This window comes from Amblyomma maculatum, chromosome 6 (genome assembly GCF_055883805.1).
Source record: "Amblyomma maculatum isolate TAMU_Amacu chromosome 6, ASM5588380v1, whole genome shotgun sequence".
Lineage (NCBI taxonomy): Eukaryota > Metazoa > Arthropoda > Arachnida > Ixodida > Ixodidae > Amblyomma > Amblyomma maculatum.
The window spans coordinates 138,135,268-138,279,446 of NC_139349.1; the positions used below are offsets into that span (position 1 = coordinate 138,135,268).

At 45.7% G+C, this 144,179-nt stretch overlaps 1 protein-coding gene across 1 annotated transcript; it reads left to right on the forward strand.

Moving 5' to 3' along the window:
• Positions 1 to 36,544: 36,544 nt before the first annotated feature.
• Positions 36,545 to 92,858, forward strand: LOC146186870 (glutamate-gated chloride channel-like). The gene is made up of 8 exons (XM_084607477.1): positions 36,545 to 36,641; positions 39,518 to 39,618; positions 52,828 to 52,892; positions 53,394 to 53,617; positions 61,483 to 61,565; positions 66,026 to 66,160; positions 89,344 to 89,721; positions 91,322 to 92,858. The coding sequence occupies exons 1-8, from the start codon at positions 36,556 to 36,558 to the stop codon at positions 91,513 to 91,515; spliced, it is 1,266 nt and encodes a 421-aa protein (XP_084463603.1). The 5' UTR covers positions 36,545 to 36,555; the 3' UTR covers positions 91,516 to 92,858.
• The last annotated feature ends 51,321 nt before the right edge of the window (positions 92,859 to 144,179 follow it).

The following is a 144,179-nucleotide window of genomic DNA, read 5'->3' on the forward strand; positions in this document are numbered from 1 at the left end:
CCTCCACGTTTCAGCTCCATAGGTGAGTACAGCTATAGATACAACTGTTGTATAATTTCCTCTTTAGCGATACCGGTAAGCTGCTAGTCATATTCTGCGAATATTTGGCAAATCCTCTCCACCCCATTCTTATTCTTCTAGTTATTTCCTTTCATGGTGTGAATCTGCGGTTATTACCTGTCCTAAATAGATATATTCGCCTACCTCCAGTGATTCATTACCTATTGTAAACTGCTATTCCTTCCCAAGGCTGTTGAGCATTACCTTAGTTTCTTGCATATTGATTTTCAAGCCTACCTTTCTGCTGTGCCTGTCTAGGTATTCATTCTTCGCAGTTATTAAGAAGGCAATGTTATCAGCGAATCACAGATTACTTAGGTATTCTCCATCGACCCCTATCCCTAATTATTCCTATTCGAAGTCTCTGAATTCTTCCTCTAAGCTTGCTGGGAATAATACTGGGAAGATTGTGTTCCTTTGTCTAACACCTTTCTTTATAAAAAATTTGTTACTTTCTTTATGCAGAACTGTGCTTGCTTTGTTGCCACTACTGATAGCTACGGTAATTTCACCTACGGCTCTTCTACACCTTGATTTCGCATGACTGCATGACTGCCGATGTTTCTACGGAGTCAAATGTTTTTTTTTTCGTAATCAATTATTGTTATGTTAAGGGCTGGTTATATTGGCTGGTTATGACCTGGTTGGTGGTATGGATATGATCTACAGTCGAGTACTCTTTCCGAAAACATACTTGATCTTCATAGGAGATATCAGTGGTCAAGCGAAAAGGTGTTGGAACCCGCAGGATTGAAACTGCCAGATTTCCAGCCATCATTTTAACAGCACAGATTAGAATATTCGAAATCGTATTTTTATTGCGAAAGCAATACTACGAAAGATAAAAAGAAGCCACTTATAATGTAGTCACGAGAAAGTGTTGCTTGTTTTTATTGCGAAAGCAATACTACTCTAGGTTTCGAGCCTTCAGCGTAGTGCGGAGGTAGCCACGTACGTCTTACCCACCTGATGCTGTGACGTCACACCCCACGTAACACTAGGGTGAGAGCTGGACTACCAACTCCAGCGGTCAGCGTATCGCGGCGGTAGCCACATCTTACTCACGTGGAGCTGTGACGTCACACCACACGTGACACACAAGCGAGAAATGGGCTCCTAATTCAAGCGGTCTGCGTGTCGCGGTCGGAGCCGCGGCTCAGTTGGCAGGAGCTGCCAACTTGGGTCTCTCGTTTCACATGGGACGGTTATGTCAGAATCAGCCTGCTAGGATCTTGGCATTTACGTTACCCCTATAGACCGTTTTATCACGGGCGCTGCCATTTTGTGTATGTGGCGCCATCTAGCGGCCGAGTTGTGAACAACCGCCATGCTGGTATGTGGGGTCCCATCCGCAGAACAGGTGACAAATAGCGGAAATCGGCATTTTGGAGCTTTCGCGTGCAAATTTTTGCTTTCTGAAAGTACCTAGCTGAAAGAAAAATAAAACGTTTTTAGTAGCAGCGAAGCCATTGGGTCAGAAATGACAAAAAAAAGTATGTTCCTGATCAGGTCGGCTGGAGGCTACAAGCCTGATTACAATTAGTGTGTAACTTTTATGTGGCACAGAGAGGCGGCGGCGCACCACTGGCAGTGATGGCAGCTTTCAATCTACTTTTTATTCTTAAACGATTTCTAGAGACGGCTTACCGTAACAATTTGAGGAAAGAAAGAAAGCGAATGTAGCCGTTTCATGTCACGTTTAGGAGCAATGCTAATCGCGCTAGATTTTTTGGGTCAACCGATCATTCATATACTCTTGACTGCTTGAGCGGCTACTGCGGAAGTTCCCACACCTCCACTGGGGTTCTATTCTTAAGTATACATTATCCATTTCGGATCCATTTACTCTACCCTGGCTACTTTTTTTGGGTGACAATCAGGCAGGGTGTAGAAGCGTCCGCTACCAGGCAATCAGATTTCAGCATTGCCTACATGACTCAACCACCTGTTTGGTGGTATTTGCGGGGAGCGGCGATGACTTGTCAGTGGTGGGAGCTGCTATCCTGTAATTTCTCTGACTGGGCTTTAGTTGCGTTTGTCTGACGCTGCCGTCATGCTGACATTAAAGTACAAGATAAAATGGACAAATGATACCTATGGTATAGGGACCTTAAATTATGTCCCATAATGAACTCATCGAAAGTTGCTTTTGTCAACACTTATATAGTCCATTTTTCGTCGCAACGTTTGCTTATTGCAAGCAACCGCTGCTATTCCTATGATCAAATTCCCATTTATTATCGGCCGCAAAATCTTACGAGATGCGTGTTTTCAAAAAAAATATTTTAGCGCTGTTTCACTAAATAAGTTGGCAACCAATTTATTAGTATATCGTTGTCTTCAAGTGGGAGAGGTTCTTTCATACTTGCATTAACCTCAGATGACTGAATCGAAATAGTTCTTCTATACCTGGCGGCATCTCGTTAATATTTGACGCAAGGAATATCAACCGCTTGTTGCCCAAAGTCTGCCGTTGTTGCACGGGTATTCAGTTTTTTCCGGTCCCTACTCTACAAACAGTGTTCGGAACTCGCACGAAAGGCTGCCAAAGCGAAACATTTTCGGTTGGGGCTTGAAATTCAGAAGCTGCTCGTCTTCGCCCAATTGAGTGAGTTGCAAGTGGAACAGTGTAGAGCAACACACGCGAATACCACCGCTGTTAATATTTTATCTTCTGTTAATTATCTCCTTTTGGTTTTTGTTTTTTTGTTAATGCAAACAACTGAGTAAAAAAACGATTGATTTAACCGCGGCAGCTTTTAGCAGCTAAACTGCGGCCGGCGGAAATGAAACGATCAGGGAAATGAAGGAAAGAAAGAGGCGAATGAAGGAAGAACAGAGAAAGAAAGCCTATCGCTCACATCAGCTAATCGGCTTAGATACTTTGCGGCTATTCAAGACACTTTGTGTGCAAAAGACTGCAACGTGTGCCCTTTCTCCGTAGAATGCCCTGCCGCCCCCGCTTCTATCCCCGCGTCCCCACATACCAGAAAGGAGGAGCCGCGCAGCGCGTTCCGGTTCGAGGCTATTTTCCCCCTCGCCGCGAAAACGGTCTATAGGCCACTAAGGTGTGTTCATACGGCTTGGTTAAAGCGGGGCTTTATATGTGGACTGAGGAAGAAGAAAAAGAGAAGAACGCTCGGTCACTCGCAGCTAATGCTTTCGCTCAATATTTGGTTCAGCAGCGTTGAACCCTTGTAGTTTATTTTTCTACTCAATCATCTACATTGATTTCAGTCTGCGTAATTATGTGGGTAAACATTTAGCCGCATTTGTTGTCACTGACTGGTGGTGATGAGTGCTTCCCATGGGTAGAGCTCCTCAAGAGCTGACCTATTTGCGCATTTGTGAGCGATAGCAAGGGCTGAACGGAATGAAATAAGAGTGAATTCTTCCACACTAAACGCTGTAGCAACAGCGCCCTTCCTTGTCTCGTCTTTGTCCAGGTACTTTTTTTTGCGCTGCTTTTGGTGAAAAGGTGTCGATTTTTTTATCCCGGACCCACGCGAGCTACGACAAAATTCGAAATGCCATCTCTGAGAAAGAGGTTGATGGTTTTGCATTTGATTCCTGTAATATGTGTGTGTTCTTGGGGCATATCATGACACATTTGGCATCGCGGCTACGTAGTGCACCTAGTGAAGTGAAAGGGGAAAGTGTCTATGCAGCGTGGAACACTCAACTGGAGCCTGGGCTTAATTAGCCGGCATCCACCTTCTTTACTTTGCGACGCAAGGTGGGACCTGAGGTAAAAGTGAGCTCCATATACGGAAAAACTCACGCGAACGCAACGGTGACAACAGCGACGCCGTCGGGTGAAGAGCTTTGCTTGTATACAAGTGGCAATTTCTACATCGTTCGGATGATTTCGATCTGCTGAAAAAGAAAATTTCGCTGATCGCTCAGAAGTGCACTTGCCATAGGCCAATCAGACTTTCCCTGGCCATTTCCAGTTTGTGACGTAGATTGAGCCTCCTCTGATTTCTGTCTTCGCATTAGTAAGCGCGTTGTGGCCGCTACTCCTACAACGTTGCTGCAGAGAATTCGCATTAGCTGTGAGGTAGTCGCAGTATTGAAATAAAACTAAACGCCAACGGCGATCTCAAGATTTGGCGACGTACTACGGCGGTATGCGTTTTGAAGCGGTACAGGTGCTCGACTTCCCTCTGTCTCTGAGCTCTAGTAGTGGGTGCAAAATCACTCTAGGTGCATATTCTCACGTCCATAGTTTGCTATCTCAAAACCAGGGCGTGTTAATAACGCGGGAGAGTTCTGGCACGGTACGGTAGTGCACTTCCGCCCTGAACCCATGATTTGTTTCTCCTTCACAAGAGTGCCGGAACGTTGGTCTTCGCTGTACGTAGCTATACACATTCAGGAAAATATTTCGTTTGCCCTGTGCAAGAAGCAGCCCTATACACCTTTAAAATATAGGCCAAAAATTAGGTCATGGCCATTTGATGAATACATGGAGTGATGCAGATATCGAAATCGCTATGCATGTCACTGTCGCTCCGTTTATATGGGACGTTTACATATATGAAACGAGCGACGGCCGTCTTCGCCTCGTCGCATAGTTTGTTTTTCGCGCATTTGGAGCACACGCTTTATATGAAATGATGTCAGGGCCGAACATTTCCTTCCATATTGTTCCACGTTGTTTTAACTGTTTTCGTTTCATCGCGATGTGCTAGCGTTTGAACAGCGCGGCCAAAAGCGGAAGCCATCCTGTCCTTCGTTGATCGGCAAGCAGTCACAGCCGCCACCGACTGTACATTTTTTTGCGGGCGCAAGTCACCTCAATAAAATGTCGCTGTCGGAAGTTTTATGCGAAGCATATTGCTAGAGGTAAACCACAGCCCTTCGTGACGGTTACATGCCGTGCAAAGAATGTGGAATGCTACGTCACACCACGTGATACGCTGACGTAACGACAGAGGAGAGACGGGAGCCCAGCTCGCGCCGTCGGCTGCGGTTGCACGCCGTGCGGACAACGTGGTATGGTGACGTCACACCACGTGATACGCTTACGTCACGACAGAGGAGAGACGGGGGACCGGCTCGCGCCATCGGCTGCGGTTGCACGCCGTGCGGACCACGTGGTATGGTGACGTCACACCACGTGATACGCTGACGTCACGACAGAGGAGAGACGGGGGACCGGCTCGTGCCGTCGGCTGCGGTTGCACGCCGTGCGGACCACGTGGTATGATGACGTCACACCACGTGATACGCTTACGTCACGACAGAGGAGAGACGGGGACCGGCTCGCGCCGTCGGCTGCGGTTGCACGCTGTGCGGACCACGTGGTATAGCGCAGGTTTATATATAAAGGAGAGATGATTGCGCTCGCCTCCAGTAGACCCTCACAAAAGGTGGCGATGCCTCCAGGGAGTGCAGCCGAGCGGTGGAATGAAAAGCGAAGGCTGCGGCGTGCTGCAGAGAGCCCAGAAGAGCGGGAAGAACGTTTGGCCAAGGAGCGTGCTCGGCATACGGCTCGGCGACAACGATGCTCCACTGATACGAGCAACGTAAAAGCACGTGTAACCAAGTAAAGAAAAGTTTAGCCAAGTGTAACCATGGAAAGCCGAGTTTAGCAATCAATATGCTTCGCATCTGACCAGGCTTAACGAAGCTAAGCCTCAGCCATTTTTTTGCTCGATTCTTGACTGTGCTCCCATATCTAATAATGCGCTTACTTTTGTTTTGCGTATTTAAAAATGCGATCAGAGCTTCGGCTAAGTGGAGGAAAATAATTTATGTTATGATGGTAATGGCAGCAGTGCAGTGTTCTAATTCATAACTAAGCATATCAAAATTCATAAGGGCGTTCTTCATCTGCACCGGGGCAGTTAGCGGTGCAACTTGTTAGCATATTCAGTCTACGAATAGTGGAAAAATGATGGCAAAATAGTAGTGATATACTCGCCGGAATGACACTAATGTTCTGAAAAGATGAACATGACACACTGCACGATTTTTGACTGCATCGCGAGTAAATGTGAATGTACTGCAGTAGCACCCTGTGAAACAGTTTTGCGTGTTCGCCGGTTGCAGTCTCAGGCGCTTAGCCATGCACAACGCCTGCCATTAAAATTCCAATCCAACTATTGCTTGCCCTGCAGCAGGAAATACAGGACATATCGCCAAACATGTGGGAAGGTCGGGCGAACAACCTAAGCGCGCGGATGCAGTCGAGGTCTGCTAACAGGCTTACAGCGCACCGCTTGACGTCATGAGTTGTACGTTAATAAGCACACCACTTATTTCGGTTATGTTTCAGAGTCCCAACCGACGCGTCAGAAAGTTACCCACCTAACCAGCGTGCGTAGAGGAGCCAGCTGTGGCTCTGCCTGCAGCGCTGTCCGCTGCAGATCCGCACATGTAACCTGCTTGCCGTTTAAATGCAAGTAGATTACATGTGCGGATCTGCAGCAGACAGATTACTTCCGATTCAATTTCACGTAAAGGAAGAAAAGTGTGAAATAGTAACACGGGCATGAAAATTAGAGTTGTGGGTGCAGCTGTACCCATACGCCGCAGCGGCGGCGCACAGTTCACGACCCCTCGATCGGTGGCGGCGCCAATAGCGGCCACTTTTATTTAAGTACCAAACTTCAGCGGGAGTTTCATAACCATTAAAAGTATTGAATGACTCCGATGGTAGTGAGTTTGGATTCATAACCTGCTAGAGGTGCTAAAAAGACAAGCAACCAGAACTTCAACTTGGATTTCAGCCCAGTGTGACAGAAGCCTGTCGCAGCGTCGCATATAATGGTGGTGGCCGATTTCTCACTCAACTGACGCAACCACTACGACAGTGATTTTTCAAAGAGAAGTCTATGAGCATGTGTTTCGCGTATGGCATAAAAACACAGCACAAAATCTACATATCCGCAGATCCTACTCCGGGACGCTTCCACTTTCCTAATATCTGTAGCGAAATACACTCTCCGTCTTTTTTTTTTTGTGGGAGTTATAACAATTGGATGCGAAACTGAAATCACAATTTACGAACGCATCCAAAGAATAATTGTCACCGAAATATTTCCATGATCCGAGAGCATACTTGTGACGCGTCAGAAGCATATTTTATGTCAACCATCTGCAGACGCAGAAGTATTTACATAAAAAAAATGTCTAATGCTTTTATCCGCATTCCTCGCTATATTAAATTCGGCTGCGGTGCTTCAGAACACATGGTTGTATCTACAGCCCAGCCATAATAATACGGAGGATGCCAGGATGACAATAACTCTCCTCGGGGTTTAATTAAAGAAATATCAGCAAATACTTTCTAAATGCTTTAGCACATTCCGCAGGTACGCTCGCGTATACACCCAAGTGACCATCGCATCATCTCTACGGAACTCGCGGAAAATTTTCAAACGTTACAAGAATGCTCCGAAATTGTTTTTGCGCTCCTGTATAGCCATGCAGAAATGTTTGTTGGATGCGGATTTGCGAACAAAATATTTTGAATACTAGGAAAAATGGTATCGATAAAACTATGTACTTAACGAAGCGAAAGACGCGGCTGTAGAAAAATACCGCTTGCTCAATAGCGAGGCAACGCATGTTTTTTTTTTTTTTTTCCCTGCGAATTTTGTCCTGCAAACTTTTATGTAATGTAGTAAAATGCATTGCATCTGTTTTAGTCCAAAGCTACCACCGCGACCATTCTCTGTGCAGGTTGAATGGGCGCCCATAGAGGCCTTGGAGCGGATCCGCGATCCGATCGGGCTTGATATCTGCCTGTGCATCATGGAGACGATCTACATGCTTCTCGTTTGGGCCGTGGTGCTGTTGGTCGCGATATGCCTGTCGTTGGTAGGGATGTTTGCAACATCTCGATCACGCTGATCTGCTTCGCTTACTGTGTCACCTTCGTATAAAAAGGCCACTATTGCTTCGACGACATGAACAAAAATATCCGTTTCCATAATGAGGCGCTGGCCATGCGGCGGCGCTACGTCAGCTTAGTACTCCTCGACGAGCGTCAGGGTGTCAAGTCAGCCCCTGGTCAGAGCGTCGGCAGACGGGAGGAGTCTACTTCCTGGGCTACCCTCGCCCAATTGAGAGCATGCTGACTTGGTGCCGCCATCTGTTATCCGTTCGACCGCCGTCGACAGTAGTCCGACGACAAAGACCAAGGTGACGAGGAAGGACTCACAATCTGCAGATCACTCTCCTGAGTGAAATGCACCCTGGGGTGTAAATGCGTCTGACTGCACGAGCAAGGCAGTGCTGACGGTTCCAATAAACGACAGTGGACGGAAAAACTGCACCGGCCAACCCATGTTCACTTTTGCGCTTCGAATCTGTTTTCGTATAGCCGTCGCGGTTCTCCCCTTGCAGCTGAAAGGTGGAGGTTTAAGCCTCGCAGTGATTTCTTGCATAACAGTTTCGTACAAAAACGCCTACGAATAAAACGCAGCCCGAAATCGGTGTCCCTTTCTTTTGTCACAAGATCGAAGTAGCAATGACGCTGCGCGCGCATACACACACAAACTCACACACACGCGCGCACCCACCCAATGGACCTTAAAAAGTGGGGAAACTCAACCTCGGTGAAATGTTTACTGAACAAATATCTCCCACCCGTCTGTTCTGCTTCACCCATTTGAAGGATACAACAATATCATTCCCAGATGTAAATCGGTGAGAAATGCGGCCGCCGTGTCAGTGCTTGGTGTTGCCCGTAATAGGCGTTATAGTCGTACTTGAAGTGAAAACACTTCTATGGCGCAGTACGACCTCCTTGAGTCCCTCGCAGGAGAAAAGACAGTGCTTTTTGAAAGGCACAGCATTATGGGTGCCGTCTTGCAGAAAAGCCTGCGTCGACGCTGTGGTTAGCGAATGTCAGCAGAAAGCAAAGGTGCAAAAAGCTTTGCATAGCGAAGGAATCGATTTTGGCACATTCCGTTTGCGAAACCACTCAGTCAAATACTCTTTTTTACATACACGGTATTTATATATGCGTAGAATCAATATATATATATATATATATATATATATATATATATAATGTAAAAAGCGCTCATCCTTTGCTGCGGTGCGCTGTCTTCAGAGAAAATACAATTGAAACGACGGGAAATGTAAACGCCGGGTCAACAGCGGAAGACAGTCGGATTGAAAGTCATTTTCCTCATAAGTGTCAGTTGGATCTTTACTTGGCTAGAAGTTCTGGGTGGCTCAACAGGTTCAGCGTAGCGATCCAACATGGGCCTCTTCTATCAGCTACGAGTCCAGTGAGGTGAATCATGTCTTCAGAGTTCTTCACAGCCCGTCCAAAAAATTAGGTTGTTGCTCAGCTCTGGTTAAGCCTCGATATACAAGCGAAACGCTAAGTTGTACCACGTGGTCGTTGTACCGGCGAGTCATGGGATTGTTCTCTTCTGATTCTCTTATTTCCTCTTTGTAAGATACCAATGGGCACAACGATTTAGACGGGAAGTCGGAGAAAGTATGTGGCTTTCAGCCTAACTCCTCTTTGTTCTCGTAGCAGGAGTGGCCGCAGGTGGTGTGCAGACAGGAGGGCGCCGCGAGGCACGTGGCGAAGCACGCAAAGCTATTTAGGATGACAAGCGTTAAGAAACCAGTGACAGTCAGTGACGTGATGACCACCAGCTTGCACGCGCCATCTTAACCTCGCAGTCGCAGGCGATACACACATTCGCGCGGGCACCCAATAGAATGCTGTGGCTAGCGCCTAAAAATAGGAACCTCAACAATATACGCTTCATTTTGTGATCAAATCACAGTCACGCTGGCTTTTCTCGCAATAAAATATCTGCAGCTGTACTTTGTAATAGTATTTGTTTTTGCCGGTCTTGCTCAACGTAAAGCGGCTGTCGTTTTCCACAACGTCATACTTGCTCCCTTAAATAGGACAGCAAGACTGGCATGCTTTTGTATTATCTGGGGTGTAGGGCACTTTATTTCCAGCACTCTATCTTGGTGCGGAATAATGCCATCAGGACTGGCACCAAGCCACGATGTGGCACGCCGGACAACAAGGCCGCATTCTGTAACTAGGGTGTTCTTTACTTGCTCATACCAGGCGCGGGCTTTCACTTCTGACTCCCTCCATACCTTTGTGCGAGGACAAAAATCCTGATCATCAGTACCTTGTCCAATAGCATCCTGAAACGCTCAAAGCCTGCATGCCAAACGTGGGCATCAGTAACATTCCAGTAAGAACATCCAGTTTAACAGTGTCAGGAATGCACCTTGGAAACATGAAATACCAGAATTTATACAAAATATAAATGAGAAGTTTACCCACGAACTGCAAGTGCATAATTTTTCCAGGCAGATGGGGCCTGCGTATTGCTACTTTGCATAGTACCACCATAAAAAAATGCTTCAAATTTATTATAGTGCTGCTCTTCCTGAAATTTAATCTATAACGGAAGCACGGTGTTGTAACTGACGTAAAGCCAGCGTCACAAGTGAATTGTTAGCCAAGTTTTTGTGCTATCAAACTTGTCAGAGCATTTATGAAGCACTGTTGAAGACCTAGGCATTTTGCATGACATGCATAGTAAATATGACTAGATACAGCTCAAAAACAAAATGGTAATAGCCTTCAAAGGAGACTGTCGAGGCAGTGATGTTGAAAGACTGCCGGGATATTGGGATCAGATGATTATTCCAGGATTATTCCCCGGACACCTGCCATCCTTCTGTGATATTGTGATAGCAGATGTAAAACGACAACCGGTGTTGTGCCAGTAAGCAACATTGACTGGACAACTTCACTTAGATCTTGGATTGTATCCAAATTTATACCGCTTCAAGTCTGCAGTCAGTGCGTCTGCTCGGACACAATATATATTCATACTGCTGAGAACTTCTGTCTGAGATCTTACCGTGTGCTGGCGTTGCCATATAATTTTAGGTGTATGTGTTTTTCAATCGAATTACCGGGGCCAGCTTTCACAGGAACTATTCGTGGCTCACTCGCAGTTATTCTGAGGAAACGTTCCTCATACCATGCTGCACTTCCTTGGGGGTGTTTTGCCAGGTTTGCAACACGCTCGGGAAATAGCAGCAAACTGCTCCTGTAGAAATCCTGTCAAGGCTGGCACAGCAGCCTTAAGTCATGCTGCCTATGCTCTTGCTGAACAGCTGTGAAGTTAAGGAAAACTGCGTTATAAATGATCTCCTTCGTCTGTATACATTCAAAACAAGTTTCACGTGGCTCAGACCTAAGATGTATGCGATCAGAATGGAACACTGAAAAATAAATATGTATAATATGTATTATTCGCATCTTCAAATCACACAAACTTCAAAATAATGTGCTGCCTTATGGCTTCGTGGTCCATGTTTACGGCAGGAGTTGTACCAATATGCTAAGGCAGGTTTTGCGAAGTGATACTGTATTAACGCATTGTCAGTATTGATGATGCATCCTGTTGCTAGGCAACATAGACTGTGTGCATCTGTGTGAAGAAGGTCTGGTTGATGTATACTGCTTGCACCAAGATCAAGATGCATGCTGTACTGTAAAGCTTAGTACTCAACTTTACAGCACTTTCACATATTGTTATCTTTTTAATTAAGGAAATGTTATCTGTAGTTTTAAACTACGTGACAGCATTGCTTACACATAAATATATTCTAAGAGGCAATCTTACATGCACGTTGATCTTCATCTGCATTAGGTTTCTTGCGCTGTGTGAAGACTGAGTGCAGCGTGGTGTTCTGCGGGTGGCTGATATTCAGTGGGCCTTTTTCAAAATGTTCCATCATCGCTCTTTCAGACAAGAACTGTAAAATCGTTTCGCTGTTTTTTTTTTTGTGACAATTAATAGACTTTCTCCATCGTTTCTGGGGTCACATTTTCTGACGTTGATTTATACCATGCACTCTGCTTATCTGTGGCCAATAGTCCAGTAAGCCCCCTGGATGTGGCCTCAACAATCTTCATTAAGAGTGCACAGATATATGGCTGCATCTTTCACTCAGTCTTGCTTTGCATGTGCAGCTTGCTATGACAGTCTGCTTAAAATCAATCTGGGTGTTGTACACCTTGCCGACTGTCTGCGATCACCTGATGGTTGCTTTTATGCTGCACCCACCATCTTTTTGCTGGCACAGTGCCACACCAACATGTCCACTGTCGAGCAGGTTGCTGCCCTCAGCAAAGCCTCGATCGTTGAGAGTTGGTTGTCCGTCACAGTCTGATGCATTAATCATGTAGTTGTACACAGCTGAAATAAAAGAAATACATCAATATTTTCATCTGCAAGTATTATTTCCATAGTTGGCTGAATCTTGAAACAATAGAAAATGTTTCCCCATACCAAAAGTTAACGTGCATACCTGCTATTAGTTGTCTACAGGACATTTAGTGAGCGCTTGGGGTAGGGCAAATGACTTCATTAGCGGGGTCTCCCTGCACCGATGTTTGGCGTCAAAGCGGGAGATCGCTTGGTGAGCCGGCCGTAAAGTGTTTTGCAGAAGCGTGCCGCTGTTGTTCCCGGCCGATAAGGGTGCGTCTGCAGTCGCTTCCTCGCGACGCCTGGGGCCGAAGGGACAAAACAAACCAAGCCTACTGCGCGCCCCCGCGGAGCGCGGCTAGCGCCCCTTTTCACTGCTGTCCCACACCGGGTTGTTTAGCTTGGTCGCATCCACAGCACACGGCCACATTTTGCGCTCCACTTCCATCCATATGCGGTCGCCACAATCCAAGTAATCATGCATTGACATTCTAATTCTTTTTCGATTTACTGACGGCTTTAACTTATGACTCCCACTCTAGGCTGCAGCTTCAGCTTGTTGTATGCAAGGGTGCCGCAACTCGCCGCGGCATGTAAAGCAGTAACACCCGCGTAGGAACCAGATTTCGCAATTTTCAAAGCGCACCGAAACCAGTACGTGTCGAATGTCACTTTCGTTATAAGAAAGTACGAAAGGTAAATTCTGGCACCTTTCTGACAGCTTGCCCCCCCCCCCCCCCCCAATGCAAGCACGAAAAATATCAACTCAGGCGCAGTAGTACGTTGAGGGAATCGTCTGTTCTACTATCTGCGGTGGATTGCACAGCAGAATTCGGCACGCTGGGAACTTGAAGAAAGGCTCATGCGATAGCAGGTGATGAAGCGCAAGCAATCAACTCTCAATATGCATTGCCACTTAGGTCACAATTGCCGGAAATGTCTCGAAGTTTGGGGCAGTCACGCACCGGCTCCATAAATATGCGATCTTGTAACATTTACTAGACGCGCTGTTTCATCACCTCTTGCATCATACATGCATACGGAAAAGCTGTAGCAAGCAAACAAGCTAACATTCGATTTCCAGCACTGCATTTCTATTAAGAAAAATGCGCTAAAGAAACATCGAGAATGATATCTTCAAACAATGGGGAGGTGATGGCCACGAAGAGACTCAAAAACAACGCCAAGAAAGCGTACTTACACGGCCGCTGAAGGTTTGGCCGAAGCTTCGTGTCATTCACCCATCCCGTGTTCATTCTTGGGGTAAATAAAAATATTCCAAAGGTGCTTGCTGTTAAAAAAAGTGCGTAGGTCCAGCGTCCACACAGGCAGGCCGCACGAGCAGGCAGCGGAAGACGAAGTCCACTGATCGCTTCGGACGTCACGTTACCCAATATGGCAGTCTACGTGTATCAGCGCTGTAAAGGGTCTATATATGCGAACACCCGAGAAAATTTCGGCAACGGATCTCCGTCAGCCGGCGGAACCATGTTGGTGTATATCTGGGGTATGGTGCAACAGGCAAGACAAAAAAAAAAAGCTCGACCTGAGAGACCACGCAGGATTGGTAACAACTTTAATGATACATAGTTGCAAAAACGTATTCTGTAATTAGCAGAAGCTGTAGAGTAGTTCTGCTACAAGCTACATTGAATACGTGGCGTACGGCGGAATTTCTAATGCCTAATTTCCTGCGGTGCATCGTTACTATATGACCATTACTCACATAACTTAAAATACATTCGAGCTTCTTGCTGAGCTTGCTTTTTGACTGTCGCTCATCCTTCAGCTGGCGGCTTCGATGGGCAGTTGTACTCGAACAGCGCCAATTGGTACGGTACCTGCTGTGAAGCGCTTTTTTAACACGACCGTAGACAGTCCTAAACTTCTTTTAAGGTGCACGCAGTCTTCATAACACTCTGGCGCAAAATGTTCCGATCACACGCGGCGTTGGCTGCGTAGAGACAAATTGACGCGGTGTACGTGCTGCTTCTAGAAAGAAATCTTTACTGGCCTTGTCCAGCCAAAGTCGTCGCCACCACAATTTGAGCTCAGGTGCGGCGCGGGGCCGGCGGCACTCGCTGCTTGTTCTGCTGCTGCCTGGCTTCCTCTACGTAAGGCCACGAATATACCTAAAGATTTCCAAACCTATTGGAAAGAGCGTAAGACGGTGTCGACCCCTAAGTCCGGAAAGCCCCCTAGCAAGTTAGGTAACCACGTGACCTCATAATACAGTTTAGAAGCTAGTAGAACCGGCGTGCTATGCGGTTGCCATTGTGGGTGAAAAGGTTCCACTTGCATAAACCATCTAATATTGCCTTTCGCCCTTACTTTGAAACAAAGGACGAGCTGAACCACAATAATATATAGCACTAATGGGTTGCAGATCCCGCCAGATCTACACGGTCCTAATAATGTACAGCCTCTTCCACTTCTAGCTATAACACGGTCACTGCTTTCAAGGTGTCATTGCATCCGACCTGGCCACGCAGTAATCTAAAGTGGCTGGCCATGTGAAGCAGCACATCCGTGTCTCTGTGTGATTGCATCGCTTTGCATCGATATCTGCCTGCGTCAGATACAATGTTGCTTTAAAAGCAGTGACCGTGTTCTAGTAGAAGTGGACGACCCTGTACATTCACAAGGCCTACGACAACATATATCAGAGATCTTGGCCATTCTCCACTGATTTCATCTACCACGCCTAGTACTCAACTTTGTGAGTTCGTTCTTGGAAGATCGCTCCGTCCCCATATGTGTCGGGAGATAACTAGTTGGCAAGTTAACTGTGGTATGATGTGCGTCAGTGACATGTGTTGATTTCCATATTATTGTAGCAGTGCTGAAGACGAAGCTGAAAGAGGAGCGAAATAATGGCTGCAGATTAATTCATTAGAAAAACGGCTCCTCTGGGTATGTTCTGGCCGATAAGTTTCGCAGGCCGGTCGGGTCGATGCCGTCAGAGGAATGTACCTGAACGGCGCGCACCGACTGCAGTATCAGGAAATATAATCCATTATACCACACCGGTAGGCCACTGGAATAAGTCGATCAACAAAAATCATGTCAGCGTGCTTCTATATGTTAGGACGCGACGAATGTGCAGGTGGCGGTTCCGGTACAATATAGCTGTATGGCGGTCGGAGCGACGTATGTGTGGTTGGAGTAAGAGCGATGGCCTCTTTTGTGATGGCACAATAACTGTTGTTTGGTCAGGTCTTAGTGGCGGGTCGTAGAGGTTGTCGCATCAGGAAAAGTATGTGACATTCATGGATGTGTACTTGGACGTCGGTGGGCTCGTACGTGCATGGTTTAGAAGAGCATATGTGTCACATGCCAGCCAGAAGGCCGGGAAATCGGCACGCACCGTGACATCTCATTCGGAAAAATTTCACGGATGGAGCTCTGAAGAGTTTAAGATGGGTCCTTCGACACTTGATGCACTGGTAACATTTTACAACCGTCCAAACTTCGATGTGATGCTGCGACTGCTGAGGTCCTCGAATGTCCGGTAGTGTCGATAATGTCAGAGCCCGGAGTCAAGTTGTACTTCACAGTAAGGAAGTGGTAGACGTCTTCCCGTAATGTCCTTTAGCAGGTGGCTTTCTTTATCTTCATCAGTCATCGAGTTTTTAACGCTCTTCATGAACTTCAGCATTGCCTTGATGTAGGCAGTACAAGCTTCACCTGCTGCCTTGGGCCGTCTAGGCAAGGCGAGTGTCTGCTCGGCCTGTTCCTTTTTCGCAGTTAAATCGCCGAAACATACCTTGATGTATTCTACAAAACTCTTGCAAGTGGTCGATGAGTGTTCGTGGTTCTCATGAATCATCAAGGCGGTCTGTGTCAAGGACACGACATTGGCGAGCTTGGCCACAGATTCCCAGCAGTTATAGCGGCTCACACGTTCATAACGAGTGAGCGACTCTTCGACATAATCTACTGCTTGACCGGCGATGGGACGATGCTCTCCAGATGGTAGAGAAGCGCTCGTGAGGTTGGTCGGAACATCGCCAGTCGGGAACGGAGAATCCTGCTTTGATGTTCATGGATGCTCGTTCGTCTGCTGTATTCTTACGTGAACGGCAGGGAGACCAGCGACACAACAGCTCCGGCGAGGCTCCAGCGATCGAGGATGTCATAGGAGCAGGCGTACCTGCTTATCCACCAATCTTTTACAGACGGAAGTTTATTTCTGGAGCGCTGAAGAGACGATTAAGGCGAAGGGCTCAGCTGGTCAGCGGCTGCGCGTCCGGCATGAAAGTTCAACCGAACGTCTCTCTTGTCCTTCCACTCCTGTTTTGAAGCGAAATCATCACACGTAGATAAAGCCGGTCTTTGCGGAGACTTCGATCTGACTTTTACTTCCCCTTCAAGGAGCAGGAAGACAAACTGTTGCAAAGGAGTTCAGTGTCCACAGAAAAAGGTGACAAGCAGCGTGCCTTTCCTTTCCTATAAACCAACACACAGTGTCAGCATGGACTAGCCATTTACCTTGTAGGAGCCACAGGACAACGTTACCATAGATATAACGTACAGCATTTTTCAAAAGCCCAGGGGGTCTATTTCTGAGCCGTGTAGTGACGCTGCTTCAGCATTGGAGACACTTCAAGTTGGAGAGTGTAGGACAAGATACATTCTTACCGTCTAGAGATTCGGAACACTCGTAATGCAATACAAGGAGCACGAAATGCCTCAGAAGCAGACACCCTGGGCTCTACACTTTTGACAAAGACTACCTTTATTACCCCAGACCCTCCAACCACTTGAAGTGTAACCTTGTGCACGACCTTTGTGCCGCATCACAAGGTCATGGCTTGACCCTTTGACCTTTCGATTACGTTTGAATATCCAAACGTTGGAGAGACTGAAAAGAAACATTTTGAGCCCTTCCGCGGTGGCGCAGTTGTTAACTTGCCCGACTACTCTACCCGAGCACCACAAGTCGAATCCGACAGCACACGACTTCGTTTCGAAATGGAGAGGCGTCTGAGGGCTGTACATGTCAGTGCACGTTAAAGATCCCCAGGTGGTCGAAATTACTCAATAGCCCTCCGCTGCGGTTCTTCTCTCCTTCCACATTCACTCTCACCTTCCTTCTCTTACTGCGTGGTTCAGCTTTCCACAGAAAAAGTGCGACTGATACTTCACATTAGATCATTCCTGCGAGACAGGACGGCGATCATCAGCTTTCAGGGCTTATGTTCGGAGGAGTTCCCGCTGGGTAACAGAGGCAGTCCGCAGGGGGCTGTGCTCTCACCTTTCCTTTTTAACATCGTAATGAGGAAGCTCCCCAGTAAGCTTGGCCATCTCGATGACTTAAAACTAAGCATCTACGCGGACGATATGACCGTCTGGATGTGCGAAGGGAACGACTCGTACATCACATCCAGGCTCCAAGAGGCAGCAAATATAATCAGCTATCACGCAGAGGACGTAGGTCTATGCTGTTCGCCAGAAAAATCGGAGCTCCTGGTAATGACCAGCAGTAGTGGGAAGATAACTCCAGATATCAAAATTAAAGTCAACGGAAACGAAGTCCGGAAAGTAGATGAAATTAGAATATTAGGTATGATTATCAACCGCAGGGGTAGTAACAAAAGCCTGTTTAAGAAATTAAAAGATCAGGCGGAGCTCGTAGTCAGAGTATTTAAGAAGACGTCCAACAGAAGGAGTGGTCTCACGGAGGCTAGTAGACTCAGACTCGTACAAGCTTTTGTCACGAGCAGAATGTGCTACGCGACTCCATTCCTAAATATCAACAAGACCGAAGAACATAAATTAAACACCATAATTAGGAGATGCACGAAGTGCGCTCTAGGACTCCCCATAACTACTTCTAACGACATTCTAGAGAAAATGGGGTTGCATAATGAGTGGAAAGAGCTGGCTGCGGCGGTCAGGCTGTCCCAGAGAGAGCGACTCGCAGGAACGGCGGCGGGTAGGCAAATCCTCGATTGGGTAAACCTACTAGCGCCCGGGGAAGGCGAAAGTGTCAGAGAAAGCATAGATCGAGAAATCAGAAAGCATCTGTACGTCTCGCCCATACCGAAGAACATGCACCCCGTACACGACGAGGGGAGGAGGAAAAGCAGAGCTAAGCACCTCGCTAACAAATTGGACAAACTCCCGCCGGGATCGGTCGCCTACACCGATGCAGCGATCGGGAAAGAAGGCGACGTAACCTCGGTCGCCCTATTGGACACTGGGATCGCCATAGGAATAGAAAGAAATCGAGATCTACCGCCGGTAGAGGCGGAGGAGATTGCAATAGCCATTGCCATTGCACGACCAGGCGTGAAACACGTCATCAGCGATAGCAAAGCGGCGGTTAGAAATTTTAGCAAGGGTAGAGTCAGCAATCGTGCTGCAAAACTTCTTAACGAGTCGTCTCTCGCCGAAAGCGTGACCATAATCTGGACCCCAGCACACGCCGGTCTCACCGGCAACGAGGCTGCCCACATGCTCACCCGCTCCTCGCTACCTCGGGGTGCTGCGGACGCCTCCACAACATCTAAAACCAAAGAATGTATAGGTACCTTTAGGGATGTAACCGACAACTTGAAGAAAGACCGGAGGATATATCCGCCACCGGTTAGATCCCTGAGTAAAAAGGAATCGTACGACTGGAGAAGACTCCAAGCTCGAAATTTCTTTTCGCCCCTGTGGAGGAGTTGGACGGGTGCCAGAGGGCGGAAGAGGGACGGTGCAGAAACCGAAATTTGTAAATTTTGCGGCCACGTGGCAACATTAGATCATATAATATGGAGATGCGTTCGTGCCCCAGGGCGCAACGCGATTAAAACTAGCGATGAATGGGAGACCACGCTAAGAAGCTCCGACGAAAAAACACAGCGATTCGCCGTCCGCCTGGCGGCCGAGGCTGAAGACCTCTTCTCCTAGACGAGGCCGGGTGTCCTCTGGCCGCGGTGTGACAGACTGCCTCCCCGGACGCCTGCGTGCGGACACGTAGGTGGCTGCTGCACCATATTCGGCGGAAATAAATGTTCTTCCTCCTCCTCCTCCTCTCTATAAGAAAAATGAAAAACCGCGAATTTGGCGATTAGAAGAAGTTTCTTAGACCACTGCAGATGCCTTGCGAGACGCTTCGCATTAGCAAACTCACGCTCAACGTTACAGTATTTGTTTTGTTCAACGGTCGCGTTTTTTCACCTGTGGCCCTTTCGCACACACAAGGGGCTTGAGACATTAAGACACAGGCGCACCTTTTGCAATTTCGCAACAATATATAACTGTAATTGGCATTCATGCCTTTTTATTCCCCATTATTTTACTTTCTGAATGTGCCCACGGTAAAAATACGCAGCCGTCTAATTTGATGATTTTGCCAAGTTTTCCTTCAATTCATTACATGGAAGTGTGATTTTTCTTTGTGCATTTTTATTGTATAGACTTCCCGAAAACAACCAGAGCAACAGCAAATGTCGCCCGAAAGAAGCCTTGTATCCGCATAAAACAGCTTAGGTTGCAAATTCCTTTTGGTTTTGTGCTGCGGCCATCGCGCGGCAGCTCGTTCGGATATTCTGTTCGACTAAATGCGTGAGGTATTCAGTTAAACTTGACTTGCTGTCTTCAGTCTGGCACATCCGAGAAACCTGCCTTAACCTCATTTTCTCCCAGGATGAACGTCCGACAGAAGGCGTCTTAGCCGACCATGACATAGACGCTTAACTACTATGTAAACAGGTCGATCCAAGTTGGATGCCAGCCGCGGCAGCCGCGTTTAAATGCAGACGAGATGCAAAGCGATTTTGTGCTACCGGATCTCATGCACGTTGGAATACCATCTCTAATATGCGATGCAGCTTTGTAACCTTAAAACTCATAAAAACGTATATGCAGTAGGTGGCAAATCATCTTACTCTCTCATCGAGGCGTGCTTTAGAGGTTTACAAATCAACGATCTTCTACAGTGAAAGTAATCAGTCTCTTCAACAAATTCGCCTAGAATCTACACCTCTATTAAAACCGCACCAAAATTTTTGCGGGGTGTAAAGAGAGTTCTTAATAATAATAACTAGTTCACAGGAAAGGAAAGGCACAGTATCAGTCACACTTGTCTTGTGGACACTTGACCGCGCCGTAAGGGAAGCAAGGTGAGAGCGAAAAAGAAAAGAGAAAAAGGAGTGCCATAGTGGACAGCTCCGGAGTGACTTCGACCACCTGGGGATCTTTAACGTGCACTGACATGGCACGGATAGTCTAGAGGGTGTCGACAGCACACGGACGCCACTTCGTTTCGCCTCCATCGAAATGCAGCCGCCGGCGGTTGGGACCAACCCCAGGTACTCAGATACATTAGTCGGGCGTCTTACTACTGCACCCCCACGGAGCTCATCCATTGGGACTTGAGATTCTAGATACATGCTATTAGCCTATTAGAACCGCACGTAAACATACCCGGCACCTCCTCTATTTTTGCAATTAGAGGAGGCGCTGATTCAACGAAGATTCCTTGTCCACTTTTACAAGTGTTTTTGAAATGTGATACTTACTAAACGTGTGCATCGTTTAACCTTCTGTGTTCGCAAGCATCATAACGGTTTAATGAAAAGCCGGTCTTAGGAAATCAGGTTTTTAGCGCTGTTTTCGGATCAGGAGAACAGACAAACTTTAAAATCACACTTGTTGCTGCATATGTTGCTATATTTTTGCTAGTACTAATATTCTCGTCTTTCTAAACTCTAAACAGAGAACTGCAAATTTAATTTTTCTTTCTTCATCTTTGTCATTCAGTTCCTCAGTTTACCGTTCCGCTGTTAATCACTTTGTGAGAACCTTCGTTCAGTTGCAATTTCAACCTAAGACAAGATCACCGATGACCTGCTATTCTGTGTTCAGCCGCTAGCGTTCAACACTAATCTTTTACGACGAAAAATCGTTAACATCCGAATCACCCACTCCCTTATAGCAGTCCGACCCTTGAGTCGTTATTTTGATGATCTCATTGAAAAACACCGGTCATGCACTCCAAAATTCAGAAATTCCAGTATTGCACAATGCCCACCTTATCATGCCTTTAGCGACATGCCATTTAGCGACTAATCTGGCATTTCTGAATTTTGGAGTGCATGACCTGTGTTTTTCAATGAGATCATCAAAATAACGACTCAAGGGTCGGACTGCTAAAAGGGAGTGGGTGATTCGGATGTTAACGATTTTTCGTCGTAAAAGGTTAGTGTTGAACGGTAGCGGCTGAACACAGAATAGCAGGTCATCGGTGATCTTGTCTTAGGTTGAAATTGCAACTGAACGGAGGTTCTCACAAAGTGATTAACAGCGGAACGGTAAACTGAGGAACTGATTATTACCGCTGCTATTCAACGTAGCGATAAGACTTACAAAAAACTCGGCAAGATAGAGAACATCTGCTACGCAATGTACGTAGACGACTTAAAAATATCGACGACCACAGGATCCCTAGCAGAAAAAGAAGAGCGGCTTCAAAGTGCAATTGACCAAACTGAACAATATGCCAGGGCCAGAAGACTATCGTTCTCAGCAGCAAAATCAGAGCACACACGAATCAAGAAAGGCACAATGAAATACGACTCCCATGTCACTCTGAAACTTGGAAATGAGACAATACCAGAGAAAACGGAAGTCAGGAGCACTTAGAATGTGGCTGCAAAGCACAGGGCGCTGTAGCAAAACCACTGCCTGCCTAAGAATACAACAAATCAAGTCGCCAGAATTGTGCTACGATTCAGCAGGAAAAAGAAGAGCATGAGGGAGCAGTATACATTTAGACTCAGACAGCCTCGTCGCGAGCAGGGTAACGTACAGCCTACGTTACCAAGAACTAAACAAGCGAGAGGTCCTGCAAATTGACACCATACTACGCAAAGCTTACAAAACGGCGCTAAGACTTTCCATGTCAACACCAACCGAAATTTTAATGGCGCTGGGTATCGAACAACTTCGATGAGATACGAGAAGCGCAACGTAGGGCTGAACTGTACAGACGCACCCAAACAAGAACGGGAAGACACCTAATGGAGATATTAGGCATACCCATGGCCACACAAAAAAGACAAAGACCCGATTAAGGACGAAAACAAAACAAAAAAAAAACATAAGGGTACCACCCACACCGAGACACATGGACCCCGATATGCACCATGACAGAAGACAAGCCAGAGCATGTGCACTCAACAGAGAATTCATCGACAATCCTGGCGTAGTCTACACGGACGGAGCAAAGTACCGTTACCAACGTAAATCGGTCGCTATGGTAACGGAAGCTGGAGGTAAAGAAATATGCGGCGCAACAATAAAGAACCCAAGCATAGAGACAGCTGAAGAAAAATCTCGCTGGCAATAGCGCACTGAATGCAATGGGACAGAACCTCACTATAGGGACGGACTATGAACAAGCGTGCCGAAACTACACAAGGGGCAGAATTGACAGAATCGAAAATCGTATCCTACAAACGAGCCCCGCCGGGGTGGTGCAGTGGTAAGACGCCCGACTACTGTGCCGGAGTTCCCGGGATCGAATCCCGGCCTCGGCGGCTGCGTTTCGATGGAACCTTCATCCCTTCCCTTACGGCGCGGTTCAGGTGTCCACAGAGCAAGTGTGGCAGATACTGCGCCTTTCCCTTCCTATGAACCAACCAACCATCCTACAAACGATGACAAGACATATAACGAGCACTAAACACAGTAGAGTATGGGTTCAGGGACACGAGGGGATTAGGGGCAATGAGGCAGCAAATGAGTTAGATCGAGGGTCCGTCTAACAAGCGGACTCAACATCTGCACCACGGGCACCTTTGACCCTGCTATCCCCCTATACTCAAATATACTAGATCATTACAGAGAGGCCCGCGAAAACGCTACCAAGCCCTACAGAAAGGCTAACCAAAGAGGAGACAGTTAAACTGGCGCAGATTACAAACCGGCACTTATCCATACTTACACAAATTACACAGGATTTTCCCTACGCAATATGAAGATTAATGCCCATGGCCTCATGGTACACCGACACTCGAGCATGTCACTTGGACCTGCCCTGAGGCGGATACGAACCCCAAAACAGAAAACTCGAGTGTGACGCAGTGGGAGCGCTTTCTGGCCAGCGAGGATGAGGAAGAGCAAATATTTCTCATACTCCGAGACACAATGGCAGCATTGAAGTGCGGCATCTTGGACTGAGGATCGATCATGGCGCTCATGTGACAAGCAACGGTCACAAACACACCGAATCTGTAGAAAATCGTTTTTTCCATTCCATTCTGTGCATATACGAAGTTGACCTCACCGGGCGTCCGATCCAGGTGTCCGTGCTGCGCCTTTCTTTTGCCGCGTCTTCGAGTGCGGCACCACACAGCAAGCAGAAGCAGACACAATGCGTAGGAGGTGTTATTACAGCAATCATCAGCGGCGTTTGAAACTAATTTACAGGGTAGAAAAAGCGCAGTATCTGTCACAATTCTCCGCGGACACGTGCATCACGCCGTAAAGGAAGGGATGAAGGTGGGAATGAAAAAAAAGAGAGGGAGATAGAGGTGCCGTAGTGGAGGGCTAAAATCCACCGCGCTATAATGGCTTTCACCTCATGGCACTTTAGGGGTCCGAAGTACCCCCTAGATTTTTTAGTTGCGTGAATATCAGCATTCCCTCATAATAAACAGTTTTACTATGCCTTAAATGGTGTCCATTCTGACATATCAACAAAGCAGATGTGTTCCTCAAAGGGCAGTTCTTTCGCCCGTTGATCTATTGAGCTCAATTCCCACTCATCAACAAGGTCGCATGTATGTCTATGCGGATGACATTGCCTTTTTTTTCAGCTGGACCTGACACTCAAACCCTCAATATGTGCCAACAATTAAATGTCAAAAAGTTCGCTGTCCTTGTTTTTCTAATATAAAGGGGCGATGACAGGGTCGTTCGAAGTATTGCCGTTTTATACTTCTGTCAATAATATACAGGTCTTTATTTCTACTCGCAAAAGTTCACTGCCTAGCGCGCGGCGCATATTACCAAAAAAAAAGAAGCGTTAGAAATCGGAATTCGCAAGGTCCTGCTACCGAGAGCGACCGCCATTTGGAAATGCTTGTGTGACGTCACATCGTACACACGGTGGTATGGTGGCTAGAACCATAACGGTGGAGCGTCGTATGCAAGGCAGGCTGCAATATCAAAGGACACGTCTTTTTTTTTTTTTTTCTTGTGACGATTGACACGGTGGTCGTCTCTTATGTAGAAGTGCTTGGTGAAGACGTTACCGCACGAAAGCGATATAGAGTAAGGCGTATTTTCTTCAGCATAAGGCACGGTCACAGTTAATGGGCTGCAGGGTTCCTTAGCTTATCGACACACTGATCATTCGCATTACACAGGCGATGACGCCAGCACAGCCAACGGTCGCCTATCACCGTAGTGTCAGGTAATAGCTTCCTATAAAGGAGGCTATCGTGAGGTTTTCGGTCCCGCGACGCCTACCCGCGATACATTAGTGGTGCGGGAGAGATCCCACTTAGGATCTCAATCTACTCTGTCTGTCCCGCGACGACGACGGAGCTGATCTGCGGACGGTCGTCCGATCTGTTTTGGTCGGATCGGAGACCGAGCAAGAACTTGACACCCGATACTCGAGTTAACGGCCTGAACAGCTGCGCTTGTCTATAGCTTAAGCGAGTTTGAAAAGGAAAAGCAAGAAGCTAAGCTTTATATCTTCCCCCTTGTCGTCAGAAATAACCTTGGCCAGAAATGTTAGTCGGCGCCGAACTGCCGGCGCGTTAAGCGACGAGTAGGCCTAGCTCGAGTGCGCGCGTTCGGGTGTAGAGTTTCGGCGATTACAGAGCGCGTGTTTACAAGCTTTAGCGGTCGCATGTGGTCATCGAGTGTAGTTCTGGCAGTAGCGACCCCAAACCGACGATTGCTTACATCACAAAGCGAGAGCGCTTTGAGCGGGAAGCGTCGATATATGTGACACTGTCTAGCGAACGCAGCCGGAAGCTGTCGGCGCCGCATATGTGTATACCGGCGAAGGCAGGGGACGTAGCATCCACGGCGGTACTTGCAGCGCAGTTTTCTTAAACAAAAGGTGCAACTGGTGCGAAAAGAAGTGGATAGTTTTGGTATTGCTAGCTCAGCTTGCATTTTATGCCCTGCGAATAAGCAGCATACATCCAGTCATTGCAAAAGCTATGTAAACAAACACGCTGGCGGCGCAGTCGTAATCCGCGAATCGGCGCATTCCTGTAGGTGTTTAGGGTTCGCTCACTAAATACTAAATTGTATATGCTTACGTTGAAGCACTGACGAGTCATTTTCTGGAGAAGCACTAGAAAGACGAAAGGTGATGCTCGTGAGTCCGTCGGAATCGCGCGCGCGGCGGCGGGGGAGGCGAGACGCAGACGGCAGCGACTGGCTTGTTCGGTGCGGGCATGCAGTAGAGAGCAGTCGAGTAGCGTGGCGATTTGCGATTACGGGATTGAAGCGGCAGCGGCGGCACATTCTTTCGTGCTCTGGCCGTGGCCAGACTGAGCATAGTTATGCAAAAATGTTCTACCAGCCGAAAATAATTAGGTCTGACTAACATGCGCATATAACAGCAAGTCACGAGGTAGCGATTCGTTCAAAAGTTTTGGCTGCTCCTCTAATGTCGCAAGGTATGCCCTCGCGTCAAGGTATCCCTGTTTGAGATTTACACTTAATTTTTGAACCCAAAGAGCGACGGCAAAGCTCAGCAATCCGGAACATAACGATACCCCCTCCCCACTTTCGCGGCACATGTACACGACTGAAGGAAACATTGGACAAGTGCCTTTTTATATGCAGGAGCGCTTGTAGCTAAAAGAAGCTAATTTTCATAACGTAGCAATACGTTTTGATTGCATGCCTAAATTATAAGGCATGAGCCCGTCGATTTGGGCCTTTTCGGCAATCTCTGTACAAAGCCCAAAACAAGCCCGAGGATCTCTAAGGTCGCATATTATAGAGTGAAGGCTACTTAAAGAAAAGAGAATGTGAATAAAATATTTTTGCTGAAAAAAAAAGAACTCGGAGACCACCGTCCACGACGTGCATACTAGAGTGCCGCCGGCACCGCGAATTGCAGACGACATGGAGACGTCAGGGTTGACGTTATGACGTCAGTGGCCAATGGTTTCCAGACCAGAAAGTTGAATCCGATAATAATAATAACAATTAATTTTAGAACTATCTACTACACGGAATGAGCTCACATTTCGAGGATTTATAATTTAACCTGTGAGAAGTGAAATGCAATAATCAGTTCATGCTCAATTGTTAGCTGTCATGAACCCTTTAAGGATCCATTATTCTTTTTTTGCATTTCAGCTTGAAATAAAGTATGATGAAAATCAGACATGGAGGGCTCACATTGACCGTGTTGTAGCGAAAGTGGCTCGGACTGTGGTGATTTTGCACGGGTTAAAGGTGCGATGAAAAGCTTGAAGCCGTGCTTAAGTAAGGCGCACAAGTTATCGTTATTCCAGCACTAGTCAGCACAGCGCAACAAGCACAGCGCAACAGGCTAACTTCTTTAACAACACAGATATTCTATATTAAAAATGATGCTCCTCCTCTCCCATCGCGCTACTCATCAGCTCATATACGCCGCAGCGGGCCACCCCCCCCCCCCCCCCCAAAAAAAAAAAAAAAAATGTCCAGAACGACACTCCTCCCATGGTGCGTCACGAAGTGACGCCACTGACTCTCGGTTTGTTTACTTCCGGTGCTGCGATTTTGTTTGCGTTTCGTGCGTCGGTCTGTTCGATTCAACCTGCACGATCTGCACTAGTTCATGCAGTGCACAGCAAGTGCCGTGCAGGTGGACGGACGGACGGACGGACGGACGGACGGACGGACGGACGGACGGACGGACGGACGGACGGACGGACGGACGGACGGATGGATGGATGGATGGATGGATGGATGGATGGATGGATGGATGGATGGATGGATGGATGGATGGATGGATGGATGGATGGATGGATGGATGGATGGATGGATGGATGGATGGATGGATGGATGGATGGATGGATGGATGGATGGATGGATGGATGGATGGATGGATGGATGGATGGATGGATGGATGGATGGATGGATGGATGGATGGATGGATGGATGGATGGATGGATGGATGGATGGATGGATGGATGGATGGATGGATGGATGGATGGATGGATGGATGGATGGATGGATGGATGGATGGATGGATGGATGGATGGATGGATGGATGGATGGATGGATGGATGGATGGATGGATGGATGGATGGATGGATGGATGGATGGATGGATGGATGGATGGATGGATGGATGGATGGATGGATGGATGGATGGATGGATGGATGGATGGATGGATGGATGGATGGATGGATGGATGGATGGATGGATGGATGGATGGATGGATGGATGGATGGATGGATGGATGGATGGATGGATGGATGGATGGATGGATGGATGGATGGATGGATGGATGGATGGATGGATGGATGGATGGATGGATGGATGGATGGATGGATGGATGGATGGATGGATGGATGGATGGATGGATGGATGGATGGATGGATGGATGGATGGATGGATGGATGGATGGATGGATGGATGGATGGATGGATGGATGGATGGATGGATGGATGGATGGATGGATGGATGGATGGATGGATGGATGGATGGATGGATGGATGGATGGATGGATGGATGGATGGATGGATGGAATATAGGAGCGTCCCCATTGAAACGGGGTGGTAGCAGTAGCTATCATGCTCAAGTGCTAGACTAATGCAGCGCCAGTTCAGACGTGCTGGCGTAGCGCGACACTAGCAGAACACTAGCAGAATAGGGCAGAACTCGTGCAAGCCTTCTGCTTCGTTTGCGACGCGCGCGCGCGCTTGCCACACCTGTCATTGTTTGCCGTGTGTTCTCTGAGCTACGAAGGAAAAGAAAATGGACTGCGACCTGGTACCAACGGTTATACAAACAGCTATGGAGCTTGTAGACTCCGACTCAATGACCAAGAGGAACTTGAGAAACTGCGGCGGCGGGGACATTCGGCGATCAGCCGGCTGGTTGGCCCGCGGTGACTGCATGGTGTTGCCGCTCAACATCACTGATACGATTGCGCAGTCTGTTGTTGTTGTTTTGTTGTTGTGGTTGTAGGAAGAAGGAAAAGAAAATGCACGGGCCTGCTACTAGCTCTGTAGCTGAGCCACCTCCACTACCTCGTGCGGACAGAAGAGAAAATAGAAAAGAAAAAAAAAGAAGAGGGAGAGAAAGACGCGCGCCGCAGCAACGGCCGTCGTCCACCATCACCGAGGCGGTGGCGGGTGCAATGACGGCCTACAGCAGATAAAATTCGGTGGCTGGCTGGCCCCCGCCGCGAGCGGCGTTGGCCCACCATCCCAACCCCGTAGGGCCAGGAACTGCCACCAGGACCTGCCCATTCCCCTGCGCAGTCTCCGCATGAATATAGATATTGATGTTTTGAGAGCCACCTCTAAATAAACCAAGTTAGTTAAAATCTGAGTCATATTAGCTCTGAATAAAACCTGTCATAGGTCGAAAGAGAAGAGGCGACGCACGCACGGCTGGATGAAGCCAAAGTATTTAAAAACGTTGAATAGCAAACATGCCAAGATATCTGACTATGAACATGGTTAGTACCAACCTTATTTACGTGGAGCGAGAGAAAAAAAAAGCGGAAAGCAAACTAGATGAGTAAATTAACAGCACAAGTACCATGCAAGCACGGCGTCAGCGCATTAAGGAACATATGCATGTGTTTCTCTTTTTGTTGACCGAGCATACATATATCCATCCTCTGAGCAACTCTCGATTCGAAGAAAAACTTTGCTTGTCGCCAGAAAAAACAAACAAAGCTATCACTTTATTCGTCCACATAATCTTCCATCTTGCCGCGCTTTCGTTGTTTCCTTTTTTTAGGAACACCTTGTAAAAATAAAATTAAATTAATCTCTGAAACTTGCTGTATGTGTGGATGACAGAATTAAAAGTGCTAATTAACATCAGACTATCTCAAGTATCATTTTATCGCATATTTTCGTACATTTCCTAGGATCCTGTTTGTTTCCTAAGGATAGGACGGTGTACAAATTATTAAAAATCCCAGAAAAAGGCCTTTCATGTCGCCAAGTAAATATCACCATACCCTTCTTACGTGCGTTTCATCTGAACTAATAAACCATGCCATTCCAGCACATGTAGGAAACTGCAATATACTTTCATTCCTTACATTCCAACAAAGATCAGATATGGAATCATCGCTCTTGGAAAAAAAAAAACAATTGACATTATTTCTATGTCATCCAGCTGTGACTTTGAGAATAGCATTCCAGTTGCTGCGATATTTTGAGAATTCCAAAATTTTTTTGACAATATTCCCCACAGAGTCATCTTTAAATTTTTCAATTTTTAGTTTTAATGCTTGCGTGTACGAATGGATTTGTGCTTTGTTTACAAACCGACCGCAATGAGTTTGTTCTGACCATGTTACTTTTTCAAAAGGTCCCGTGCTTTCAGGTGTTCCCCAGGGTACCTTCTTGGGTCTCCTACTCTTTCTGTTATACATAAATGACTTCACTTTAGAGAGTTTATCTATCCTTTGGAATAGTTGAAGGCAGTGTAATTTCTTGGTTCTTAACAATAACGCAATTCTTCTTGCCCTCCAACTGACCATTACGTATTCAATATTCGTGTAAATCCTGGTTAATGTATTTAGATGCGAAAAAAAAAAAAAAAACTTCTTTGGCTTCCTTTCATCAGCGACACTTTAACAAACGCCAAACCATATAGTCTGGTGTAGTCGCTATTTTTACATCCTGATCTAATTACTAAGAAAAATAACATATCACAGGATCGTCCTTCGTCCGCTCATGTTAGAGCAATACCTAGCGAAGCTAATCGCGGTCTTTTTACACCTTTGTTTACCATTACCTCTTTCTTCGATCGTTTCTCGCATATATATATATATATATATATTTTGTTCACCCTAATCTGGTATACGCACGACCAGTTTGGAACCTTCATATTTCTAATTTGGCTAAAAACATTGAAGCAATTTCAAGCCGCAAAGGTACATTCATCGACAGTAGTTACACTTATTGTACCAGTATCAGTGCCATACAATTTAAAGCTAATCTGAGTGCTCTCCAGACACGGCCAAAATATACAGGCTGAGCCTCTTTAACAAATGTTATCCCTTATCCCTCGCATAATTTAAACTAGCTCAGTACGTCTCCTTTCTCACCAACCACGCCAATGCATCTTTATCCACCTCGCACATACACTAATACGCATCTGCATTCCTCCTCTGCTCGTAACGGCAGTCGTCTGGATTGGCCTGTTTCTCAAGCCAGACTACGCACCAGCACCGCTCATTTTAAAAACATAATCGAAAATATTATGCACCAAAGCCAGTGTCAATAATAAATAATAATAATTGCTATGTGGACACCTGAACCACGCGGTAAGGGAAGGGATGAAGGTGGGAATGAAAGGGTAAAGAGAGAAAGGGGAGCCGTAGTGGATGGCTACGGAGTAATTTCGACCACCTGTGGATCTTTAACGTGCGCTGACATCGCGCAGCACACAGACGCCACTTCGTTTCGCCTCCATCGAAACGCAGCCGCCGTGGTCGGGAAAGCCAGAGCCAATAATGTTGTATTTGTGCTTTCTGCTGCATGTTATTACACCTGACGCGGTATACTGTTTTTAATTTTATGTGCACATTTATTTATTTATTTATTTATTTATTTATTTATTTATTTATTTATTTATTTATTTATTTATTTATTTATTTATTTATTTATTTATTTATTTATTTATTTATTTATTTATTTATTTATTTATTTATTCATACCTCAAGGGTCCCCGTGGTGCATTAATTACATGTGATAAAGCTCTTATAATGGGTAACACATGGATTGATGCGCATCAGCCGACAGCTACAGGAAGAAATAAAATGTTAGAGTATTCAAGAAGACCAACTTACTAGTTGCAGTCACTCTTAAAGAACAACGTTCTGCTAGTGTTCGATTACTCCGATGGAAACATGGCATAAATAGGAGCTTGAACATGTTCAAACTCTGTACCATAGACTTTCATAATCATCATCATCATCATCATCATCATCATCATCATCATCAGCCTGACTATACCCACTGCAGGGCGAAAGCCTCTCCCATATTTCTCCACTTAACCCGGTTCGGTGCTAGCTGCATCCACTTGACCCCTGCGAACTTCTTAATCTCATCCGCCCACCTAACTTTCTGCCGCCCCCTGCTACGCTTTCCTTCCCTTGGAATCCAGTTTGTTATCCTAAGCGACCATCGGTTATCCTCTCTTCGCACTACATGTCCTGCCCCTGTCCATTTCTTCTTCTAAATTTCCACTAGAATGCCGGTAACTTGAGTTATTTCTCTGACCCACTCTGCACGCTTCCTATCTCTTAATGTTACCTCTACCATTCTTCGTTCCATAGCCCTCTGGGTTGTCCTCAACTTAAGTAGAACTCTCTTGGTTAGCCTCCACGTTTCAGCCCCATAGGTGACTACAGGTAAGATGCAACTATTGTATACTTTCCTCTTGAGCGATACCGGTAAGCTGCTAGTCATAATCTGCGAGTGCTTGCCAAATGCGCTCCATCCCAATCTTATTCTTCCTGTTATTTCCTTTTCATGGTCCGGATCTGCGGTTACTACCTGTCCTAAGTAGACATATTCGCCTACTACTTCCAGTACTTCGCTACCTAATGTAAACTGCTGTTCCTTCCCGAGGCTGTTGAACATTACCTTAGTCTTCTGCATATTGATTTTTCAAGCCTACCTTTCTACTTTCCCTGTCTAGGTCATCAATCATTATTTGCAGTTCATCGCCCGAGTTGCTTAGCAAGGCAATGTCATCAGCAAATCGCAGATTACTGAGGTATTCTCCATCTACCCTTATCCCTAACTGCTCCCATTCCAAGTCTCTGAATACTTCCTCTAAACAAGCTGTGAATAGTACTGGGGAGATTGTGTCTCCTTGCCTAACACCTCTCTTTATGGGAATTTTGTTACTTTCTTTATGCAGAACTATGGTTGCTGTGCAGCCGCTATATATATCTTCCAGCGCTTTCTCGTACGGCTCGTCTACCCCCTGATTTCGCAATGCCTGCATCACCGCCGAGGTTTCAACTGAGTCAAATGCTTTTTCGTAATCAATGAATGCTATGTATAAGGGCTGGTTATATTCCGAGCATTTTTCTATCACCTGATTGATGGTATGGATATGATCGATAGTAGAGTACCGTTTCCGAAACCCTGCTTGATCATTTGCTTGATTGCAGTCTAAGGTTGTCCTGATTCTATTAGCGATTACCTTAGTACATACCTCATACGTAACAGACAGTATGCTGATTGGTCTGTAATTTTTAATGTCCTTAGAGTCCCCTCTCTTATGAATGAGGATAATGTTTGCATTCTTCTATGGTTCTGGTACCGTCGATGACGCCAGGCACTGCGTATACAGGGTGGCCAGTTTTTCTAGTACGATATCCCCCCCCGTCCTTCAGCAAATCTGTAGTTATCTGATCCTCTCCAGCTGATTTCTCCCTTTTCAAAGTTTCTAGTGCTTTCTTGACCTCGTCCTTCGTCACTGGTGGAACGTCTGACTGTTTTTCCCTACCGCCAATCTCATTACGGTCCTGACTACTTTGGCTACTGTAGAGATTTGTATAGAACTCCTCGGCTACTTTAAATTTCCGCTTTTAAATAGATTTTAAATTTCCGCAAAAAAACAACAACAAAGAACGAGTGCATTGACGCACAGAAATGCAAGGGTAGAAGGCCATTCAAGACAGCACTCCAGTTGCAATGCGTATTCTGTCACATTTCATTGACTAGGATCCTGGGTCTACTCCTTCCGAATCCTCAGAGCCATATGCCATTCAGCCAGCATGCTTGATCTACTTGTCTTAACGTCGCTAACCTACATCCGAGGTTGACAATAGTGCTAAAATGTTCATTTTGTCTTGCTGATTTATGCGGCCACATTTTTACAAAATGGTTTTTGAAGCGTATACCCAGTTTAATCAACGGGCTTTTAAATCCAGAAAAGCACCTTTCACTATAATGAGAACAAAATGTGCAGAGGGCTCGTGATGAGGAATGAGAAGCCACATTCATCTTTGCGATAGAATATATTTTTCTATAGTTCGCTCGTCTTGTCGAATCATTTATTATTGCGCGCTTCGCGCAAACAGCAACACGTCAAACTGTATTTGCACCAGCGGACGGCGGACACTGTTTATCCGTCTTCGGCCATGGCTGCCCAGAATAGCATCGCATATGGCGGTACCAACCAGCATCTGCGGTAAGAAAAGCGGGAATACGATTAAGAAAACAGCAAGAAAGTTCCAAATAGATATGGATTTGAAATAGTAGTAGTTTGGCAGTATGGAGATGGGAACAGTGAGAAAAAAAAAAAAAAGACACCCTGGGACAACCCGAAGAAATCTCTCGCCTCAGGACAAACAAAAATGTTCAAACATTCACCAGATATTTTTTCTGATTCGTTGTTTGAGCAATCTGACCGGAACAGGAATGTCCAAAAGGGGTGGAGTTAATGAAAACTGCGCAATGAAAATGATGTCCACAAGGCAGAACAGAGTGCTGCATACGTAGAGGGAGGGATCGAGAAACACAAAAACCTGCGGCATACTTCGCAAATAAGACAAAAATTACATTAGCCCCTTCTATATGTAGCGCTTTTTGTAAGCGTTTGAAAAAGCGATTGTATGTGGCACTGTAGCAGCATCCGTATAAATACTTTGATAGTCATTAGCATTAAGACAACTACGCGGGATGGTCATTGACAGCTATAACTGCATAGGCAGCTTTTCTGAGTCTATTCAGTTCTTTGATCTCCAGAAATAGGTGTCTTCTTTTCTTTTCATCCTCTCTAATGAATATACAGGCAACGTTTGCCCTTGGCGCTTATTACCTGTTAGTTCGCTAGTAGTCAAAGACCATTGAGTTGAGTGTGGGCAGTATTAAGCTTTTTTACCGCACTGCCGATGCGCAAAACCGCGACAAAAAATAAAGCTACGGGGGTTCCTCGTTTCATCAGTAGCTCAGTGGCCACCCGGGGGGTGTTTTTCAACTAAAGCACGATGCTACGTGCAGCAGCTGATTCTTTTGATCGAATGGGCTTTTGACATCTTGAAGCTTTTTTTTCATGGCCAAAGCCGATTTTTATACTTCCTCTTAATAAGCATTGTATAAGAGACGATACAGCGGTAAATGGAAGGCAGAGCTGAACATAAACAAAAATATGAAATGCCCTTTCGAAGCTTCAGAATGATCAGAAACACCCGATTACCACTGATGTACGTACCTAAATTCTGCGTCGACAAATACCGATCTATATTTACATTCCTCGATTTAGACATATGGAAAAGAACATGGCAGATTGGCGCGGAGTATTCTGGAGCAGCGTGCCATAACTCGAAGGAGTGTCCCACAGTCATATACGCTTCCCTCCCTTCCCGAAGCTCAGCGGCTGGATCCCAGAGTCAAAGGCCGTTTGTCGAAACCCTTAGTGTGCGGTAAGGCGAACAAGAGGCAAAAGACAAAGCAGGGAAACATCCATCGCCTCTATTTTGGATCCCGGTCGCCCCCACCATCTTTGAAGCGGAAGGACGAGGGGCATTGTGGGAAAGAAGGTAGGCATTCACGAGCGGTTGGCAAGACTATTGCGGCTGGAGAAAGGGCGAGTAGCAAGCGGGGGCAAAAGCCTTGAACTAGGTTACACGCCGTCCCTTGCATTCCCCGGGCGAGGCCATACGCGGGTTCCTCCGACGCGAACAGCAGCCGGGCGTCTCGACTCGCAGCGACACGGGGACAACATGGTTGCACAATCTTCGAGCCACAGACGGGGATCATCCCGTCGTCTACGACATGACACCCCCCCCCCCCACGAAATCGCTCCCACAGGATATTCCTATTATCACCGCTTCCGCTGGCCACTGCTTACAACGGCAGCGCAAAAGCGTTTGAAAGCGCGTCACAGCGAGGCAAGAAGCTGAGACGTCTGTTCGAGCTGTGTGCCGTTGTAAGAGAGAGGAGGAGATGACATGGAGGGTCGCAAGAAAAAAATAGGCAGGGGTGGGGATCGCAAAAGGCGACAGCGGCACCAGCCTTCAGAGTTAGACGCTGGGAGCGACAGCGTTGGTGCAAAGTACGTCCTCCCCCGCTTGCACAGTGTGGTGAGCCTTTCCTTCTGTTCGTGATGTTCGCGTGACGAATGCTAAAATAAGGCGACAAAAAAGTAATTTTACACAGAGCACGACTGTTTGCATGTTCCGATCATATTTGTTGTTGCCGGAACTGTGTGTACCTTCGCAGACATTGCTGAGGATGGTCCCAGATATGTGCTTGAAAATGTCGGCGTTCCATAGCTTGTGTATGAGTACACTGTGGCTGCTTTTACTTAAAGCCTACATATGCACGTTCCTAAACTAGATATGAATTAACCAATTATATTAATGCTTCGGGGCTGCTCACTACAACCGCGCTGAACGTAAACGATGCTCAATATTTGCAACGAAAAGAAAGCGCAACTGGAGTATTTTAAAGATAAAAAATAATTGGTTCACAGGAAACGTAAGGCGCAGTATTTGCACTAATTTACGTTTTTGTGTACGTATTTGAGGCAGGTTATTTTTCTTCCCATTCAGCTTTCGGATATGTCAGGGCAACTATTTAAATCCTCGAAAGAAAATTATGCCTTCTGCTGAAAAGAGTCGTCTTTGCGAAGGAATGCTTTTATTTTTCATCTTACGCTCTTTTTATTTTTTCTTAAATCATTTTCAAAGCACGTTGCAACACAGATGTATATACCGTCTGGATTGTTCAACACGCATTCCAAATAGATCAGGGACGGACGTAGCGGCTGCATTTTGCTGGCCTAAAAATACACTCGGTCTTCAAATGCTTCAAAATACCATGATCGCACATCCCTTCTGGGAAAGCAATACTATTTATTGTTAAAAATAAAAGCAAAAGCAAAATGAGCCTTCTTCTAGCTCAACGCTATAGAAATCCTTTTCCTGAAGAACGTGGAGATCTGTGCATGCTCATATCCGTATTTACTCACAATCTTACTGGTATTTCATGCCTCATTCTCAAACTCATGATTACCAGAACAATACAACGATTACTAAACTACTGTGACTCATTTTTGCGTTTACTCCAGGGTCTCCAAACACACAATGGCTCGTCCAATGAACAAGAGGTATCTGAAACATGCGGTTGCTGTTGCCATATACCTCGCACTTCTCGACGCCGTCAACGCCCAGTAAGTATCCCTTATCTGTGGGCAATGGTCACCTCCGTGAATCGCGTTACATGTAAGCGCACTGTTAAAAGGGCTTTCTTTTTTTTCGCGGGCCATTACAGTTTGGCAAGAATGCTTCTACGCTCCACGAACGGTGCTGTGGTATGCCACAGTGCTTCGTTCATTTTCCAGCATTGCTAGAAATTCCTACGTAGTGCATCAGGCAACATTCAACAAAAAAAACGTAGCTTTTTTTAACAGGACAAAAAAGACCAAGAAAGGATGGAGCTACATCTTGCATAGAGCTCTTTTTTTCTCCTCGTCTCCCTTGTTAAACGCTGCGGTTTTCTTTGAACTAATGTCTGACCCACTGGCCTCAAAATATACTCTGTTAAATTTCAAGCAATGTTGTCATCTTCCTTCGGCAGTCGGCGTAGTTGGCACAGTGTGTTTATGCACCGCAGCGCACCTCCAGGTGGAACGTAACGCTAGCGAAGAGCTTTGAGAAACGTTTACAACGTCTTACTGAGTGGAGTGGTAGTAGAGCGGATTGCTTTGCTTCCCCGCCTAATTATAAACAGCTGACTTACGCTGAAAAAGATATGAATCGCACTTTCTTTTATTGTACTAAACCTGCTAAATATGGGGCATAATTTTATTTTTATAATGTATTTCCTTAACCTTGCTGGTTTTAATGTAATAGTAAGTACGTTGTTTTAGATAAGCTTAGCAATTTAGTTTCGCATTGGAGCACGCTATGTTATACTTCACGACGTTCGCTCGCTTGCTGCCAACTTCGCGCGTACGCAGCATTAGCGTATTCACCCCTCCCCCACCCTTGTTCATGCCCTCCGCTCTGCCGGCCGTAGAACCACTCTACTAAAGGTCTCTGTTTATCTTACCCTAAAGCACAAGGCGTATCACTCACACATAAATCTTAATGAGTAAAAAAATCGCAAGTGAATTGGTTTGGTTTGGTTTGTTTTGTGGGGTTCAACGTCCCAAAGCGACTCAGGCTACGAGAGACGCCGCAGTGGAGGACTCCGGAAACGTCGACGACCTGGGGTTCTTTAACGTACACTGACAACGCACAGCACACGGGCGCCTTGCTTTTCGCCTTCATCGGATTGTACTTCTTATGCGATTTCGCAATCACGCTTTCTTTCTTTTTTAGCATTGAGCGCATTCGGCTGAGCAAACATTAGCATATTGCTAGAAAAGCAATCAAACCCTCAATATAAGCAACACAAAAAAATGGATGAAGAAGCTCTCGAGGTCCCTGGCAGAAAATGAAACCTTGCCTTGCACACAACTTGTCCACAAGATCGCTCGTTAGAATGAGGCGTGCGAATAGCACCTTTTCCGATTCGAATCGAATATGAAGCCTATACCTTCCCTGCAGAATCGACAAATTCTGGAGCTTTTCTAGAGCATCGAATATGTGCAGAATAGTGATCGCACAGAATGGAACGTTTTGACTAATATCCTTTTACAATTGCTAATAATAGTACAAAGCGAGCAAGCACTACTGTTAAGCATTGAAGAGGCAGCATCGGCACTGTTTACGGCGATACTTTGAGGAGTTAAAGCTATAGGTTTTATAAGACCCAGCAGTAATGTTTATTCCCGGGTCTCATTACGAATTCACATGTTATGTTATGTTATGCAATATTGGTAACGTTACCTTATTTTATGTGGAATGTATGAGCTTCAAGTAATACTTTTATGTATACAAAATTCTAGGGGGCGCCTTGGAACACTAAAGTGTAATGAGGCAAAAGCCTTTGTTTAAAACGCCACTGATTTGGTGCGGCGTTCGAAGAAACACCAAATGAAAGGCGCAGCACGGACGCCGGGACCGAACGCCCGGCGGGGTGAGCATGCATATGTTTTGTCATTGGTCATGACCAGACGCGATGTCATGAACGGTTGTGACGCCATGATCCCGTCACATCCGGTCATTGCTGATAACACCATCGGGGGATAATTTCACAATGGTTTCACAATTCGCGAAGAAGTGGGACACTTCTCGCGGACGCACACACGGATGGATACGCTGGCAAGTCATGAGCCATTAAGGCTTTCACATTAAAAATTACCTTTCCTTAGTTTTGACGAAACTGAATAAAATTAGAAACAGACGCCTAAAAATGCTTAACGTCTCAGAATGCGAAACCGTAAGTCATGCCCATGAATATAAGTCATGATTATGTCTAACGTATATAAACAAAACCTCCACGAACAATCAGTGATTACATGACATGACTGCATAATGATTGTACGAACCTTGCTCCTTACAGTGCGTCACTGTCTTAACCTGATTCATGCTACTCTTTATGACTGTAGTGAGTCATGCCTATAGCCATCCCTGTTGACTTTCACATGTTTCATGGTCCATGACTATACATGGACTCCTACACCGATATGACCTCGTAAACGGCGAAGTGAGGTCATTCAAAGTTTATGTCATGTATGGCCAACGATGTATGGCCCAAAAACAAACGCTGGATAATCGAATATGTTGATCTAATAATCTAATATAATCTAATACAATATGTGGATCTTCAATTCGCTATTAAAGACGTTTGAGTACTCGCACTTTCTTTTACTGAGGACTTTATGTATCTCCGTCTTCAAAGAGTAGTGTAGCGGCAGTTAGATTCCAATTATACGTTGAATAACTTTAAGATCAATTTATGACCTTCAAACCTTCATATTAGTCAAAGCTGACCTCCTCCTTACTATTCTAAGTGGATTTCGCAAACTTTAGATTTCTCTTTTTTGCTATCATCTTTAGATCGCTTTACTGTAACTTGGCTTTTCGTCCTTGCCTTTGTGGGTTTAGCTAAATGAACCCAATAACAATGTCAATAAGTCCGTCCGCTCATTATTTGCAGGAGCAACATCCACTCATACGTTGGACGAGTGTTGAACGACATTCTCAAGCCGGAGAAATACGACACCCAAGTGCGGCCAGCAGGGACAAACGAGTCGACAGGTATGTGGCACAGAAAATAGGCGTCATTTTCAGTAAAGGTGTTTCTCTCGTAAATAAAGAGGAAGACGAGGGCTCGCGGAAAACGTGCAAGCGCTCATTTGAAGAGCTATGAGCACCCTGCTTACAAGGAACACAGTGAGAGCTCAGAAAAAAACGCACATCATTACACAGTAATAACATGATACGCAGTCATTCTTTAGCAACAAAAAAATAATTTCAGCACTGTTATATATTGTCACGAAGACAGGGATTTATGGGTATCGGCAACAGGGGCAGATACACACAGTCAATACAGAGGTTCCCGGGAAACGGTAACACGAAGACACAAGTTCACAGTCCTAGCTAGCCGAAGCGCGCGAGAGTCTCAAACTTCTTCGTCGTTCAAGCGCTACCTCGAACCGTCAGGTGGCATTATTCCCCCCTTCGAAAAAAAAAAAAAAAACCACAAGCTCGCAGAAACAAAAACTGATCCGGATGGCAAATACGGCTTTGAGCGGGTAAAATACGGCTTCATGCGAAGCACATGCAACAGGTCAGACGAGCACTGACGACTAGAACTCGGTGCAGTTCCGTCTGGAATAACCTCGTACGTAACTTCTGAGAGGCGACGCAACACTCTGTAGGGTCCGAAGTAACGATTGAGAAGTTTTTCTGACAGGCCTGGGCGCCGGACAGGTGTCCACACCCAGACTTTGTCACCAGGCTGGAACACGACATAGCGATGGCGGTCGTTATATCGGCGTGCATCTGTTGCTTGCTGTTTTGTAATGTGATTACGGGTGAGTTGGCGAGCTTCCCCAGCGTAGTTGGTGAATTCTTCTGCGTCAGCGGTAAGCAGCTGGTCGTCAGCCGCACATGGAAGCATAGCGTCGAGCATGGTCTGTACATCGCGTCCGTATACTAGGCGAAACGGAGTGAATCGAGTTGTTTCTTGGACGGCCGTGTTATATGCAAATGTGACATAAGGCAATATCTCGTCCCATGTTTTATGCCGGACATCGACATACATGGCGAGCATGTCCGCTATTGTTTTGTTTAGTCGCTCAGTAAGGCCATTAGACTGGGGATGGTAAGCAGTAGTCTTTCGGTGATGTGTCTGGCTTAGTTGGAAAACTTCTTCAAGAAGACGCGCTGTAAATGCCTTGCCACGATCAGTGATGACGTATGAAGGGGCGCCATGGCGAAGGACAATCTGCGTCATGAAAAATTGTGCCACTTCGGAGGATGTTGCACGTGGCACCGCCATAGTTTCCGCGTAACGTGTCAGATAATCTGTAGCCACGATAATCCACTTATTGCCAGCTGACGATAGAGGAAAAGGGCCAAGAAAGTCCATACCAATTTGGTCGAATGGTACTAGCGGTGGGGGAATAGGCTGCAGGAAACCTGCTGGCTTCAATGGTGGTGTCTTGCGTCGCTGGCACTCGCGGCAACCTCTAACGTATCGATGAACGCTGGCGGCAAGTTTGGGCCAGTAGTAGGCCTGGCGCACTCTGGTAAGAGTGCGAGCAAAGCCCAAGTGTCCAGCGGTGGGTTCATCATGGCAAGCATGAAGGATTTCATCGCGGAGATCTGCAGGGATGACTAGAAGATAGGCTCGGTCACTGTTGCCGGCGCTTTTCTTGTAGAGGATTCCGTCGCGCGTACAGAAGGATGACAAGTTCTTAGAAAACAGTCGAGATACTGTAGAATCGAAACCCTCCAGATGATCGATCACAGTTTTGAGGTCTGGATCAGCCCGTTGCCTGGCCTTTAAATCAGAGGAACTGATAATGCCAAGAAAATGGGCGTCTTCATCCGTACTGTCATGGGCCAACTCCACGGGTGATCGAGACAGTGTGTCGGCATCTTCGTGTTTACGTCCGGATTTATAAACGATAGAATAATCAAACTCCTGCATACGAAGGCTCCACCGTGCAAGACGTCCTGATGGATCTCGAAGACTAGCTAGCCAACACAAAGCATAATGGTCCGTCACAACTTTAAATGTACGGCACTAGCGGTAAGGTCGGAATTTCATTGTGGCCCAAACGACGGCGAGACACTCCCTTTCAGAAGTTGAATAGTTTGATTCTGCCCGAGAAAGGGTGCGGCTGGCATAAGCGATCTCTTTTTTCTTGCCTTGCTGGAGCTGGATCAGAACAGCACCCAGACCGACATTGCTGGCGTCGGTGTGAATTTCGGTCGCAGCGTCCTCATCGAAGTGTGCAAGAACGGGAGGGTTGTGCAGCCGTTGGCGCAGCTCGGTGAATGCCTCCTGCTGCTCGGAAGACCTGACATACGGGACGTCATCACGTGTCAGGCGCGTCAAAGGTTCTGCAATCTTGGCAAAATCGGCAATGAAACGGCGATAGTACGCGCACAGGCCCAAGAAACGTCGGACTGCTTTTTTCGTGGTAGGGATGGGAAAATTGGCTACAGCGGCTGTTTTATCAGGATCAGGCCGGACACCGTCAGCGCTAACCACATGACCGAGAAATTTTAGCTGCTGATATCCAAAGTGACATTTTTCCGGTTTGAGTGTCAAATCGGCCGAGCGAAGAGCGTCCAATACCGCTCGCAGCCGCTGAAGATGTTGGTCAAACGTTTCTGAAAACACGATGACGTCGTCCAAATAAACCAAACAGGTTTGCCATTTAAGACCAGCAAGTACGGTGTCCATCATTCTCTGGAAAGTCGCTGGCGCTGAACACAGACCGAAAGGCAATACTTTAAATTCATATAAGCCATCGGGTGTCACAAAGGCAGTCTTTTCCCGATCGCGCTCATCCACTTCTATCTGCCAATAACCACTTTTTAAATCAATGGAGGAAAAGAACTTGGCATTGCGAAGTCAATCGAGTGAATCGTCGATACGGGGCAACGGATATACATCTTTCTTTGTGATGTCATTCAGTTTCCTGTAATCAACGCAAAAGCGCAGCGTGCCATCCTTTTTCTTAACCAACACGACTGGCGACGACCACGGACTTTTAGACGGCTGAATAACATCATCATTAAGCATTTCCTGGACTTGTGTCCGAATTGCCTCACGTTCTTTGGCCGAAATACGGTACGGCTGCTGTCGAATAGGTCGGGCATCGTCAGACGTTAAGATGCAATGCTTGGTGATAGAAGTTTGCCGGACTTTCGATGATGAGGCAAAGCACGGGGCGTACTCCAGCAGTAAGGCACGTAGGGCGCGTTGTTGACAGAAAGAAAGGTCACTGCTAACATCGATGTGGTCTAGAACACTGGGAGTATCAATAATGTCACATGCAAAACATTCAGAAACTTCCTTTAACAGTTCGCCGAAAGCGATGGCAGTAGAGCGATAGAGGTGGCGAGGTTCATTCGTGAAGTTCGTGACGAGAAGCTCAGAGTGACCATTGCTGAGAATAATTAAGCTTCGAGCTGAGCAGATGCCATGAGAAAATAAAAGCGAACGGTTGCCTTCAGCTATTATCGGCCCGTCACGAAGCCCGTCGCACACAACACTCACAAACACGCTGGAGCGGGGAGGCACTGAAACACACTCGGCTGAAACCCGAAGGGCGCACGTACCTAGGCCATCGGTGGGGCTGGCAGCCGCTTTCTCCGTTGAGAACGAGACCGTTCGCTGTCGGAGATCGACGATAGCGCCATATTCCCGCAGGAAATCCACACCGAGAATCAAATCACGAGAGCATTCCCGGAGAACGACGCAGCTGACAACGAACGTTGACGTACAAATCTGGATTCTAGCCGTGCACTGTCCAATAGGAGTAATTACATGCCCCCCAGCGGTGCGTATTTGCGTGCTACACCATGGTGTCATAACCTTCCTAAGGCTCGCTGCCAGTTTCCCACTCAAAATCGAAAAGTCTGCTCCGGTATCCACTAAAGCGCTGACATTATGACCATCGATGCACACAGGGATGTCCAGCGATAGTCGGTCTCGTGAACCAAACGCTGTCGTTTCTGCTCCAAAATCCATATCTGTTCTCATTGAGGGGACTTCTTTGTGCTGACATTTAGCGGCCCCGCCCCCTGAGGTCGCTCTACTCAGTTTTCCCGGTGGGGGCTTGGCGAGCGACCAGGCGGTGCTCGCGGGAAGTCACCAGTTGCTGAAGGGGTTTGCCGACGTGGGGATGGAGACCTGGATTGTCGGCGAGCCATCCGGAGGCTCTCTTGTGCGAGGTTGTCTCCAATGTCACGAGGTAGTTGTCCGAACGTGCGTCTAGGTGCGTTAGTGTAAAAACCTTCCGGTCCGAGTTCCCGATAAGGGCACCACCGGAAAATGTGACCAGGTTCCCCACAGTGGTAGCAAAGGCGGCGGCTCCGAGGGGCCCGCCAGACGTCCGTTCGTTGAATGTTTGACCGCGGTGGCCGCACGTACCGCGTTGGCTGCTGTACAGGAATGTATTGCGTTGGCTGCTGGACGGGCATGCACTGGGTTGGTGGTAACGTAGACAACGGAGCTTGGACGGGAACTGGGCGTCGGAGAATGTCAGCGTAAGTCGGACGAGAATAATCAGGCACAGGGGTACTTTGAGCTTCAGCAACAAGCAGAGATGGCTGCGTGACTTGCTGAATCTCTTCGCGGATCATATGTGCGAGAGAATCACCCCTGGGTTGGAACGTGCCACAAACCTTCTGCAGTTCCTCGCGTACAATTGCACGAATAAGATTGCGGAGGTGTTCAGTATTGCTTACAGCAGCTGTAATAGGCTCGGCAGCAGTCGTAGCGAGGATTGGACTGTCGTAGACCGCCGAGCGGCGCTGGTGTAGGATCTTTTCCATGGTGACAGCCTCTGTTAAAAATGAGGTAACTGTAGTTGGTGGGCTACGTACAAGACCAGCAAAAAGCTGTTCTTTAACCCCATGCATCAGGTGGCGCAGCTTTCTCTCTTCAGACATGTTGGGATCCGCACGTCGAAATAGTTTCGTCATGTCCTCAACATACATCATGACAGACTCGTTTGGCATCTGTTTCCGAGATTGTAGAGCACGTTCTGCTCGTTCGCGCCTATCCAGGCTGACATACGCCTCTACGATAAGACGGCGGAACTGAGGCCATGATGTTATTGTGCCTTCTCGGTTCACATACCATGTCAAGGCATGGTCTTCCAGGCAGAAAATGGCGTTCCGTAGCTTTAAGTTGTCGTCCCACTGATTAAAGGATGCGACTCGTTCGAACTGAGTTAGCCAATCCTCAACGTCTTCATGCGCAGTGCCATGGAACGATTTCGGCACTCGGGGGTTTTGAAGGTAAACAGGAGTACCTTGCATGACCGACGTAGTGCTTTGCGTGGCTGGCCGGAGGTTCGTTGTTGAAGTGGACTCCAAGGGCCCGTGTTCGGGAGGAAGTCCCAGGTTCCTCCGGCTGACGCGATGAACTGGCGTGTCCACAGGCAAAAGCTCGGTGTCGTTGGTTCGCGGAGGGGTGTGAGATATTGAGAGGACAATTACCCAGCGGCTCCACCAAAACTGTCACGAAGACAGGGATTTATGGGTATCGGCAACAGGGGCAGATACACACAGTCAATACAGAGGTTCCCGGGAAACGGTAACACGAAGACACAAGCTCAAGAGTTCACAGTCCTAGCTAGCCGAAGCGCGCGAGAGTCTCAAACTTCTTCGTCGTTCAAGCGCTACCTCGAACCGCCAGGTGGCAATATATATATATATATATATATATATATATATACTGGGTGTCCCAACTAACTTGAACCAAGGGGGATACAAAATAATACATTTGAGGTAGGTCAGTGAAACCAATTGCATTCAACTGCCAGCCTCCTTGCGCACTACAGGCGATTTTTTGTTTTGCAATTACTTAATTAGCTAATTATGTTAATTTTCTAATTGATTAAATATCGACTTTAGACCAAACATGTGAATTGGAAACTTGTAGAGCACCTTCAGAAACCCCCATTCCATTAATTGCGATAAAGAAAGTCTCACGCGTATCTTTTTTTCTGGGCTCAAAAGAAAGCCCGCGAAATACAAATAATACCACGTGACTAGTGCATTTGTGCGCCGCGATTGTGGTGCTCTCATTCGTGGTTTGTGCGAAAGAAATTAGCTGCGGCCGTGTCTCCTTTTCCCCGTTAAAGCGGCAGGCCGATATGCCTGCGATGGCTTCTTCGCCCGCGTTCGACAGCGGGCCCACGTGATGGTGCAAGTAGCACCGAGAGCGGCGAGCCGACACCACCGGGATTCTAGCAAACCCTCCTTCTCTCAAATCAGCGAACTTTACGGCAAACGGATGAGCGATAAGGTATCAGCCACTGAATCTGCGCGTACAGGCTTGGGTAAAGGGGCGAGATGACATGTGACTCGACTAAAATTAGCGCTGCACCTTCATTTGCCGGTTCTTTATCGTCATCCGCCTGTCGTGATGTAGGCTGCTGCGGTGCACAGGCCTGGCCAAGATCGCGGTGACGACGGGCGAGCTCGAGCTCGCTCCAACCATCTCCAACATTTCTGCCTGCCGCTGCAACGGGACCATCGGGTCACGGCCGCATCTGATTTCGTTCGCTCAAACCACGACTGAGAGCACCACGATCGCTGCGCTCAAATGCGCTAGTCACGTGGTATTATTTGTATTTCGCGGGTTTTCTTTTGAGCCCGGAAAAAAAGATACACGTGAGACTTTCTTTATCGCAATTAGTGGAATGGGGGTTTCTGAAGGTGCTCTACAACTTTCCAATTCACATTTTTGGTCTAAGGTGAATAGTTATTAAATTAGAGAAATTACCATAATTAGCCAATTAACTAATTGCAAAACAAAAAATTTCCTATAGTGCGCGAGCAGGCTGGTAGCTGTATGCAACTGGTTTCACTGACCTACCTCAAATATATTATTTTGTAACCCTTGGTTCAAGTTAGCTGGGACACCCGGTATATATCAAATAAGCGATATTAATGTCTATATATATATATATATATATATATATATATATATATATATATATATATATATAATATGCGATATTAATGTCTTCAACCGGACGGTTGTTAACTAGAGTAGCAGGGGCACGACGGAGAATGTAAAACTACTCTGAGTAATGGAATAGAAAGCATAAGTAGCTTCCATAGTATCCGATCAATACATGATGCATTTTTGAACATCTGGCTGAAGTTTCTTGAATTTCAAATTTGAATATTTCTTTTCTTTCTTACTGCCTGTCTTTTTTTTCCTTTCTTTTCCTTCCCTTCTCTCTTTCTTTAGCTCATTTTTCCTTTACATCCATCCTTTCTATCTTTCATTCCTCTCTTTCTTTCTTCCTTTATTTATTGATTTCCGTTCTAAACAACGGAGGAGGCCGAAATAAATGCTGTAAAATTGCAGCTTTAGAACCCTGCGACCACCTTAATGCACTGCAGCAAAAAAAGCCTGATTATATATATAAAAGCATGTCACTCAACTTTTCCGATTATCCTATTTTATTTTACTGACGATTTCGGACGGCGCACCGCCCTTCAGGGAACTATTGAGTCTCAGGTTTAACCTGAATAAGGACGGTCCATCGTCTGGATGTCGGTAAAATAATATAGTATAATCGGGAAAGTTATGTGATTTCCTAACTGAATTTCCCTGGCCCATTACTCAAACGTCTGGTATGTATACTCATTATATATATATATATATATATATATATATATATATATATATATATATATATATATATATATTATATGACACAGAAAAAAAGAGGAAGCTTGGCACGGTCAAAAACATCGATAAACGCAAAACCGTGTTAAAACTCTTTACCTGACATTTAGGCCTTATCCTGTCCGAGTCTATGCAAAAGAGCCGCCTATATGGCCAAGAAAACAAAAATTCTCGAGATTCCTGCAGAATCTGCTCTAGAAAAATGCGTAAGCCTGAGCGTTGCTGTGTTGCCCGCGAAATATGTGAGCGGAATTCCGCGAGGGACAGATACTACGCCTTTCTTCTCCTGTGAACGGATTATAGACAGCCGATTAACTTGAACTTTGATGCGTTCAACGGAACGCTTGTTGTATTCGAGAAGGGGCTCCAATACACTGTGTCACACTTGACGGCCACTGAGTGGAGGTGAAAAGCAAGGCTCCCGTGTGCTGCGCGATGTCAGTGCACATTAAAAACCCCAGGTGGTCGAAATTTCTGGAGTCCTCCACTACGGCGTCTCTCATAGACTGAAGTTGCTTTGGGATGTTAAACCACCTCAAACCAAACCAAACCAAGTAACCGGAAGCGGCGAATCGAAACTGGAAGTTGGCTGATGGCCATCTTGGAACCCAATTTCACACTTAATTGGCTCTAATAATTACCTAATTAATGCATATCGCCTATTTTCTCTCTTGCACACCTTTAATTGACGCTGATGGTACCATCGGATATATCCGATGGTACCATTCTTTTTTCGCTATAACAAATAGTTTCTCTTTTACAGCTTCGACACGATCATGGCAACGCGAAGGCCACCTACACAGCCATACAATGCGTACGAATTCTAAACAAAACAATTAGGTAGCATACAGCTGTTTAGTCAAAAGAGGCCAGCACGTCTCTGCAAGATAATATATGATGTTAAAGTAGCCGTAGAAACGCGCTGCAAAATATGATGCGTTGTCTGCTGTAGGTGAGCAACATAATGGCGGAAAAAAGCACGCATTTGCGTGATATGCATTTGGCGCACTGGCAGTCATATAATCATCCACAACTTCCGCATAGAAAAAAAAAAGAAAAAGATTTTTGTACAATAACAACGGAAGACCTAAAGACATGTATGGTGTTACTTCTACTCGTTAAAGTACAAAACAAAGTTAATTAACATGATATGTACAGAAGTTAGGTCTTCTTGAAAAATAATTATTAAAACAATTATTACAAGGAGATAACAAGGGAATAATCTATTGCGAAACATTAAACAATCACAGTGAAGTGTAAGTACTGAACAAAGTCGTAAATATGGGAGGTCCTTATTGCTGATACTTATACTAATATATTTAGGTTATTCAGTAGCCACAGGTAAATTATTCTCAACTGTTTATATACTGAAATTTATCTTATCTGTTTTAAGGTACTATTTTTTGAAGCTGCGTTTCCTTTAGGTTAGAACATTTCGACGTAAACTGGTGATGTCAGCTAACGTAAGGTAATGTTCCTTTCCGCTAGAATTCGCACAGAAGTCAACATGCGTAAATATCGCAATTTTTTTCAAGTGATATCTATCAAAGGGAGTGCTATGTTGGTCGTAGAACGCATTGGCAGTGAGGCGTAATGTCATTTTCTCATGACGAAAATATTAAGAAAACTTCATAGATTGCACTCCATACCAAAAATGAAAACTAATTTGCGAGGCTACCAATGTTTTGCATTGTTGTCGTTTTACAGAAATAGGAAGGATGTATCTGTTATTTAACAAAGCAACTGAGGGTATGAGCTGCATGAAGAATAGATTTTGCGATCACCCTGTTGTCAGTTGATTGAGTACTATACACGAACAGTTTTAATCGTATTCAAAACCTGAAAACGCAGAGTCGAACGTTATAACGTGATTCTCTTGGATTTCTGTACATTCCGTAAAACATTACTGCTTTGGTTTTAAAACAGTTTTCATTCAGATAATTGTTTTAGGACAAGCATGAAGCCTTGTTGCGAGGTGCGGGGTTTAGGTCAATGAGGCAATTGCGACCTAAAAGAAAAGGAGAGCCCCAGGCCCTTAAGAGGTAGCGGGCTCCCCGTGCAGCCGTTCTCGTCAGCTGCTGGAGAAGAACTACTTCTTCCTCGCTGCTATCCACGCTCCGCACATCGTGGTCACGTGGCGCAGGCGGAGAAGCGATGGTTCTTGGGTGGCCGAGCCGGGGCCACCCACGAGATCCGATGCCGGAGTTCCATGCAGAGAGAACCGAAACGTACCATACTCCTCCCCCCGATGAAGTCCTTCGCCGAGGCTGCGTTCCCAGATGCAGGGTCGGGAGAAGGCGAACACGAGGTACAACACTCGCGCTCGCTTTGCACGCACACACACAAGTTCGCGGAAACCCTTTGTAAGTGGTACCCTAGCGACGAACGACCACCAGATGTCGTCTGCTGAAACTCTCCCCCTGCTGGTTCCTACTGACCAAGTATTCGGTTTCAGGAGGTCGTTTTTATTGAGGTGATATTTCGCTGAGGCGCCTTTGTTTCGCTGCTTTTCTTTTCGTGCAGTTTCGAGCCCAAATGTACTGGCTCTTTACAATTATAACATGCCAATGGCCTCTTTTTTCAAGTTCTGCCTAATGATTATTACTCTTCTCACACCCTAACTCGTCGGCTCTGTGGGAAGTATCAGGGCGCAGTGAACCATGGCCTTTGATGTGGATTTATACACGAGGCTTCTGTTGCTTTCAGGGTTGAGTTTATGCTCCGGATACACGTTTCTCAAATCTTGCCAAGACTTAGCCGGCCTAAAGCTGCAGCTTGCCACGTATCCATCTGCAAGACGCACTGCTTTCTCCACGGATAGTCTCTCTTTCTTGTCCCTAATCCACAAACGAATGTTTTCAGGCAAGGTCTCATAAAATTGTTCAAGGCAGGTCAAATCATTTAGCTTCTTGAAATCTTCTACCTTTGAGCCTTTCACCCACTGCGTTGTCACTAATGTGCAGACAAATTCCAAGAAGTTTTCATTTTGTTTTTGTCCAGACGTGCAAAATCTCCTACGGAACTCTTCTGTTGATAGCCTGTACTTCGCGAGTAGGCTCGACCTCACCATATCATAATCACTCGCTTCGTTATTACTCAAGCGTGCCACGACCTGTGAAGGTTCTCCGGGAAGCAATGCCATCAACTTTACAGGCCACATGCCGCGGATAATTGAGTGTCTTTCGCGCATCCTGTCAAAATTGATGAGATAGAGAGCGATGTCATCACCAATTTTGAACGGCTGATTCCTTCAGCCGTTCAAAATCCTTGAGGCCTGACGACACTTGCACCACGTTGTATCCTTGCCCGTTCGAGCCTTGTCTTTCCGATCTCGAGCTCAATCCTTTAGCTTTTTCTCTCAGCTTCCTACTCAGCCTCCCTCCTTTCCTTCTCCTTCTGCTTCTCTCGCTCATCAGATTTCTCTTTTTCCATTCGGCATATAATTTCCCAAGCATAATTTAGCTCGTCCTCTTCAAAGCCCACCTCTACAATAGGAAGGTGATTTTCTGGCTTTCTCTTACTTTGGCTTTCCTCTCAACCTAGTTCAGTTGCCAACAGCAGCAGTTCATCTTTACTTACCTAACTTCTTTAGGTTCATGGTTGATGCGAGCCGATTACAAAGTCTTCAAACTAATCGCACACCCAGTAGTGATTATTGAAGTCCCAGAACAGAAACCAGTTCTAGCTCGTCTAGCAATACGTAGTCGCTCCAGCACTCACCCAACCTAAAGTCTGCGATAGCCGCTGTGACTCTCGGAGTCATAAGCTGCGAAGTCCGGCGATCCCAGATTGAGGTCGCCCCTTGAACTGCGGCTTTCACGCCTTCACATTGAACAGCGACGAAGGTGACTCCTTGAGCCACGTAGCGGAGCTCCGTTTATCCCGGATCGTCGAAGACGCTCTCCGGTCAGCAGTTGTCCTACAACCTTGTCCTCATCTCGCCACTACTATCAGAGTGTTGCAAGCTACGGCGGCAGACTTCTTGAAAATGTTTAAAACAGGTCTTTAATTAGTCAATTGCTACCCAAAACAAAATAGGAGGGCCTTAGACCCTTAAGAAGTAGCAGGTTCCGCGTGCTGCCGTTTTCGTCCGCGGCTGGAGAAGAACTACTGCTTCCTCACTACTAGCCGCACTTCGCACATTATGGTCACATGACCGAGGCACGGTTCTAGGAAGTGATGGCTCTTGGGTGGACGAGCCGGGGACACCCCCCTGGTCCAATTCCGGAGTTCGATAAACCAAGATTCGTAACGTAACAGCGTGAGAAAATGTTCATTTTTCATTCCAATCAATTCTGTGTGACTATAAAGAACGATAGAAAAATACTTGTGTCATCGGCAAAGATTACAAATTTTGCTTGATGGCCAATGCCTACTCGATCATTAACATAGAAGTTCAAATTACCGCTCGAGAATATTTCTCTGTCGTAAACGTCAAATTATTTTCCTAGTTTGACAATTGACCTCATTTACTTAGAACGATTAATATTGGTTTTGTAAACAGGAAGATACAGCGGAGGTGGTTTGCCCCTAATTCCATACAATTGTAGTTTACTAAGAAAACTGGGAATGGACTGATCAAACTCCCACGTGAAACCGACAATATTAGTATAAGGCAGAATATTTTCAAAGGATCTTCATGATATCAGTACCCCTTATTATGTAAGAGTGCCTAAAAGCATGCGTCACAGCCTCCAGCAATTATTTTCGTTGGGATTTGCAATCTGCGCACACACATCCTTTTACAATTGCATAGACAACAGCTTGAACAAGTCGTTTGCACATGACTTTTGTTAGGTTTTTGACTTGAGAAGAGGAAACACTGGCTACTATGTTGTTTGTAGAGCACAAAGTCCTAAGGTAAAATTTCGAAAAACGGTAAACCTTATTTCACCTCATTTCCTAACACTTTCCCTTTACCCCAATCCACCTGCGAATCATATAAAAAATTCCTTAGTATTGTAATACGTGTAAATAGTTGCAACGTCAACAGCGGCGGCTGCTCGATTTCCATTCTGGGCTTATTAACAAAAGCAACGCTAAACCGATTACGTGGGTACTGAACATTCCTCGTGAACTCCAGGACTTGGTGCGTTCGAGACATTTTTTTGAAAGATACAACCTAGAGCGCATATTTACTTTGCTGTGCAAAAGCCTGAAGCGCGCTTTATTTTGGGTGCATGTAAAAAAGTCAGCGCAAGCGAATACTTAATTCCAATACAAAAGGAACACTGTGTACGGTTACCAACAGTGAAATTATGTGCGCTTGAGAAAGCCAGAACTATCATTGGTGTATGGCGTCCTAACGTCATAGTTATTTTCTAGCACTTCTGACGTAACTTCGAGGATTCACTGCACTAATGGCTCAACATAGCCTAAGGTTGCTGGGTCAAGAGCCTTGAATACACGAGTCTTGAACAGATGACCTGACCTACATGACCACCACACAGAGGTTTACGGCTGCGCGCCCAAAAATATGTCAGCACATCATTCTAGCACAGGGCTGATGACCGTGTATGGACTTCCCCAGTGGATTTAACATAACAAGTGGGCTTTCCTTCGTATTTCAGGTCCGGTGGTAGTCAGAACCAACCTGTATGTCCGATCCATAAACGACATTGATGACAACGAAATGGTAAGCGACAAGAAGCGTTCATTAGGAATTTTCATTTTTATTTTATTTTCTTAAAAGCCCCATTAGGGCGCATCACTCATCAGTTGCGAAATTCTTGGGAGCATTTTCATGGGAGTATCTGCTTTTCTCACTATCAATACACTTCAATGATTGGGGGATGAAACAACATTACTTGATAGGCTGTTCCTGTCGGCAGCTCTTAGGAGAACAAGTTAATAAGAAATGGTTACAGTGCTTCAGCACACTTCACCCTTTTTTACTGAGCGCTGCTTCATCGGCTAAGAAATACTTGACAATTAAATAGCCTAAAAGTATCTACTCTAAGATAGGAGAAACATGTAAACGATTTAAACTTGCTTTCATGAAGGCGTCATATAAAAAGTTCCTACATATTAACTTTGCTGAGTAAATTTTTTTTTCTTGCTCCTGGTTGCCTGCGTTCAGTACTTACTTATCCTTCCGTAAGAAACGGTGCCATTTTGTGGGGGCTTTTATTCTCAGGCCTATAGCGTGCAGCTGACGTTTCGCCAGCAGTGGAAAGACGACAGACTGAAGTACAATGACCTCAACGGTCAGTTGAGATACGTCAACCTGGACCAACCATCAAGGCTCTGGCTTCCGGACCCGTTCTTCTCGAACGAGGTCACTGGGAGTTTCCACAACATCATGCAGCCGAACGTCCTTGTCAGGATATATCCCGACGGCACTGTACTCTACAGCACAAGGTAGGAGAGTGTCCTGGTACAGGAACAGGGTAAGCTCTTGCTGTACTAGAAACATGAGAGCGAACAAACCTTGCAGTCTTACACTTTCTATCATCGCTGTTGTAACGTCAACTGTCTTGTAGCCGCTGTATATTGACCCATTTTACATTGACATCTGATGAGAGCGGATATCACATGTTTAGCTTCAGTGTTTTCTTCCGTCTGAAGAGAGGTGAAAAGCACAAGGCCAGGCGCTAATGAAGTGAGAGCCAGTCAGCACGCGCGAGTCGGACCCTATTCGCCTTTCTGTTCCCCGTCTTCAAGCTTATCATTTGACAAAATCATTTCAGGCTCTTTGAACTATCACCCGCATGACAAACAAACTGGTGTTCAATTCAGATTTAGCTGCCTGTGGACGCATAAGCGTTACAGCGGGCATGCGATTGCGAGTGAGTTTACAGCGTTTGCGAAGGCCAATCTCGTCGGGCAACAGCGCGAAGACGCAATCCATATGAATGAAATCTGAAAGCCGCTTCGAATCCAGCAGAAGACTAGTGTAAGGATGCATCACCGGATGAAGTCATTTCGTGAAATCAACTCTCGCTGGCATTGACAGCATCTTCTCTTCTGAGGATTTGAACTGGCCAAGGTCAACGTTAAGAGCCATGAATGCAACAAGAGGGAGGGTTGTTCACTGGACACTGCACGTTGGCAAGAAGTCGGAACACACTATAATGAAAGACGCCGCAGCCGAGGCCTGAAGTACTGTGCGCGCAAATGTACCACAATTCCGAAAATGCTAGCTATGTGCGGCCTGTAGCAAATAAATTTATCGTTAAAATTCAGTGTTACGATGAGACGAACCTGTAGTTAAAATGTTCACCTGGGAAGCCCTTCTGTATTTTAAATGATGTAACATTTACGGTAACCCTGTTGTGGCATGACTGGTGTAGCGAAAGCTACTCTGGGGAAGATTTTCAAGACCTCGGATGGCCGCAGCTACGTCGTGAATAGGCGTAGCTTCGAGCAGAAGAAGAAAAAGACGACGACGAGAAGAAGACGAAGAAGAAACAGAAGAGGAAGAAGGAGAGGAAGAAGAAGAACGCGCGGTCACGCGCAGCTAACGCATTCGTTTCACATTCGATTCAGCAGCGTTGAACCCTTCTCATTTTTTTCGTCTCATTAATTAGCACTCGGTCATCTGTTTCTTTTTTAATATATACATACTGGTAGATCTGAAAACTATACTCCTAATTTCTCATGTTTCTGGTAACCGCGAGAACATGGTCAATTTCATAGATGTGGGAAATACCTTTTACCCTTTTGCTGATAGTGGTGATAACGATAACCAAATGGAAACTGCGCTTATAAGAAATACGTTATGCAGCTCTCGTCCCACTATGATGTTTGTATGGCGGTCAAATACACCAGTAATGCCAAAACGTCTAAATTTGAAACTTAATCCACAAGAGCGAATAAAATCCTAACGCTTAAAACAAGAAAGTGAACTGTCAAGTGAATGGTGACGCTGCCTTTCTTCAAGGATCTCCACAATACAATTTCTGACGCAGTGCAGATCGCTTGCGAAGACGGCGAAAAGGATCAACACCTCACTTTCGATGGTTGGCCTTTTGTATCTAATAAACGCTCGAAATTTTCTGTCAGTGGGGCATAATGTTCGTTACTGTCTGCTGCTTTATCAAGCAAGAAATATCAGTAAAATAACCAGTCTCCCTTAACAACAATTGTTTTTGGACTAATTTGCGATTTCGTGCTCGATCTATTGAAGAATCAACTAAAAAACACTACAGACAAGGGAAAGAAATATAAAATATGGCACCTAGTTTTACTATGTTTCGATGCTTCTTTCTCTTGTGCATCGCTGTTTTTAGCGCATTCTAGTTGCAATGGTGTCTGTATCCTGCGTCCCTTTAAAATTCAGTCATTTCATTGCAGTTGATTTAAGTGGATAGAAGCAACGCCTATTGTGGAAAATAACTAACAGTGTTAGTAAACAGAGCGCGTAATAAAATGGTGTAAACGCATGAGTTTTTATATTGTTACGGGGAAATTGGTTTAATATTTACAAAATATACGGGGAAAGCATCACAGCTACGCACAGTAAGCCTAAAGCAAAGTCTCAGTACAGCTTGTCCCCGAACGAGTGTACACGCAACCCCGACCGCTTTGTCTCCTTTTTCACATGCGCAACCCCGCGCGGCTCAGCGTAATTGACGTAGCAGTTTCCCACTGGACAGATGAAGGTCGTCCTCGAGAGAGTCAAGCAGATTGCGAATAGCAGCGTTTCATCGTGCCACATGAGCCAGCTGAGTCGTCTGCAAGCATCGATTTGTCCATGTTAGTTTAGCGATGACGTAGGTTACTTCACTTAAACGACTTACAACACGAAGGGTCCGGGATATGGCCTCAAGAACTTCTGGTACATGCAATATTGATATTCAATATTGGTATTGCCACAAGAACTTCTTGTACAGTCCACAGCGTCGCAATGGCGTCCAAAGCCAAACCAGATCTCCGGGTTAAGTTACTGCAGCATGAGCCGCATAATACCGAACCTTCGTGCGGTCTTGGGAGGCGATAGTTCGTAAACGAGTAAGGCGACGCGCATCTTCAGCAAGACAAAGATGTTGCGACACGGATGGGTCATCGCGCACCGAGAATGGAAGAAAGGTGTCCAGGAAGGTTGATGGTGAGCGCGCGTAAGGATGAAAAAAGGAGAATATCCGGTCACTTGATGTCGAGCTGTTTTGTAAGCGTGAGTTACAAATGGCAAGACGGCGTCCCATTTCTTGTGATTTGATGTTACGTACATCGACATCATGTTAATGAGAGTCCTGTTTAGACGCTTGGTAAGGCCATTTGTCTGAGGATGGTAGGGGAGTAGAATGACGGTAGTCGGAGCGACAGAGTCGGAAAAGGTCTTCCACGATATCTGCAGTGAACTGCCGACCGCGATCACTAATGATCACTCGGTGGGTGGCATCGTGGCGAAGGACGATTTGGTGTAATAAAAGGTTCGACACATCGGTTGCTTTGGCAGAAACGAGAGCAGACGTCTCCACATACCGGGTCAAATAGTCAATAGCGACGATAATCCAGCGATGCCCTTCAGACGATTTGGGAAAAGAACCAATCAGATCAATCCCAATTTTCTCGAAAGGCGACCTAGTGAGCTTTACAGGTTGAACAAGACCAGCAGGTGGCGTGGTGCTTCGTTTCAGACGTTGGCAAGGGATACAACTTCCTACATAGCGCTTCGGTGTCGTGCACAACCTTGGCCAACGAAATGGTTGTCGACCCGCGCGAGAGTGCGCGCAAAACCAAAATGACCTGAAGTGATGCCGTCATGTATCGCATGTAGGACAGCATTGCGAAGAGAAGTCATGACAATAAGCAGAAGACGGGCACCATCAGTTGAGTTGTTCTTTTTGAGGAGTAGACCATCTTGAATAACAAAAGGTGTAGATGCTGAATTGCACGCCTTATCAAACAACGGAGTAAGTTCAAGGCCTTGACATTGCTCTTGCCGGAACTTTAAGTGATCTGGTAATGTTTTGCTCACAGCCGCCAGACAGTCGTCCAGATCATCTTCACCGACTGCCATGCATGTAAGAGGAAATCGGGACAAACAGTCAGCGTCGGCGTGGCGGCGACCACTCTTATGGGACACCGAAAAGTCATATTCCTGTAGACGTAATGCCCAGCGAGCTAATCGACCGGAATGGTCGCGCAGGCCATCAAGCCAACACAGGGAGTGATGGTCGGTAATTACGTTGGAGTGACGGCCGCACAAATATGGGCGGAACTTGGTAACAGCGAAGATGACGGCGAGACATTCCATTTCTGTCACTGCGTAGTTGCGTTCTGCTTTCGTTAAAGTGCGGCTTGCGTATGCGATGACATGCTGGGCGCCGTTCTGGAGCTGGATGGGAACCGCACCTACGCCCACGCCGCTCGCATCGGTGTGAATCTGGGTGATAGCAGCCGGATCGAAATGGCTTAAAACAGGACCAGATGTGAGCAGAAACTTCAGCGGTCGGAACGATGACTCGCAATCGAAGGACCAAATAAATGGAGAGTCTTTTTCCAGGAGGGAGGTGAGTGGATGGGCAATTTGGGCGAATCCTTGAATAAAACGGCGGAAATATGGACATAGCCACAGAAAGCTTCTCAAATGTGTTATGTTTTGAGGCTTTGCAAAGTCTCGCACAGCAGCAATCGTTTGGGGGTCGGGTCGAATACCTTCCTGATCCACTAAAAAACGAAGTACCAAGGTCTGCCGTTCACCGAAGTGACACCCTTTAGAGTTAAAAATTTGTCCGGCGTTTCGGATACAGTCCAGCACAAGACTAAGTCGCTAATTATGACCCCAAAATGTCCTTCCATAGATGATGATGCCATCTATGTAGCACATGCATACCTCCCATTTTAAACCACGCAGAATTGTGTCCATAAATTGTGCGAATGTCGCTGGTGCATTGGACAGTTTAAAGGGAATCACGTTAACTTCATAAAGTCCGTCAGATGTCACTAAGGCTGTCTTTTCTCGGTCCGACGAATGCATTGGGATCTGCCAATAGGCAGACTGAAGATCTACTGACGAGAAATAAGACTCGGATATAAGACAGTCTAAGGCATCGTCGCAACGTGGAAGAGGATAAACGTCCTTTTTTGTAACTGCGTTAATAGACAATAGTTTCCACAAAATCTCCACGAGTTGTATTTCGTCTTCATCAAGATCATAGGGGCTGCCCAAGGACTGGAGGATTCCCCTATAACACCTTTCTTCAACATGTCCTGGACGTGATCGTTAATTGTTCAGCGCTCGACTGGTGATATTCGGTAGGGCTTTTGTCTGATAGGGATCGCATCACCAGTGTTGATCTTCTGTGACATACGGGAATGTGGCGGAACAGAAAAATCGGCTTCTTGAGCAAAGTTAAATACAGAGGCGTAAGGTGCCAGAACTTCACATAACTCTTGCTGGTCGGATGACGAAAGCGATTTGCTTATAATCCGGGTTATATTCGCGCCGTAATCAGGATCCATACGATGGTGTGGATGAGGAGACACAGACCCAATAGAAAGGACCTCGTAGCCGTCAAATGTAACCAACCTGAGGCCGGATGGCAAACAAACGGATTCTGATGAAAGGTTTACAGTCCACAAGAGGGCACAATCATCTACGACGTCGACGACAGCACGGGCCACTACTAAATTTTTCTTCATGGCATTGTTCATGTCAGCTTCAACAAACACAGAGTGGATGCCTGCTCGCTCGACAGAGCTGTGAACCGGCACAAACATTGCTGCCATAGAAGGTAACACTACATCATTGAAAACATAAAATGTGCCGTCACTAGATCTAGGTGTCTCCTCTACAAAAACAGACAGAATATTGCGGCGCAAAGAAATGTCACTGGTTGCGCAATCGACTATTGCTGCACAACCGCACAGAAAATCGATTCCGAGAATAACATCATGTGTGCCTCTTGCTCAAACTACAAATTAAACTCGAAACGTTTCCCTAGCAATGACCACTTACAGGCAGCAGAGACCCACTGGACGAAAATGTTCTCCCCCAACACCGTGAAAGCGGCACTTCGGTCCCAAGCGAACATTATTGTCGGTCCAAGAGGATTTTTAAACCTGAGACTCATCACGGAAATTGTGGCACCAGTATCCACTAAAGCTAACGTGTTTACACCATTTACAGTGACGTGCACTTTGTTCTTCAACATCACAGTAGGCAGAGCAATTAGTGTAGATGACCGTTTCGCGACCTCACCTCCATCGGCCGCTCCTGCTAGTTTCCCGATGGTGGCGTAGGCGAGCGTCGCCGTAGGGACGTGGACCGTACTCGATGCGGAGGATGTGTGTGTGTGGGGGGGGGGGGGGGAGGCTGCGATCAGAAGCGGGAGAGTCTCTGCGAAAGATGCCCGGACGAGGCTGTAGTGGACAAGGTTGACGCCACTCAATGTTGTCGTGGTCACAGAAACCTGCCCAAAGGCGGGTCCAAGAACGTGGGGCCTACTGTCGCCGGCGTTGATAAAACCGTGCTATGTACCCGCGGCGGCTGCAGTTGTAAAAAACGGGCGGCTCACGAAAAGCGTAGGCGCTGTATCCGGAGGAGTTTGACGATGGTTGAGAGACGATGGGAGCTGCATGACGCACGTTTGAGTGTGGAGGAAAGCGGCTGGTCAGAGGGGGACAGGCGCGTTCATTGCCATAGGAGTAGCGCGGAAGTTCTCGCTGACACGCACACGAGGCTGCATGTTGAGCCTGCTGTGGCTGAACTGGGCATTCCGAGTACACAGGGCGCGTCGGCGCTTTCCAGGTGCTTGGCCAGCTCTTAACTCACTACTCTGCGAAGCAGAGAGGCGAGATCATCATGGACAATGTAGTCAACCCTGGCAACTGTTGGGACGTTAGAGAGGCGTCCAAATTTGGGTACAATACGCCGCATTTTTAAAGCTTCAAATGTACGGCAGTACTGAATAACGTCCGAAGTACTGGCTAGGGTTTTTTTGTGATCAGGAAATTATAAACATCTACGGCGAATCCTTTTAAGAGATGAACAACCTTCTCTTCTTCTGGCATTCGTCTATTACAATGCGGCAGAGCTTCAGGCCTTCCTCTATGTATGTCGTGCAAATCTCTCCAGGCAACTGTGCTCTTTGGGAAAGGTTTGCTCAGCTTTGCGTCTTTTTAATGTGGAGTCTCCAAAACAGTTTGTTATCTCTTCACAAACCTGTCCCAGGTAGAAAGGTTGTCTTCATGGTTGTTTTGGTCTCGAACTACAGCAGCGCCGTACCGGTCAGTAAGAATACCACGTTCGCGAGTTGCATGGCCGAGTCCCAGCGACTGTATTTGTTGACACGTTTGTAGTGCGCAGCCAGTCCTTGACATCATCGGCCAGACCAGAAAATGTTCTGGGCTCCCGCTGATGCGGCCGTGAGCTTGACGATGCTTGGTGCTCCTGGCCCGAATTAGAAGCAGCTCCAGTTGAGCGGGAAGTGTGACCTTCTCTGTAATGGTCATGGCTTGCCATGGCTGTGAGGTCAGGAGGAAGCCCGGCCATGCGCCATCTTCGTCAATGATGTTTGAAATGTTCCAGAACTATCCAGCACGCTCCACCAAGCTGTTACGGGGAAATGAGTTTATTATTTACAAAGGATATGGGGAAACCTACGCACAGTAAGCCTAAAACACAGTCTCAGTAAAGCTTGTCCCCGAACGAGTGTACGCGTAACCACTTCCACTTCGTCCACTTCTTTCAGATGCGCAACACCGCGCGGTGCAGCGTAATTGACGTAACAATATTATATTGAATTCCGTGCTTTTATAACCATAATAAGTAAGCATTCATGTTCCGAATGACATGTGCTATCACACACATAAACATGCATGAAAGAGGAAGATTTAGCTTGCAAACACTACATACTATTTGCGTTCACATAATGTTCGTAACCTCCACTTTCTGATGTTTTCTGACGGGGATTTTTATTGTAGTGTATAATTCAATATTGCAGAGATCGTCGCTAAGGTCGGTAAATATAGTTCCACAAACCGCGCAAACAATACAGTGACGTACGTTGAGACATACATACAGCCGCTTCTACTTGGTAAAATACCGCAGGAGCACAACTTCTTATTTGTAGCAGAATTGTTTTAATCTTTGGCTTAAAATATCTTGTTCTCAGGCTTACCTAACGTTAAAAAAAACGCAGTTTTGTCTACTTCAACCCACTTCTGCTGCTTGTATTGCTTTCAAGAAAATCATAACGCTTCAGGTGCAAGTTCAACTTGCATTCATTCCGTAAAGTGTCTAGAAGCGTCCAAATTGCTTTGCTCTTTTTGCGCAGGATATCTTTACGGCTGTCGTGTCCCATGAATCTTATGAACTTTCCATTCGACCAGCAGGAGTGTCCCATGACCATAGTAAGCTGTAAGTATAAAAGTGTCATCTTTGCTTCCATGCTTGACCGGAGAAGTGGAAACCTTGTATCAGCATCGCTTACAGAAGGAGCGAGCGATGTTTGCCAACGTAGCGTTTTCTTCTTACTTTCAAGAAGAATAAACCCAGCAGGCTTTCACGTCACAGGGAATAAGCTTATTTGCGCACCACTGTTTCCCCATTTAGCTGATATTTCTTATGACTGGAAACGACAGCAGTTTCTGGCAGCTTCCATTTTTCAATTACTAAGACTTAATCATTTTGAGCACTATTGCTGGAAAGCTTAAAATCTGAATCGCGTGTCGGGCGTGTGAACAGAAAGCCGCAACGCACTAAGAAATCGAATTGCGAACCTCCCACAAGGAGAATGGTAGGTTGAAACCTGAAAACGCTGGAGACCACACAATATCCATTGCTAAAAAGACGAGGCAGAAGGGAAGAGGTTCTCATTTAGTCCACACTTTAGGCATTTAGGCACTTATCTAAAAGAAAGAAAATACGGCAGCAGTGCCCCTTCCCGCGGTTCCAGGAACAACTGATCAACGTAAGCGGAAATGCTCAGCAAGCCGCGACTATGTCTTCTTTACACGCTAATATTCTTCTCGCAACTTCAGCTGCCGTGGAGAAACCAACTCAGGATCTAGTGTCTCATTATAAATCTTAAAACACAGCCTTAACAACAAGAAAGGCAATCCGTGTGGCTGCTCGCAGGAGTTTGTATTGGCCACGGTCGAAGCCCGGCAGTCGCGTATTGTCTCTGCTTCACGGACATTATGGAATGAAATGTGATTCGACTGGGTTTCGTGACTCGGAATGGCGTTCGGAACGGACCGACTGCAGTTATAGAATTGTGCAGAACTGTGCTACATGAGAGTTTTATATATAGTTGGAAACATTAACGTTCTATAGTTGCATTGCAATAGCGCTGTTTTTCCCCAAAGTCACGGCGGCGACAGTAGTCCAGAAAGGACACCCGCGAGAGGAGCCGCGCTGGTATCGAAAATGTCAGCGCTTTTCTCTAACTTGTCCTGATTATAAACAAGCGAAACGAGTGACTGCCTGTCACATGGTCTAAGAAAACAGACAACATCCACTGACGCGAAACATATCATAGAAGAATTTTTTTTATATTTATAAATGTGAACTACTAACTAATCGTGTAGTAACTGACTTAAAAGTAGAAGAAAAACAATCGCGTGGCGCCGGTCAGATCCGAACTCAAGACCTCGGGAAACTGCTTCAGGGCGCGAAATTCACTATTATATAACTGCTAGTATAAAGATTCACTATCGGCTGCACTTGGCTTTGAAGCGGCTCCAAAGAAGCACAGCGCTCGAAATGACGAAACACCACTTTGAACATTGGTGGCGTGGGGCTTCTTGAGGACATTTTGTCTCGTCGCACTTCAAGTAACCGTTTGAGTGTCTGTAGCTATGCGAACAATCTTCTTTTGTTTGTTTGCTTTTTTTTTTTTGGCTTGGCCATTCGGTTCATGACTCGGTCTTCCCACTGAAGAGGGCACAGCCAGTGTATGTATTTTATAACGAAGTCCGTTATATTTCCTGCATTTATGTGTTGATTGCCTTTGAGATTCATTGATTCCTTTAATTTTGGTTTCATTTATAACGTACTACGGAGCAGACATGGTGCAAGCAGGAGAGGCACGTTACAAAGCAATCTACAAAAACTATGGCCTCGAAGAGAATTGCCACCGACAAACACACACCACAAGAATGAACAGTGCATACTTGCACAAGACTAAATGATATACAACCACGCATCAACGCGCTTCACCAGGGAATAAACAATACAAAAGTGAGCATCATATTAATTTAGAACGAGCTTCGGCCAATTATTTAGTCGCTGTTTGGGAAAAAAACATCGCCTGTAGGAGCAATGCGACAGTGCATTCCAGTTTGAGGTCGTGTTGCTAAAAAAAATTATAGACAATTGCTCACAAATACACACCTCTTCGCTGGCCAGGAATGAACGCACGACAAGTTCTTATTGTATATCGACAAAAAAAAAATAACCTTGTCGAGCGAGTAGGCTTAACAAGTCTGCGTATTGGAGTGTGCGGTATCGGCAATGATTCATTATGAATTCTTAAGCTTTAGCAAGTGCAAATTGCACTGCGAGTAGTTTGCATATGTGTGAACCAAAATCGCCTGTTGCTTACATCGTAGGGCACGCGTACAATGTACGGAAAGTGCCGATGTTGCCAGACTACCGAGCAGTATACATTACGCGGCTATAAACTCTCTTCATCGCACGAGAATAAAAAATAGCACGCAATTTCAGTTACTGCGGCCAGTTAGCGAATATTTTTCTTTGTAAGATGATATAATAAAGAGTGAGCTTCACATCATAGAAAGCAAGGACAAATACTCATAAACATTGGTCTTATAAGGTGCAAGTTACTGTGCTAACATTTGTGGCGAACTACGACGATTACATTGCTTTCTATTAAAGAGTTTCCGCGCTAGGTAGACGAGTAAGGGTACCGGCGGCATTTAATTAGCAAGTACTGCATGACCTATTTTGCAGACAAGCGAGAGAAAAATGTGAGCAGCAGATAAAGAAATCAACCACTACAAAGCCGAACAAGTTATTCAGCGCGGCTGCACACGGGGCGAACAATGGCAACCTTCTGTTGTTCGGCGGAAACTATGTTCGCACTTCACACGGAATCGAAAATACGGAATTTCTGCGCAGTGATCAGTCGGCTTGAATGTAATTTTGAACTGCATGCTGTCGAAAAACCTTGTGTAGCAGCGCAACTCCGTGTATAGGACTCGAGTGACATTCGGTTGGGGTCGAAACTTCCATCAGCAGATGAAATTTGGCAAGGCCAGTGAACTCGAGCAGCGCTCGTCACCGCTTGGAGAAGAGCCCTCAAAGCTCAGCGAACGAAGCCGCGAGCGACGGTATCCGAGTAGCGAGGGGCACCCCGGCAACTTAGTCCACAATCGGGCTTCCTCCATCACTGGCTGACGCGCCAGCACTGCTTATTGCTATCGCTGCAACATCGAAAATCACAATATCATGAATTACCCATTATCTGTCTCCATACTCGCTGGAAGACGCTTGCAACGCCCGTTGCAGGCGGGTCGAGGGCGAGTCACGTATTTCGGTTACGATCTGTCCATCCGCACCCGAAGGCAAACAGAGCACATGGACAGCATTCTCACGCCAATTCTTCCCCTCCTTAGAAAAACGTTAAAGGACGACGTATAATATTGCGAACATTTTATTTAGGCAAATAAGTATTTCAAAGTTCCAGTACATGCAAGCTTCGATCGAAGGTGAAGAGCAAATGCAAAAGTGTTATTTAGTACGACGATAGGGGCCAATAGGCCCAAATGACAGGCGGCCAAGTAGAACGTTCCAAACACACGAGGAATCTTCTACGATGGGGTACCGCCGGAGGCTCTGCTGTGCCACCACTGTTCGCTAGCCTTCGCTAGTGAGGATATTGGACTTGATTTGTTTCTTTTATTTTTAACCAACATTGTATCACAGTCTCTTTCGCTTGACAAATATACTGCGTAACTAGCAATACAGATCAACAGATGAATTTTTACGCTAAGCACACTCGATCAAACAACCCTAAATAAATCATATGCTCGCTTTGAAATTGTGTGAAGGGAAGGAGCACAGGCACCATAATCATTCATGAAGGCCTACGCTGCATATTTGTCAAATGTTTTCAGATAACAGCTGAGGTTCCGCTTCCCGTGACAAGCTTGCGTGAAATCCCGAGATTCGAGTTTAAAACGATTGCTAGAGATCTCGGCGCGCTTTGCATAGGGCCTCTGTTTCTCCGTTTCAAGAAGACTTTCACAGTTGTTTTGATGCCCGTAATATCATCTTAAGTGAAACACACAGGGTGGTGATATTTCACGAGGCGTTTAATATGTTTCCCCCAACCGTGGAACTTCCTCTTTTTATATTGTGAGTGAAAAATGCTCCTTGGCTGTGCACATCTTTCTGCTTGTTACATTATGTAATATATCACCATCGAGCGGTGATTATGTGGGAACCATAGATAGCTTGCATCACATTTCTATTCGGATATGGAACATATCCTCGCTTAAAAGTGCCGCAGTTCTAAACTGTGATATTCATACAGGCTTACTGCTTGGTGCTGTATTAAACTAGTTAAACTTAGCGTGAATATTCTTTACGTGCTATAAGTATGATTGTGCCTGTCAAATGCGATGCCTCTTCGATAGTATTTATGGAAACTCTGGCAAAGTTTCTTCTGTGAGGCAGGATGTGAAATCATACGAATTAGATTAGCTTCATGATTGCATGGGGATATCGCTGTTCTTTTTAAAGCTCATTTGGAAAAAAAACCGAACCTAAGCTGCGTGTTTTGGATAACATGGCTGAGTTTACCTTAACAACAACAAAAGACTCACACTGTGTTTGAACATGTGCATTTTTAGATGGCCACACTACCGAGGATCTAGTTCTCCTGTGGAAAGAAGGCGATCCTGTTCAAGTGACGAAACATCTCCATTTGCCCCAATTCACTCTAGCCAAGTTTACAACTGACTACTGCACATCGAGAACAAACACCGGTCTGTATATTTTTATTTCATGATTCACTCCACCTGATACAAGCGATTTTCTGAATTTGACCTTCGTTTGCAATATTACAGTGCATTTTTTTTCTTTACAATCAACTGCCAGTCCCAGCAAGCTGCTGAGGTTTCTGCCGCTAATCATCTGCCATTGTGACCAGAGTGTCATTGTCACTTGACATGTTTTCAGAGATGCTAATGCTTCATATTCATCAAGTCATTTTTGCAGCTAGCTAAGAGTTGTGACCGGAGCTTTCGTGAACTTCGTTTTTAATTTTGCAGCAAGTGTGGGATTTTCTGCGATTCTGTTATCACAACGTTCATTTTGTAACTGGACTAACCTTCCGATTGCTAGCAATAGCATGCTTTTAGATTTGGTCCTAGGCAGTTAACTAAGACTGTATTAAAAATTCATCAAGTTGACTCTCGGTACAATTGTGAGGCAGCTGTTAATTATTATATGGCATTGGTATGCGCATGTTGACAGCCGTAGTTAGTGCACGCGATGTGTAGCAAAATCTTTCTTGATGTTTGTACTGCGCACCCACAGAGTAGTTGCCTTAAGCAACCAATAGGATGCGTTCTCAGGAATCGGTAACAGATGACGGCAAGCTTAAGAGGAACAGCAAATATATCCAATATTATGGTTCAGTCATAAGATATTGATACACAAAAATGAATATACAAAAGTAAAACTTCAGGGACCTAACAAAATTTGTTTAAGGGTCCAAACAAACAATCATCTCTTTTTGATAGCCTAACATATATATTAACCAAATTACATAAAAGCAGTTAGAATTAACGACAATGGTGGCATCAAATAAAGACAACTGTTCAAACACTACGAACAACGTTCACGAACACAACAAAATACAAACTAGCGCGAGTTAAGGTATGTTGTTTTTTTTTTGAAAATCACGAAGTGTAGGTAAACAATGGAAATTATAAACAAGACTATTCCATGGATTAGTTCCATAAGTTAGTGTGGGAGGATTGTGCATTTAGTAGGTGCTGTGCGCACGTCGCCTTCTACATCTCATGAATTTTCGGATGAATTGCTTTTGTTCCTTGCTTCTCATGGAAATGAGCACCCCAGACTATGAATGGCTGGCGACTTCAATTTGTCTCATATTAATCCGAGTGGGTCAGAGAAATAACTCAAGTTACCGACATTCTAGTAGAAATTAAGAAGAAGAAATGGACATGGGCAGGACATGTAGTGCGAAGAGAGGATAACCGATGGTCGCTGAGTATAACAAACTGGATTCCAAGGGAAGGAAAGCGTAGCAGGGGGCGGCAGAAAGTTAGCTGGGCGGAAGAGATTAAGAAGTTCGCAGGGGTCAAGTGGATGCAGCTAGCACAGAACCGGGTTAAGTGGAGAAATATGGGAGAGGCCTTCGCCCTGCAGTGGGTATAATCAGGCTGCTGCTGCTGCTGATGATGATGAATCCGTAAACATTGTCAACAGGTAATGTAGAAATAACCAGTGAGAATAAAATGATGGAAAATATGTTTACTCATAACCTTAGCAAATAGTAAAGGATTTTACAAGGGTTATATCAAGGTACCAGTCATTGTTGGACTTCGTTTTCTTATCCAGTAAAGTCGTAGATCACATTGTATATGTCAAGCGGCGTTTATCTGACCGCGAGATGATCTGTTTGAATGTGCCGTTGAACGCACAAGTCCGTAAAAAGTCGAATGTTTGAACAGTGTCAAATATTACAGCCGGGCAGACGACACGTCCATCTTAGACGTCTTAGAAGCAAAGTTCAATCAGTTTGCAAAAGCATCACACCTTGAAAGAGACGAGGAATTGTGGCAACGTTTTAAGGGCACACTAAGATATTGCATTGATAAATTTGTTCCTACTCGCTCAAAAAAAAATCGAAGCAGCTCAATCCTTGGATCCCTAGAGAGATCATTTAGTTAAAGCGTAAGCTAAAAAGGGTACGAAGGAAAACAATAGGGCAGTCGAAATTTAAAACACCAAAAACAAGCTCAAAACAGCGGCACTTGATGCGAAAAAAAACGTTCTTCATTACAGCACTGGCTAACTTCCTGAAAAGCTAACTGCAAAAGTTCTGCCGATATTTTTCAGCGAAGAACAGCGCAATCAAACAAGTAATGAATGGAGACGATGAGGGGAATGATATAAATGATATTGCAAATCTGTTTAAGGATTTAAGGCAGGGATAAGAATGAGATTGAGAGTAATAATACTACAATTTACACGTTGCCATACTCGATGCACGACATTCGCATCAATAGGAAGGACATTTGTCAGCAGCTGCTGTCCCTGGACCCGAAGAAATAATGCGACCCCGATGAAATACCGACGGAATTCTTTAAACGGTATGCTGAGTGGTTGTCCTATTACTTGCAAATTTTATTCGAAAAGTCATTGCGGGATCGTTCTTTACCCAATGACTGGCGCATAGCAATAGTAGTTCCGGTTTTTATTGGAGGTAATCGACTTCTTGTAAAGAACTATAGACCGGTTTCACTCACTTCCGTATGTTGTAAGGTGTTTGAGCGCACATAATAGCTAAACACATCATTCATTTTTTAGAACTAAACCACCTATTGTGTCCATTACAGCATGGTTTTCGGACCAGCATTTCGACAGTGACGCAGTTGATTGAAACAGACAACAATTTCTGCAAGGTTATAGACGAACGTCACCAGCTGCGCAGATTAGGAATCGGTGAAAATATAGTACCTACCATGAATTCAGGCTTATCTTATGAAGTTGTAAAAATACAAAGCACAGTAAGCGTAAGTTCTGTCGGGGATGCCACAGGGATTCATTTTAGGTACGCTTTGTTTTTGTAATATATAAATGACATGTCTGTTATTATTGAATCGCTTGTCAAAATGAAACTTTTTACAGATGACTGTTTAATTTACTCTCATGTGTCTTCAGTCGTTAAACTCGTGGTGCCTGAACTGGGGCATAGACATAAATGACCAAATATCTACTAACATGCTTGTAACGAGGAAGTAGAATATTATGCATTTTCAATATAACATCAATTAAAACTCTTTAGATGAAGTAAAGTGTTTCAGATACTTCGGAGTGACACTAACACATACTCGTAATCTTGTTTGGGGCACACATGTTGAAAATATCTAGTTAAAAGCCTACCAGCAGCTTTCTTTCCTGATGAGGAAGCTGCTGAATGCGACTAGATAAGTTAAATTTATTGCGTACGAGACGTTCGTGCGGCCAATCATAGAGTACGCAAGTGCAGTGTGGAGTAAACATCAAAAGTGTTTGAAAATAAAACTGGAAAGATATCAAAGGATTTCGGCGCGTTTTATATGTTCCAAATACCGCCGCACTCACTTAGTGAGAGAAATGCAAAAACAGTATCCGTTAGAATCACTAGCAAAGAGAACAAAGTAGAAATTGAAACTTTTTTTTTCTCACAATGAATGATAAAGTAAAACATGAAAAATGGCTTAGCTGTGCTGTGGCTGGATATACGTATCGAAAAGCAGTGACTACCTCAGGATCAGAAGTGGTTAATTTCTCCAGCCTTCTGCGCCATTCGCCAGCAGCTAAATTCTCCTTAGTTTCCATATCTAGCGCGTCTAATTTCACCGGTTTTATTATTCGTTTATAGGAAAGGAAAGGCGCCGCATCTGTCGCTCAGATGAATGGATGGAATATAAAAGCGTCCTGTTTGAAGCGGGGTGGTAGCAATAGCTATCATGCTCGTTTTTCTCCCTATATCTTACTTATTTATTTAGAATGGTTAACTAAACCATCATTCTATTTATTAAATTTTGTTCCTACATTACTAACATTATGTCACTTCTCTGGTTTTTTAAGCCACCAATCTTCCAGTCGTTTTTTGCTAGTTTCCACCGCCGGTTTATTCACCCGGCCACTGGTATCTCTAAACCCTAGAGCTTCAGGAACAGAACTCGTGGAAGGCAAAAAGCGCCGCCCGGCGGCGTTGGAGCGCCCTCGTTCCCGCTTGGTCCTCATAGCACACGGTAGACGGGTGAAGTCACATCCTTGACGTCACCCTAATTGAGTGTCCTAACTGTTTTAGTCTTCGGTACTTTCACATTGCGCGCCAATCACAGTATCTGTCACTCGCGGAATGCCGCTATCATCCTCACGGTAGACAAGCGCATTTATGAAGAGCGTTTCACGAGCCGTGGCGTGGCAGAGCGGTAAAGCGCTCGGCAGGGGATCGAAGGAATGGAGGTTCGGTTCCCGGATAAACTATTTTTTTGTTTAATGAGGAGGAATTGCACACCTCTTAAGCGTTGCTAGGCAACGCCGCCAGAGCTTGGCGACGTGGCCGCACAGCTGACCTTGGCTTTGACGTCACTCGGTCGCGGCATACGGCATACGCGAAGCTCAGCTCCGACCCTCGTAGTGAAACGTTTCACTTCAAAGCTAATACACAACACTATGTTGCAAGTGCTCTGAAGCGTTGCCCACGAAAATATCGCAGTAAGGTATTGCAACCTATTATTAGACGTACTGATGTGTATCGCTACTCCTTTTTTTCCCGATGAAGCAGAAATCTGGAACCACCTGCTACGCGAAGTTCTGTACCAAACAGAAGCAGCAAAATTGGAGATAGGTGTTAACGCATTCCTGGGAATTGCTGTGCAAAATTGGAGATAGGTGTTAACGCATTCCTGGGAATTGCTGTGCAAATCTGTAATTCAGTTTTATAGAGTGTACTTTAGCGAAGAGAATTGAACTTGTATTTGCATACGTTTCCCTTCCTGTAATGACTCTGATTTAAAGGGTTAACAGTATTAATAAAAATAAACAAATAAAAACACAGGAAGTGATAGACGCCGCGCGTTTTTCTCTACTTTGAGTGCCAGTTCATGAAAAGCAGCAGGCTGCCACTACGGACTAGCTACAGCCGACTGAAGGTAACTGTACACGCCGCAGAATTACTTAGGCATGAATCTTATTGGCATGAAGTTTTATCACATGTGATCCAAAAGAGCGTGAAGATATCCAGAAAAGTGGAAAGTAGTGTAGAGCCGTAAATTGGACGTTATATATGGAATCGCCCCTTAGCGATACCTCCTTCTTGCCCCTTGCAAGATGGCGGACGCCGGCTTCGCACCGCCTCCACTCCAGTTCTATATAACCTCCTTGCAAATTAAAGACGAAAGAAAAAGAATAGGGAGAGAAAGAGGCGCGCGGCAACAGACGTTGTCCACCACCTAAGCGGTGGCGGGTGCAATGACGGCCTACAACAGATGAAATATTCGGTGGCAGGCTAGCCACAAGCGGCGTTGACCTACCAGTCCCAGCACCCTAGGTTTAAAAACAGCCATCCTTCACCACCTCCACTGCGGAACATACCTGTAGCCCCGCTGCGGTGGTGCAGTGGTTAAGCTGCCCGACTACTGTGTCGGAGTACCCGGGTTCGTTCCCGACCGCCGGCGGCTGCGTTTCGATTTTTTTTTTCGAAGAATTTGCCACAAGGCATAAGTTGAGAAAGGGGGAATGGGATGCAGGAGATAGAAAGTTAAAAGAAGGAGTGCAGTCCAGTTGTGCTTATGAATTCGAGAAGGTTAGCAGTATAGCGATTGTCCGTTGTCCATTTCTCATAATCACTATCGCGATTCCACCGCAGGCCCACCTTCATGATTATGCGTTGCCTGATGTGCGTTGTTGATGGACACGTCCACAACAAGTGGCGCACATCGCAGACGTCAGGTGGAGTGTCACAGTGAGGGCACTTGTCAGTCACTGGTAGGTCTTTTTCCCGCCATCGATGTCGAACAGATGGGGTCAGAGCCGCCCCTGCCCGGATCCGGCGCACTGTCACCTCCTCCTGCCGAGCAAGACTACGGGGGAGAGGGTGCGAACACGGAGGAATGAGAGCGCGTGTTCGGTGGCGCAGAACTTGCGAATCGGAAACGTGGGACAGGAACGGATCTGGGGGAAGAGGGGAAGGTGGTGGATCGTCTGATGTGTTTATATGCGTCATAGCATCTGCTTGTATGTTATGTGGATCGCGAGCATGGCCGCGAATCCAGTGTATGCGAATAGGACATGGGTACTTTGAACATAGCGAATGTATGGACTGTGTTATTTGGAATGTGCGTCGAACGGCCTTAAGCTGTTTAAGGGCAGTGAGAGAGTCTGTGTAAAGATGAACGGCATTTAATGTAGGAACTGGTGGGAGGGAATGTATAGCATTGTAAATTGCTTGGAGTTCCAGTGCCAGAGGGGTGCACGTATCCGCGGTATATGTCACGTGAGTGTTGAGATGCGGATGAGAGGGACTATACACGGCAGTAACTCCTCGCTCGGCAGTATGTGATGCATCGGTATATAATATGCACCCTTCAGGCAGATGTGCGGATGATACCGACGGGGAAGCAGTGGGCCGATTGTCCGTGAGCTGGCAGTACGACCATGGAGGTAGTGTCTTTAAATGATGTAGTTGTAAAGACTGTTTGCGAGCTCTGTTTGCCATCCGCTGATCAACGAGTTCAGTGAGCGTATTTAGATGGGCATACTCCTGAAGTACTGGTATGGGTGTTAGGCGGGGGAGGTACGTTATTGCACGCATAGCCTCACGATTGATGGCCTCAAGGGAGTCCCACTGTCTGCGGGTGAGACGTTGAAACTGTGCCTGGTATATTATACGTGGCTGGAGGACAGAGCGAACAAGCTGGCGGGCCGTGTGAGCACGCGCGCCGCCAGAGCGCATGGCTATGCGACGAATGAGACCTAAAGTAGCGTGAGCGGTCTTACGGATGGCTGTCAGCCACGGTGTGCCAGTCCCAGAGGAATGTAGAAGAAGACCAAGAATGCGAACGGTTTGTACCTGAGGAATTGGGGTATTATCTATCATAAAATTTATATTGGGAGCTTTCCGTAAGCCAGCTTTATTTCCAATTCGAATGAAACAGGATTTTGTATGCGAAAGAGTTAGGCCCAAAGGAGGGAGGCGAAATGTCAATACATCCAGCGCATGCTGGAGGGCCGCCTGATGGACAGACGTATCTGGGTGACAGCACCATAAGGTTATATCATCGGCATACGCAAGCACCCGTATAGAAGGTATGGCCTCTAGGGCTCGAATAAGTGGAATGAAGGCCACATTAAATAAAGTAGGGGCGAGAACGGAGCCCTGGGGCACTCCTCTGTTTGATGGGAAGTGACCAAAGGGCTTTCCATGGACACGCACACTGAATGTTCTATTTGTTAGAAAGGCGTGAATGGCGAGGAGAAACCTGTGAGGAAGACCAAGAGTTTGCAGGGAGGCAAGAATGGCTGAGTGAAGGATGTTATCATATGCCTTTGTTATATCTGTAGCGATCACAGTTCTAACAAGATGACTGTGCGGAGAGTGGTGAAGCACGTCAGCAGCCAAAGTAGCAAGACCGTCCTCCGTTCCTATTTGCGGGCGGAAGCCAATTTGGGATTCTGGATAAGAATCATGGGATTCCAACCACCACGACAAGCGAGTGGCGAGAATGTTTTCGTAAAGCTTGCAGATTGTTGGCGTCAGCGAAATTGGACGAAGGGCCGAGAGAGATACTGGAGGATGACCTGACTTCGGTATTGGAACAACAATAGAATGCTTCCACTCGTCCGGCATGACACCAGAATGCCACACGTCATTGAATGCATCAAGCAGGGCCTGCAAAGCAGTCCCTTCCAAGTTGCGGAATAAGGAGTTAGGTATGCCGTCGTGGCCGGGAGCAGAGTTAGATTTGAGGTGTTGAATGGAGGCCAGCAGCTATGCCATGGTTAGGTCAGAAGTAATCGCATCGGGGGGTTCGGTAACCGGTAAGCAAGGTGGAGAAGTTGAGGTGGAATCATAGTGGGGAAAAAACTGTCTGGCCGCCTGTTTTGCAAATGTGTCCTCATCTACATTCATAGCAAGGCGAATGCTCTCTGTGTAATCAGAAACTTGAGAAGAGCGCTCCATGGCGTGAAACACTCTCCAAAGTTGTCGATTACTCTGCTTGGAGGACAGGCGCTCACACCATGAAGCCCAACGTTGCCTTCCTAGACGCTTTTCATACCGCCTCGCACGCGCGGTAGCCCGGTGAAGAGCGGGGATAGCCGATGGGTCATCGGGGTTACGAGCAGCATAATGATCTGCCTGGCGACGCAGAGCCCAAAGATTCAGGAGGTGGATGTCCGGGTTTGGCTCGTCTTCATTTACAGTGGTGGTAATCGTGTGGGACGCAAGAACAGCAGAGAGAGTAGACAATGCTGATGATAGGGTGAAATCAGATAAGCGATTGTCTGCGCGTACAGAGTCCCAAGATGTTATTCGTACGCTACGGCGTATTTTACGTATCCGCGAAGGAGTGAGAGAGATAAAGATAGGACTGTGATCACTACCCCAGGTATCTGGTTCAACAGCCCAACGAGGGCTACCAGGGCCTAACCACCAAGTCAAATCAGGTGAATAAGGCTCACCTCGTGGACGGGTAGATGTATGCGGGTGGTTTAAAAGGTGAAAAGAATTATCTGAAAAGCTTCCCTGGATGTGTGCACCCCTGGGAGAATCCGATGGGTAACCCCACGAGGTGTGTGCGCCATTGAAGTCTCCACCGACTAGAATAGAGATACCCAAGTAGGTAGAACGCAGAAAACGAACCCATCCAAGATTAGGAGATGCGGAACCAGGACGGCCATAAAAGGAAACTAGTATAAGTGGCGTGCGTACAGGCTTAACTAGGAGTGCTACCACCTCTTGGCGTGTGTTACACCAGCGTGAAAGGTCGATCGGTGTGTGGGGAACTGAAGTGTGAATATAAATTGCAGATTTACCTGGGCTGTGGGAAGAGGTGGTGCAACGGCGATCAGGAATGGAAGGTGAATGGTAAGCGCAGAATCCTGAAAGGCGAGGAAGTGAGTTATGCTCTTGAAGTAAGAAGGCCCACGCCTTTAGCTTTTTGTCGCGAAGACGGATGTTCACTTCAGAGGCCTTATTCGCAAAGCCTCGACAATTCCACTGCACCACCAGAGACAGTGCATTATCCATTGCGAGGCCGAAGAGCGTTTCGATTTGTGCGAAACGAAGAGGCGTTCGTGTTTTGTGTGCTGTCAGAGCCCGTTAAAGGTCCCCAGGTGGTCGAAATTACCGCGCAGCCCTCCACTATGGCTCCTCTTTGTCTATTTCCGCTTTCACTCCCACCTTCCTCCCATCTCTTACGGCGCGGTTCAGTGTCCAACAGAACAAGTGTGACATAGTGTGCCTTTCCCTTCCTGTGAACCAGTAATTATTAAAGCGAAGGCCTTTACTGCATCAAACAAGCAGCGTCCGGCATCCTGTCCTACTATGTGAGAAACGTATCTTAGCTGTTGTCTCGCCGCTCCGTGGAGGTGCTGTGGTAAGACGCCCCACTACTGTGCCGGAGTACTTGGGGTCGATCCCGTATGAATGAATGAAAAACTTTATTTAGCCAAAGGGAATTCTCCCGGCGTGGTTGGGGTCCTCGGTCCAGGGCCCCAGTGGCTTTTGTTGTCTTGCCGTCTACTGTGCCGGAGTACCCGGGTTCGAACCCGCCCTCGGCGGCTGCGTTTCGATGGAGGCGAAACTAAGAGGCGTCCATGTGCTGTGCGATGTCAGAGCATGTTAAAGATCCCCAGGTGGTCGAAATTACTCTGTAGCCCTCCACTATGGCTCCTCATTCTCTCTTTCCCTTTTCACTCCCACCTTCCTCCCTTCTTACGGCGCGGTTGAGGTATCCACAGAAAACAAGTGAGACAGTTACCGCGCCTTTCCCTTCCTATAAATCAATCAATAAATCAATCAGTCTACGGTGCATTGGTAAGACGCCCGACTACTGTGCCGGAGTACTCGGGTTCGAACCCAACCTCGGCGGCTGCGTTTCGATGGAGGCGAAATGAAGAGGTGTCCGTGTACTGTGCGATGTCAGCGCATGTTAAAGATCCCCAGGTGGTCGAAATTACTCCGTAGCCCTCCACTACGGCTCCTCTTTCTCTCTTTCCACTTTCTCTCCCACCTTCCTCCCTTCCATTACGGCGCGGTTGAGGTGTTCATAGAAAACAAGTGAGACAGTTAGCGCGCCTTTCTCTTCCTATAAATCAATCAGTTCTACAGAACAAGTGACAGATAGCGCACCTTTCCTTTCCTGTCAACCAATAATTATTAAAGCGATAACCTTTAATGCCTCATCGTTGTCAGCAGGAGCTGTTGGCAGATGCTGTCTGCAGAAGGTGTCACACTTTCGAGAGCGCACCATAAAAATAAATAAACCAATCGATAAACCTTGACTCCACCGGGAATAAAACTTCCATTCCTTGGATCCCCGGCGAAGTGCTTTAACCAACTGCGCCACGCCGTTTTTTTTTTCTTTATTGTGTGGGTTTGTATCCAACATAACGTGAAACTGCGGTCAAAACATGAAAATACGCACAAGGCAATATATTATAAATGAATGAATATCATGATCAGCCAGCGTTAGACTGGCCTCGTCACATTAAAACTCCCGCCACATGCCACGGATCGTGAAATGCTCATTATTTTAACCCGAAAGCGTTACTTCGCTATATTCACAAATTTCTGTCCGCAGCAACTGCGAGTAATTGAGAAGTGGTAGAGGCTAATAAGAGGTGTAAATCGATAGAGGCTGACGTAATGTTGTGTCCGAAATAACAATTACGCCAATAAGATACTTTAGAGACAAAACACGCAAAATCGTGTCCGCAGCAGTTGCGATTCACTGAGAAGTCGTAGAGATTAATGAGGGGTGTCAATCAATAGAGGGCGACGTAATGTGTTCGAAAAAATAGTTAGACCAACAAGTTAATTAGTTAATTAATTAAGGCAGAAAATTAAACAGTAAAGACGAAAATGTTCTTATTAGCAAATGGCTAGGCGCCACATTTGAATGTGTCAATTACTAAAATATTAATTAAATCAGTCAATGAAGTTGACGTCAAGGATGTGACATCAGGCACTTCCTATGCCAAAAAAGGGCATAGGAAGGGAATGGCGCGCAATAATGTGGCGTCACACAACCGGAAGTAGAGCCGGAGAAGGAAACAGGAATGGATTGGAGCGCATCTTGCAAATTGTGTCTGCAGCAGTTGTGAGTGAGAAGTTGAGATGTTAATTAGTGGTGTCATTTTATAGAGTGTGATGTAATGTCATGTGCGGAAAAATAATTGGGCGGGAAGGGTAATTAGGTAATTATTTAAAGGCAGAGAATGACAACGTAAAGGAAAAAATGGTCTCATTATCTAATGTCTTGGCGCCACATTTGAATGTATAAAATACTAAAATATTTAAGGCATGTTGTTGTTGTTGTTACGAACTTTATTTTTCCATCGATGTAGGAGGCCCCCTACTCCCCGCCCCCGGCACGCAGGCCTATGGGACGGAGGCCGGGGCCTCCGCGACTAAAGACAGGCGAAGTGACAGTGTTTCTTCGCGGCTTCAGCCGCCAGGCGGACAGCTTGCTGCTGGTTGGCGGGGGACTCGCTCCGCAGTAGCAGTTCCCAGGCTTCTCTACTGTTTATGTTTTCCTTGGCGCCAGGGGAATCAAGGCATTGCCAGATTATGTGATCAAGAGTACCCCTTTCTCCGCAGGTTTCGCATCTATCGTCCGCCTTTTCCTCCACTTGCGTGTGGAAAAGCCAGACGGGACTTGGGAAATTCCCAGCTTGCAGGCGCCGCCAAGCGACGGCCTCCTTGTTAGTTAGCGTTCGGTCCGGTGGTGGCAGGGACCTTCTGCTAAGTCTGTAGTGTTCTAAAATTTCCTTATAAGTTTGCAGCCTCTCGTCCATCCCATCGCAATCAGGCGGCTCTACGGCTGCCCGGAAGTAGAGAGCTCGGGCTAGCTCGTGCGCCGCCTCGTTGCCGGGGACGGACTCGTGCGCGGGGGTCCAAATAATTCGAATCTTTCTTTCAAGTTTTCTTTTCTCTAAAATTTTGGCTGCCTCCGTCGAGACCCTCCCTTTTCCAAAGTTCCAGACAGCTGTTCTGCTGTCACTAATAACTATGCTGGCTTCCGTTCCAACGCAAGCGAGCGCTATTGCATCTTCTTCAGCCGTGTCTACATTTCGGCTTCTAACGGACGCGGCGGCGGCGGGCACGCCGCGGCCGTTGACGACCACAGCCACCGCCGCCCCCGACTTCCCGCTAGCCGCGTCCACGTAGGCGACCTCCCCCGGCTTCATTTTCCCCGCTTTCTTTGCGAGCGTCTCGGCCCTCTTTTGTCTCCTCTCCTTGTTGTACGTAGGGTGCATGTTTTTAGGTAGGGGGGGCACTATTATATATTCGCGACACTCTCGTGGAATGTCTACTTTGTGGCTTGTTCCTCTATCTGACTGCAGTCCCACCCAGCCGAGGATGGTTCTGCCCGTGGTGGTTCTGCTTAATCTTTCTAGTTGCGCCATGCGCACAGCCTCCGCTAGTTCCGTCCAATTGTTGTGCACCCCCATTTCGAGGAGGCGTTCAGTCGAGGTCGAGATGGGTAGTCCCAGAGCCCTCTTCGCGCATCGTCTGATGAGTGCGTCTATTCTCTGCCTATCGTCGGATCTAATGTTTAGGAATGGTGTGGCGTAACATATGCGGCTAGTGATGTAAGCCTGCATTAGTTTCAGGAGGCTTCGTTCCTTCGTTCCTTCGTCAATTAGGGTGACGTCAGGGATGTGACGTCCCGAAACCAGGAGTAGAGCCGAAAAAGGGCATAGGAAAGGATTGGCGCGCAATTTAAAAGTCGTGAAGACTAAAATGGGTAAAGAATAAATAAATAAATATGACGTCAAGGATGTGACATCACGCAACAGGAAGGAAAGCTGAAAAAGGGCATAGGGAAGAATTAGCGCGCACGTTGAAAGTACCAAAGACTAAAATGAATAAACAAGAAGTGAAATATTGTGACGTAGAGAATGTGACGCCACGCAACCGGAAGTAGAGCCGTAAAAGGGCATAGGAAAGTTCCCAAGACTAAAATGAATGAACGAGAAGTGAATTATTGTGAAGTAGAGGATGTGACATCACGCAACCGGAAGTAGAGCCAAAAAAGGGCATATGAACAAATTGGCGCACAATTTGAAAGTACCAAAGTCCAAAATGGGTAAACAAGAAGTCAATTAAGCAACTAGAAGCAACCAGAAGCAACCAACAGCAACATCCGTACTTTCGTATTACTCCAATGCAGATTATGCAGTGCTCTTTATTTTTCCACTTGTCTGCCGTGAGTGAGAAGTGGGATTCCGCGAGTGACCTTACCTTTCCTGTAAACGAATTATAGAATGCCGGCGAAATTTGATGCGTTCAATAGAATTCTAGTTGTGTTCGATAAGGGGTGTGCGATGAACCTTTCATGACTGGTCATGACGTCACCAGGCGATTAATGCATATACAAAGCTGGCCCCGCCGGGCGTCCTAACCAGCTGTCCGTGCGGCGCCTTTCATTTGCCGCTTCCTCGAACGCCGCACCAAAAGCAAACAGAACCAGGCCCAGATGTCTTCTTGGAGGCGTTAGTACAGCAGGCATCAGGGGAGCTTCAAATTGATTTGCAGGTGGTGCAGTGGTACGACGGCCGACTACTGTGCCGGAGTACCCGTGTTCGATCCCGACCTCGGCGGCTGCCTTTCGATGGAGGCGAAACGAAGAGGCGTCCGTGTGCTGTGCGATGTCAGCGCACGTTAAAGATCCCCAGGGGGTCGAAATTCGAAATTGTCCACAGTCCTCCACTACAGCTCCACTTTCACTCCCACCTTCCTCCCTTCACTTAAAGCGCGGCTCAGGTGTCCACAGAAACAAGTGTGATAGATACTGCGCCTTTCCCTTCTTGGGAACCAGTTGGAAAGAGGATGTACATCAACATCATCATCATCATCAGCCTGATTATGCCCACTGCAGGGCGAAGGCCTCTCCCATATTTCTCCACTTAACCCGGTTCTGTGCTAGCTGCATCCACTTGACTCCTGCGAACTTCTTAATCTCATCCGCCCACCTAACTTTCTGCCGCCCCCTGCTACGCTTTCCTTCCCTTGGAATCCAGTTTGTTACCCTCAGCGAGCATCGGTTATCCTCTCTTCGCAGTACATGTCCTGCCCATGTCCATTTCTTCTTCTTAATTTCTACTAGAATGTCGGTAACTTGAGTTATTTCTCTCACCCACTCTGCACGCTTTCTATCTCTTAATGTTACCCCTACCATTTTTCGTTTCATAGCCCTCTGGGTTGTCCTACTCTTAAGTAGAACTCTATTGGTTAGCCTCCACGTTTCAGCCCCATAGGTGAGTACAGGCAAGATGCAACTGTTGTATACTTTCCTCTTGAGCGATACCGGTAAGCTGCTAGTCATAATCTGCGAGTGCTTGCCAAATGCGCTCCATCCAAATCGTATTCTTCTTGTTATTTCCTTTTCGTGGTCCGGATCTGCGGTTACTACCTGTCCTAAGTAGACATATTCGCCTACTACTTCCAGTATTTCGCTACCTAATGTAAACTGCTGTTCCTTCCCGAGGCTGTTGAACATTACCTTAGTCTTAGTGCATATTAATTTTCAAGCCTACCTTTCTACTTTTCCTGTCTAGGTCATCAATCATTATTTGCAGTTCATCCCCCGAGTTGCTTAGCAAGGCAATGTCAGCAGCAAATCGCAGATTACTGAGGTATTCTCCATCTACCCTTATCCCTAACTGCTCCCATTCCAAGTCTCTGAATACTTCCTCTAAACAAGCTGTGAATAGTACTGGGGAGATTGTGTCCCCTTGCCTAACACCTTTCTTTATGGGAATTTTGTTACTTTCTTTCTGCAGAACTATGGTTGCTGTGCAGCCACTATATATATCTTCCAGCACATTCACGTACGGCTCGTCTATCTCTTGATTTCGCAATGCCTGCATCACCGCCGAGGTTTCAACTGAGTCAAATGCTTTTTCGTAATCAATGAATGCTATGTATAAGGGCTGGTTATATTCCGAGCATTTTTCTATCACCTGATTGATGGTATGGATATGATCGATAGTAGTGTACCGTTTCCGAAACCCTGCTTGATCCTTTGCTTGATTGCAGTCTAAGGTTGTCCTGATTCTATTAGCGATTACCTTAGTAAATACCTTATACGTAACAGACAGTAAGCTGATTGGTCTGTAATTTTTAAGGTCCTTAGAGTCCCCTTTCTTGTGAATGAGGATAATGTTTTGCATTCTTCCATGGTTCCGGTACAGTCGATGACACCAGGCACTGCGTATACAGGGTGGCCAGTTTTTCTAGCACGATATCCCCCCCGTCCTTCAGCAAATCTGTAGTTATCTGATCCTCTCCAGCTGATTTCCCCCTTTTCATAGTTTCTAGTGCTTTCTTGACCTCGTCCTTCGTCACTGGTGGAACGTCTGACTGTTTTTCCCTACCGCCAATCTCATTACGGTCCTGACTACTTTGGCTACTGTAGAGATCTGTATAGAACTCCTCGGCTACTTTGACTATCTTTTCCATATTAGTGATGACGTTGCCCGCCTTGTCTTTTATCGCATACATCTGGTTTTTGCCTATGCCCAATTTCTTCTTTACCGCTTTAAGGCTTCCCCCGTTCTTTACAGCATGCTCAATTTTCTCCATGTTATACTTCCTTATATCGGCCACCTTGCGCTTATTGATTAGCTTTAATATCTCGGCCAATTCGATCTGGTCTGTTGGATTGGAAGCTTTCATATTCTGCCGTTTCTTAATCGAATCTTTCGTCTCCTTAGACAGCTTGCCGGTATCCTCTCTAACTATCCTACCGCCTACTTCCTCCGCGCACTCAGTAATGATATCTCTGAAATTATTGTTCCTTCCCTCTAGGGTAATGTCGCCATCCTCAGTTAGAGCTGAAAACCTATTCTGTAGCGAGATCCTGAACTATTCTGCCCTCCCCCTCACCGCTAATTCGTTGATGGGTTTCTTTCTTACTAATCTGTTGCGTTCCTTCTTCAGATTTAGGCTAATTCGGGACCTCACCTTCCTGTGGTCACTGCATCGCACTTTCCCTATTACCTCTACATCTTGCATAATGGCGGGGTTGAACACATTATGAAGTCGATTTCATTTTTAGTCTCTCCGTTAGGACTTTTCCATGTCCATTTCCGGTTCTTCCGTTTGCTGAGTCATGATTCGTAAGTTATTGCGCTCTGCAAACTCAACTAGTAACTCCCCCCTGCTATTCCTAGAACCAATGCCATAGTCACCTACTGCCTTGTCTCCTGCCTGTTTTTTCCCTACCTTGGCATTGAAGTCGCCCATTAGTACAGTATACTGCGTCTTTACTTTTCGCATTGCCGATTCTACATCTTCATAGAAGCTTTCAACTGCCTGGTCATCATAACTACATGTAGGTGCATAGGCCTGTACAACCTTCAGTTTATACCGCTTATTAAGCCTAATTACGATGCCTGCAACCCTCTCTTTAATACTATAGAATTCATCTATATTACCCGCTATATACTTATTGACAAGGAAACCTACTCCTAGTTGTCGCCTCTCTGGTAATCCTCGATAACACAGTACATGCCCATCCTTCAGTACAGTATATGCCTCATTCGGCCTCCTAACCTCACTAAGCCCTATGACTTCCCATTTCATGCCCTCTAGTTCCTCTAACAGCACTGCTAAGCTAGCTTCACTAGCTAGGATTCTAGCATTAAACGTTGCCAGGGTCATTTTCCAATGGCGGCCTGTCCAGCGGAGCCAGGCTTTCTTAGCACCCCCTGCTCAATCGGGAATAAGATTGGCAAAAGTCAGGCACGCCTTTGAAGGAGACGATGCGGCGTTTATGAATAAGTTAGTAAAAACGTATGTTACAGACAACCAGCGTTCCCCACTTCCGAGCTACGGTGGCACACCCAATGAGGCGCTTGACGCCCCCATCATGGAGGCAGAGGTAAGGGCGGAAATTGTAAGACTAAAAACTAAATCAGCCCCGGGCCCCGATGGGATCACCAATAAAATGCTAAGGAATCTAGACGATGACTCTATTAGTCTACTCACGGACTTCATTGGAAAATTTTGGGAAACGAGCCAGTTGCCAGATCAGTGGAAAACGGCAAACATAATACTAATACCCAAACCGGGAAAACCCCCGCAATTGGAAAATTTGAGACCGATTTCCCTAACCTCATGCGTAGGGAAGTTGCTGGAGCACGTAATACAGACAAGATTAACGTGCTTTATGGAGCAAAACAACCCGTGGCCGCACGAAATGGTCGGTTTCCGACCACACTTGCGCACGCAGGACGTAATGCTCCGACTAAAGCATGATATCATAGACTCGCGATCGAGAGACGCCAAAGTGATCCTGGGCCTAGACCTCACCAAGGCCTTCGACAATGTCAGGCACGAGGCTATTCTCGAAGGGCTCGAAGTGCTCGGAGTAGGGGAGAGAACGTACAACTACATAAAAGACTTCTTATCGGGCAGAAAAGCCTGCGTGATATTTCAAAATTTAGAACCTCCTACGATAGAGTTAGGAAGCAAAGGCACACCGCAGGGCTCAGTGCTATAGCCTTTTCTATAAAACGTGGCAATGAGAGGCCTCCCGGGTAAACTTAACCAAATCAAGGGGCTAAATTTTAGCATGTATGCGGACGATATTAACCTCTGGATTAACCATGGGAGCGATGCGAGTACGGAGGAACGCCTGCAAGCAGCGACCGACATCATTGTCGATTACGCGGCTAAAAGGGGACTTTCGTGCTCCCCGCATAAATCTGAGTTGTTCGTTTATAACCCGAAGTACCTCCGCTGCATGAATAGCGGGGAGTTTCATATTCAGGTGGAGGGCAAACCGGTGCCAAAAGTAGATCAGATCAGGATTTTGGGGATGGTCATTCAATCCCACGGTCACAACGGAGAGGTCCTGAAAAAATTAGAAAGTTACGCGATGCAAACCCTCGGGCTCTTGAGGAGGTTCGCCACTAAAGGAAGAGGCCTCAAGGAGAGAAATTTACTAAAACTAATCCAGGCATACGTAATAAGCAGAATCAGTTACGCCACGCCCTACCTGGACATCAAGGCCGGCGAAAAAGAGAAGTTAGACTGTCTGATTCGAAGATGCGTTAAGAAGGCGCTAGGACTGCCCATGGGTACATCGAGCGAACGACTGCTCGAACTCGGGGTGCATAACACGTGGGCAGAATTGGCGGAGGCAGTGCGAGTCTCCCAATTAGAGTGACTAAGCACGACCGAGACGGGCAGGGTAATCCTTGCAAAAGTAGGCCTCAACCCAGACAGGGGAGCTCAAAAAAAAGTCACAATTAATAGTGAAATCAGGAATGCCTTGGTAGTCCCCCCCTTCCCTAGGAATATGCATCCAGAATTTAATGTCGAAAGAAGGGCCAAACGAGCTGAAGCCCTAGAGCGACGGTTCAAGAACATGGGAGCAAAGGAAGTAGTCTATGTTGATGCGGCAAGTGGCAGAACAGGTGCGGCGGTAGCTTCGGTAGTCGATGGCCGAGGGGCACCGGTATCCGCGGCAGCCATCAGAGGCCGCAACATAGAGACTGCGGAGGAAGTTGCGATAGCGCTAGCTTGCGTAGGAACAGAAGCCAAGTTCATAATTAGCGACAGCAAAACTGCCATTCAAAATTTTGGGAAGGGGAGGATATCGCCGGAGGCGGCCAAAATCCTCACCCAAAGAACAATAAATAGGAAAATTCAGTTGATTTGGACACCCGCTCACGCTGCCGTCCCTGGTAACGAGGCGGCTCACGAGCTAGCCCGAGCTCTCTACTTCGGGGTAGCCGTCGAGCCCCCCGAACACTGGGCATACGACGAGCGTCTGCAGAATTACGGGGAAATCATCGACCATTATAAATTGGGACGTAGACTGGTAGCCCCGCCAGATGTTAGACTTAATAATAGAGAAGCTGTCGCGTGGAGGCGGCTACAAACTAATACGTTCATGAACCCGGTCTGGGCGTTTCACGCGCTACCAGACTTTAGGGACAATGATCTCTGCAAACACTGTGGGGCGAGAGGGACCCTCGACCACATAATTTGGGAGTGCCCACAATCTCCAGGGATAGGGCAAAATATTACAAGTAGAGAAGCCTGGGATACCCTGCTGCGAAGCGCGGACCCTGCGATCCAGCACCGCACCGTCCATCTGGCGGAAGAGGCCGCAAGAAGCCAAGGGCTACCTGCCAGCCTCTAATCCGCGGGCGCACGACTCCCCGTTTCCGATGGAATTAAAAGTTGTACAACCAACCAACCAGCCGCCGTGGTCAGTTGTTCGCAGCCGCTGGTGACTGAGGGCCGGGGTTGTATGGAGCTTATCATAGGAGGTTGCGGCCAATTACTGCACCAGGGTGGCCAACTCCTGTTCTGGTGAGGGAGTGCGTTGCCGGAGGTGTTCACCGGCATCAGGTCGCACCCCAAACCTGTTTATGCAATTCCATCGACACGCGGATTTTTTTTTTTTTCATCCGGTGGATGAATTGCGTGGCACCGGGATTTGAACCCCGGTCCTCTTGCATGCGAGGCGGATGTTCTACCGCTACGCCACCGCTGCACCCCCAAGAGGATTTACAATCTATCACAATTCTGCGCGGTGGTGGTAGCAACTTTGATTGCCACGAATTGAAAGGAATTATTTCGGGCTGGGGCGAGTCTAGGGTGGCCTCCAGTCGGGAGCGACCTCTTGAGCTCGCGTGACGAGGGCCAGTTGCGTAGTTTTCCTTGGGCTGGCCAACAGCTTGTCCCATTCCTCCGCTGAGGGAGCTGGCAAGAGTGTCTTTGGAGGGGGATTGCTGGCACATTCCCACAGTATATGGTCTTGAGTGGCCTGCGTCCCGTCACCGCAGTGCCGGCATGCAGGGTTGAATTCTCCGTTCGTAATTAACGATAGTCGGTAGGGGCTAAGAATGGCCTTTGTTTGTAGGCGTCTGAGTGTCGTGGCTTGCGCCCGGTCGAGGTCGGGGTGAAGGGCGGGGTACGTGCATCTTAGCTCGCGATAAAAGTTTGTTACCTCCGCGTATGTGCGCGGTGCCTCGACAGGCGCGTCCGTTCCCGATAGATCTCCCGTCTCCCGGTTGGTTAAGCCTCGGGCTAGACGGTCGACCCCTTCGTTTCCGGAGTTACCCGCGTGAGCCGGAACCCATACGAGATTGATGTTGTGATTGAGAGATCGGTTGCGCAGAATTCGCGCCGCGAGTGCGCTTACAGAATTTTTGGCGAAATTTTGAACGGCGCTTTTTGAGTCGCTTAGAATAGTTTTGGTGCGGGGATCCGCGATGGCCAGTGCGATAGCTACTTCCTCTGCCTCGCATATGGAGCTAGAATGAAATGTTATGGCGTTAATGAAGGTTGACTTTGGAGTGGCCATACATGCCACGTATGCTCCGTTTTTTATGTGTTGAGCTGCGTCCACGTACACTGCTTGTGGATTGAAGCCCATAAGACAGCACAAGTGACCCGCTTGTCACACAGCCTTGCGGGACGGGTAATTCTCGACAAGCTCCACATACACCCCACTGAGGAGGTGTGCGCAACATCCCATTTATCGGCTGACATAACTAGTAGATTAGTTGTTAAACCAATAGCCAAAAACATGCTACCAGGTAGACATGATGCCCGCAGGAAGACAAGGGCACAGACACTTGAGAAACAGTACGAGGACAATTCTGCGCGGATACATGTACCGCGCCGTAAAGGAGGGGAGGAAGATGGGAGCGAAAGAAGAGCGGGAGATAGAGGTGCTATAGAGGAGGGCAACGATCCACCGATCTATAGTGGCTTTCGCCTCATAGCACTCTAGTGGCCCAAAGCGCTCTCTAGAATATTAGTTCTGGTCTAGCGTCATGCCAGCGTAGTTGCCGTGGAGACCGCCACCGCTAGTTAGTGGTAGATAGTGACCGATGGTGATAGTTCGTGGTAGTTAGTGATTGTGACAGCGATGATACTGACATCATCGTCAGAACATTTGATTTCCACCAAAATGAAACTCCTTTTTGGACCCCCCTGCACGCAGGTCTAGAGATTACTGACTATGACGTCATCGCCTAGTGGCGTCACCAGGAGATTCGCGCATATAGGAAACTGACCCTGCCGGGCGTTCGATCCCGTTCGATCCAGGCGTCCGGGCTGTGCATTTCATTTAGCGCTTCCTTTAATGCGGCACCACAGAGCATACAGAAGTCCACATAGTACAGCAGGCAGCAGCGGCGTTCGAAATTGGTTTGCAGGAAAAGAAGGGTGCAGTATCCTTCACAATTCTCCGCGGACCCCTTAATCTAGCCGTAAGGAAAAGGAGGAAGATGGGAGTGAAAAAATGACGACGATTACGGTACTTTCTAATGCGAAATTTGAGCGCAGCTCGTCAGCTGTTTCAGCTTTTCTATAGATTTAGGCAACTAATTCGAGCAAGACATATATGTACAATTACAGACAACTGGTTACTAGGGACAATGGCGACGACGACGCGAAACCCAGGAACAGGCGCCAAAGAGCTTAATGCTGGAACGATGCCATTCGAGACATATTTTGAAAAGCGAAGTTTTTTTTTTTTTTTTTTTTACCGTGGTGAACTAGGTGTATATAAGCAAGCTACATCAAAATATGATGCTTTTCTCTGTGAGTGTGTGAATTCTCGGTTACTGCACATGTTACCCTGCAGTTCGGTGTGGGCGCTCATATTATTCATGAATTATCTTTGCAGTGTGCACCATTTGTGGTCGCGTCTTCCACTTGAGCTGTGAAGCGTGCCTTTCATAATTGTTTCACACGAATGTAAAGGCGAAGTGTTGGTCACTTGTTTCTGTGGACGCCTGAATCGCGCTGGAAGGGGAGGAAGGAAGGTGAGAGTGAAAGTCCACTTGAGCTGTGAAGCGTGCCTTTCATAATTGGTTCACATGAATGGAAAGGCGCAGTATCTGTCTCGCTCGTTTTCTGTGGACACAGCAACCGCGCCGTAAGGGAAGGAAGGAAGGTGGGAGTGAAAGTGGAGCTGGTTACGAGGGACAACGCCGACGCCGCCGCGAAACCCAGGAACGGGCACCAAAGAGCTGCGCTCTAAAAGAAAGAGGTGCAATAGTCGAGGGCTGGGACCACCGCGCAATAGAGGCGTTCGACTCATGGCACTTTAATGGTCCAATGTGCACCCCCAAAATTTTATTATTATTTTTACTCGTCGCGGAACTGCCGGCACCAGCGGTGGTCGAGAGCCATCCCTTCCTTTAAATAAAGGCTTCGTTCATTCATTCATTCATTCATTCATTCATTCATTCATTCATTATTACTATTATCGGTATTATTAATTATACCAAGTGTTCTCTGAAAAAGTAAGCTTAGCACAGCAGTGCATATGTGATATTTGTTCTTGTTATTTTTCGAAGCCACGCGGCAGCCTAAAGAGTACTCTGCGCCACGCGCTTGTGCTGTTTGCGAGTAATAATAATATTTGGTTCACGGGCAAGGAAAGGCGAAGCATCTGTCACACGTGCTGTGGACACCTGGCCCGCGCCGTAAGAAGAGGGAGGAAGGTGGGTCTGAAAGTGGAAATAGAGGAGCCGTATTGGAGGACTCAGGAGTAATTTAGACCACCCGGAGATCTTTAACGTACGCTGACATCTCACAGCCTTCATCGAAACGCAGCCGCCGGCGGTCTGTTTGCGAACGGTAACTATAAAAACAGAAACAAATATTCATATTTAAATATAGTTCCTACCGCAGAGACAGAAGTTCTAAGGAGCACCCAATAACGCCGATACGGAGCTGAGATATTTCTTCTTTAGGCTAGAGGGAAATTGTTGTTCCAAAATAAAAATACAGCTTTTCAGTCTGGGTGATAGTGGCGAATGTGCCAAGGGCAACAAGCCTCCTCCTCCTTTGCCGCTGATAATTTTCTGCATACCGACCTTGCAATCTTCACTATCACCTTAAACTTCCGTGAATAATAAATGAAACGTATTTTTTTTTTTTTTTGCTTCGCGTTCGATCAATAAAATCTCGAAATTGAATGAAATTCTTACCGACTACACGATTATCCTGGCCTCAGTGGACACTTTTTGATGGAGGCTAAATGCAAGGCGCCCGTGTGCTTTGCAATATCGTGCACATTAAAGCACCCAAGGTGGTCCAAATTTCCCGAACCCTCCATTAAGGCATCTCTCGCAGCCTGAGTCGCTTTGGAACGTTAAACCCCTAAACTACAAGATTATTATGCGGCTACTTTTTAACATTATTTCCGCTCAGGGGAATACTCCTGCCTGCGGTTGAGCTTGATTTTCGACCGTGAGAGGGGCGGCTACATGGTGGGCGTGTACATCCCGTGCATCATGCTGGTCCTGCTCTCCTGGGTCACCCTTTGGATAAGCAACAAGAACACGGTTGTGCGCATCCTCATGCCCCTCATCGTTCTTCTGGTGGCGGCTACCCATGTCAGCAAGCTCAACCAGGATATGCTCCCACATACGTCTTACACCAAGGCGGTGGACACGTGGACCGGTGTCTGCCTCACGTTTCTCTTCATCTTGGTCCTCTATGTGGCCACGGTTGACTACACCGCCCGGGCGTTGAAGAGCAGCAGCCAGCAGGCATCCTCGTATTCAGCAAAGGACGAGACAAAGGCAAGTTATTCTCTGTGTTCTTCTGAAATGTGTCCAGGGTTTATAAGACTGTTCTGAGGGAGTCGGCGGTGAACGCGCTAATTCAACACTGCGCATTTGCGCGCTGAACAAGGGCCAGCGCAGGTCTAAGTACACCCTGAAAACCACCAGATCAAGCTGTAGGTAGAAATGGTGTCATAAAAGTATTTGTAATTATCGTATTTTTATATTCATTTATCTGTTCGCACTGGCATTAGGAGAGCAAGTTTGAGACAATGTACTATTTGTCTGAGCTTACAATCTTCTTGTTTTGACCGTGCTCCACTTTTCTAGAGATTCGCATCCCCCGTTAAGCCCCAATGAGGACAGAGTTCATCTCTGGCGAATGCTCTCTGCTGGGCCATTTTTGAGTACGCCTGTTTTTGTGGCTGTAGGAAGAAGGAAAAGGAAATGTACGGGCTAAAGCACCTTGATACTTTAGCACGGGCCTGCTACTGGCTCTGTAGCTGAGCCACCTCCGCTGCCGCGTGCAGACAGAAGAGAAAATAGAGAAGAAAGAAAAGGAAGAGGGAGAAAAAGACGCACGCCGCAACAACAGCCGTCATCCACCACCGAAGCGGTGGCCGGTGCGATGACGGCCTACAACAGATAAAAATTCCGACAGGGTAGCCCCCGCCGCAAGCGGGGTGTCTACATACAGCGCATCTGAACCCCTTATATAGATATATGTGGTAGTTTAAGCACGGCTCAATTAGTGCAACCATCTAAACAGCTGCAACATCACTAACTACGAGTTCTCTATTCTCTGGAAACTGCCAAGTAGTGGCGTGTGGTGCTGCAAATTGTTTTTTCTTGGTTGGAATTGAATTGTATGCATAACAATAACGATAAATGTGGACTCATTGGCAACATATACATTTCAGGAAAGCGTATTAAATCGGCATAAATGGTTCTATTCCCCACAAATGCCACAACGAGAAGCATGGCGCAAAGTACGTAGATTTCCTGTGAGAATTCTGAATGCGTGACAGACAGCATTGTTTTCCTGTGGTCAATGGAACCAGTTATTTAGAGCACAGGGAATATTTAGAGTTCAGGTTTTGGAGCCAGGAAGAATCGTCTCCTGTAATAATTACTATGCTTGTGGAAAATAAGTCTGTAGTCAGGCATTCCTACGAAACTGCAAATTTAAACTATATCTCGAGTTTCCTAGTGAAGCTGTACTCGCGGCCAAAACACGATGCTAGTAGCTGAACGTCCAGAATAGTCGGACACGATTGTAGGTTTCGTTCCCGGGATAATACGGCTCAGATGGATTGAGACTTCGAGGTATGGCGCAGTGGAAGACACTTCATAAATTCGGCCACTGCTGCTTTTTTAACGTGCACTGCGGCCACACAGTACAAGGGCGCCTGGCGTTTCTTCTCCAACTAAAAGCGGTCGCCGGGGTAAAGATAGAACCCGCGTCGCTCGGGGTCCGTGATCGATCCCCTAACAAGTGAGCAACCACGGCGGGGCCAACGGTGAGCGTGATTGTTGCAGAGACAGATGAGAATAAATTTCAAAATATACAAACTGCTCTTAAAGCTGTCCTTCCTTATTTGCTTTTCTGCAGCTGGAAGAAGAAAAAACTGGCAAAGCCGCTGCGGGATCAAAGGAGCCGTTCACGTTCAGAAAAGTCTTGAAGGCGTGGCTTCAGCGTCCGAAATCTTTGCAAGACAAGATGGATGTCGTTGCACGCATCGCGTTTCCCCTCTGCTTCTGTCTTTTTCTCATTATTTACTTCAGCTTGCACTCTGGCTCGAACGCATATGATTAACCCCTGCCTGTTTGGACTCACCTCATGTCCATTTACATATGGCTATCGGGAATCATTTGTTGTGCCTGTCATCAATTTTATTTCTTCTTTCCCTGTCTACTATCTCAAAACCACGAGGCTGCAAAGGATACAAAAAAAAGAGTCCACAACTGGCCCTTTGTAAGCTCAAGACCGTAAGCAGAAATGCTTATCAAATACTAGAAATATATATCATTGGTCAATCAGAGTTCGTTTTTCTCCATGAGTGATAAGCCGAAAATATTCATTGGATGGACACGACAGCTCAGGCGATTTTCGCTTGAACTGGTGTCCGCTATAATAATGAGTGGCTTGCCACCGCTCCAAAGTATTTGAAAGGAAGACTTCCTCGTCAGGTGGAAACAATAGTTTAGCAGACTAGAAATATTTAAAGATCTATGCTATATACAAGAAAGGTAACAGCGGTGTAGGTAGTAAGCCAAATCTGTAGTAAGATCGACCTTTCATGTGCTACCTTGGGGAAAGAAAAGTTATCACGTGTCTTTCTGCGAGTCTATAGATGCTAGAGTTGTACACAGGAATATAATATCCTTGGGGTTGTAATATGTGCGACATCTTAACGCTTAAACCAGAAAAAGATTTTTCGGTTTTGTTTCTCGAGTGGGTATTGTTTGTAAGATTTGCTGCCTCTTTTAAGAAAACATTCTTGATTTTGATAGCTATTTCACCTTCAGTTCCTCCTTTATATTTTGCTGTGATGTTTCCATGTCGCCTGTGCCTCACGGTCCCCGAATTACTAGAAACATATAGATCTAGATGTTGTCAAGTAATGCACAGTGTTGAGAACATGCAGTCTGCTCAGATTACAATTATTTTGCGCTCTGTATTATTTGTACACGCTCTGTCGGCCTTCTTGAAGGGCTGCGTGAAGTTTGCTGGAGTTTGGCCCAAGAAAATATTTTTCTCTCTCTTTTGCATACTAGTGAAAGCAGCAAGCTTCATGTGACAAAATGGCCTCAGCCACATTTTTATATTGTACCGGCTAAACAATTACTAACGAATGGGAAAACGCCTGACACTTAGGGCTAATTCTGTTAGCCCTAAGTGTCAGGCCAAAAAGATATCTCGCCATCTGTTCGATACAACATACATTATGTGATGTCACTGGCTGCGAGCTTTAGGCAAGCATTTACTGGAATGTCACCTATACTACAGGTTGCTTCAGAACGCCAGCGGCGAAGGACGGTTCACCAGTGGCTTGAGAAGAAATTCAAGAGCTCATATTATTAAAGCTCTTTTTGTACTGATGTTACGGTTGCCCTGTTGTTGTTGTTGTGGTTGACATAAAGTTTTAAAAACCAATGAAACAAATCAGATTTTGTTGTCGTTTTTGCTTCTTGGCACCATTTTCTGACACAGAGCCCGCGCATGTACGGCGCCTCCAGTGCTGCTCGATAAAATTGCTTCCGAAGAACAGAAAGATAAGCGTCATTTTGATGCATCCTTATCCTGAGAAACGTCCATATGCCAATAGATAGGAGCAGCGCTAAATTTCTGCATTGACTACACTTAGAGGGGTGCGCATACAAAGCGAGTACCAAGAAGTCCTTAAAAGTTCGATATATACCGGGTGTCCCAGCTAACTTGAACCAAGGGTTAGAAAATAATGTATTTGAGGTAGGTCAGTGAAACCAAATGCATACAACTGCCAGCCTGTTTGCGCACTACAGGCAATTTGTTGTTTTGCATTTTGCTTAATTAGCTAATTATGTTAATTTTTCTAATTTTTTTAAATATCGACTTTAGACTAAACATGTGAATTGGAAAGTTGTAGAGCACCTTCAGAAACCCCCATTCCATTAACGTCGATAAAGAAAGTCTCACGTGTATCTTTTTTTCCGGGCTCAGAAGAAAGCGCGCGAAATACAAATAATACCACGTGACTAGCGCATTTGTGCGCCGCTATTGTGGTGCTCTCAGTCGTGGTTTGAGCGAACGACATAAGCTGCGGCTGTGACCCGATGGTCCCGTTGCAGCGGCAGGCAGAAATGTTGGTGATGGTTCGAGCGAGCTCGAGCGAGCCCGTAGCCACCGCGATTTTGGCCAGGCCTGCGCACCGCAGCAGCCTACATCACGACAGGCGGATGGCGATAAAAAACCGGCAAATGAAGGTGCAGCGCTAATTTTAGTCGAGTTACATGATGTCATCTCGCCCCTTTACCCAAGCCTGCATGCGCAGATTCAGTGGCTGATATCTTATCGCTCATTCGTTTGTCGTGACGTTCGCTGATGGGAGAGAAGGAGGCCTTGTTAGAATGTCGGTGGTGTCGGCTCGCCGCTCTCGCTGCTACTGCACCGTCACGTGGGCCGGCTGTCTGACGCGGGCGAAGAAGCCATCACAGGCATATCGGCCTGCCGCTTTAACGGGGCCAAGAAGACACGGCCGCAGCTGATTTCGTTCGCTCAAACCACGACTGAGAGCACCACAATTGCGGCGCACAAATGCACTAGTCACGTGGTATTACTTGTATTTCGCGGGCTTTCTTCTGAGCCCGGAAAAAACGATACACGTGAGACTTTCCTTATCGCAATTAATGAAATGGGGGTTTCTGAAGATGCTCTACAACTTTCCAATTTACATGTTTGGTCTAAAGTCGATATTTAATAAATTATATCAATTAACATAATTAGCTAATTAAGTAATTGCAAAACAAAAAACTGCCTGTAGTGCCCAAGGAGGCTGGCAGTTGAATGCAATTGGTTTCACTGACCTACCTCAAATATATTATTTTGTACCCCTTGGTTCATATTAGCTGGGACACCCGGTATATAAAGACAAAAAGCAGTACAGCGGGGAGCAGTACCCCGCGCGTGAATAGAAGGTAAGTTGAACGGGAGGTGGATATATTTGCCCGAACCCGGCACGCAAAAGGGGTATGACCCCACAATACGCAGAGTGGTGCTTTGTGTGTCAGTTTAAGTTGTCGTAGGCCTTGAACTCGTAAGAGAGCACAGGTTGCCATGGCTTTAGTTTAGGCCATTTCGTCGAGCTATCGCGAGCTCACAACTCATCCCCGAGGAAAAGTCTCTCTTGTCACGCGGCTTAAATGTAGCTCAAATATGGACAAGTACAATTAATACCGATTACTCAAGGATCTGGACACGACAACTTTTTACGACTTCATGGGCTATGGGAATATTTCTTCAACAAACAAAACCCAACTAATTCTAGGTACCTCCCACCCTGGGAACAGTGGACACCCTAAACTGGTAGCGATACATATTTAGACAAATACATAAAGGCAGTACTGAAAGATATCCTCCAAGGCTTCCGGACATGAAAATCTGGCCCCCCTAACCTCAAGAAAAGAGAGCGTAAGGCCTTACACTCGCTGGGCAAATGAACTGACATTATCATCAAACCCGCGGAAAAAGGTGGTGGTATCGTTATTTTAGACAAACATGGTTACATTCGGGAGAGCAACCGCCAAATCAACAACCCAACATTCTATAAGAAGTTCTCATCATACCCGACCGCTTAATACAAAAACATCTGAGTAAAAACTCTCAGTAAATTAATAGGTGAAGGTGCGTTACCACCACTAGTCAGTAAGGCGAGCATGTAGAAGCGTCCCGCAGAGGCCAAAATGCCTCTGCGGGACGCTTCTACATGCTCCCCAAAATACACAAAGCAAACCATCCAGGGCGACCTATTGTTTCTTGTATTGGCACACTTACAGAACCTATCCGACTCCCTCATTAATCATATACCTCCGAAACATCAATCCCACATACGCGATACTAACCATTTCCTAAAAGAATTATCCAATGTCACCTTAAACTATGATTGACTGATAAATATGCGAGGAGGTATTTGAAACGTTCACCTGAGTTATTTTGTGGCAACACATCATTGTTTGAGATAATCATTCGAGACAAAAAAAAAAATAAACATAGGTTACCCCGTTAAAGACATATAATGAACGATTTCTTCGACCTGAATACGCAGTCCATTCCGAACAATGTGAGCACAACGAATATCTGGACGCACGAATTCCGAAGGTTTAATGCAATTAAACGCATAGAGCACCCTAGCCAGCTACAAAAGCAATTTGTAGTGTAGTTTCTCGATGCTAATAGAAATAAATGTACTAATGATTCTTTAATCTCTTTTAGTTGCGAGAGAACAGCGCACCAGTGAAGGCGAAAATGCCATAGTTTACATACACAGTTGAAAGATGGTACCATGTGTTTATGTGAAATTTGTAGGAAAATTGTAGATGCACGATGTTGCGATCTTGATCTATTCATCAGTAATTTGCAGGCGTGCAGTGCCAGTAATCTTTGGAAATTTGAAACAGAAATGTTTCGGATGCTGATATTTATTATTTTCTGGAATTTCATAGCGAAAAAAAGCGAAGATAAATATAAGGCTTTCTGTTTTGTGTCCCAGTTTACAAATTCTTATCACTCTTAGTCTGCCGCATACTTACCCCTGCACGAGCAGCACACATTTATACTTTTGTCTGGGTTATATGCCATAGCTCGCTGGTAAGAATTCAAAAAATGTCTTCTTGCATGTTTCTGGCTTAATGACGCCCGGTATACAACGCATTTTGCTCAATATACCTCACAAATAGTCAGGTTTCGCCGAGAAGCCTTGGTACTCCGTGATTGTCGTTTTCAGAGAAGCGAACTTGGATATATGGATGGAATATAGGAGCGTCCCCTTTGAGACGGGGTGGTAGCAGTAGCTATCATGCTCATTTTTCTCCCTATATCTTAATTATTGATTTAGATTGGTTAACTAAACCATCATTCTATTTCTTAAATTTTTTGTTTCTACATTACTAAAATTGTCACTTCTCTGCATTTAACTCACCAGTCTTCCAGTCGTTTTTTGCTAGTTTCCATCGCCGGTTTATTCACCCGGCCACTGGTATCTCTAAACCCCAGAGCTTCAGGAACACTATCTGCGCCTGCATCAACTTCCAGGTGGATACCCTGACGTTCGAGTATAATATGGTCAATTGTTTCACTGGAGTTACCACATACAGCACATGCGTCATCTTCATTGTTAAATTTCTTTTTATAGCTGCGTGTTCTAAGGCACCCTGATCTAGCTTCAAAAAGTAGGGCACTGCCTCTTGAGTTATCAAAGAAAGCTTCCTTCCTTATCTGCATTTTCCACTGTCGGTATAATTCCACACTCTGTTTCTTCTCCTTCGAATTTATCCAATTTTTACCTTCTCTGCTTTTCACCTGTTGCTTAATGCTCTTTATTTCTCCGTCCTTGTGACTAGCATACTTACTATTTAGTTTCCTAGTTCTTTTCCTTCATTGTGAGTCAACGCTTTTTAAGTACAGGTATTTAAATACTTTAGCTGCCCATCTGTTACTGTCCAATTTCCTCAGGCGTTCCTCATATAATATTTTACTCTGAGCTTCCCGTATTTCGAAGGATGCCCAGCCCATATCTCCCTGTACCGCGTCATTTGTGGTTTTGCCGTGGGCACCTAGTGCTAATCGTCCAACGGCTCTCTGATTTATTTCTAATGTCGACTGTACCTCTGATTTTAGGCACAAAACCGCATTTCCGAAAGTACGTCCGGGCACCATAATTCCTTTCCAAATACCCCTCAAAACCTCATACCTGTTGTATCCCCACAATGCCCCATGCTTAATTACCCCGGCATTCCTTCGTCCTTTGGCTTTAAATGATTGCTCATGCTTTCCAATGTATGCCAACACATACCCCCAGATATTTATATTCTGCTACTCTGGGTATTTCATGGCCTTGTATTTTAAGACCCTGATCAGTTGAGCCGTTGAAAATCATCAGACCCGACTTAACTGCGCTAAAACTGAAGCCTAGAGCATCCCCTTCTTCTCCGGAATACTTAACTAGAGTTTGCAATTCTTCCAGACTCTCAGCTAGCAGCACAATATCGTCTGCATACATCAAGCCGGGAAGGCGCTGCTCTACCGCCTTTTCACCTAATCTATATGACAGGTTAAAACCTAGGTTACATTCGTGTATTCTCCGTTCCAGGTTTATCATATAAAGCATGAACAGCAGCGGTGATACAGGACAGCCTTGTCTTAATCCTTTGCATACTTTGACATCTTCCGTACTTCTTATCCCTTCCCATGTAATTTCTACTTTGTTATCCCGGTATATTTCCCGTAGGAACTCTATTATCTCATAACCGATACTTTATTCTTTTAATATGTTCCACAGGAGTTCCCTGCTTACGTTGTCGTACGCCCCGTTTATGTCCAGGAAGGCCAAATACAAAGGACTATTTTGCACTCTGGATATTTTGATGCATTGGGTAAGCACGATCTAAGCGCCTACTATTTCTATCCGTTCTGAAGTTCTCCGAGTATCTTGTTACTTTCTACCCATGATTGCACCTTTAATTTCACCGCCTGCATGGCCAACCTGTACATAACAGAAGTTATGGTAATCGGCCTGTAGGATTTTATGTGCATTCTTTCTCATTTCCCTTTTTAAATCAAAATCATTTTACTCTGCCGCCAGCTGTCCGGAATTTACTTATTCGTTATGACTGTTTCCAGAGCTTTTAACAACGTTTCCTTACTTTTTGGACCAAGTTCATTAATCAGCTTGAGCGGAATTCCATCTATTCCTGTAGATGTGTTTTTAGGATATTTTGTGTTGCTTCCTGATTTGCGGAGATTACCCTATCGTCGCTTTTAAATGACTCGGCTATAACTGATGTAATGTAGTTCACTGCGTTGTGTCCCTTTAAACAACTTCCCTCATTATCTTGAATCCGATCTTGCTTTCTTTGATTCTTTTTCCCTAGCCAGCTTATATGGTTCCAGAATTTTCGTGCTCCGCCTCTAGAGGCATCGTGTATGTCAGCCATCCAGCGATCGGTGGACTGTTTTATTTTACTTTGGACAAGGGCCTGTACCTTAAGTTTCTTTTGTCGATATGATTCCCATTTTTGGTCGATTTCCTCCTGAGATACCTCTGCTTTCTTTGTCACTCGATGTTCCCTTGAAGCAGCCCGTCGTTGCTCAATAGCTTCCCCGATTTCCTTATTCCACCAGCTCCGTGGCTTCCTCTTTCCATTCCAGTGGTTTGCTACTTTAACCTCCTTAATTTTCCTCCCTATGAATAGTTCTACCTGTTCATAATCCCAGTCTTCAATGGAGCTTTTCTCTATTGCTTCCTCTATGCCTGCTGCTCTCTGCGCTATTTCATCGTCGTTAATTATTGCGTTTACGTTTTGTCTAAGTTCCATTTCTCTTTTCATCAAGGGTCCCATCTGCAAACTACTACGTTAATGATCACTTCCCAGACTACACTTCCCTTCTTCGTCTATTTCCATTTTTGTGACCTTGCTATAAATTTCCTGCGACATTAGACAGTAGCCAATGGTCGTCTGCCTGTTGCGGAATTCCCACGGGATTTGGCCTTCACATTTTGTTTCTCTATTTACTATAACTAGATCGTATCGCTCACAGAAATCTAGCATTAGCTTCCCGTTACAATCCGTGTATCCATCCAGATCGTCGATGTGGCCATTCATGTCCCCTATTAGGTATATGGCGCGCGTGCTCATCCCACCGCTGACGCCAGTTATTAGGTATGTGGCTCGCGTGCTCATCCCACCGCTGCCACCAGTTATTACGTTTGGCTCTCGTGGCTCCTCCCACCGCTGACGCCAGTTATTGCATGCGGCTCGCGGCCCCTCGGTAGCGCTGGCCTGGCGGCTCCGTGGCTCGGCGGACGGCATCAACGGTCCCAGCAAAGACGACGCGTCTTCTAACGAAACAGCCATTACTACAACATCATGAAGGAACGGGCCGCGAAGGTGACCCGGAGAGAATACAGACACTCTCACACAGCTGGTGTCTAGCGTCGTGTCAACGGCGCGTCAAAGTAGTCTCTGTCGCAGCGGAGTCTGCCGCTGCTTTTTATTGGCATGCCAGTTCACAGGGAAAGGGGGAGCCCTAACAGGGAAGAGAGAGCCCAAATTTGGACAAGACGGGATGACTCAATCGCGGGTGGCCCGACCGCATCTCCTCCACCTCCTGCAGACGGGCGAGGGCGACGCACTCTCCCTCGAGCTCCGGGCTTGGCCGGCGTTTGCACACACACGCACGCACACACATTCGGCGCGTGGCAAGATCACGTCGCGAACGAATTAGCGGTGAGGGGGAGGGAAGAAGAATTCATGATCTCGCTACAGAATAGATATTCAGCTCTAACAGAGGATGACGACGTTACCCTAGAAGCAATGAACAATAATTTCATAGATATCAGTACTGATTGCGCGGTAGAAGTAGGCGGTAGGATAGTTAGAGAGGATACCGGTAAGCTGTCTGAGGAGACAAAAGATTTGATTAAGAAACGCCAGAGTATGAAAGCTTCCAATCCAACAGGCCAGATCGAATTGGCCGAGATATCAAAGCTAATAAATAAGTGCAAGGTGGCTGATATAAGGAAGTATAACATGGAGGAAATTGAGCATGCTGTAAAGAACGGGGGAAGCCTTAAAGCAGTAAAGAAGAAATTGGGCATAGGCAAAAACCAGATGTATGCGATAAGGGACAAGGCGGGCAACGTCATCACGAATATGGACAAGATAGTCAAAGTAGCAGAGGAGTTCTATACAGATCTCTACAGCAGCCAAAGTAGTCAGAACCGTAACGTGATTGGCGGCAGGGAAAAGCAGTCAGACGTTCCACCAGTTACGAAGGACGAGGTTAAGAAAGCATTAGAAACTATGAAAAGGGGGAAATCAGCTGGAGAGGATCAGATAACTACAGATTTGCTAAAAACTTGGGGTATATCGTGCTAGAAAAACTGGCCACCCTGTATACGCAGTGCCTGGTATCAGTGATGGTACCGAAACCATGGAAGAATGCAAACATTATCCTCATTCATAAAAAAGGGGACTCTAAGGACCTTAAAAATTACAGACCAATCAACTTACTGTCTGTTAGGTATAAAGTATTTACTAAGGTAATCGCTAATAGAATCAGAACAACCTTAGACTGCAATCAAGCAAAGGATCAAGCAGGTTTTCGGAAACGGTACTCTACTATCGATCATATCCATACCATCAATCAGATGATAGAAAAATGCTCGGAATATAACCAGTCCTTATACACAGCATTCATTGATTACGAAAAAGCATTTGACTCAGTTGAAACCTCGGCGGTGACGCAGGCATTGCGAAATCAGGGGGTAGACGAGCCGTACGTGAAAGTGCTGGAAGATATATATAGTGGCTGCACAGTAACCACAGTTCTGCATAAAAAAAGTAACAAAATTCCCATAAAGAAAGGTGTTAGGCAAGGAGACACAATCTCCCCAGTACTATTCACAGCTTGTTTAGGGGAAGTATTCAGTGACTTGGAATGGGAGCAGTTAGGGATAAGGGTAGATGGAGAATACCTCAGTAATCTGCGATTTGCTGATGACATTGCCTTGCTAAGCACCTCGGGGGATCAACTGCAAATAATGATTGATGACCTAGACAGGAAAAGTAGAAAGGTAGGCTTGAAAATCAATATGCAGAACACTAAGGTAATGTTCAACAGCCTCGGGAATGAACAGCAGTTTACATTAGGTAGCGAAGTACTGGAAGTAGTAGGCGAATATGTCTACTTAGGACAGGTAGTAACCGCAGATCCGGACCATGAAAAGGAAATAACAAGAAGAATAAGATTGGGATGGAGCGCATTCTTCTAGCACTCGCCGATTATGACTAGCAGCTTACCGGTATCGCTGACGAGGAAAGTATACAACAGTTGCATCTTACCTGTACTCACCTATGGGGCTGAAACGTGGAGGCTAACCAAGAAAGTTCTACGTAAGGACAACCCAGAGAGCTATGGAACGAAAAATGGTAGGGGTAATATTAAGAGACAGGCGGCGTGCAGAGTGGGTCAGAGAAATAACTCAAGTTACCGACATTCTAGTGGAAATTAAGAAGAAGAAATGGGCTTGGGCAGTACATGTAGTGCGAAGAGAGGATAACCGATGGTCGCTAAGGGCAACAAACTGGTATCCAAGAGAAGGAAAGCGGAGCAGGGGGCGGCAGAAAGTTAGGTGGACGGATGAGGTTAAGAAGTTTTCGGGGGTCAAGTGGATGCAGCTAGCACAGAACCGGGTTAAGTGGAGAAATATGGGAGAGGCCTTCGCCCTGCAGTGGGTAGAGTCAGGCTGTTGCTGCTGCTGATGATGATGATGATGATGATGATGAAGATCACGTCGAGACTTGCTCGCGGGAGGAAGCGTTGGGCGGCCGATGGACGGCGCTCGCTGTTCTGGCTGTTGTTATGCGGTGGCCGCGTCAGCTGACACACTTGTCGGTGGCCAAACGTAACACCCCCAGCAGAATAATATTGGCCCCGTCTCTAAACTGGTTTATATCGTCACTAAGACATTCAACAAGATCCTTGTTTTCTTGCCTGCATTGGTGTCCTTTTTCTAAATAAACTACCCCTAGCCATGTCCTTATGCCGGCAATAGAGGGTTTACAAAAGTACGTCTGGCAACCGTGAGCGGCACGCTGATCCCGCGCTGGCCGCCATATTTTGCTCGCTCCATCCGTTCGCTTCGTGTCCGTCCGTCAGCGCTCGCCGTTCTGTTCACGCTTTTCACGTTTTAACCTAGTGTGCTGTGCTTGGACCTCTCTTCGGTCCCTGAAGGTTTCTGTTAGCTACGACTAGAAGCGTATTTTGACAGCCGAGACCTGGCAGGGCCCACCAGCCGCGCTGCCGAGCGCAGTTACAAATTGATCTACGAGTCGTGCATGGGCCCCTCAGCAATCCGCAGTGTCATCCCTATCCTAGAGTTCTGTAATATGGATTTTTTTTTTGTCTGTGCTCCTTCGCTGTTTACTTAAACGCCTATGAGAGATCATCGCGAGTTTGTTTGCTTGGTTTGCGCAATCACCGTCGCTCATCCCACTGGAAGATACTTGGTTGGTGAAATGAGCGAGGATGCATTTTATTTTATGATAAAAGCATCGCGTAATTTGACGTAAGTTGGACTGGCGCTTAGCACTTTCATTCCCATGCCGTCGACGCAGTAGGTTGGCATTAGTCTCGGAAATAATCGGGGGCTGCGTAAAAAAAAAAAAAAAAAAGTGGCATGGTAATTTGTGCTTCCAGTGATTGAAATTGATTGGTGTGCGATAGGCGCTGACGAGCTAAATTTTTGTAATTAATTGATCAATTGATGAAATAAAGACACGAAAAAAAAAGAAAAAATTGGAAAGTAAGGGATTAAAGGTGTCAGAATAAAAAACCAGTGCTTGGTGATGCTAAGGAAGAAAATTTAGAATGTGTAGTTGATTAATTGAAATAATTGAAATAATTGGAGAATGTGTTCAAATGCCGATTGTTGCTGACGCATGCGTATTGGTGTATAAAAATATAAAACCTAAAAAAAATAAATAAAGAACTGATAGAAATATAACATTACATACGTAACAGAAATATAACATACATAACAACATATAACATACTACACTTGTGTGTAGTATGTTACTTTTGATGAATTCATATTTCACTGCATTGTATTATTTTCGCCCCTCCTGCTAAGGCCAGTTAGGGCTTGCAGTAATTGGTTAAATAAAATAAATAAATAAATAAAAGAGCTAAAATATAACACGTGAAGAAAGTGAACATCGTGCGTGTGTGTGTATGAGAGAGAGACACTATCGCGTTATATCTTTAACGGCGGAGCCTAATTGACCCCTTAATTTTTCTATAACGATATGACATAATATAAATCTGATTTTATGAACACAGCCAGTTGCACAAAGCACAAACACTTCGCTGTGATGTGAGTTGACTTTTCAAATTTCTTTTCGTTTCAGCCGAGTTCCTCCTCCTCCGAGTTCCTCGAAGCTTCCAATGTCAGCGCTTTCATATGAGATTACGCTTCAAATGTTTACTTTCTGACAAAGGAAATAAACAAGAAATCGACATATTTAAAAATTCCAGTGAATTTCAGGTAGCTCTGAATTAGCGAACCATCGGGTGACTCGAAAAAACACACAAAAGTGAAGCGCACGCATCGTTATTTTATCAGCCGCGCTGACAGGTATGAAACCTGAGTTGCGCGCTCTGGACGTGGACTGGTCGAAACGGGCTGCACGTGAGCATGTTACAACACACTAGTGGGATGTCATCTTTTCCTGCTTTTCTAGACGCCGCGGGTTTGGCAGCCGCTTGCTTTTGCAGCGTGAAACACACACCTCGGGCGCACTAGACAACCGTTTTGCTCTCTGCACCAAGCACTACCATTTCATACGACTATAAAAAGTAGTTTCGGTAATCATGCCCGTGTCTTAAATCAAATACACAATGGTAAATGTAACCTACGTACAAAACGTTTCAAAGAACGAATTTGCACAATAGCATTCGTTACACATGCATTGCTCCGTCTCCCGTGTCCTGCATCGCAGCATAATTCTATCCTTCAAGTTCACAAGGCTCCATAGCGCGCAAAACAATTAACCTTGCTGTTTTAGGCGATAGCACGTTCTGTGAGCTAGCTCCCAGTCAGAGGGACGTGCAGTAATGCTTTACATGATGCAAGTGACCCTTGTAAAGCCGATTAGGACTGCAAACGAACGGTCGCATACACGCGTATATCTCGATTCCGTGCGCGTCTAAGACGGTACGCTGGCTGCAGAAAGGCACGCAACAATATGCTGGCATCATTCCGAATAGAGGTTGGAGCTAACAGCGACTGCTGTGATGTTAAAAGATGAAACAATCGCTTGTGAGCATTCCAATGCACCTTTCTGTGCATGCACGGGTTCTATGAAGGCGCACGTTGACAGCGTACTCGATGGGAGGCGCTGGCGGACTGAGCAAAGCATAGCCGCCGCGCACAGTTTCTGTTTCTTTCACTAGATGGCGCTAACTTTTGTAAAGCCTCTATTGTTCCTGATACCCAGATATGTTCTTTACAAGATGATTTAATTCTTTGCCAATTTGTTCCCTGGTGTATCAACATACCTACCCCTCCACCCTTTTCTTTTCCGTTCTCGTTCTGTTGCACCCTTCCCAGACGTAGTCTTCTATAAACGGCGGATCTCTGAGATGAGTCTCGCAAAGAGCGTACAAACCTGTTTTGTCATCCTTCAACTGCTGTTCTATCTCTAGCCATTTCGCCCTTTTTCTACCTCCTTGCATGTTTATGTAGCTGATCCTAGTGTTAAATTTCTTTTTTTGTACTTTTCTTTCTCCACCTTCTCTTGCCATGTTTGGGGGCTCAGCCTCCGTTATTACACTTTCTTCTGCTTCACTTCTAACTACCTCTGCGCGCGGAGTCCTCGCGGACCCCCTAAGAAATCTACAGCCCTGCCTGCCAGGCGCCAGCCGATCTCTGCTCCCACCCTTCTGTTAAAATGAATGCCATCTCGCTGAAAAGCCCTACCAAAACCTGCTTTATGCACTTCCCTGTTTACCTCAACCACTTCGAAACGCTTCTCCAGGCTTAACTTTCTTATGTCCTGATTAACTGTCACCACGTCCTTTTCCAGCTTTCCGTTCAATCCTAGCACCTCCGGTACTGTGCATACAACAATCTGCGCTTGTTGTGCTATCTCCCTGAAATCCTCAACTCCCTTAGCGAAACTTTCCACCATTCCTGCAGCGTCACCATTTAGGACATCGTTTAGCCCCGCGGCTACTATCATCATACTGCGCTCTGCGGAATTTTTCAACGTGATTGATATGTGGCGCCATCTGCGCGGAGAAGAATCAAGCAGCGACGGAAGGTCACGTCAGCTCACATATAGGGTGCGCGCACGGTGCAGCACGTCTTTTCTGATACTTTCGTTGCACATGCGATCGAATAATGACCTTAATTTATCTACAGGAGCATTTTATTTCATCACAAACATTTTATCAACAGAAGTCCTTTCGCAGCTAGTAGGATTACACCATAAAATTCACTATAGCCATTCTCCTTAATATGAAATTTGGACTTTTACGCTGTTAATTTGTAGATGCTGTTAATTTTTGGCTTTGTAACTTTAGTATGCGATATTAGAGGGAGCAATTTCATCCCACTAGCAACAATTGCTTGCTGCCTGCAAGAAGGAAAAAAGTTTGACATATGGGGGGCGTCGCGGTATGGTGGTGCCTAGAGCTACGACCTCCTCCTATTTTTCTTTATTTGCATTTCAAAACTCAAACATGCGCTCTGGTTCTGTATGTAGACAGTTTTAGAAATGTTCAAAAATTGCAAGATGACCAGAGGACAAGCAAGACCCATAGAAAGACACGCAAAAAAACAAATTTCTTGTATGTCAAGGATATAATCTAGTCTTAGCAATAATTCCTTACCACCATCCGCAGATACTTCTACCAATGTGGAGAAACGTTTCCTCAGATCTTGAAGAAAGCGAAAAGTGGTTTAACATAGCAGAGGGCTCTAGATCATTCCTCCAGGGGTATCATGAAAAAAAAGTTTTCCATTTAGATTTTACAAAGATTGGGCCCTTATCACTCACTAACGTAACCTCTACGCTGTAATTAACTTCAACCTCCTACGATTCGTTAACGTGCACTGGCATTATTAGACACCAACAGCGGTACGGCGGTCAGGCGTACTGCCTACTGAATCAGCGTGGTTGAGCCACTTTTAGTTCCTATGCATTAAGGCATCCTTCAGGTTTACAACATCGTCACCTATTTCCTGATCGCTCCCGTGCATCCATACAACATATCTATTTGGATCCTATAAAAACCAATTGAACACGCTCTCTAATTTTAACACTACAAGTCTAAAATCACTGAGTCACGTAGCACTTTAATGTTTTTTTTTTTTTTTTTCATGAGGCGATCAGCCCACAAAGCTTGTCATACCAACCATTCTCGAAAAAAGAAAAGACAGCTTAGAAGCGCAGTACATGCATAGCATTCGCGATTGGTGTTTGTCTGCAGCCGTGCGACGGCCTAAAGAGTACTCGGTAACTATAAAGAGAGAAATAAAAATTCATATGAAAAAGTAGATTCAACCACAGAGACCGACTAAATGCTAAGCAACAGCCATGAACGCTGTTTCAGAGCTGAGGCATCTCTCCCTGACGTTGGGGTGAAATCTTTTTCAAGGAAAAGTGGAGGTCCTGATATGCCGTACGACTCGAGTTTCTGAAACAAGATGATGCGATCGAAGGAATCAAATGCTTTGCTGAAATCAACAAAAACTGCGCGTGAAAACTTTCCTTTGTCGATAGCCAGCCTGATGTAATCTATAGGAGATGCTATAGGAGTATCTTTAGATAGTCCGCATCGAACACCGTGTTGAGATTTTGTCCATATGTTGTATTTTTCAATATATTCGGACGCTCTTACTTCAATTATTTTTCTAAAATTTTGTCAAAAAAGGAACAATGGCAATCGGCCGATAATTATTTGGCAGAGCGGGATCGCCTTTTTTGAACACTGGCATTATTTTCGCTATCTTGAGCTGCTGCGGATAACTACCATTTATAAAAGCAAAATTGCAGATGTAGCCGAGAACTGGTGCTAGCATTAATCGGATAATGTTCGCATGTTTTATGCATGGATATTGTAAACGCCGGGACCGGTCATCTTTATGTTATTAATTGCCGATATATCTTCTTCTGGGCAAGTGAGGGTAAGAAAGAAGGAACAGGGGAAGCGCTCAAGAGGAGGTGTGCACGACGAAGAGAAAGGGTAATTAGATTGTTTGAAAAAAATAATTGCAAAAATGTAGTCGCTATTACTTCACGGTTATTTAAAAGAATACCATCTTGGAAAATAGATTTAACTACGTTAGGTGACCTGCCAATGTTAAAAAATTCATCAAGGATCTGCCATTGTCGCTTAGAATTGTTAGAGTGCTTGAATAATTGGTTTTCATGATAGTTTCGTTTAGTGTTTTTTAGAAGAGATGGTAGTATACTAGAATACCTGATGTTTCGCGATTTAAGAAGAAGATTAAATGACTGGAGTTTAGTTTTCTTAAACATGTTTTCTTTTTTTCTGCAGTGAGGTTAAGAGAACAGTAGTTATCCATGGGGAAAGAGGGTTATCATACTTTCGCGAGGATGATAAAAGTGACGAGCATTTATTAATTGCTGATATGATTATAGTCGACAGCTCGTGAAGAGCCACTTCTGGATTCGAGAGACCCAAAATGTATGAAAGATCGGTGTTAGACATGGTTTCAATGTATTTCACACTATTGAAAACTGATTCCTGTGTAGACTTGCGGTTAATACCATAAAATGATAGTGCGTAAAAAAATACCGGAAAATTATTGGTGATATCACATTCTATCACGCCAACCTTAGGGGCGGTGGGAAAAACGGAGAAAATGTGATCAAGTAATGAATGCCAGCCACGGTCAGTACAACGTGTAGGGGTGTTAATCAAATTTGTGTAACCATATCTGTAGAAGAAGGTCGTGTAGTCGATACTGATAGGATTAGTCAGGTCAAGCAAATTAATGTTAAAGCCACCCATGATGAAGACATTATTTTCGAGGTATAGTTTATGCAGTGCTTGTTCAAAAGCTCGGCAGAATTTAGGCGTATTATTGGAAGGGGATCTGTAAATAGCGCAGCATATAATATTATTTGTGTGGCCAGTAGACCGATAAGCAAGTTCGTTCCAAACCGATTCGCATTTGGGAACATTCAAGCACAAATCAAAGCACCTTTTGTGGGCGATGTCCTTTGAAACGTAGATAGCAGAGCCGCCATAGGCATTATCAACGCGGTTCGCATATTCGCATGAATGACCCCCCCAAAAAAAAGCGTACAAGTCTTTATCAAGGGAAGATAGACAAGTTTCAGAAAATGAGATGATGGAAAATTGATATTGAACGGAAGTAAGCAAAGCAGTTAAGCTATTGTTATGCTTCCGTAACCTACGGGAATTGATATGGATGGCAGATAGACCACTTGATTCGGACAGGATCGAGGAAGCGTCTTTCGGTGAAAATGAAGCCATGGTGGTTTGAAAAAGTGTAGAAAGTCAGCAGCGGTAGGTATGCTCATTCACGGAAAATGTTCAGGTTGTCTGCATTACTTATGCTATAAATCATGCTGTTCTGCTCCTTCCTAGCCAGAATAACGCCGTTTGACGTCCACAAGAACTACTTCTTTTCCTTCTTGAGCTTATGCTCCTTTGAAAAAAGGTCCTTGTGCTCGTGGGAAAGATTCTCATTGACATAAACGGAGCATCATGCGCTTCAGGGAAACTCAGGCATATGTCATGGTAGGGTGAGGTTATCATAACGCAAGGAGCCATCTGAGACTATAGCAGCCCAAAATTGGTATGGGCTGAAAAAATGGGTACAAAGATCTGCCTTTTACCTGGACAAAAGATGGATGGGATGAGCAGATGAAGAGATGACTGTTTCATGTGCATGCATTGTAGGTATTTAGCGAAATACTTATTTTTCCTTGTTACTCAGTGCGCAATGTTCCTCGTTATTCCATTTTTGCTATATTTTTTTCTCTTCTAGGATGTATTGTAAATGATCTGTAAAATTCTGATTTTTTTACCCACCCATGTGTGAGCCTCTCAAAAAGGGTTACAGTATTAATAAATTATTGAATAACTAAAACCCTCCATTCACGTTGATTACTCTCAGCATTCTACTGGTGCTTATGCAAGCTATCGTAGATAGCGAAATATAGACCACAGGACAGCTTAAATAAAAATTATGCTGTGATCAACTGCATCCACAAGCGTGGCCCACTGGACGCGCACGGCAGACCTAGTGCACGTGCATTCCTTTTTTTTTTTCGGGAATGCCAATTAGCACCATGCAGATAGTGCAAATGCGTATGAGGCGCCCAATTTCTTTCTTTTTTTTTTTTTTTGACGAGTTGAGAAAGACTGCTAACGCAGGTAAAGGTATATGTGCCCTCTTTTAGGCAAAACGCTTCCCGGAACATCTGGACGCGGCAAATCCGAATATGATTGTCAGCTCACTGCTCGTGGGACGGTAGCGATCCAAACTTAGCGTCGCTTCGCTTCTTAAACCTTATTTTGAGACGTGAAAAATATTTTATCAAGCAAGTTAAATTGTGTGCAACCCAGGAACCCAGAGTCTGAAACCTAGCGAGGCATTTGTGACCATATAGAATGCCACGAATAGAAAGAACGAACGGCGAATGCGACCCGCACACAGCAGATCTGCAACGTCTCCGCTGCGCGGCTGGGCGCACCCGTACAAGAACCTCCGTCCCACAGCGAGTGGCGTGCGCATCGCGGCGCGAGTTACCTCTGCACGGTGCCCTTTTGTGGAGTTACGAATAGTAACAATGTTCGCAGTCTTGTACGGTGACGGATGGGAGCGCGAGCGTCGATGCATCACCGTCTGTTGTTTGCAATCTGCTCTTCGATTTCTTAGAATTGAGCGTTTACGTAGGTTGGAACGGCTGGAAACTCCTCTTAGAGGGGTACTGAGCATCTACCCCAACGCCATTGTGCTCACAGATTACCAAAACGCCTGTCGCAGCTTTAAGCAAAAAAAAAAAAAAAATAAAAAATACAACGGTTTGATGCACAGGTTAGGGATGTTATTGCTGATTAAAGATCCACACAGCAAAGCCTCGATCATCCGGTTTTATGGTCACCTGGAAACACCAGAGGAAACGAAGCCGCCCAAGGGCATGTTCGAGCTCTTTTATGCCGGGCGTTTCCCCCTTGATGCTCATGGAGGGTGCAGCGGTATAATACGGTCAGCAGTTTATGCTGACAATCTTGCGCCATACAGAACAGCTAGGAAAGTGTACACAACACCACATAAATCTTTTAACATGTTAAAGGAGAACACCCTTAGGAAACCACAAAGAAACACGTACCCAAATGTAAGCTGGGTTACACCAGTGGTACCCTACACTATACTCTCCGCAATGTAGAGAGGTAGCTAACCTCTACCACATGGTGTGGGCATGTAGATTCAATCTCATAGTTAAACCTATTCCAAACCCATCTGAATAGCAGTGGGAGGCTATTCTGCTCAGCGATGATCCTGACGGTCAGCATTGGCTTGTGGGGAGGGCCAGCGCGGCAGCAATATCCGGCGGACTACCGGACTAGGTGGCACACCCACTTGGTCTACAAGAATGTAAATGAAGATATTTTCAATCAATCAATCAATCGATGCATCATCAACGGACTTAAGATGCATCTAGGGCAGCGCGTTACATCGAGGCACCCTAGATGCATCGTACTTACAGCGCCGCCTTGGTAAGTGGAAAGAAAAGACTGGCAGAAATACTTACGAAGGCCTACAGAGGTGGCGCCTGCAGTCCTACCGCTTCCAGCTAGGGACAGCACGCGCTGCTTTTGAATCGTCCTTCTGCTCGTGACGTTGTCATGAATACGTCAAATTTATCGTCGTAACCTCCTATGCTATTTAAACGAACGCGGACTACACTCGCAGAAAACCTGGAGGCACACACTTTCTCTAGCACTTTTTCTGGTCTTCGGCATTTGTTTTGCTCTATTTCACACGACACACAGATTTATGCTCAACCGCGCAGTTTGAAAGAAAGGCATCGCAATTAGTGCTCGAATCGCACAGTTTGCGACAAGTGACATTTGCTTTATGAAAAATGCATTGTGTGCCAATGTATGTGACAGTCTGTGTCAAAAGTGTAGAGCCTAAATGGTTTTCTTTTGAGCCATACCGTGGGCTCAGAATTCATTCCCAGTGTTCCAAACCTCCTCAGGGGAAGATTTTTTGTCCTTTCTTCAACAGAAAGGGTTCGGGCTTTTATTAATACTAAAGGAACTCGACTAAATGACTTTGAAGGAAACCCCTGGGTTTTAAGGGTTTTAAAGAGACTTAGAATTTTGCGATACTTAGGACGTTAGCGTACTGGGAAATACAGTACGCCTTACTGTCGAAACGGTAGCCTTGAGGCAATGCGTTCGCCAAGAATTCAAAAGGTGATGGGTTCGTCTCTTTTGGAGGGAAATGGTTCGAAAAAGGGCACTAGAATAAACCAATAAGTTTGGCTGCAAGCTGGGAAAAACGAAGCGCCGTCTAATAACCACATTTCAAGCACGGAGAAATTAGTGCATAACAGTGTTTTCACTCGCAGGCCTTATTCAACATGCCGAGCTCTTCAGGCATCGTTGCCCACAAAAATGTGCAACGGTGAGAAAAGTATGACTTTGAAATTTTGTTTATCTCCAACCGTTTGTGTGCATTGTTACCTTCGATTCCGTACAGTCTGTGTAATCGCTCTAACACACGGGTGCGTTGCAAGGATCGAATACAGTGGAATGAAACGAATTCTAACATGGAGACCTGACATTTATCTCATGCCTTCTACGCGCCGCTTACCAGCAACGGAGCGCACGAGGCACGGTTGGTCTTTCTGAGTTTTTAAAAATTTTTGTCGGCAAAAAAAAAATTAAAATTTGTTTCCCCATCTCAGCAACTAAAGCAAAACGTGCTTATGCGAATAAAAAAATTACCTCTTTATTGGAATTTCTTAGGATTAGATTATTGGTACTTTATGTGCACATTTAAGATAGGACATACAAAGCAGAATTTACCAGCACGAAAAATATGAAACATTTTGGGGTAGATTTCACAGTTCAAGCTGCAGAAACACTAAAGGGCAATTTTTTCTGGGATGCTTTCTCAAAACATCATGAAATCGCTCTATCTTCCATTTTCAGTGCTAGCTGGAAGGTAATTAGCGCTCCTTGGTTTGCCTTCCATCCATCGTGGAATGTCACTGTCGATGTCACTGATTTAATGTACACCTGAAGCGCGGGCCCAACATGTTCTTTTACGCTCACAGTCAGGCTGCTTTTAAACGACAGAAAGCGGTTTCTGCTATATATAGTTTCCTAGGTATACCTTTAATCCAAATGGAACAAAAGCCGAAACGCGATGTTGCCAAAATGAACAAAGAAGAGCGGTATTGTTGAGACATTTCGAAACAGACGCAAATCTCAACAAGAGTTGTTGTCGGGCTAGTTGGCTTGAATCATGTAATGCCATTAAGGCTATGCGCAAAAAAGACGACACAAAAAACAGAGGCAACGACAGGACGAGCGCAAACAAACAACTAGTTTATTCAGAAGTTTAACCTCTAAATATACAACATATAAGCGCATGCGCAGCGGAAAAAACCACAACATGCCTGATAAACGCGAACCACCGTCATACCCTACAAAACAGAATTCAACAAGGCAGACTCGCTTTGGTATAAGGCGATAGACGTATCACTGACACAATTGTGCGCTTTGTTTATCAAAAACGACTCAAATATTTCGCGCGCCACTGCGTTGCTGCCACGGCCAAGTATCTTAATCTCATTTAGTCGCGGCCGGCACTTGCAATCTCGACAATGTTCGGTTAAGTTTGTAGTACATTCCTTATCCCCTAACGTGCGCACATGCTCCCCTGCTCGATCATTAACGCATCTCCCTGTTTGGCCAATGTAGGCCTTTCCACATGTTAGTGGAATTTCATAAACAATGCCTTTAGCGCATTTTACATAGGGCTTACCATGGATCTTTGTGCAAACGCCCGGCCTAGTTCTCTCTTTCGCCGTGAGCGAGCAGAGTCGGCCTAGCTTAACAGGTGCAGAAAACACCACAGGCACACCAAACCTGTTGGCCACCTTCTTCAAGTTGTGTGCCACTTTATGCACGCAAGGTACCACTACTGGTTTTGTACCCTCCTTTGGGGCCCGTTTGCGCACTTTTCCTTTCATTTTCTGCAGGAGAGTTTCACTCACTGCCGTCAAGATCGTGCAGGGGTAGCCCGCATTGTCCAAACGGGACACTTGTGCCAAGAAACTATCGCCCATTTTGTGCGGACATGACCTCATGAGGGCAGACTCAAGACACATAGCAGCAACACCTCTTTTGACCGTCTTCGACTGTGCAGACCCGTACGGCATAAGATCTTTTGCAACTCTGGGATGATACATCCAACACAAATACTTATCTGAAAGAATCATTTTCATGTCCAAAAACTGCAAACTGTTATGATCTGGTACCTCATGCGTAAAAGTTAGACCTCTACCGTGTAGTTTAAAAGCTTCTAAAATCTCATTCGTCACGTCAAGGTAGTAAATGTTATCTTGTTCTTTCAGAAGAATTAAAAAGTCATCCACATATCTAAATACTTTTAAAACCATAGTGCTGTCAAGGATATTTGTCAGGGTATGGTCAATAAAAGACAGAAAAATGTTACACAGTACCGGAGCAACACACGAACCTATGCAAATACCGCGACGTTGCAGGTAGAACCCATTGTCAACTGTAATAAACGTGCTATTAAGATAAAATTCAAGTAGAGTTATAAAATTATCTACAGTCATCCCTGTTGCGTTTTGAAAGGGAACATCCCCGTTCTCTTCCACACAAAATCTAACAGCTTCAAGTAGTTCAGCATGAGGTATGGAATAAAAGAGGTCCTGGACATCTACAGAAAACATGAATCCAACATTCTGGCTTTTCTCCAAATAGCCACTAACATCCTGTGAATTTCTAGTAGTAAATGGGTCAAACACATCTAGCTGCTGTAAATGTTTCTGCAGAAACAAACTGACCTGGTTCTGCCATGAGCCTTTCTCGCTCACAAATGTCCTAAAGGGCACATCCATTTTATGTGTCTTTGCCAAGAAAAATACCTGCAACGAGTTGCCGACACATTTGTTTATACCTTTCGCTATCTGCACCAGACCTAAATCCTTGCACAACTTCACAGCCTTACTCTTAACTCTAGTTACACTCCTTTTAACTGACCTAAAGTTTTTGCTGATTGCCTGGTCTGCCTTTTCTTTAAACACACCTTCAGGTATAATGACAAATCCACCATCTTTATCAGCCTGCAATAAACGCAAGTCATTATCTCTAAAAAAGTTCAGCACTTCTTTCGTGGCCTGCTTCTTCCTTGTTGACGGTAGCTTGTGAATAGTCTTTGCTAAGCAGTCCACCCCTTCCAAAAGGCACCGCTCTTGACTTCCGCATTCAGCTTTCTTGGCAATTCTTCTATTCGGTGCCAAAAGTTCATGAGCTTGTACGGCAGGCTCTTCGCTATACTTGGGTCCTTCGTACCGTCAACTTGGGTTATACTTGGGTCGTACCCTCAAGCGGATACCTTGGTCAGCTTGATCATCGCCAATTCTGTTCGTGCAAGATGCATCTCTTACTGCCTCAGGAAAGGGATCACCCCGCATGAAGTGAGTGCCCTTTTTGGGGTTATTAAACCGTCGGTTGGTCACCGTAAGCGGGTGTGTAGATTACTCAGATCTGAGTTGTGGAGACAGGTTCGCCTATGTCAAGACTGGCTGCGCATTGTGTGCTTGGCTCAGCACCCGTCTAGGCTAGGAGAACATATGCTGCGCGTCCACAGGCGAAATGCTTCGCAACATACGGAGGCCATGTGGAACGTCACAATTAAACAACTGTTGAAGCTGACGGAGAGGCGGAGTGACGTTCGAGGAAAAGGGTCCGTGACTGTGCTCGGAGACGTTCAAGTTCCAGAGTCTGTAATGAGCGTTCTCAAGAAAGGACCCAAGTATAGCGAAGAGCCTGCCGTACAAGCTCATGAACTTTTGGCACTGAATAGAAGAATTGCCAAGAAAGCTGAATGCGAAAGTCAAGAGCGGTGCCTTTTGGAAGGGGTGGACTGCTTAGCAAAGACTATTCACAAGCTACCGTCAACAAAGAAGAAGCAGGCCACGAAAGAAGTGCTGAACTTTTTTAGAGATAATGACTTGCGTTTATTGCAGGCTGATAAAGATGGTGGATTTGTCATTATACCTGAAGGTGTGTTTAAAGAAAAAGCAGACCAGGCAATCAGCAAAAACTTTAGGTCAGTTAAAAGGAGTGTAACTAGAGTTAAGAGTAAGGCTGTGAAGTTGTGCAAGGATTTAGGTCTGGTGCAGATAGCGAAAGGTATAAACAAATGTGTCGGCAACTCGTTGCAGGTATTTTTCTTGGCAAAGACACATAAAGTGGATGTGCCCTTTAGGACAGTTGTGAGCGAGAAAGGCTCATGGCAGAACCAGGTCAGTTTGTTTCTGCAGAAACATTTACAGCAGCTAGATGTGTTTGACCCATTTACTACTAGAAATTCACAGGATGTTAGTGGCTATTTGGAGAAAAGCCAGAATGTTGGATTCATGTTTTCTGTAGATGTCCAGGACCTCTTTTATTCCATACCTCATGCTGAACTACTTGAAGCTGTTAGATTTTGTGTGGAAGAGAACGGGGATGTTCCCTTTCAAAACGCAACAGGGATGACTGTAGATAATTTTATAACTCTACTTGAATTTTATCTTAATAGCACGTTTATTACATTTGACAATGGGTTCTACCTGCAACGTCGCGGTATTTGCATAGGTTCGTGTGTTGCTCCGGTACTGTGTAACATTTTTCTGTCTTTTATTGACCATACCCTGACAAATGTCCTTGACAGCACTATGGTTTTAAAAGTATTTAGATATGTGGATGACTTTTTAATTCTTCTGAAAGAACAAGATAACATTTACTACCTTGACGTGACGAATGAGATTTTAGAAGCTTTTAAACTACACGGTAGAGGTCTAACTTTTACGCATGAGGTACCAGATCATAACAGTTTGCAGTTTTTGGACATGAAAATGATTCTTTCAGATAAGTATTTGTGTCGGATGTATCATCCCAGAGTTGCAAAAGATCTTATGCCGTACGGGTCTGCACAGTCGAAGACGGTCAAAAGAGGTGTTGCTGCTATGTGTCTTGAGTCTGCCCTCATGAGGTCATGTCCGCACAAAATGGGCGATAGTTTCTTGGCACAAGTGTCCCGTTTGGACAATGCGGGCTACCCCTGCACGATCTTGACGGCAGTGAGTGAAACTCTCCTGCAGAAAATGAAAGGAAAAGTGCGCAAACGGGCCCCAAAGGAGGGTACAAAACCAGTAGTGGTACCTTACGTGCATAAAGTGGCACACAACTTGAAGAAGGTGGCCAACAGGTTTGGTGTGCCTGTGGTGTTTTCTGCACCTGTTAAGCTAGGCCGACTCTGCTCGCTCACGGCGAAAGAGAGAACTAGGCCGGGCGTTTGCACAAAGATCCATGGTAAGCCCTATGTAAAATGCGCTAAAGGCATTGTTTATGAAATTCCACTAACATGTGGAAAGGCCTACATTGACCAAACAGGGAGATGCATTAATGATCGAGCAGGGGAGCATGTGCGCACGTTAGGGGATAAGGAATGTACTACAAACTTAACCGAACATTGTCGAGATTGCAAGTGCCGGCCGCGACTAAATGAGATTAAGATACTTGGCCGTGGCAGCAACGCAGTGGCGCGCGAAATATTTGAGTCGTTTTTGATAAACAAAGCGCACAATTGTGTCAGTGATACGTCTATCGCCTTATACCAAAGCGAGTCTGCCTTGTTGAATTCTGTTTTGTAGGGTATGACGGTGGTTCGCGTTTATCAGGCATGTTGTGGTTTTTTCCGCTGCGCATGCGCTTATATGTTGTATATTTAAAGGTTAAACTTCTGAATAAACTAGTTGTTAGTTTGCGCTCGTCCTGTCGTTGCCTCTGTTTTTTGTGTCGTCTTTTTTTCGCATAGCCTTAATGGCATTACAAGACGCAAATCCATCTAGGCCTCACAATCCTCACAACAATATTTAATTCATGCGTTTCTTTTATGTCATGCAAATCAGTAATACACACGACAAAATACATCCAAATGTTAATCGCTGAAGACTTTACTCTCGTCTAGTGAAAACGTATCTCAGGTGTGTGCGTGTGCGTTTGTGTGTGTTTGTGTGTGTAGGTGTGTGTGTCTGTGCTTGTTTTAGGTTTCCAGACAAGGGCCGAGATCAGGTGGCGCATGACATTATGCAGGCTTTTCTGATATAAAAGAGATGCAGCAGATGTCTCTCTTATGGCTATCTTTCTAGTCGAAATTATTAGATTTCTTTCCCGGTGCATTGTTATAGATTATTGCGAGAATTTTATGATATTTGTTTTTCGTTTAGGTGGTGGAGTTAGTGATTGATTTGCTCTCTGCATCTCTCTGATTTTTCTCTCAGGGTGCCACTCTGTTTTCGCTTTGTCTGTTCGCAAAGATTTGGTTTCATTTCTTGGAAAACGATTTGGATAACACATTTGTTATTTTTTTTTTCAAAGGAACATTTTCAATGTTCCTTACCTTTTTTCGGTGGAATGGAAGGAATATGCAAGATTGCTGTGGTCCATGTGCTTGGGTGAAAAGGAAGAAGTTTGGCTCCTTGTTTTCTTTCTAACAATTCGAAGTGTCCATTTGCACTGCGTCTCTTTCTCTGGGGTGTCGTCGTTACGCCGCTGTTCCTGGGAGATACAGATGCCTAAATCTATTTTCACTTGTATTTCTCGGTAAAGAAGTTAGGTAGAGAAATGGGCACAGTCCATTTAGAAGAAATAATGATGCGTAATGAGACGAAAATTAAGCACTTTTTGTAATACAATACCTACAATTTAGACCTTATACATCAAAACACCTGGCTAAGGAGACCGGAGCGCACGGCACTAATACAGTGGTTTTTAATACAGTCTAAAATATTTATGGCCAAGAGTCTCAGCAAAATAGATGGCAACAGTATTCGTGATTGCGCTCAGCATTTCGCTCCTGCTACTGTTCTTGTTGGTTTCCAATCAAAATTTATGGCTTTACACGCAGTGCATTACGTCATTGCACAGACCAGTCGCCGCGACTTGTGAAAGCTAGGTAGCACAAAGAGGGCTATGAAGGGTGGGCCCTAGTGGGTCCGATGTGGGCAATGCAGGACAGCCCCGGTGGGCTTAATGTGGGTGCTGCACCTCCGTGGGTCCGATATGGGCCTGAAGGGGGCTGTCGACAAAGCCCCGATGGGCTTCACTAGGGACCGATGCAGGCAACCCTTGCGGGGCTGCCCACATTTTTCCCGCATTGCCAAGGGCACATCCCGCCAACTCCCCCCGATGGTCCTACTGTGGACAGATTTGGGCAGCCACTCTGAATGAACATTTTTTTATTTCGGTTAGCCCCTCAGATAATGACATAGTACCGATGCGGGATCTATAGCGCAAGCCCCACTTGGGCTTGCCCACATTATTCTCATAGGGGTTCGACGCAGAAAATTGATGGAAAATCCTAGTCAAACGTTTGCCAATCAATATTTATGCACATAATCAAGTAAATATTTTATACATGTCTGCACTTTCTACACAGCCACAATATCAATTTTACAATACTTCATAACATTCATCTAGCCTAAATGACCATGTACATCTTGTTCAGGCTACGGAGATGTGTGATCTGAACAGAAATATTGTTTTGTGGCTGTAGGAAGAAGGAAACGAAAATGAACGGGTCTGCTACTGGCTTTGTAGCTGAACCACCTCCGCTGCCTCGTGCAGACAGAAGAAAAAATACAAGAGAGAAAAGGAAGAGGGAAAGAAAGACGCGCGCCGCAAGAAAAGCCGTCATCCACCACCCAAGCGATGGCAACGACGGCCTACAACATATAAAAATTCGGACAGGCGAGCCCCCGCCACAAGCGGCAGTGACCTACCTGTCCCAGCCCTATCAGAAGAGACCTACCCAGAGTTGCTGGCTGTCCACAGCAACCACATAAGGGGCAACAGTTAGAAATCAGTTTGTTTTAGTATTTTTTGCGCACTTTACATGAGCACAAGAACTAAAGCCATGTAAATTTCTAACCGACTAAACATGGCAACAACTGTTATACAAATCATCTATAATAGTAATTTAGGACAACTAATGCAAATAAAGGTTGGAAACAATGATTACGCAATTGCATGCACGCCTTGTAGCCCCATTACGGCCGATTAGCCCCATTACGACCTAAAGCCCACTTTCTGTTTCACGTGCCTTCAAATTCCCCACAAGGGACCGATTTTGGTATCATGTGGGCCTTCCCGCCTTCCAGCTCCATTACGGCCCATGTGGAATGTAAAGCAGTTTAGTGTGGGCAGCCCCAATTGGGCTGGGTGTTGTTTTTGAACCTAGAGCCCATTTTCTGTTGCACGTGCCTTCAAAGTCCCCACAAGGGACCGATTTTGGTACAATGCAGGCACGCCTGCCTTCCAGCCCCATTACAGCCTATGTGGGACCTAAAGCGGTTTAGCTAAGGCTGCCTCATTTGGGCTTCACGAGGGCTTGACCAAATAGAGCTCTTATATATATTCCTCCTGCCCTCAAGTAACCTACAAGAGGCCGATTGGGAAATATGCCCGTTTTCTTGCCCCACTACGGCCGATGTTGGTCCCACAAAGATTTAGTGGGGGGCGGCCTCAGTTCGGATCTGTGAGGGCTTTCCCATAAAGAGGACACATTTAGGTTGGATTGCCCTCAAATATCCGACAAAGGACCCTTGTGGTCTGGATGCAGGAATGTGCTCAGCATTAGCCCGAGCGATGTCGCAATGGGACCCATGCAGGAGGAACATTTGGGCTTGCCCACTTTTGCTCCATCGGGGACCGATGCAGGTTTTTTGATGGTTGCCCCAGCCCCACGTGCCTACATCGGACCTTCTGGGGCCCCACATTCTGTGCACAATACACCAATGTCAATGTTTTTGTCGTGCTCAGATAGAGCTAAGCATCGATAGAAAGTCGCGCTGAAAAACGGCAACGACGATCGAAGTGTCCTTGATAAGGTAGCTTCTCATCGCTCTTGTGAAACATCTCGTCAGCCGCTTAAATCTGTTCGATTAGGCAGTAGATCTTCACTCACGCCATCCGAGGAGGCTCCAGACATCCAGTCGCCATCTGGTTGCGTGGCATACACCAAATGCCACACAGTTATTCCTGCAGTTGAACTGTGCACCGAGGTTAGGCCTAGCGCCCTCGGTGAAACGCTGGTGGAGCTAGATTCGTCGACGCCACAGGCCTCGACGGCGCTACCTACAGTTCCTGAACATAGGCCAGACGTGAAGATTCGTACTACCTCTTCACCACCCGCCTTTCTGTCCCGCCTTCCGCACATGTACGGCAGACAGTGAGCTATTTGCCCTATGGGCGGAACGCGGCTCTGCCTGCTCAGCCTATAATCCTGGATCGACCTTCAGCCGCACTGCATGAAGAGCCGGGCACTCCCATGGACCTGTCATCGGCTCCGCTATCCGTGTCGCCGGGCGTTCGCGCATCTCAAAAGCGTCCTTCGGCTGACGCTGCACTGGGTTCCTGCTCTGCCAGCGGCGGCTCTCAAGGCAAGCGTTCCTGCTTAACGATTGACCAAGCCGATCTGGCTACCGCAAACTCAGCGAGCTACAAAAGTAACAATCAAATCTCTGGCAACCAAGAGGCTCACAGATATAGCAAACAGCATTGCAAGGCGAATCTGGATGCATATCTAGGAACGAAAGGAGATAAATGAAGGGAAAATGAGGGTGCTCGTATAATACATGAAGGAAAGAAGCCAACAGTCGGCGAGGCAAAGGAAAGAATTGGGGATTTTACTTTGTCTTTTTTTATTGTTTACTTCAATCACCAAAAAAAAATTAGTAATGTAATCTGTAAATGGACACGGAAAACCATTTGCATGAGTTTCTATAATATGCCTTATGGCAAGCTTACGCACAAAAAAAAGAAGAAAAAACAACGTGTCGGTGGTGGGAATCGAACCCATCACCTCCGAATATCGCGCCCGGTGCTCTTCCAACTGAGCTACATCGGCTTTTTTTTTTCTTTATTTCCTGGCTTTGGTTCATACCATTTCACAAGAACACAACACGAATAACACAAAACAAAGTACATATTGGAAGGTCATCATCAGCCAATGTCAGGCTGGCTTCGTCTCAGTACATTAAAACTCCCGCAACGACAGCAAAGGCTCTACCCTTGAGAGCCATTCGGGAGGTTCAGCAGCCACTTTCTGTATGGCAATAAACCAATTCACACTTTCTCGAAAGTATATTCTAGCGGGTCGAGCATCCCTGTCGCAGTGATAGCCCGCCATTCTGGAGCGCCATATAGAGTGGCACTGAGCTACATCGGCCGCTGTCCCCCCTGCTACTTTTTTGGGTATTTGTCTGTAAACGAACCTTGAGAGTGTTCACCAGCGCCACCCTCTACCATAGAGGTGGACGTGGAACGTCCTGTGTTACCGCCAGCGTGATGTAGAACATGATCGCAAGCGAGGGCGAAAGCTGTGCTAGAACCCTCATACGCTACCTATGGCTTCAAGGCTGCCAGAACCGAGACCCCCGTAAGCTACAAGCAGATAAATGAAGAGGAAATCAGGGTGCTCGTATAATACATGAAGGAAAGAAGCCGTTCTACGTGACGTTCTACGTGACGCTGGCGGTAACACAGGACGTCCACCGCTATGGTTGAGGGTGGCGCTGGTTCGTTTACAGACAACATTAATACCCAAGAAAGTGGCAGAGGGGACAGCGGCCGATGTAGCTCAGTTGGAAGAGCACCGGACGCGATATTCGGAGGTCGTGGGTTCGGTTTCCACCATCGGCACGTTGTTTTTTCTTCTACTTTGTGTTTATTTATCTTTCCCTTAAACAGATTACATTACTAATTCATGTGGTTATTGAAGTAAAAAATTAAAAAAAGAAGACATAAAGTACAATCCCCAATGCTTTTCTTGGCCTCGCCGACTGTTAGCTTCTTTCCTTTAGGGACGAAAGGCTTTCACGGTTTTACGGCCAGAAAGAATTCCAACACCATTGCTGTGTGGCTGCCGACTTTGGCTGCTCTAGAACGTCTTTCAATGCTCCACACCAAGATTGGGGGTATCCTACTTCAAGCCCTCGTGGTAGGCGTGTGCGGGACGCCTTCGCTGATGCGTTATTTACTCTTCTGAACAATACCGGCACAGCAGCGCGGACTGTTTGCAACAGCAGCACTGCCACATATGTTCCTGATCTGACGTGGTGGTCTGGCCCTGGCACTCCCTCGTGGCGCATTGAACCTGATGGCTGGGGGAGTGACCATCACCCAATCATCATTGGTGTTCATCCATCACGAGCCCGCCGGTTACGACGTAAATGCATGGTGGTCAACTGGGATAGTTTCCGCACTATTCCGCAAGATCTGCCTGTGGAGTAACCACTGCTTGTTGACCGCATAAACTGCGCGCTAGACAAGGCTACAACTAGTACATGGACAGATGTCGATCAACCGTTTCCTGACATCGGTCTGCTCAACTTGTGAGCTGCTCGCCGACAAGCCGAGCTGGCAGCTTCATGAGACCCTACATCAGCTCAGACACGTACAAGGGTGAACCATATTACAGCTAAGGCTCGCAAGCATGAACGGGATCTAGCACGATGGCAGTGGTGTACTTGGTGTGAGCAGTTTATTACCAATTCATCGAATGCATCTCTCTGGCGAACTTTCTGGGCAATGGAACAACGTCGCCGTCGTCCCGACGCCGCGACTACCGCATGCTTCGTAGCTAACTAGTCTCCGCACAGTTTTGCCAGAGAAGCGGCACGGAAGTTTTTTCCAAAATATGATGTGTTGCCTCCCTCAACTACCATTTCTAATGTTGTAGGGATTTCAGCACACACAGGCAGACTGCCAAAAGCAGACGACACCGATGCTACTGCCTGCCCTCTCTCCATGCCTGAGTTGCTTGCGGCAATAGATGAGGCCGAACGGAAGACATCACCCGGTCCGGATGCCATTCCATATGAAGTGTACAAGAACCTGAGTAGCGCTCTACTACCTCTATTTGTGGACACCATTAACAAGGTATGGCTAGACGACTCTGTACCCGAGACCTGGAAATCAGTCATTGTGATCCCAATTCAAAACAGGGGAAGCCACCGACGGATCTCGGCAACTTTCGGCCGATTTCTCTAACATCAACACTCTGCAAGCTGACAGAAAAAATGTTAGCCACACGACTGTCCTGGTGGCTGGAGTAGCACGGTTTCTACCACCCCGCACAAACTGGCTTCCGCCCATCCATAGGCACTGAAGGTGGGCTCGCTGTTTTGGCCTCGCAAGTTCTGTCGTCAACCCGCAGCCGCAATGTGCGCACCATTCTCGCGATGGATGTCAAAAAGGCGTATGACAATATTAGCCACGACGCCATTTTGAATTGCATCGACACGCTGGATTTCCCCCTTAGGGTAAGCAGCTTTGTAAAATCCTTCCTTGAAAACAGAAGATTTGCAATACGGCCTAATGGCGATTCCATCGAACCATTTGTCCCTGTTCGCGGTGTACCCCAGGGCTCGGTACTGTCACGAACGCTGTTTAATATTGCCTTTATACCCCTTGCTTGGCTCTTACGTAATGCCCCTGAGGTCAACGTTTTGATCTATGCTGGTGATATTACGGTGTGGAGCACACACCATGACATGTTTACTCAAGCGGCAGCCTTGCAGTCAGCCTTGGATATTGCTGCCAACTATGTTAAATCTATCGGCCTAGAACTTTCCATGAGCAAAACTATGTTCACGTCGGTCGCCAACCGCTGGGGTCGCCGAAAACTCGCGGCGACGCCGATCCGTCTCCAACTATCTGGAATCCCCCTCACGAAAGTGAAACAGTAAAAATTTTGGGATTATCGATTCATCAGTCGGGAAAGGGAACCGCCTGGCTTTCTCAGGCTAAAAAGCAGGCGATGCAGACCTTGAGCCTAGTAAGACGTATTGCTCCTAAATCCGGTGGCGCTCGCTCCCACGTCGCACTGCATTTGGTGACAGCGGTTCTGCAGCCACTCCTCATTTATCGAGCACAGTTTCAGCACTTGATAAGAGCTCAATGTGATCGACTAGAAGCAGTAAATAGAGAGGCTATGAGAACCATTACTTCTCTCCCTCGCATCACACTGGTAGTGGCACTACAAGAGAACACTCAGCTCAACACATTAGATGAACTAGCACAGCATGCAACGCCGTGATGCTCGTAGCCTTAAGGCGAACCTTTTGCACTCATCGCGAGCACTCCGGGCCTATGCTACATCGCACACCATATTGCCGTTGACATCGCCAGTTCTTCCCCCCTGGAATTTTGTTCAGCTGAGCGAAAACAAACCTACTGAGCTTTATAGACCAACGACATCTTTTGCGGCATCATCCCTTCGTGAAAGGATCGCAGAGCAAGACACCAAGCTGTCCCAAGGCTCAATAATTGCATATGCAGATGCCAGCATTGGCGGATGTGAAACGAGAACTGCAATTCATTGTCCTTGTAAGCCGGCACTTATTAGCACATCCAGATATCAATTTGCAGAACCTCCTCTTTCTTCTGTGTTGAGTTGGTTGCTGTCCAAGAGGCTCTTCGCTCTCTCTCCGTCACGACCTTATTATACCTACAGCCAAAATTGTAATCCGCACCGACCCCCTACCAGCAATACGTCTGCTCCGACGCATCAGTCGCAGCCCAGAAATCTGCCAGAATATACGTCGTCTGGCGGCTCGCTTCTCGCAAGTCATTCGGATTGAGTGGGTCCCACGTGACCTACTCAGTTCGCAAATCTCTGAAGATTCTGCAACCCGCCAGGAGAATCACGCTTCATCAATGACACGCTTCCTCACTATGGATGATGCCACTCTGCTTCTCACAAGAAAGGAGCACCTCCGGCGTCGCACACGTCCTCTTGTCCCACGGTGTGCGGTAACCCTCCCCAGCGGTCTTAACCGCGCTGAGGAGGTTACGCTACGGAGGATCCGGGCCGGGGTTGCCCTCACACCTGCGGTGACACGAACATGACCCGCAATAACGATATTTATATTAGCGTCCAGGATGTCCTGTCTGCAAGTCACCAGTACACGAGGCAGATATTCACCGCTTGTTGTGGGTTTGCCCGGCACTGAAGCCGATTAGAATTCGGCACCTGACGGAAGTGGACCTTTCGCCGAACATTCATCCATTGAATGGACTCAAGGGCCTTATCATCGTTCTCTCTTGAACTTTATTAGAACAGCTAACCTTTTTTCCTTCATTTAATACCCCCTTTAATTTTTGCATATTTCATTATGTTCGGAGGCAATAAACAACGTTATTAAAAAAAAAAGTCGCACTGTTCAGGTCAAATATCTCGTTTCAATTGGTTGTCACTGCCACTACCCCTGAGCTTATATTTCTGGACAGCATTATGGTCGGAGCAACCGACGTTTCGCGATGACCGATTTGAAACCGGACGCATACATTAACGCACTACAATCCGAGCTTGTACAGTCGTTCACTCAAAACAGTAAAGCTGGCGGAGTAGATTTCTGATACCTCAAAGACCATGCAAATCACCATCTCAAAGGTTCATTATAATAAATCACGCTTCAATGTTATCCAAACTCACATCTGAATTCCCTTTACATGCCATCCGCCCTGGACTTAAGCATATTTTAGATTTTACTTTATGCATTGGCAACAGCCAGTATTAAACGCAACTACCCACAGTTTGTGCCATGTGCGAACTCGAACCTTCTTTCTGATCGATTCACAGCATTGGAGGCATCGGTTCGTTGTTATCATCCATAGCCACAAAATAAGAGTTACCAAGTTTGCGATAGTCGCCGTCAAAAAAGATCTAGAACGTGAGAACCGCACTCCGTTAATTAACGAAGAGCCTGTACAACACAAAAACAGAAGTGGGGCACATATGCATAAAGTACGAAAGAACTGCCATTCGGCTAGCTGGCAGGGAACGCTTGCCGCAAAAGGCTGTGCAAGATGCTTTGTTTCTTTTTTAATGAAGTTTTCTTCTGATGCATTTCTAAACAGAATAAGTAAACTAGTTGAGACCGTTTTACAAATCGGGACAGTTCACGGATAAAAAAACATCGGCATAGAAGTCCGTTATGCGGCCTGTTTCCACGCGACTTAATATGCAGCGAAGTACAATCAGTACAACAACCAGAACAACCAGTGCAACCGCGCAGTACAACCAGTACAACGAACCCTTCTGGGCAAGTGGCGAATCCCTGTCGCAGTGAGATCCACAGCAGCTGTATTTTGCTAGTAGGTTTTATTATCTACGATATTTTATTACCTAGTGCCAGTACATTCTCCCGCATTTGTGTCTTGCAAATGGCAATGGGACGTTTCGAACGAAGCAGTACTACATGGCGTACTGATAGAAATGGTCGTGACGGCTTGGCGGAAGTACGGGCTAGCGTAAATATAGCTTCAGCGCTGTTTTTAATGAATCAGCGGTGCACAATTTAAACCTCAAGTATTGTTGTACAGTCTGCACTTCAAGCTTCGCGAATCACGGGGAAATCATCTGTGTGGAATTCCATGCCATGAAGTTGCAGTTTCCTCTACACAACAGCAGCTCGATTGAGAAACATTAGTCTTATGTTCGCCAGAACAGAAAAGAGTAAAAGTTTCCCCATTATTGATGGTGTTCGCTTCATCAAAAAGCTGACCGATCAGAGCATTTCGTAAGTTCTAGAATTTTTATATGCTTATCTAACCTAACTTCCTACACTAAGTATATATAGATATTCAGTATAGAATGTTGAGAGCTAACTGGGACCAACAGACTCCAAGCTGGAAGTCAACTGGAACCAGCTGATGTCACTTGCTTATCAGCTGGAACCATTTGAACCAGCTGAAACCAACTAAAACCAACTGAATATTTTCCATGTGAGTATATATGATAGGTGCACCACAGAGCACCGAACCGGAACCGCAAACTTATCCAAAATCAGGCCTTGTTCAAGAATCAATATTCTCCTAAACCAGCTCCAACGCGATGACGTTAGAGATCCAGTTCCAGATGTAATCCAGTGTCGGCATTGGCTTTGTCGGCGTGGGCGACGTGAGCTAAAACAACAACAACAAAAAAAGAGCATGGTGCTGGGAGGTCGTAGCTGGCAGCTGACACTGCTCGGCATTGATTCTCCGATGGTTTATGCAACCTAACAAGCACAACATAACGGTGAGAGGAGCTGCCAACATCGGTTACTAATTTTTTTTATTTTCATATTTTGAAACTTTACCCAAACTAGAATGATCCAAAGGAACAGCTTTGTAGTGGTTCGGGACGTGGTTGAGGCCCACATAGAGCACTGTTCTATCTTAGTACACCAGTTCCACACCGACAGGTAAACAATGATCAATAAGGGCGATCAGAAAGCACTCTTAAAAACGTTATTGCTTCTGAAATGTTGCCGTAAATTTTATCAGGTTCGAACAAAATTAAATATCTCTCCTGAGCTAAACGCGGAATCTAGCTCAAAATGCATTATATCGAACCCTAAAAGAAACAGAAAAAAACTCCGGTTCCTCATCCTGGTACATGAAAACCTTCATACAGAGGCATTGTGTAAGGTGGAACTTTTTGATATCAAGACGGCCTTGCCTACTTTGCAGGCATATATAATAAGGAGACATTCTGTTTCTTCACTATATAGTGAAAGCGTCCTCTCTGCTTATATCGTAGCCCTGGCACTGCAAGCGCAGCGGATCAGCCGCGTGGCACCGGCAGCCAATAGCATGCCTCGGATTGGCACGGCCTCTTCGCTTCCTTATTAAGCGCACCCCGGTGTTCGAGTTCGTGCGTGGGCGCCACGGTGGGCGCATTCCGTCTTCAGGCGGCGGTCAGAGAGTGCCGGTTGTGTTGTGGTACACTGAAAAAGCAATCGGCATTTCGTCGTCCCTCAACACCAGACGTCGCCGCTGTGAAGTGACGTCGCCGGCGACATGCCAAGTGAGCGACGGATATCTGCTTCCGCCAACTGCTTCTTTCGATCCGTTTCTTTCTTTCCTTTCTCCAGAGAGTGCCAGTAGTATAGCGTCAATTAAGTACCTTGGTTTCCTGAGAGCACCAAAATGTTTGGTTTAAAACCACCGTCAGGATAGAAGAATGGTTTCAGTCGGTATCTCTCGTAATCTGATGCGAGCGCCAGATGGGGGCTACCATAAAAACCCAGTTTCTTCATTCAAAATTTTTGGTTCGCAATAATTGGCGCAGACATACGGCCAAGTAGGGTTCCCTTGGGGTGCCAGAATTACGTGCATGACGCCAAATTGGGCTGACATCGATTCTAACGGATCCATGTGCGCTTTTGATTGATGCTATAGACACATTTGGAATATTGTATATCAAAGTTGCAGAAATGTTTAAGATCAATGTGAAGGTTTCATACAGCTAGATGAGATGGTAGAAGTCTAATTAGGGTAATTGTTAAGGCCCAGTTTTGGTGACGATTCGCTACTCTTTCTGGCCTAATTACAAAGGCTGCCTATCTGTGCCCTCCCGTTCTCAAGGTACAGACTGTATATGCATATGCGGGCGGCGTGGAAGCAAGAACGGCGTACTGCGATGGATGGAAGGTGCTCTCACATTTGTGGCACTGGCCACGTTCTGCGAGGGACAGTGAGTGTTTCACTATACTCAACACTCGTTCAAACAACATCCACACTATTGAAGCTGTACTTATCGGGCAGTTGTACTGAATAAGTAATGCTTTTGAACCTTATGTAATTGTTCACAATTGCTGCTAGTACCAAGATAAATAAAATGGACTACACATTTTTCAATCTGGTTTCGGAAATACAATGCTCGTTTATGCACTCTGTCCATTTAAAGCTATTCTTTTCGCAGTAGCTTCAAGCAGTAAGACGTTAACATTTTCCTCTCTGATTTTGCACCGCCAGCGCCGAATAGTGTGGTTTCGTGAGCAATTAAACTACCTTTTAGGGTAATACCAGTCTAGAGAAATCTAATTGTTGGGACTTGTGCAATCAACGACAATCCTATATGCAACAATAAAAACTTATATTATTTTTGCAAAAAAAAAATCCTAATTGAAGACACATTTTCTTCATACCATGGAGACCATTGATTGCCCTAGGTGATATGTAGTTCAATAGCGCTTGCACTTCATACAGAATAAATGTATTCTGTTGTGCAGGAATTTGCCAAGTGGTCTTTCATTGTATGTTTAGGTTTTTTTTCCCTCACTGTACCGTGTGTTTATATCATAGATATTCTGTAAGATAATAAAGCCACCTTTAACTAGGAGGTTATAGGGAAGGTGAAAATGATTTTAAAAACAACCCCCTGGGCTCCTATTTGTTCTGAATGCATTTCTTAATAAAATGAAATAAGAAGCATGCAAATTACTAGCATTATCTCGTACTTTGTTCAACATTTATAGAACTAAGTGTAGTTTCTCCTGACTATGACTATTGTATTTGCTCTAATATTGGCTGCTCTTTGCTTTAGATGTAGCTAGCCGAAAAAACGCGTTTATACTAAACCGGGCTGCATATCAAAGTGCTATGATGCAGCTGATAACCACTGTAAAAACGCGCTGTTTTGCAAACTTTTATGAATCAAGGTAATTAAACCATCTCATTTTCACTATTGTTCGTAAAGAAATAACATGTTTCTAAGGTGAACGCTGCTAATTGTTACTTATCTATCGAGGTATAAAGCAACGACAATCCGAACGCGGTTTCCGAGAGAAGACATCATGGGGTTCACCGCGGGTCATCGTGCAAGTGCTGGCCAACAAAGCAGTTGCGATTGTCAACCCCAGCTTCGGAACGCAATGCTGCGGTGTAGGAGCGCATTGCTGTCTATATCAACTGCATAAGAGCTACATAGCGAAGTCTTGCCGAGGCAAAGGCAAATCCCGCAGCATGGATCTTCAGTCGCGCAGCCAATCAACATAAAAACGCATTTCATTGCTGAAAATTATGCCTCATTCCAGCTTTATGACACAAGCGTAAAACCTGCGAGGCATCGCTTTGAAATGATACTAAAAAGGTAGTCAAAGTTTTCTGCATATTTTTTTTCTCTTAATAACTACTACGTCAACATATTTTGAAAAGAATCACCGCATTTCGTCAATCACTAATTGGAGATGCCTAAATAATTTTGAAAAGCTGCGGTGAAAACGGTATCCTTGATAACCAATAACTGCGTCATTGTGACTTTATTAAGTCGGCCGTCAGTGTTTTGCACAGTGTGCCGCGTGCGCGCGTCGCAAAGTGACATGGACACAGAGCTATTGCAGAGGCCTGCCCGATGGGCCGAGTGATCAGTGACGAGGTATTTGGGGGTGGGCCTCAAACAACCTACTGTATATTGTGCCATAGTGTATATATTTCTTTTTATTTTTGCCTACCCTCCTTTCTTCCTATCGCTCACATCTCTGACTTCGTCTACCCTTTACTCGCTATCCCTTTAATTCCGCCGTCCCAGTTCAGGAGCTTCAGATATCAGGTAGCAGATGCCGGGGTTGGCAAAGATCTTTTCCTCCCTTTTGTATATATAATAAAACAACCAGTACTACTTAATTGCCTGCTTGAGGAACTGGTACTGAGCCTTGCCGAGAAGCAATGTTTACCATGAAAGACCTTCGGCCGCAAAAAATGCCCACTTCATTTTCTTTCATTTGCTAATAGTCACTGGAAAAAGTTTGCATGTTCTTCATTTCCTTTTCGCGCCTAATTTAGGATTGAAAATTTCCGCAAATGATAACAGTTCTCCTAACAAGGATTACTCTCAACTACGAGAATGTGAGAAACTAAGTTGGCTGAATGCCACGATTAGAAGAATTCTAAGACCGATAACAACGCTTCTTATTATAAATATGTAGCACTGATATTTAAGTGCTTTTGCAATTTATTGAGACAAAAAATTCGAGAGACGCTTGCATGTATATGTATGGGCAGTTTCAAAGAGCTATATTTCTCTATAAGAGAAAGAGATTTCTCAGAAGAACAGAAACAAATGCCGCCAGCGAGCGGCGCAGAGCTTGTGACTCTTCTTTCTCTCCTTCTGATAAATTCTCTTTTGACTGGTGGCTCACGACTCTATTTCGCTCGGTGACATCAACAGCGAAGAAGCGGCAAAGAGAAAAAAATGACAACGAGCGAACTGGCAAGATTTAAATTTCAATAGAATTCTAGTGCACTCTAGCAGAGCTCATGACTCTCGTTGAACCCTATTTCGATCCGTTATAACGGCACCAGAGTCTCGACTGTCGAACGGGTTCATAAGTGACGCGCTCTAAAGAAATGTCTCGAAAAAATTGCATCCCTATCACCGTGCATCCCAGCTCAAAAATTATTTGGGCGCGAACGGTTTCCAAGTGTCTCAAACTGCTTTCCACCTTGGTGTATATAACCGATGGAATATAGCAATAAATTTATGGAGGTTTTCCTCTTTCAACAGGCGCTTTGCAGAGCCATGGCTTTGAGCTAGTTTGTGAAGATCTCGTAGGTTGTTCGGCCCGTGGTTTTCTGTGATTTGAATACGTGATCACCAAGATTTGGCTTACAAGCATAACTCCTCTTAATCCGTGACTAGTGCATGAGCCCGGCTATTATGTGAAACCGGTCTCCTGCAGTCACAACGCAGCTTCTTGCATCGGAAAGCGATACCTTTTACTTCCGGCATCTCATTATAGATGCAAATGACACCCTGGAGCTAGAGAGGAAAACTAAGAAACAGATCGGGAGCGTTATCTGAAATGAACTAGCGAAATATTCAAGGTTTCCATTACAGGTTCTTTTTTTCATCAAAGACGAGGAGCCTACTGATCACAAATTTTTCCACCTGGAAACGATGAAGTTTACACGAAAATGTATTTTTTTTTCTTTTGTAACAGAAGTTGGGGGCACCTGTACGCTTAGTGGCATATTCGGATTGCCGATACGCAGCAATACCTCTCTTCCTATAAATCAGTAGAGCATGTTTCAATGGAGGATTTGGATTCTGATGCTGACCTTTGAATGAATGATGATTAATATTTTATAAGTGGTTCATTAGAATAACGTACTGCTCTGAGTCACTTATCGGAGTACGCCATAAAAAACGCCGCTGTTTGCTGCAAGAACATTGGCACTGCCAACGCAGGTACAAGGTTAACGAGCGGAACGTGAAGACTATTTACGACATTCTTGGTGACCGCGCACGGTACCAGCGTTTCCTGCATCCTACGGGTCATCGCAACGCCTCGACTTCAGGTGAACAGACACCTTTACAACGAAGTGATATTTCCAGCGGTGCGACGTCAATGGCATTCGTGAGAAAAAAGAAAGAAATAATCGTGCCTGGACGAAATGAAGCGCATTAGTAAAAAATAAAGCTGAGCCTTTAAATATAGAAAAAAGAAGATATTGCGCCGGTAAAGTAACGTGCAAATAATAATAATGCATTTCAGAGGAAAATAATTTCCGACGTTTTTCGTTGACATTTTTTCTACACTATATGTATACAAACGGCTGATTTCCATCGTAATCATTTTTAGGATCATATTTATGATGTACATAGCCACTGACACTCGCTAACTAGACAGTGTGGTAGAGATTTATATATCAGTTGATCTGTCTCTGAGAAAGCTGTCGCCGAGGAATAAGATATACAATTATTTATATTTGCCACAATGCATAAATTCGGCATTTTTCGGGACTGAAAGGATGCATCTGCGTTTATAAGTGTATTTCGCATGCGGTGGACAATGCAACAAATTGAGCTGGAAATGTACGCCCCAATAAATTCCCTGCGCGAAATTACTTTCCCTCATTTGGGCACAAATCAGGTTTTCGGAAACTTTCAGGATGCCTTTCGGAACTGCCTTAGCGTCTGGTGAGAGAGCACTACAAGTCTTGTTTACGTTTTCCAAATGCGTTTTTATTCTTTCTGCAGGTCCCCTTCAAGTGAGCGTCGACGTCTACTTGAGACTAATAACGGCTTTGTCAGACGACACCATGGTAAGATGGCTGCTAGTCTTTGGCCATTTTGGCGAAGACTAACGATGAGTGCACGGTAGGTGCTTGCTCGAGAGGCTACGTGCTCAGGTGCAGAGAGCCTTAATCCCATCGCTGAGTTTTCCATCACGGCCTGCACTCTCCGCCCAAGACTGAGTTCTCAATTAGGTCACAATCTGCCGCTATATATTACCCTGTTAGTACTAGCTGGAGCAATAAAGCGAAAAATGAGGCGTGGGTGCTTTCCTTATTCCCAAAGGACAAATTTTGCGTGCAATATGTTGTTTATAGGAACTAATATTATAATAAAATTTCCAGCCGAATGGGGCATCCGAATATTTCTTTCTGCTGAACGCCGCTTGTAGGACAGCTTTCCTATGAAGCTAACTAACAACTCTGCGTTTTATATCATGATTGGACCACCGCGTAGTAGGATATGGATTCAAAAACCCTTTTAGGCTTTCTCCGTTCCTTTGCCGTTTATAAGAGAAGGTGTTGACACCTAGAATGAATAGTTTCACAATTAAATCCCCTGTTGTTCTTGTTGTCATCAGCCTGAAAACAAAGTATGGCATTGCGCATCAGTTGTCTCGATTAGTTTTTCACATTGCGTTATTGCCTTAATGCGCTGCTCCTTCACGACGCTCAGCTCAACACAAAGCGCGTTCTTTTGTAAGTAAAGCTCTTATGTTCGCGCTAGAGAAAATAAGTATAAAGAAAGAAAAATGGCATACAGTATTCTATAGAGCTGCAGCCTCTTTAGAGTACTCTTCTTTTTTTCGCTCTCCACTTGCGCTCTTGACGCAGCGCATGCTGTGTGAAAACAGCTACTTGGAGTGATTTGCGGTGTTTTGTAGAAATATATTGAGGTCTTCATCAAGTGAAAAGCGGTAAAGCCCTTCCTAACCTAGGGCCTTTTGGAGAAAAACACATCAACCTTCGCAAAGCCTATTCTTAAATAGCAAATCAATTTAGTGCTCACATTTGATGGCAGATATGCGGCTCTAGGTGATTGTACGAAGGGAAATAAGTGTTGGAAAAGTGTTTGGGAGGGTACAGAAAACAAGGAATCAATTGGCTAACACTCGTTCGTGAATGAGAGGAAGAGCAGGAGGAAGGAACATTAAGGATTTCAAAAACTGGGTTGTCGCTATAAGTGCCCGAAAGTCCATGAGCATCGACGACCCGCATGGCCCAGCGCACAGTCAACACGGTTTCCCTAAAAGAACAAGAGAAGCATAGCGTGGGAAGAAGGAAGAATGGCGACGAGACGGGACGACCGTTAACTTTCATGACAGCGTATTTACACTAGATAAAGATCATATGTGTGCATCTAATACTGCTGAGGAAGGACCGATGTAAAAAAAATTATCAAAATTGCTACATGCCATCATGCGGTGAAATCTAGCTCTTTTCTTCAAAATGGCACAGACGGCCTGCGTACGCATTTATCTCTTGTCATTGCTATCTCACGCGCGTTCTTAATATCTCAAGTCAGGTCGTTGCGGCGCCGACGGAAAGTGACAGTCCTATCGACCATAGGATGACAAGGTGACTCTTAGTCACATTTGTTTACTATGGGCTGCCATATGGTTGTCTGTGGCGATGTTGCCCACTTTACTGTTATGCTCTTTGAGACACACATTCAAACGCCGGCCCGTTCGGGTCTATAAACTAGAGGGAAGTGAAATTTTCGAAATTACTCCATTTCTGCAAGAGCACTGAACAAAGGTAGATGCGAGCCTCAGTTCTCAAGCCGAGTCAACGTTTTGGCATTGTCTTCGACCAGAATAAGACAAGTCCACTCCCCAAAACGTTGGCTCGGCTTGCGAACTGAGGCTCCTCCTTTACTTTTTCAGTGCTCTTTCATGGTGCGTAGGCATCTTCTTTCCCTTGTTCTACCCTGGATCCATTCCTGCAAGGCTCGTAGGGACATCTGTGTTCAATTCCGCAGCGAGGTCTCCGCATTCGAGTAGGGTAGGTCTTTTTGGACAGACACAAAAAGCTTTCTGGTGCCGGGAATACCACCTTTACGCTAGAACGTAGCCCTCCCTTCCTTAAATCGCGAGAGACCTCCTACAAATAGAGAATCATGTCTACCTTTTTTATTTTATTTTTTCCTTCAGTTCTCCGTTCGTCCTTGATGCGTGACGGAACTTTCCTTCACCGCTTAGGCCTTCAGACTGAGATAAAGATATGTCTGGGATAACCTGCCTTCAAACGGTCTACCTGCATTTGTATACTTTCCTCCACGGCAAGTTCGCAAGACTTCCAGAGAGCGCTCGACAAGAATCGAAAAAAAATTTGAAATGTTCAACGCAGCTGAGCCGTACGTGGAGAGCGAAAGCTTTAGCTGCGGACGACCGAGCGTTGCTTCGAATACAACCAGCGTTCCGTTGAACGCATCGAAGTTCGTGTTAAACGTGCCCGTCTCGCGGCGCCATATTCACGGCGTTTAGCCAGTCGTTCGGCGCTCTGTTCTTCTGTTTCCTGGGCGATTCCTTTCCTCTTCAACTCCTTCCGATGCCGGCTCCAGGGCTCGTATTTCGAGCTTGCGTCGTTATCGAACTGTCGCTATCTCACGTGATGTCGAGTCATCTGATTAGTCAAAACGCCAGAACCGGGTGTTGCCCCTATGGAACCGAAAAAAGGTTGCACCATCATGTCCCAATGTTTTCTCCAATCAGAGAACTCGAGCGATACTTCGATAACGACGCAGACTCAATAGGGGCCCAGGCCTCGCCCTGCTTAGCAGATTTGTCGCGTCGGCGGCGACGACGAGGCTCGCCAGCTGCGAGCAGTGACGTCACTCAGTCGTCGAGCATGCGCAGTATGGTCACCCCAGAACCATGCGAAGCCTATGAGAGTGCGGATAGTGTACCTCACGCTACAATAAGAAATGAGCAAGTGTCTATTTACAGACAGACCAGAATGGTATTGTCACATGGTGGGAGAAGCGAAAAATGCAACTAAATGCAAAAATATTTGCCCCTCTGATATTTTATCGAAAAGTAAAAAAAAGTAAATAAACTAGACACCCATTATTTTTAAACTAATATTTTTATCCAACAATTTAGGTACAAACATTTGGGTGTGGTATTTTCAAGATATTGTTCCTGGAATTCTCACGCCAATAATGTCATTGCAAAAGCTGCCGCAGATTGGTTGTTTGGTTGGTTCACAGGAAGGGAAAGGCGCAGTATTTGTCCCACTTACTCTGTGAACACCTGAACAGCGCCGTAAGGAAAGGGAGGATGGTGGAAATGAAAGTGGGAGGAGAGAAAGGGGAGGTGTAGTGCGAAATTTCGTTTAGAGTAATATGAAATCCCCCCTCTTGCTCTACAAGCAATGCTTATGTGTTATTTGTTCGACCACTCCTGGAGCGTAGTTGTGGTGGGTTGGACCCTCATCTTGATCGTCCTCATGGAAAGTGTACAAAATGTAGCCTCAAGACTTCTTCTAGGACAGGAATAGCGAGGGCAGAGCCGCACTAAAATGAAATGTGCGCCGAAGCGGGAAGTGCTCACTTCACACCGAAGAAAGTTGTGCTTAAAATATTATTGCAGATGCATAAAAGCAAGACTGGGATTAATGATGACCCTTAATTTTAATGACTACATTATATATCTGAAAGAATTGGTCATCACTTTAAAGCACATGAATATCGCCCTAGAACAAGCCATTATGGATTTTTTTTTTCTGAGAATTGTAACAAAGCGTGATTGTTTATACTTTAACTAAGTGCGCCGCAATAACGAAAACTTATTTTTCCAGTGTTGTAACTGATGTTGCTTAAATGCCCTTGGGCAAAGATGGGTATCTTTGGATAAAGAATAAAGTCTTCCGGCCCTGAGCTGCACAGAGAAGCTTCCCATCGCTCCTGTCGCTCAGACCGGTCAAGAGTTAGAGAGGTCAAGGTTAGTTGGATAAATTGCAGTATATATGAATGATGTCTGCCTGAGGAAGCAAGCAGGGTCAACAATTGGCTGAAGTGTCACATGGATGAATTATTGAATTAAGATAATGAGACTGCATGGTGCTCGTTCGTAGCCAGAGCCAAAAGAATTGCTTGGAAAGAATGGGAAAAAATGCAGATAATATGCTTGTCGAAGATGTAGTAATCTACGTTCTGATTGATATGCTAATTAAAAGCGTGATTTAAGGCCACATGATTAACATGATCGTGGCATACCTTAGAGAAGGGATATACATTTAGTAAATTACGATCTAGAGCCTAAAACAAAAAAAATGCGTGGAAAAGAGCATCATTCATCGAACTCCTAAATGAGCAGAAAGACGCTAGTGCGGACTAGTGTAAACCATGCCCATACACCCCGTATCAAATGTAAAGTGTCCAGGAAGGCCTGCGCTTCATCGTGGCTGCTACTGTGACGGCCGCTAGCTCATCGTGTCCGCTAGTCTACCGAGCAGGCAGTCAAGTCTTGCCTTCTGGTGTCACCAAGTTACGGTTTGCATAGCGTTCTGCTGAAAAAGTTCCAGCACCTCATGGACAGAATGGGCATCCTTGTTTCTCACAACATCACTACGGGTAACAAGCTGGCGGCCGCAACTATGGGAATTGTAGCTCCAAAGAAGCAGATGAAAATCCCTTATATCAGTGTTTAGCTCACGTACTCTTACAATCCGCTTAGAGCAGACCGCCACCTCAGCGCTGTCTGACTCTCCTGTATACGACTCGAACCTAGGGGCATATAAACCGAGGCTCCATCATGCTCTGTCCCAATTTTGTCCCCAATGCGCAACACGTTCTCTTCATGTCTCCTGCTGCCAACGTTTCTGCACTGTTCTCCGAAAAGACTTTCCTAAACTTCAGCCTTTTACCTATAATAGTTTATAAAGCTCAGATGGATACGTAAGTTCCGCGAAACTACGAACCTACTCAGTCAGCACAGGAAAGGCGGGCTATATTAAAGTTGGACTGAAACATATCCCGAAAACTTTGCTAGGAAGAAGCGATGAGAATCCACGATTTTAGGAAAAAGGTGCCACTGTCGCTGCAAAATAGTGCAACACTGCTTACCTGGTGCCTTAAAATGAACCCTCAGACCTTAAAAGAATCCTTAAAATGAAACCGGAAAGCAAATTAAATAAAGGAACTTGATAAAGCCAGTGAGCGCATTTGCGCATTTTATGTGGCTAAGGATCATAATATACCTCCTTTCGATGGACTGCAGCTGCTTTGCGAAGCATGCGACGCTTAAGCTACCATGCTTCAGGTATCGCTGCGACTAAGGCTATGAGAGATGCCTTAGTGGAGTACTCCGGAAATTTCGACCACCTGGGGTTCTTTAACGTGCATTGACAGTCGTGATTTAGTATGTTGGTAACATATGTTGAGTGGCCATTTTATCACAATTAGTGGGTAATGATGAACCAGCCAATGTGATTGATTACGAAAACAATAGTTAATGAGATTTTATTTTAGTTGGGCTAAATCTAAAGATAAGTATAAGGTAGCTTTATTGGCCCGTTTTTAGGGCCAAAGTAATTTATGCGTAAATATATCATCAGAATCATCATCATCAGGCTGGCTATACTCACTGCAAGGCGAAGCCCTCTCCCATATTTCTCCAATACACCCGGTTCTGTGCTAGCTGCATCCACTTGACCCCTGCGAACTTCTTAACCTCATCCGCCCACCTAACTTTCTGCCGTCCCCTGCTACGCTTTCCTCCTGCCTCGTGCTTATATATCTCGTGCCTTAACGATTTTGTGTGTATGAAAACGATCTGCTGTGTGTTCCAAGGATGACACATTTTCAACTGCATCGAGAGCTCGTTTCTCTAGGACAGATATTTTATGTATATTTGTTGCAGTGGGTTTGCCAGATACTAAATTATAATAAAAGACAATAACACAGATATGAAGGGAAAATAACATAGTAGATCATACGTTTTACTCCAGTTGGAAAAAAATGACGACATCAGTTTATCATTACCGCTGCCGTGCTTAATTTTGATGACAGGTAATTTTACCCGTTCATTGCACGACATGTGCCTGAAAGGCAACTCCAATTGAGTTGACACTTTTTTTTTTTAACTGCATACGTTCTTAAAAACTGATTCGCGCACTGCGCATTTTTTGTTTATCTGATTTACAATAAAGCCCACTCCTGGAAAACCAATGACGCACCTCACTGTTCGTTGAATCTCCTCGGCCGTATATTCGCTGAACTATAACCCATTGTCCATTTCTCATAATCGCTATACTGCCAACCTTCTCGAATACATAAGCACAACTGGACTTCACTCCTTCTTTTAACTTTCTATCTCCTGCATCCCATTCCCCCTTTCTCAACTTATGCCTTGTGGCAAACTCGATAACTTTCCTTTTGATGAGCTCGCTTCCAAACACACCAGTCCCTTTTCTATTCTTTTAATGCTGATCTTAACATTTAATTGTGTTGTTCCTCTTCATTAAGGATCGTACAACAAATTTCCCGTAAATGGTGCATCACTGTTCTGCAGTAATGGGTGTTTGGCGCAGGATTATGATGTGCAGTTAACGTTGCGGCACCAGTGGCGCGATGAGCGGCTCGCCTTCGACGACTCCCAAGGGGCCAGCCGCTTCGTCACCCTGCCCGACGATTCGTCCATGTGGAAGCCGGACACGTTCTTCTCCAACGAGATGACCGCACGAATCCACGACACCGTGCAACGGAACGTCATGGTTCGCATCTACCCAGACGGAACCGTGCAGCACAGTATCAGGTGGGCACGCGGTTCTGACACGATATGGCACATTGAACGAAAATTTTCCGTTCGAACTAGGGCTACAGGCTTGCTTCCTGCAGGGGAGGCGTACGGAGGAGAAATAAATTATATGAACTTTTGACGCAGACGAAGATGACTTGATTTGGTTTTGGGGCTTAGCATCGTGAAGCGACTCAGGCTATGAGAGATTACGCTGTGGAGGGGTCAGGATATTTGCCGACTTGGTGTTCTGACGAGCACTGACATCGAAGAGAACACGGGCACCTTGCTTTTCACCTCTATCACAAGGCAGCCGCCGTGGCCTGGATGGCCTGGATTCGATCCTTGAGAATGGGAGTGACATTGAAATCGTAGGAGATTGTAGCCTTAATTGTTTACATGGACCCTACAGCGGAGGTTGAGTTGAAGAGTTGAGGGGACTAGGCCCTACCGAGTTTACATGAACGCGACCCCGACGAGCGCAGAGCCGGCTCTGGATGACTGGACGGACGGACGGACGGATCGATGTATGTATGTATGTATGTATGTATGTATGTATGTATGTATGTATGTATGTATGTATGTATGTATGTATGTATGTATGTATGTATGTATGTATGTATGTATGTATGTATGTATGTATGTATGTATGTATGTATGTATGTATGTATGTATGTATGTATGTATGTATGTATGTTAGGAGCGTCCCCTTTGAAACGGGGTGTTGATAGTCATCCTCATGCTACACCTTTCTTATGTCTTTAACTTAATCTCTCAACTTTTCCGACTTTCCTTTTAGTCCCAGGCTATCTTTACATATCCGCGTTTAATTTTGATTTAGCTTTCATGTGTACCCCCCCGGCTATTTATCCACCAATCTTCCAAACATATCTTGTGTACCTATATCGCCGATTCGTACACGCTTGCTTTACACCTCTAAACACTGAGACCTAGGCTAGAATGGTAGTGTTCGCATCGACATCTGAATGGATACTGCCACACTTCAGTATAACATGTCCAATTGTTTCTGGGCGTCTACCGCACATAGCGCAAGTTTAATCTTCTTGATTAAACTTCCTTCTGTAGCTCCGGGTTCTAAGGCATCCTGATGTAGCCTCAAAAAGAAGGCTGCTGCCTCCTGAGTTGTCATAGAAGGTTTCCTTCTTAATTAAAGCATTCCATTTTCTATATAGACCGTTTTACCGAGAGCAAGCAGGAGAGGAGGAAAATACTGTAATCAGATTCATTGCGCCGGCCCATTGTTGCCAGTACCGAGTGGGACCTGCATTCGCACGCTTAATGCACAGCAGAGCAGCCTTGCACATCGTTATATTGTCGTTTGAGATACTTAAATACCTTTATTAGCACCCCTTTTAGTGGAAATGTCATCGGGACAGCAATGCGTGATCGTGGACTGCACGAACAATCAAAGAAATTGCATGATTGCGGAGAGCGTGTGCAGAAAGCATGCAACGACAGTCGGAATACGACTGTGATATGCTTCTGCTTCACTGGTTTCCAGTGTATCCTGATTTAAATCGCCTATGAATGCTTTGTGTAAACCAGATAGTGACGGACTGACGAATATGATGCCCATTTTACTTCCTCCTGTTTAGTAAACACGCACGCCAGCAGGACGTGCCTCCCGCTGGCCCTCCGCGCGAACGATACAGTGGGCCTCTTCCGCCAGCGCAAGAAAAGCGTGCTGAAATCTGTCCTTCATTTAAATAATAAGCCGACCACAAAAAATAAATCTTTCTTGCGGATTTCTGACCTATACCGTGTTATTGATAATTGCAATGCAAACAAAATTCGCGACAGATTGCCGCTGGTGCTGCGCGCGGCTCAGCGTCTGCACGCTGGCGCGCGCTGCTAAGGCGTCACCGAAATTTACATCTTTATTTTACTAATACAACGGGATCGGCAGTAAGATAGTTCCACGAGAGACCATTTACTCTGGCGCTGAGTAATTACAAAGCGCCGTGGGATGTTCCTTCGACGCGAAACAAGTTAGGCCTAGCGACGGCTAGGAAGTCGCGCTCGGCGAGAGTGCCGCCGTCCGCCGCCCCGGCGGGCAATGCCGCTTTCGTAAGCGCTGCTGTATGTGCTGCGAATTTGTCGTATTCGTTCATGGTGAAACTGAGAGCGCATGTTTTTCGACGCTTTGCTGAACAATACGTTGTGCAAACGATGCCGCTACGACGCACGGGACGGGGATATGATGTCGCGCTGCAGGACGAACACCAAGGCTGCATAAACACGTCGACGAATTGCACTTTAGACACTACTACTTTCATCTGCTGTTCTTAAACGATGGCTTAACTTGAAAGTATACATTTTTGAAGCTGTATATCGAAATGGGTCGCACTTCACGTTAAATCTATGCGGCGAATAATGGAAAGCATCTCTCGTAGTATTCCGCGTTCGGTAGCTGCCAGCACGGTTCATTCGCTTTGTGTTTGTGCGTAAAGTTACCATTGCGGTTATAAAATATAATTGAAAATGGATGTATCGTGAAATATACAGCAGATACATTCTCATAGCTCACCCTAACGAGTTCGGCCGGCGGAAGCGGAGCGCAGTCCTTCGCAGTCACCCCGGACGCTAGTGCGGTTTCCAATAGCTGCCGCCATGCCAAACGGATGGTATACGGTTTGCTAGCGGGCTCAAACAAAACACAAAATAGCACCAAGGTGTCGGATAGCTTTCACGAGCACCGCGAAACAGCACTTTTACACTGCCGCATCGCCGCAATAAAAGCACAGCCCAAGATGGCATCAAAAGGCGCCGAAGCGGACTTTCCCAGTTTGGCTCATACGGGGCGCCACCAAAGATGACTGCACTGCGCTAAAAAGGCGACTAAACACTTAAAGAACTGGACAAGCGGAGACTCACAATTAAGTTTATTCGAACACGCAGATGAGGTATATATACATAGAAACAGATGCACCTATGCAGAAACGCCAGATTGTAAGAAAAAAAAAAAACCCTTACGTTTTAAATTTTACAAGGTATAAAAATTTACGCTCTTCAACAGACAGAAGGCTGGCTGATGCACCTATCACCTTGTTTCATGATACAGTAGTCCTCCTTAAGTTCTCGCGTTAGCTTATCTCTGTGATGGAAAAGAATTCTAGTTTATGAAAACAGCTGTAGCAGCTTTGTCTAGCTTTATTACCTTTTGGATGTTTTTATTTCGATGCATTTCCTGCAATGCACAGCCACGTGTGAATAATTGTCGGATGACTTGGGAGACAGCAAATGCTCCTTTAGTCCTACATTTATACATCATCACGTCTGGCCAACATACACCTTACCGAAAGACCGCAAGAAGTCTGTTCACAGCCAAGTTTGGGAAGTCCGAGCTTGTCCAGTTCTTTAAGTGTTTAGTCATTGTCTTTTTCAGAGCAGTGCATTTTTTCAATCATGTCTAATAACCAACTCGCTCAACGTTCTACCTTACTGAGATGGCATGCGCCCAGGCATCGAAACTAAAATCGTCTATATGTCTAGGGTCGGCTTCTTTTCCATTGAATCACTCCAGTTTTTAGCCTCTGTTGTTTATCGGTAGTTTATGCTATTTCTCCGTCCTTCATTTCTACACACTTACTTGTTAATTTTCCGATCCTGTCCGCCACTGTGAATCAATGGCCTTTCGGTATAAGTATTCAAATACTTTAGCTGCCCATCTATTGTCGTCCATTTTCCTGAATCGTTTTTCATAAAATAGTTTGCTCTGAGCCTCTCGTGCCTCAAAAGACGCCTACCCCATGTCTCCCTGTACTGCTCCGTTTGTAGTCTTGCTGTGGGCTCCAAGTGCTGACCTCCCTACAGTTCTTTGATTAATTTCTAACCCCGACTTCACTTCTGCCCTTAAGCACAAAACCGCGTTTTTAGAAGGTAAGCCCTGGTAAAATTACTCCTTTCCAAATGCCTTTACGTACTTCATATATGTTGTACCCACATAATGACCTGTGCGCAATTATCGTGGCATCCTTCCGCCCCTTCGCCCGGGTGGGTTGTTCATGTTTTTTCCATGTATACCTCTCCTTGGTTTATCCATACCCAGACGCACTTATATTCAAACAGTCTAGGCATCTCACTCTCTTGTATTGTGAGCTTTTTTCGCTGAAATCGCTGGATACCATCAAACCTGACTTAAGTGCGCAGTAGGTAAAGCCGACTGCATCTATTTCGTATTCACATATATAAATGAATAGTTGTAAATCTTCCTGGCTATTGGCTAATAGAACAGTGCCGTCCGCGTACATTGATCCTAGAAGTGTTCGTTGTACCCCAGGTAGCACAAAG

What these genes read in the sequence shown, in the direction of transcription:
- LOC146186870 (XM_084607477.1), top strand. Translation starts at nt 36,556, where the DNA reads ATGGCTCGTCCAATGAACAAGAGGTATCTGAAACATGCGGTTGCTGTT. An exon ending in ACTGTACTCTACAGCACAAG is followed by an intron (nt 53,618 to 61,482) that starts GTAGGAGAGTGT and finishes CTTTTTGCGCAG; the next exon opens with GATATCTTTACGGCTGTCGT. An exon ending in TCCCATGACCATAGTAAGCT is followed by an intron (nt 61,566 to 66,025) that starts GTAAGTATAAAA and finishes GTGCATTTTTAG; the next exon opens with ATGGCCACACTACCGAGGAT.